The sequence below is a fragment of the Strix uralensis genome, chromosome 18, assembly GCF_047716275.1.
Source record: "Strix uralensis isolate ZFMK-TIS-50842 chromosome 18, bStrUra1, whole genome shotgun sequence".
Lineage (NCBI taxonomy): Eukaryota > Metazoa > Chordata > Aves > Strigiformes > Strigidae > Strix > Strix uralensis.
Window position 1 is genome coordinate 13289391 of NC_133989.1, and position 139260 is coordinate 13428650.

Below are 139260 nucleotides of genomic sequence, written 5' to 3' on the forward strand. Positions count from 1 at the left end.
CAGCATCTCCGCTGCTCCTACAACTGCTGCGCTAAACGCCTCCCGCATCCCGACTGGCCCCCGCCTCCTCTGCTCTCTCTTCCCCAGACTGCCAATCCCCTTCTCACCAGGGAGCTTTTGAAATGGCAGCGTGTCTGGTTAAAAATAAAATGAAATTTTAATGACTGCAAAATATCCCCCTTTCCACCCAGTTGTCCTCTGGAGGAAGGAGAGGGTTGGGAAGTTGGGGAATGTCCAAGAGCTGGCGCAGGGGTGAATGCCCCTCATCTGCTTTACTGGGGAGCGTGGTGGTAGAGAGGAGAAAAGAAATACAATAGATATTTTAATTAACCAAAATTTTTTTTAAATTATTTTTTTTAGTGTCAGGGATGGAGAAAAGTGGCTAGGGAATCGTTTGTTTGACTTGGTAGTGGCATACACAGGCAACTGATTCTGTTCATACGGCTGTGGTGCAACTGGTGCCTGAACACAGAACACATTCTGGGGCTCTGACCAACACTTCCAAATCTGCCCAAGCTTGGGCGCTTTGGGAGAGCCAGGCTGGCAGACACCCCTGAACACCAAGCACTGGCCACCACTGGTGGGGTCCCACTGGGGCATGCGAGCGGAGCTGCCGCACTGGCATCCCTGGACCTTGCGACTGGTTTTCGGAGGGAGCTGGGTGCTGCAGTAGCTAGCAGAGTCTGGTCAACCAGTCTGCTCAGTGTGCTCAGTCTAGATTGAATTTGTCACTTTTCCCCGATTTTGCCCTTGGGAAAACACTGTGTTATAACACTTGGTGTTTGTGTTCACTTAACCATGGTGCTGAACCACTGCTTTGCTTCCCGCACCGCCCTGGAGACCACTGTGCTCTAACACCTCCAGCCTTTCTCCCAATGACCTATTTAACCATTGCTAAAACACATGATTTGGAGACATTGGATTAAACTGTAAATCGATAGTAAGGCAACATGTCTTACCAAGATGGGGACCGGGAAGCAAAAATAACCAGAGGTGTTACTGTCCTCGTAGGGTTTACTACTGGCAGTTATCTCTGCAGCAGAGCTCTGCGATGACCTTCTAGGTGTGAAATCCTCCTGGGGATTTGCAAACTCCAGCACTTTCTGCCCAGGGTTGATAAGAGGCCTTTCCCTGCCTGTATATCCTTGCTCTGAAGGCTGTAGAAAGACTCAAATCTGGAGCATCTGCCCCCAGGGAAGGACCACCCAACCAGAGCTGCGATCCCATGGCCGGGATGGGGCAGCCAGGGATGAATTGTGATGAATCACCCCAAGAACTGAATCCATCGCACAACATCTCATCGTGATGGCTGCTGGGGAAGTCGTAGGGAATCCCAGAGGTTACCCAGCCTCCGCAGCCGCTCCTCTGCCAGGTACGTGCTGGCAGATTTCAAAGGGTGCAGGTTAGCACAAGCCTCAGCCCTGCGGGAGACAACAATCACGTCACCCCGGTGGGATTCCCCTCCTTTCTCTACAAAAACCCCATCAACAGCAATCAGTTTTTCATCCTGTGTTTGCTAAGAATCAGAAAAGATAAAGCCACAGTCATTATTTTTTTGTGCTCTGTGACTTTATAGATTAACGTGACATTTCTGACTGCTGCAATTTTATGAGGAAAACAAGGTATTGGCATGTAGAAATTAGTGATGGTTGCTTTACAAATGTCTGGATACCTAAAAATAGCTGCGGAAGACAGTGCTGCTAGTACATTTTAAGCACAAGAACAAGTAATGAAAGCTTTCCCAGAACTGCTCAAGGGAATAGCAGACTTTTCGTTTAAGGCTGTATTATTTAATTGGATAATCTGATTAAATATATAGGCTATGTGAGGATCTGATGCAATCCCCTTTAGAAACTGCTGCATACACATGAAAATGGCATAACAACCAATTGTATGCAAGGGAGAGTTACAATAAATGCTATTCTTGACGCAACTGCTCTGGAGAAATTGGTGGCAGATGCATTATGCCACTATTTGGATAAAAGGGCTGTTTTCTCCCAGATGAATCAGTTTATGAACTGCAGTGAATTGTTCTTTGCCAAAATAATTGATTAAGTCTGAGTCATTGAAAGTGGGTATTTTGTTTGATTTTGCTTGTTTTATTTATCCTTTGCTTGATTTCCATATATATATATATATGCCAAATGTACATACTCTTGCAATGGCTCTGCTGTGTAAATAGATCTAAGTGAAAGCTGCTGAAGCCACTATTAGATCCCCGTGGTTTTGGTAGCAGTCACATGGGTCCTGTGAGTTGGGTAAGCTGAATATATTTAACTCAGTGCTTTTTCTGTGTCTGAGCAAGGGATTTGCCATACCCTGCAGTTGACTGTTTATTAGCATAACTTAATGACTGGCTATAAATAGAAATAAAGGGAAGTGCAGACAGAGACCTGACTTCCTAAGCTATCTCTTGGGTCCTTGCTTGTGATCTTCCTTTTTTCTTTCTTTTTTTTTTTCCCTTTTCCACAGTGATAAATAGTTAAAAGGCAATTACAATGTTAATTTGTTGTGTTAATGTGCTACAGCAGGCAGCCAAAGGGGACAGCACTGGCGAGTAAGGAGAGCCAGTCAGTTCCCATTAACCATCCAGGCTGCCGGGGGAGTCCTCCGCCGCGGAAAAACGCAGAAACACAATCAGCGTCTTATCAAGTCTGACACCGAAAATGATGCAATCACGCTCAAGTGTCCCAGAAGGACCACGGCACTGAATAAAGATAAAGCCACTCAGCCCTGCCTTTCTTCACTGGGGTCACTGGGAAGGGAAGGATGTTATTAACCAAGCAATAAATCTCACTCCTGAGGCTTCTAGTTTTGGTTTTCTCCCCTGCAGCTCCTCAGTTACGCAAGGAAGGGGGTGGCACCCAGCAGCCCCTCTTGTCCCAGCACAGAGGGTCCTCACCAAGCAGCACTGTGGCTGAGAGACGCTGCGCGCAGCAGTCATGCAGTGAGCACTGGTGGGAGAGGTGTGTCACATCATCCCTCCAAGGTTGGCCTCTTCCAGCTTTGCCGTTGCCTCTACCTGGGCTCAGCTGTTGCTGGAGTGTTTCCCTTTGGGGCACAGAGACCAGAAAACAAAACTTCTTGTCTCATCCCGTTCTTGCCAGCAGCGAGCCACAGTGTGCCTGGGAGGGAGCTTCGATGCTTTGCGTGGACCACATTTGTCAAGAAGGAGTTCTAGTGGGGGACAGTCTTGGGGTTCATGGGCTCCAGCACAGGTTATCATCCTTCCCTTGGGTCTATCCTTCTTTTTCTGCTTCTGCTGATATGTTATAAAGGGTTTCACAGTGCTCTTCGGGGCTCTGCTGTGCTCCATCAGTAGCTGTCCAGACCACCAAGCTGTATTCCAGTGTATGTTGTTCCTTAAGGGGGACAGCAGGTTTTTCCTCTCTTCTCCTCCCCATTTAGGTGATGTTCCAGGTTCTCTCCCAAGGAAGGTGGCAAGAGGCAGAAGTGTTGTCTTTTCTATTCTTAGAACTGGGAAAACTCTCACCTTGGGGATCCTTTTCTATAAAGGATGAGGATGAGGTTAGCAGAGAACAGTCCTCTCCAGACTGGGGGAGAGGAAACCAGTGAAATAACTTATTCTCCTCTGGCTGGAGTATGGCTGAACAAAGCTGCATAATTCCTCCAAGCGATAGTACCACTTTTTCATTCTGGGGCAGAACAAGTAATTTGCAATGGCTGCAAGATCTCCACAGAAAAAGCAGAAGTTACTGGCCTCTCCTCTTGTGTGCATCAAGAATCGCTTTGACTAGCTAAAAGTTGGTGGGGACATTAATTTTTCTGGCTTCATATTTTTAAGCAATAAAGAATGGGTCTGTCCAACTTCTAAATGTTCAGGGACAATTAGAAAAGGGTTCCCTGTCCCCCTGAGACTGCTTTCTCTGGTGGCCCTTACCTAGTGGTGTCCATCAGAAAACTTTGCAGCAGAATCCTGATTGAGCTGGTTTTTAATGTGAGATTTGCAAGCCAGGGGCAGACACGGTAATGCTCAGGTAAAGAGTCGAGTTGTGTATTGAAATCTGAAATTTTATTCTTGGCTTTAGCATAGGAGCAAGACCTAGCTGCTGCTGTTCTTGTCATTCCTAAGCCATGCTGTCATTTTTTTAGTGTTCCGAGCATATGAATGGTAGGAATGCTCAAATTTTGGCCTTTAGCTAATATATTTATTTCATTTCACCAACTCTTCCTTTTGAATGTTTACAAAGTAAAACCTCCAGCAGTAGTCCTTATAACTTCTTGAATGACAAAATACAGCCTTAATCAAATGCTTTTTGGTCAGGACATACATAAATAAGTAAACCAGTCTTCAAAACACATGACTTGCTAGTAATAGAAAAAATCCCTTTTTATTGAAGTAGCTGACCTTCCAAGGAATTAAAACTCATTAGCCTCTCCCATTTAGAAAAAAGAAGGCTTTTAAACATCAATTTAGAATCCATTTGCAGGCTCTCTTGAGGCACTGTATTACCACTTGGATCCAGTGAGATGTTTCCCTAATAAACAGCTGGAAAGTGCAGAAGAGCAGTAGGGGAACTGGAATTTCTGAAATATTTTCAATTTTTTTGTATTAAAATAAATAATCGATCACTAAATCAGCAGGTTAAAAAAAAAAACCCAAACAAACAAAAACACCAACAAAAAGCCACAAATCAAACCAAAACCAATCCAAAAAAACCCCCAGCAAACTTCTGTGGGTCTTGTAAAGAGAAGGGAATTAGAAATTCACTGCCAAAATATGCAAGTGATGTGAAGTTTGAAGGGGACAAATGGCACATTCCTGCCCGTCACAGCCCTGGCCTGGCCTGGTGCTGAGTGTTTACACTGTCTGTTCCCCAGAGAGGATGAACAAAAGTTATCAGCATTAAAATAAACATTATCAAGCTAAAGAATATTTATTTTTCAAAAATTACTCATTAAAGAACACATGCAGAGCTACATTAATATTTCACAACATGATACTCTGAGACCTGATTTTTCAATAGTTCAACTCCTCCTGTCTGCAATTAAAGCTGATAGGATTTGGATTTGGAAGATACCAGTTGCTGAAGAATATTAAACTCCATGGGGAAAAATGAGATCCTGTGTGTTTCGAGCTGACTATACAATTAAGCACTGTACTTCATAGGTAAGATGGGAATAATGCTGCCATGTCCTACTGAATTGTCGTGCAGATATATTTATTAGTGCTTGAAAAATGTGGTTGCTCTATTGGCCATAAAAAATGGCCTGTGGGGAAACAAACACTCATACATTCAGAATAGTGTCTACCTCTATGCAGTGAATGAAGCTCGTGGCCACAGAACGAACAGTGAAAATAAATGAAAGTGTTGCTATTTATTCTCTCACGGTGTGTTACCCTTTCCACGTGCGATGCGAAACAGGAGCCATAAAGAAGTGTGTTGTGTGGAAGGCTGAATTTTGGATCTGCTTAAATATGCTAAATTAAGGTTGTAGGAATAAGTTCAGCTCTGATGCTTTTGGTCTCCTGCATGCTCCTTTTTGCAGTGGCCACCAGCTTCTGTGGATGTGTTCTGTGTGCACTTCCCTGCCTTTGGAGAGAAGATTGTACTGGACTTTGTTTGCTATTCCTTGTGAAAGCCAACAGGCAGCGTGTTAGTGTGTTTATTCAGGAGGCAGCACAGCTACTATTTAATAATCCTAATGCTGTGTGAGATCTTGGCTCTATATAACTTAGATGTGGTGCAGTTTTTTACAAAGCATTTCTATTTTAAAAAGTAACGTGAATGCTGTAGATCTGGTGCCCCTTGGGATAACTGCTGAAGGTGCTGCAGAGAGGTTTTCAGCTTCCTCACCTCGATGCTGCTGTTAGATCGGAGCCAACAGGAGTAGAGGTTAGATGCTATTGCAGCCCACAGTATCCTGTGCTAGCTGCCTCACCTCTAAATATCCTGTGCCGTGCTCAGCTGTCACAGGTGGTGGGTGAGGACAACGGAGCACGGGAACAGCCCTGCTGAGGAAGCCCTTGCCGTGGGAGAGGACAGGGCGTGTGGCAGCTTTCCAGGGTGGGGAGATAAAATTAAGTAAAGATAGTGATTGAGTATTTAAATGTGACAGCTAGTGTTTAAAAAATATTAGCAAGGACTATCTGTGTCCCACTGACATCTGCAGAAGTAGAATTTGCTCCTTAGAAAGTAGCTTGAAAAGAAGGCTGGTGTAAATACGCAGTACATTCCTGATTTACAAAGATGACGTCTTGAGATAGCTCTGTATGTCTGCTCTTTCCCTTTGTTACACCTCATTTTGATACCTTGGGGCCTGTTCCCTCCATTATCATCACATTAACGAGCTTATGCTGCTTGTACTGGTTCTTTCACAGTGTCCGAAGGCACCTTGTATGCAAAAGCTAAAGACTAGGAGGTTAAAAAGACCCATTCCGTTAGCAAACTTAAAGAAATTAGTGATTGCTAACACATTGTTAGTGTTTTCCTACAAACTGAGGCATTTACAGTCCGAGTGGTAGCTGAAGCGGTGGTGATGGGAGGTAGCTGTTGCCTATGTCTCCTCTTGTATCTGGCCGAGGGTTGGCTGCGCTTGTGTAACTCAGCAGAACAAATGCAGCACCAGGTTTGCCATTTTTCTAGGGTATATAATGGTAAACAGTTGGCCCACTCCAATATGGCACAACAAACACAGTGTTTAGGGCAAAAGTAGATGTGACTTTTTAATTCTGGTTTAGTTTGCATGGGCAAAAAAAAAGTAAAGGGTCAAACTATGATGTATTTCATATATATCTTTGGCATAAAATCCTGTTTAATGGTAGTACATCAGCATAATAGAGGAGCAAGTTATATCACTTGACAACTAATTTTTACGAGTATTTTTCTTTTTATGTAGATTTAAACACTTTGCCATGTTTGCCAAGAGAGACAGATTGTTAAAGGCCAGAGAAATTCTCTCCCTCTCTTGGCACTCTGCAGGGCCACACAGCTGGTGTGAATTTTAATATTATCATCTTCAATTTAAAAAAAAATTAAGCTAATTTTAGGAAAAAAAAAAAATAGCCAGGATTTTCCACTAAGCCTAGCTCATCCTCCCTGCCCTTTAAAATGTTATAAATAGAAAAACATCATCAACAAACTCCTTCACTGTGCAAGAGCCTAATTTCTTCCTCTCCGCTGGGATCTGGTGTGTTTTTCAGCCTCTGTCATTAATTGTGCTGTATTGTGTGCATTTTCTGCTTCACTAGTTAGTCAGATAGGCAGCAAATGGAGTCAGCTCTAGGTCAGAGAACACAAAAAGCCAACTCCTGCTGCCTCCCAATCAGGTAGAGATATTGAATTGGGCTTCACGTAATTGAAAACATTAGCAGGCTAGAAAATAAGCCAATTCTTAAACACACAAGCCTGAAATGCAAAAAAGAGACAAGGTCTGAAATTCCCGATGGGCCTGATCTGCCTTCCCCTGAAAACAATAGAAATTCTCCCACCTCTTGCAATGGGACCAGAGTAGGGTGCATGGAGAAAAATACTGAGAGCACAGTGGTTTAACAGCAGAGATCAAAATATTTAACAAACAAATGATTCTTCCCCAAAAGCTGTGAATAGAAAAAGGTTTAGTGTTGCCATTTTCTTGAATAGGCATGCTGAGACATAGAAAAAGTTGTAGGGTGTTGTGCCATGTTTTTTTTTAAAGTGAATGAATATGGACTTTTTCTTATCTATGAATGGAATAAATAGGCACATCTTATTTGTTCAGAGCTTTTCCTTTCCTAATTTAATGTTTAGAAGTTGCTTTTAGTCTATTCCCAACAAAGAGGAGGGTTTTGAAAGGCAGAAAATATCCCGCTGCTACATGGTGTGAGTTTCCCCAGCCATCAGCTCTTATTTAAATGAGACCTGGACCTCTAACTTTTCATAATATTGTCGTGTTTTCACCCTGGGCTCCTCTTATAAGGGAAGCACAAAAGCTGAGGGCTATCGCCTGATGCTGCAGACGTTGACTTCGATACATACAATGTTTGCTAACTAGGGCCTTCAGCCCAAGAAGAGCCACTCTTGTGAATCAGACATTGGCCATTAAATGAGCTAGTCTCTCTCTTTTCCAGCTGAGGAGATGCATGTAGCAGGCTGACCCTCTTTTTTCCTGGCTATTCTGTAGCTAAGTGTGCAACAGGGACTCTTAGAAATACAGATCCTGACTGGTGCAAGACGGACATCTCCGCTGGGTACAGTCACAATTTGCACTAGCTAGGAGCGTTCTCCCATGGGGCACAGCAGATCTCCTGTTGCAGGGGGTATTTTGACAGCCTAAGACAAGTAAACATCCTTGGGTAAGTAGGTAAATATTCCCATGCACATATGTGTATAGGATAAGGTTTCTACATGTCCATAGAGATAAATATTTGACCTTCCTTTTCTTAGCTTGCTTTTTTGGTTTCGATGTCTGAGTCAGTGGTGATGGAGATCACGTTGGCCATAGGAATGTGCAGGAGAGGAGGTTACAGTACCTTAAAATGTTTTGCTTTTTATTTACAGTGTAATGCAATGGCAGGAGGAAACCAGAGGCTCCAGCTCAGGCTGGGGGTGTGTTGCCGGCAGGTGTCCTTAGGGATAGGCTGCTCTGTAGGGAGCATCTCAAAATGCCTGCACTGTCTCACCTCTGGTGTTAAAATACAGGCAAGGAAGAGACAGAGAGGGAAAGGCACACCACACCTTTTTGTGCAGTTTTTTCTGGGGTAACTGTCATCTTTCTTCCCACCAAATGTCATGGCATTCAGCATAAATTTGCATGTTACACCATAACATGCAAGTATCAGGCCTCCAGGTCTGGTCTTCACTGTGAATGCTGTGACACCAGCAGCCAATATGTGCATTTTGATCAGTGTTAGTTGCATGTGCTTTCTTCCATATCTCCTTATATCTAAAGAATGCAGAATAACAGTTGTGGCAATGCAAAGTATGTAGGGAAAGAAACTGTACAAATGTACGTGATGGAGCGTCCCTTATCAAGTGAGCAGCACTGGCAGATGTGTCCTTCTGGGACCTGCCAGGTCGCGGAAAGGCAGAAATGGTGACGTACGCTGAACGAAGGAGATAAGGCAAGGAATAATTCCCCATTGCCTCCCGCTGCTTTGGGCCTCCTATCTACATCATCGCAGCCCCTTGGTCTGTGTACACTGAGCACTTGGCGGTTCGTCACAACAATACCCACGCAGCCTATCAGCAGCACAACCAAATGTTTTGGGTCTGTTGCTCTGAAACTCCTCAGCTCAACTGTTCTGAGAGGCGTGAGGCGGAGCTGGCTGCTCCTCTATTACTGGCCCCCGAAGAGCAATGTAATTCCCTGAGCAAAGGGGCAACTGGAGTAAGTATGGAGGGATGTTAATGAGTGGCTGTACCTCCAGTATCTGCCCAGTAACCTACAGAAAAGTGCCCTAGAGAGAATCTGAGGGTATAAGAAAACCAAATCACACCATACTGTAACTCCATAAGAAAAAAGATGACCTGCTGTAGCCTCTGTATTCATATATATAGCAGTTATGTCTGCATACAAGGCATACCTGTACATTTTGCCACCTTCACATTTTAAAAGACAACTTCATTATGGCTCAGGCAAGTAAGCTTACTTCTTTCATAACGCAGTACCCTGCCAAAGGGTATGTGCCCATTCAGAAATGCCTATTTACAACCTCAGGCGTTTTTTTTTGCTGATGCAAACTACACTTTAGAGGCATAGTACAGCAGCTCAGGTCTCAGCGTGGGCATAGGGAAGTGCTGCGGTTGTGCAGCTGGATGCAAACCACACTCACAGCATGCCTGTTCAAGCATAGGAAACGTACAGTGGGTTGTAAATTCAAAGCTGATGAATTCTGTGTGAGGTGTTAAATGTTCAAATAGTAATGCACAATTTAGCTTTGACTTTTCTTCAGCATCACTCTACAGAGCACCTCAGAGCTGTATTCTAGTGTCCGATAGCTGGGGAGGAGAAGGGGGAAGCACAGCTCTTATGCAGGTAAGTGTATTAATGCTATTGATGATGCAAAGAGAAATTTCTTGGACACGGTGATGTAAAGAGGGGTTGGCAACATCTGAAAGTATCTTCCTGGGATGCTGCTACTGTCTGCACACTTTCATGCTGCTGTACCACTGACTATACAGCCACATGGTTTGTGAGGATCACAGAAAAACAGCGGTTCACAAGTAACATGGGCATACAGGTCACCTTCATTAAGTTTCAGAGTAAGCACCACATAAGGATAAAGAATGCAGTTCACAATGCTCAAAGAACAGTGAAAGAGATTAATTTTAGGCTTTGCAATGATTTCAGAAAGGTGAAAATGAATCTCTGCCTCGACCCAGCTGTATGCTGTAAACTGACACCTTTAACAATGTGCTTTTACTCCTGGTGTTGCTGCAGCTGAGACCCCTCCACAGTTCCCTGTGTGTGCTCCAGTCCATGTGGGAGAGCAGTTGCCACCTCGGCGAAATGAGATGGCTCTCCTGGGCATGCTGGCAGGGGAGCGAGCCTTGCGCTTTTACAGGCGTTGTAAATTTGGTGATAGCCCTGAGCAGAAGCAAGAGAGGATCTCTGCCTTGTTTCCAGTGGCAGATTTCACCTCGTGTCTGGTAAACCCTCCCTCCATCCTTCCTCAGCGCATTTCACAACGAGCCCCTGCGCGCTCCTCACACGGCGCTGTGGAAGCTGACCAGAAATTAGCCCTCATCTGCAAGTCACTCTGTCTCAGGACACCGCTGAGTGGAAAAAGCAGAGCTCAGTGTTGCAGGCAAGGGACACAAGTAGAAAAAGCCCTTCTGTGGTTATTGATGTGAGTGTAGGGTCTGGCCCCATGTCAGGATCACCCTGCAGAGAGCCATACAGAGCGGCATGAAGGCACCTGCAGGTGCTTTTGAACTGTCAGGTCTCCAGCGGTGATGTTTGAAGCCAACAAGTTTTGTTGCACAACTAGAAGAGGCTGGGGATATCTACACAGCTGACTGCTGAGATTTGGGTGATGCGTGGTAACTTATTCTGCTGTAGTAACCCACTTGCTGCATGATAACTGCTTCGGTCTGACCTGACACCCCTTGTTCGTAATGTTGCCATTGTCTTGGCTTGTACTCATGCACCATGGGGCACCTACGTAAATGCTGCTGCTTAAGCAGGTTTGTTTCTATTTCAGGCCATAAAGGCTGTGTATAGGGCTCAAATCTTAGGCTGATGCTGACATCCAGAAATACTAGGCTAAAACAACGCTCTCCTGTGCTATCACTAAGACATAGATTTAGAACCTGGCAAGGTTTTATATATGTGTGTGCATGTGCTGGCAAAATGGCATTGGTACTAACTGGAAATCAAAGGAAACGGAGCCAGAGTAGCAAGGAACCAGGAGGGGAAAAAAAAAAAAGAGTGAGAGATACAGATTTTGATCATAAAATAAAACTTTAATTCTTATAAAGCCCTGAATGAGACACAGGAAGGGCAAATATTTGTTCTGCTGCTGACCTTCTCAGGCAAATAGCGCGCCGGGCCCTGTGGGGCTGGAGGCATCACGCTGCGGGGAAGTGAGAAATCATCGAAAGCAAGAGAGGGCTGTAGAGAAGCAGCTGATTACTCAGGGGAACCGTGATGAATTCCCCAAATTCCAGTGCAGTGAGAAGCCCTTATCTGGATGAATGTGCCCAAATAAGTCACTTGGATTTTGAGAGTAAGGTCTGTCCAAAGAAGCCCCACCTTTCCCCAGCTGGTGCTGCCGGTGGGAGGGGAGGTACCGGCACAGGTTCGAGACACCATCAGGAGCAGTTTTGGGCAACCACATGATACAGAAGTGCCCCTGAACCCCCTGCCCCCAGGGGCAGCTTTTCCTTATCAAATTGCTTTAAATCTGGAACACAATTATTGAGGAAGTGCTTAAACAGCGAGTTAGCAGATAGGGGAGAGCAGCTTAGTTGAAAATCATCAGGCAAATACATAACTCTTGAAGAATAAGAAGCTCTTTTGCACAATTAACAAAACGATTGCTCTTACTCAGATTTGCTATAAACTTTATAAAGCTTGGAATGGAAGCATCCCCTTGGGTTAACAGTCTTTCTTCCAGTAGCAAAATGGGTTTATTTTTGCAGTTACTCATTGCTGTTGAAGAGAGGAATTCATTGTCATTGTGACTCTAGAGTGAAATTCAAACATATTTTCAGCATATGTGTAATTTTCGGTGTGTGAGTGGTCCTTCTGTCTAGGCTACAAAATAGTTTTTAGGATATTGAGCTGAAAAATGATCTAGCAAATTTTGGTAGAATTCATTGTTTCAGCACACTAAGGGAACTGTTAATGTTGGGTTGATGGTTGGACTGGATGATCTTCAAGGTCTTTTCCAACCTAGACAATTCTGTGATTCTGTGAAGAAGCTGATCTTGGTGATGACCGTGCCTCCAAGGGCATGGCACTGCTGTCACACCGGCAAAAGGCGCTCACCTGAGCTGGGTACGGTGCAGAATCAGCCACGTATTCTACCTACAGCTCTGAAAAGTGATTATTTCTTTTTTGCTTCTACCTGGAGTGAGTGGCTGGGGAGTGGCACCAGCCACCAAAGCAGTGGTGGCTCTGTGGCTGCGATTTCTGCCTGACCTGGAGGTTAGGACAGGTTTAAGATTAAAAGGAGAAAGACTACCCAGGAGAGGAGCTACAAATACTAGTACCTGGCTGATGGGTTAATGGGGTGTGCGTTACTCACGGCTCCTGGTCTCTTCATCACAGCCCTTCCTGTCCCGAGAGCACCCCTTAGTTGAGCCAGCGTCTTTATTGTGGACAGCTGATCATCTCCATAATGATGCCATTTGTGACTAATCTTCCAGGATTAAAAATGAACTGTAGCTGCTGCGGCTTCCACCTTTGCCGCATAGCAACGAGAGCAGAAAGTCAATTAATTACCTTCTCACTGGAATCCAGGGGCCCTTTCGTCCTCAGCTCAGTCAAGTGTGTAATGGAAAAGGGAGCGAGACAGGCTGCAGCTGGCCAGCTGGGAATTGCATGACAAAGTGAAAGATGATCTCTGGGAAAAGAGGAGAGGGAGGGCGCTGGGGGGAAATCCTCATCCTACAGGTTCATTTAAAAAAAAGTAAGATGCCACTGATTACACAATTACTGACTTATTTCCCTGCTTTCAGCTCTAGTGATGGTTCTGCAGTCACCCTTGTCTCCTTTTGAGCCACCACCTGAGCTCTGCGGGACATGGGGTTATCTGCTGTGAACTCCTCTCTGCTTTGGAACTGTGCTTTCAGGAAGTTTCTTTCAGTAATGGTCAGTTTTTGGCTGCCCTAGCCTCTCACGTTGTCCCAGAGAGATGCCACATAAGCAGCTGTTTGGTTGCTCTGAGAGCTGGTTTCAAAGGTTTCACTGCTCTTTCAGGTGACCTTCTATGGTGAAGGTTAATGGGAAAATCATTTTAAAGATTGAATTTCCTCAGAAAGATTTGACTGATGGGTACAAACACAACTGAGAAACCATGGGTGATGATCTGAACAGATATTAGTTTTGACTCAGAGCAAGAAGAGGTGCTACTTGTAGCAGCTTGTCTGTGATACGGGGACTTATAAGGTCACTCTCAGCCCTCCCAGACTGAGACTCAGTGAGCAGAACCTTGTTCTGAGTGAAACTGGAAAAATGGAAGAAGATAAGGAATATTTTAATGTTCATTTATCAGATCTGACAGCTTCATACCCCTCAGTAATTACTTATTAGTGAGAGCAAGTCAGTGTTACCTTCAGCCCTTCTAGTTAGGCAGCATCGCTCAGGTCACCTCGCATGGGTTATGAGGGGGGACATCACGAATGATGACACCTGGGGCAGAAAAGAAGTGACAGTGGAAGTGGGGAGGATGAACTGGGATGTGCACAAGCCTCCAGCATGGCTAGTGGTTGGGCCAGGCAGAGCCATGGGGAGGCAGAGCCATGGGGTGAGGAAGGGGTCCCTGCAGAGAGCTCTATTGGGATGGCAGCCAGCAAGGTATCAGAGGGAATATCAGAGGGAAATTTGGTGTCAGATGACCAGAAAGACATCCTGGTTTGTAGAAAAAGTTAAAACTAGAGAGACCATAGAGAGTGAGACCCTCTGGTTTAACTTTGCCACCAAGGCACTTCTGTCACGTTATCAGTTGGGATGTGAGCTGAACCAGGCTCAAACGATTTATCTACAGTGACAAAGCTTCAGTGACTGAAATGGGAACAGGAAAGTTTAATCTCTGCTTTCCTGCACAAGCTGGTAGAGTCTGGGATCTCAGGTTCACCCCTCCCCATCAGGGGTTTGTACCACGTAAAGGAGTTTTTGGCAAAACTAAACCTCTAGCTTTGTCAGGCAAAATCCTCTGACATGTCAAGAAGGATGCCAGCTCCTCCTGGAAAGATTGAGCAGGTGCTGTGCTCAGCTTGGTAAGTTCAATGACTCTTACAAGTCTTGAGGAACAAGTCCTGAGGATCTTCTACCCAGTGCAATCACCAAAACATGTTTAATTAATAAGTTAATCCTAAGATTAGTATTGGAAGTATTGGATTAGTATTGGAAGAGAGTTCCTGAATCACGGTCCTGTTGTCTGACTGCACAACCCGCTCCTTTCCCAGGCTTACACTCTTCTTTCGCTCAGTTTTCTGACATGCTCTGTGGAGAAATAGTAACTTTAAATCTCATTATTAATTTATCTCAGCCACAGTTTGCATGTGTGCAGGGGGAGGTAATCACAAAGCTGCCTTCCCTGCTGTTCTTTTCCTGAGCTTATACACTCTCCAAATTTCTTTTTGTCATAAACCAAATTAACTAAATTGCTTAAGAAGTACTTTTCTATTAAAAGAAGATAGTGTTATGATGCCAAAAGGTTTATTATGAGAACTGTCTGTTTAATAGTAATACTTTGAGTTTACGGGCTGCTATCTTCTCTTCAAAGTTTAAAGGCTTTGAGCATGCTTAAGACTCCCCTGTGAAATGAATATTTTGGTATGCATTTACAGAGGTCTAAAGAGAGGTACAAATGGATGAAAAGTTATAAAGGTGGCTAAAACATTGGTTACTGTATTTGCTGAAGACCCTTGGATCCCTGTGCAGAGTAGGAGTGGTACCTGGTGGGCATTCATTGCCAGGACAATTAACAGTTCAGATCAAATCAAATGCAGCTTTAATTTAGGTGTTTACAGGGCAGGGTTTCAGTGTTAGCCCAGCACAACCAGACGTGGTTCTCAGGTGGGTTGACATGGTTTGACCACAACAGCACACGCTGGTGAGTCAAAGCTCTGGTTTTAGAACTTACGGTTTGGGGACTTTAGTACTTTGGGATCTCTGTCCTTCGTTCTGTTTTATGATGGAGACATCATTTAAGATCCTGGGGAGATGGAGCAGTCAATAAATTTTTACCCCTTCTTCCCTTCAGGGTTTCCAGCAGAACTGGAGACTCAAAGTGGCTGGGAAATTGTTCCGTCCTCCAGGGACTGTGCCAAGGAAACCACACACGCCAGTCTGGTCACCTGAGCATCAGCAGCATTCAGATCATTTCAGGGCGATGGACCCTACGGTCCTCTAAAATATGCTCTGCGAGTGACTCTGGGCCCCATTTAGCCTTCAAGCTCCGTGGTCACTGAGAGGCTAGGAGCCTGCTGCTCCGAGCCTGTATCAGTGTAAAGAAGCCAGGCAGCCATAGCCCATCCCAAATGGATTTGCCAGCCACGTGGACATGCACAAGGTCATGGTCCCAACAGGTTCTGGAAAGCTCCTGAGCCACAGACACAGTGAGCCAGGCTGGTGCATTCATGGACTCTTCCATGGGACACAATGACACACTTCACGAAGCAGCGTGCCCCCCTTTTTCTATTAGGAGCTACCCCAAGAAGAAAGCAGTGTGGAGGAACAGCAAATCAGCACAGCAAGATTCCTCAACACTTGAGCTTCCTGTGCTGGGTAAGATGGAAGAGCAGCAGCACGGAAAGGCAGTGCCCCCCAAAACCTATGGTGTGTCCCCAACAGATGCACCACACTGGGCTGAGCTCCCGGTGTGTGCAGCTGAGGGGTGGCAGTGGCCTCGCTGGCACCATGAGCATCTCTGAGCCTCGGGCAGCTGCCCCATGCTGCCGCCCTCTGCTCGCTAGCAGGGACGGAGAGGGTGAGAAGAAATGCTGCTTTAGTGCATGGAAAGTATGCCAGGGTACTGTGCAATCACTGCTTTGGTGAGCTGTTTGCTGTGATGGGCTTTTAAAGCTGAAATAGGGTCAATGCAATAAAAAGAAAATGCAAAAAAACCCAAACCAAAATTTTTTTTTTTTAAAAAATAAGGTTTTTCAGGCTGGAAGAGCAGGGCATTTAAAAAGGCATCAGAGCCAATGGCTAAAGCAAAAAGTGGATGCTCCCGTGACAAAGGCACAGGCTTGGGATTCAGACATTATTAGTGTGATGTCTGGCATCAAGAAAATAATTTTCTGTTTGCACTAGTAATTTAGGCCAAAACGTCTGTACGTAATGAAGTGCTTAACTGCAGTTTTCTGTAGGGGGTGATGTGGGAGTTAGATGTGTATGTACCCATTGTACCTGTCTCTTCATGCCTCCATTTATCGTGTCTGAAAGGCAGAATAATAGTGCTTCCCACCCATGTGGCAGTGCCAGGAGCACGATGCAGCCGTCCCCATGACAAGACCGAGCACTGCTGGGGTGGTGGCTGTAAAAACACCTCTGGGCAGAGCGAGCACGGGGCAGGGACCAGGGAGCTGGATTCATCATCCCCTGGGTGTGAGTTCTTGGTTTCTCAGCTTTCTCAATGGAAATAGGAGAGTTTTTGCCCGGTTTTGCAAGTGCTAGGAGATATATGTCATTATGAGAACACATATGTCTGCGTATGCATATTTTTTTATATATATGCGTAGATGAGGTTTTTTTTACATGGGGGAAAGGTGCCAACCACTATTATTTGTAACTATTTTTTAAATCCCCTTTGCCTTTCCCTCTTAATTCAAAGGCTTAAGCTAAATTCATGGAAAGGCACAAAATTTGTCCCTGTAACACTCATTAACCAGACACCCTGGGGCTCCTGGCAGCAGCCGAGCAGACCCCTGGGCAAGGAGCACCCAGCCTGCACCAGCCTGGCTGCACCTCGCACCGCCCGGGCCCGTGTCAGCCTCTCCCTGGTGCGGAGCAGCTCACCAGGAAGCCTGGCAGTGAACCTCCCGTGAGGGTTTCGGCAGTGGTAACAGAGGATTTTCTATTTTGCTGAAATATTTTCTGTGGGTCAAATGTAAGCTGCACAGCTGAGGTGTATGCTGCTACGTCACAAAAATACATCCTCTGCTACAGCTGTGATTTTCAGCTCACTGTTTGTTCCCTTCTTATTGTCTTCTGGCAAGGGATAATTTCAGTCATGTCCCAATATCTGTTTTCTTTCTGTACATCACACTAGATGAAAGAAGAAAAGTTGCTCTGCAATGGCCTGGTCTTCCCTGCATAAGGTCGATGCCGAGACCCTCCAGGGCTGGCTGGACTCCTTTGGTGTCCCGGGACAGGGAGCTGCTCCCGCTGCATGGCTCGCTGCTCGCCTGGTCATGAGGACAATAAATATTACCCCATCCCAGATTTCCTAACCTGAAGCGCTGACAAGAAAGCTTACCAGGTCAGGGTATTTGATAAACTGCATAGAAATGCGTCATTTAGACAGTAATGACTATGTGCTGTCCCCCTCCCTGGATCCGGGGTCGGCACAGAGGAGCTGTCTGCAGCGCGGGGTGATCTGCTGCTCCCTTGTATCAGGATTAGACACTTGGCAGAGACAGGATGCAGCAGCCAATTAAGACCCTCAGATTGGCTGAACTCTTTGAGTCGTGTAAGATATAAGCAGGTTCTCTACGGCTTGCATTAGGTGTAGGTGACTGTATTTCCTTGCATTTACCCTCATACACCGTTAGTCCCAGGAAGGCTGGTTCTGCCCGGCGCTGAGTCCCGATGTGGCTGCAGGAAGCCCAGTGCTCTCCCCTCCTCAGGCTGTGGAGTGTTTTCCCAGCGCTGTGCATTGCAGTGCTCACCCTGGTGTGCGTGGGATGAAAGAGAACAACGTGTGTGGAGCCTTTCTACAAATAGGGGCTTTTTTTTTTTTTTCTTTGTTTTATTTTTTTAAGAGCAGGGCTCTGCCCGCACTGCAGAGCAAAGGAAGCCGAGTCAAGTGCAGCATCCAGTCCTCACCCCAAGCACCAGTAGCTCAGTACCAGCACTCAGTACCCAGTACACCAGCACGAGGTGAGTGTTTGCGAGTCAAACCATCGAACTCATCCTCTCGAGCAGCAGACGCAGCGGCACTGGGAGTATTGCTGTGGGCTGAGCTGTCTTTCCCTTTGGAACGAGCAATAACGTACCTCACTTTGCCCTTTGGTTTTCCTTACAACACAGCAACAGCTTCCCATGGTGTTTTTCTTGGCTCAGATTTTGACTGTATCCTTTACATGGCTTTTATTTTTGGCCTCTGGCAAAAAAATCCGCAAACTAATTGATGATATCAGCACGCAGAGGCTGCACATCCAAATCCTGCCTCCGGAAATAGCAGCCTCCATGTGTGAGGCTCCACAAAGAGTTGCAGCGGCCAAGCTCAGAGACCCGACTGTAATTTTGCTGGTAGCAGGAGTCCCTGGCTTAGGTGTAGCCTGTTTGTATCACTCCAAAATACTGAGCAAGGGCCTGTTAAAGGAGGATACACAATCCTGTGCCTGCTGCCTTCCTTGTTAGCCTTGGCTGAATTGCCAGGAATATCACAGAGTGGGGGCCAGGTTTTCCCAATGTGCTGGTCTTGGCTTTTGGATGGGGCTGGGAGATGTTTGCAAGAGATGCAAGTAACTGTCTGTGTGGTTGACCTGCCTTTATCAGAAACGGACACAAAATGGAGAAGGAAAATGGACAGATGGGGGATGGAGCTAGCTGAGATTGAGCCCTCCTGACAAGAAACACCCCAAAGGCAAGCTGGCTGCTGGCGCTCTCCCTTTGCTCTGAGATGCCCTTCCTCACAGCCTGTAAGATTAAATAAAATTAAGAAAATATAATATTAAAAATAAAGAAAGAGAAAACATAGGAAAAAACAATATAGATGGTATAAAAGCTCTCCAGTACTGGGGCATCACCTGGACACAGGCTGCTTAGGGAGAAATTTCCTGTACAGACCAGTCACTGTTCATTACAGCAGCTTTTCTTCCGTGCTTTGAAGCCTCATTTACCCGTCGGGATAGGACAGGTCCAGGATCAGGCGGAGGCAGGCTGGATCCAGGCAGCAGCTGCTGGGTCCGGAGGCCGCTGTGCGAGGAGCTGAGCTCTCCGCAGGGAGCAAGGCCGGGGTCAGCAGAGCAAGCAAGGGACGTTGTAAGCATTTGTCCTGTGACTGAGCCAAGTGGCCACAGATGCCCCCTCTCAGGTGGGCTCCTCATTCCTGCTCTGCTCGGGAATACGCCGGGCTGGGCTGGGCGAGACAGGCACAGATGCTGCCTGTGCGGTCACCACGGGTTAGCCTATAGCTACAGGTAATGCTCAGTTCCCTGCAACTTCTGCTTTCATTGCAAGTTGATCCCAATTTTGTTTAAAATCACAGGGAAAAATAAGAAAAAAAGAAAAAGGCAATCCACAAAATAACATTATTCTAGAGGAAAACAACCAACCTAGGACTGGGGAGCACAATAATCTAATTTTGAAAACCAGCACTCAGACTCTACAACTGTAGCAGAAGAGCCTTTTATTTGAAAGTTGACCTTAAAAAGCTTGGCATCTATGAAGTATGTGCTTCCCTTTCCTAGTTCATAATTGTTTCCTATGAAATACAAGAGCATGTACATATATGAATATTTAATTTGACAGTGATGAAGCTTTATATATTAAGTCAATGAAAATGCTGTTAAGCTCATGGGAACAACACTACTTGTGTGGTGATCTGGGAATTTGGTGTCGCAGGTAACCAATGGCTATCACTTAATTTTTATGTCAACAATAAGGACAAACTATGAGTTAAATTTAATTTCAACTTATTGGAATAATCTTTGAGAACATGTCATGGTCAAGTTTGCAAATTAATTTTTAGTTTATAGATGATAATGGTTTATCAGGGCTCTTCCCTTCTGGGAAATAAAATTCACAGAAATTAATGTACAAACTGTCTCCCAAATTACAGACCATGAGTTGTCTATTTTGCAAATAGAGAGGTTAAATTAAGAAGCCTTTATTTAGTTTTTACGTATTCTCCAGGCAATTTTTTTTATAGTAAGACATGTTAATCTAAAATTATTATATTCCCAGCCCTTTATATGCTCTGTCTTTGTTTTATGTCTCTATAATTTAGGCAGCCATTTTGTGTTCAGTAAAAAATTAAATAAAGAGAGGACATCCATTGCCGGTTTTCTCCTGGAGATATTGCTTTTAGATTTTACTCTGTTATGGTTATCTTACTGCAAAGTACCTGCCATTCCAGCTACGTCTGTCTTTGTCTTGAACACCATACTCTGCGTGAATTCAGCCCCAACAGCCAGAGCACAAACCGAACAGCAGCTTGTCTGATTCCACATCCAGCATTTTCACTTTATATCCTAAACGCTGACAGCAAGCTCTAAACCTGGACAAGAAGGAGAAGGTGTAACCCAAGGCAGGGATGTTTGCTACACTATGCTGGGGCTGCCTTCCAGAGCGCTGTGCTGCACACCGCAGCCCTTCCTCCCCTCCAAAACCCGCTGCCCCGCACCACGTACTGACACCAATGCCTCTTCCTTCCCTATCCTCCCGAAATTCCCAGAGCTATTAACTAGGTCACGGGAGCTGGTCCCAATCCAGCAGTTTATCTAATTGCCTTTTTATAGTATATTGTGCAACTCTTTATTATCCTGTCAGAGGTCCCCTGTGCGGTGCCGGAGGGGGGACGGGGAGGTAGAGCTGGGATGAAGCTCGCTGCTGCGCAGCCGCTCGTGGCCGAGAGCGGGGGATGCGCTGGTGAATCTCTGATGCTGCGGGGATGGTAACGGCTGGGGCAGTAAACCCAGGAGGGCAAGGTGGACCGCTTCTGACTCCTGCCATCACATCTCTAGGTACACACGTACATGTCCGGGAGGGGTGGCTGCTTCTCCAAGCGTGAGTGTCCAGGCTGACCTGCGTTAGGTCTGCTCTGGCCAGGCTGGGCCTTGGGCAGACCTGGCTGAGGAAGCTTCTTGGCTGGTCAGGCAGAAGGTGCCCCCCCAGCCTTCTGGTCTCTGCAGCTGGCAGCTCTGCTGACAATGCCCAGCAGCGGATTTTAGGGGTGTGGGGAAATATTGTGTCATAAACAAGGAGGCTGCACAGGAATTGGAGGGTTGCACGCCTGCATTCAGACACCCACGCTTTTCATGAGTATTACAGAGGAGGATGAAGCTGAGCACGCAGGAATTGCCTCATCTCCTTTTTCACGCAGACACGATTTGCAACACAGCGGGTTTGAGGCAGTTCACAGCCCACCAAAGCCCATGGGAATCAAATCCTTTGGGGTGTGGGTGCCTGACTATGCAGTGAACTAGGAGTGATGCTCGTCCCACTCCCTAATCCTACCTTCACACAACTGCCAGCGCGCGGTGCCGCCCAGCAGCCTGGAGAGGGGCTGTTGGTGAGAGCTGTAGAGTCAAGCCACCCGGGGTTGACCTTTTCTGCTTTCCTGAAATGATTTTGGAGCGTGAATAGCTCTTTTCCCTCAGTTTATTAATCAGAAGACCCAGCCACAGCCCCCCTGAGCCTGCTCTGCAGAGATAAGGCAGAGTGGCTCCTCTGGCTGGATCTGCCAGTGCCTGGGGAGGTTAAGGGGGGTCTGGGCGAGCTGTTCCCACAAAAGCAGGGCTGCACACCCCCCAGCCCTGCCAGGTCTGCTCGGGGCCGTGGGGGGGGACGACACCCTCAGCCCACCCCGGGGAGCGGCTGCAGAGAAAGCAGTCAGTGCCAGAAACCCCCAGCGTCAGCCCCGGGCAGAGGGGAGGGCTCGTTTGCAGGCTCGCTCTCTCCTTTTAGCTTCATCTGAAATGATTTGCAGCTCAAACGCCCCCCCGAGAACCGCTAACCTTTGGGTAAGGTTTGGCTCCGTTATCCTGCTTGGGCTAATTAGGAGTTAGGGGGAGCCCAGGAGTGACGCGGCTGCCTCCATCTCTCCATCCACCCCTCCATCCCTCCGTCCATCCATCCCTCCATCCCTCCGTCCATTTATCCCTCCATCCCTCCATCCCTCATCCCACCACCCGCCCCCCAGCCCCCCCCGCTCCTCCACTCGTGCTCCCGGCGGAGCGGCGCTGCGGGCGGCGATGGGGAGAGCAGCCGAGGTAAATGCCCCGACCCCCCTCTCCACCTCTCCGGGCTCCGCGTTCTCTCCTCTTCCTCTTTCCTCTTCTCGGTTCTCTCCTCCCTTTCCTCCCCTCGCCTTTCTGTGTGCTTTATCCCCGCTTTTAGCCGCCGGTTGAAGTTCAGGGGGTCTTTTTTTCCCAGCCGCTGCTGCAGAAAGTCTTTTCCTCCTTCCTCTGGAAAGGGGGCAGGAGGTTCCCGCCGGCCCGGGGCAGCGGGATCCCCGGGGCGGTGTCTCCAGCCCGGCAGCAAGGCAGGGTGCTGCCGGGGCGGCTCCGAGGGACGCCCCACCAGCGGCGGGGGGGCGCGGCCGGGGGGGGTCAGCTTCCCGGCGTTACAACCGGGCGTGGGAGGACCGAGTGGGCACCCCCGCTCCCCAGCTCCTGCATCCCTCGGACTGCCTGCAGCTCCTCAAGTCCTCAGCATCCCCTGAATCCCCCCGCCCCGCCCCCATCTCTCCCCAGTTCGCTTCGGTTCCCGCCGTTCTGGGCAGGCAGCCGGTGCGTTGCCGGGGGTGTTGGGGTGCCCCCTCGGGCAAGGGGTGGGGGCATTGCCACAGCCAGCAGTGGAACAAAAAGCTCCCCCGCCCCCAGGACATCCCCGCTCGGAGAAACGGTCCGAGTCCTCGGGCGGGACGGAGGGTCCCACGGCCCGTGCGGGGAGCGCCAGCCGCGGGGCACCCCTCTGCGCGCCGGCCCCCGACCGGCACCGATTCTCAAGCTCCCTGTGGTTTGTTTTTTGGGGGGGGGGGGTTTGTTTGTTTTTGTTTGGTTTGGGTTTGTGTTGTGGTTTTCATTATTATTATCATTTTAATTTTACTTTGGTTTGAGGGGTTTTTTTTGTTTTATTATTTTTTTCCGAAGAGGTGTCTCCCGAGCCCAGCACATCCCTAACACGCTCAACGAGCAGCCGAAAGCCCGTCTCCTTGTGCCAACTCACCTTGGCGTGATGCCGGTGGCTGGGACCCCCTTGCCCTTCCCGGCGTCGAGGGGTGCCGGGGGGGGATGCGGCGCGGTGCCCCGGCGGTGCTGACCGGGGGGCTGCGGCTGTACCCCCCCGGCTCCCAGCTGCGGCAGCGCCGAGGTCTGGGGGTGCCGGGGCAGGGGAGGGGATGTTCCAGAGCGATTTTAAGAAATATTCACGCACCAGACAGCGGCTCGGGTGAATTTTCGTTCCTTCCTCCTTGATGCCCCCTGCAGCCTTCAGAAACAGGTTTCACGTCTTCTTTCACAATGAGATTGTCTGAGGATAAATTAAAAAAAAAAGGGGGGGGGAGAGGGGGAAAGAAGAAATCGTTGAATTAACCTCTCGAGGCCTTCGTCGTAGCCGTCCTTTGCCAGGAGTGTAAAGAAACGGAACGGCGGCTGCGGCAGCCGAGGGCAGCGGCGACGGCCCGAGCCCCCGGTCCTCCTCCGGTTGATTTTCATTTCCTCGGTTAAATCCCACCCGGCGGGACTCCGCCGCCGCCTCGCTCCGCGGGTGCGGGCAGGACGCTGCTAAACCCGGGGCGAAAGCGCGTCCCGCTTGGCTTTCGCGACCTATTTGTGCACTGACATGTAATAATTCCTCCGCGAAGCCAAGGATGCGCCTCGCTTAAGCCGCCTTCCTCCCCTCGCAGAGGAGCGGTTGCTATAAAAAAGCCCCATTTTTGGGGGTCCGTCTGTCGCAGCAGCCCCCGCCGCTCCAAGGAGGCGGGAGCAGCGGCCGAGAGACCCTCTTAGGGGAAAAGCCCTCACCGGGGATTTTTTTTTTTTTAAGCTTTTCATCCGCTTTGCACCCAATTTCTTTTTGGATTGTGGCAGGGGGGAAAAAAAAAAAAAGGGTGTTTAAGGGTTTTTTCGTAGGAGCCGGGGGGGTGTTTCGTTCCCCACCCCTGCTCGGTGCCGCATCCCACCCGCAACCTCAGCCCGAGCGCTCCCTCAACAACGACATTAGGAAATAATTTAGCGCTGTTTTTTCCGCCCATCTATAGTAAAAAAAAAAAATGTTCTTTTTTTACCTTCCAAAGCAGCAAACGAAATGCAGATTTCCCCCTTCTCCCTTCAAGGAAATCTTTTTTTTTTTTTTTTTTTTTTTTTTTGTAAAACAACTATTCAAACCATCTCCCCGCAGCAGAGGGGCACGTGCTCTCGCACACACCGCCCCAAAATGCCAAGGCTCCCCTGCCACCCTGTACTTGTCCTTGTCACTGGACAGGACAGGGATTTCTCGTTGCCGTTGTTTGCTGTGTTGGCTGCTCACCTCGGAAATATTTTAAATAAAGAAAAAAAAATAAGGCTTTTAAATTACAAACAAGTAGAAGCGTTTAGAAGCAAAACGAAAATGTCGGTATTTTTTTAGAGAAAGGAGAATCTGGGCATTAGATCGTGGGGACCAAGAGGAGAAGTCTGCAGCCGAGCATCCCCGCGGGGAGCCGGTGTCCCGCAGCCGCAGGGCGGGACCGGGGCTGCTCCGCGGGGCAGAGGCGCTGCCGCCGGGCTGCGGGCCCCGGGCGGGAGCGGGGACCCGTGTCCCTCCGGTTTCGGGCCACACAGACCGCAGGAGTCGTTACAGAGAGCTAAGCCCTCGTTCCCTGGGCGCTGATTTCCACACACCGCTCTGCTCCGCGGCTGCGGCAGGATACGCGGCTCCCGCCGCTGTCCCCAGCCTCCGAAGGGGCCGCACGTTTTTGGGGGGAGAAAAAAGAAAAAGAAGGGGGCGCGAGGAGGAAAATTCCGTTAAGAACCGGTCGAGAACCGTTTGTCCGCCCCTTCAAGGGGGTCTTTTGTTTCGCCGTGGGGAAGGGGCTGGCGGCCGGGGGTCCGCGGCGCGGGTGCGGGGCGGGCTGTGGGGCAGGGCGGGCAGCGCAGGGGCTGCGGAGCCGGGCCGGGGGGGGAAGGGGGGGATTGGGGGGGGGGGGGGGAGTCCGCGCTGCGGCGGGGCCCGGCGGGCGTGGGTGGGGCGGGGAGGGGGGGAGGAAGGCTGGGCTTGGCCGGGGAGGCTGGTACCTCCCCCAGAAATGCAGCAATTCTCTCCCCTCTCCCTCTTCTCTCCCCGAGGTGGGCGCACTGCGATGGAGACGCGGCGCGCTCTGCCAGGGGCTTGCGCTGCCCGCCTGGTGACAGCCGCCGGCTGCTGACAGCCACCCCCCGCCCATCCCCGCCTGACTCGCCCCCCGGTCCCGCCGCGGGGGCCGGCGGAGCGGCGCGGAGCGGCGCGGAGCAGCGCGGAGCGGGCGGCGGGCCCGCGGCTCCCCGCAGCGGTGTCATGCCCCTGGGCACCCCGGCGCGGAGCCGCCCGCACTGCGCTGGGACGCGGAGGTAGCGACTCGGAGCAGCCCCCGCCGCCCCCCGCCCGGCGCTGAGGTCCCGTCCGCCGCCCCGCCGCTCCCCCGCCCCGTCGGGTCTCTCCGTCCCCGAGGGTCCGCGAGCCGCGGAGCCGGCCGGCCGGCCACCATGGCCACCCTCCTCCGCAGCAAGCTTTCCAACGTGGCCACCTCGGTGTCCAACAAGTCCCAGGCGAAGATGAGCGGCATGTTCGCGAGGATGGGCTTCCAGGCGGCCACCGACGAGGAGGCGGTGGGCTTCGCCCACTGCGACGACCTGGACATGGAGCACCGGCAAGGGCTGCAGATGGACATCCTCAAGTCCGAGGGCGGCGAGGAGGGCGCCGAGCCACCCCTGGAAGGGGACATCCACTACCAGCGGGACGGCACCGGCCCCCTCCCGCCCTCCGCCTCCAAGGAGGCGGGCGTCTGCTCGGAGCTCTCCGGGCAGGGCAAGCCCAAGATCACGGCCTGGGAGGCGGGCTGGAACGTCACCAACGCCATCCAGGTACGACCCCCCCCCCCCCCCCCCCCCCCCCCCCCGCGCCGCCACCGCCGGGCACCGCGCAGAGACCCCCGCTCCGCGCCCGGCCCCGCACCCGGCTCGCCGGCAGCCCCGGGGTGATGGCAAACCCGCTTCGGGAAGAAGTGGGAAAAAGGGGAAGAAAAAAACAAAAAACAACCAAACAAAAAACAGGGAAAAGATAGAGAAAAAATAGGAGGCGGGGGAGGAAAAAAAAAAAAAGGAAAACAGTATGAAAAAGGAAAGGAAACCCCCCCAAACCCGGATATCTGCTTTGCTCCCCGCTCCCGGAATACGGCCCCAGGCCCCGTCCCACTGCACCTCCCCTCAGGGCCCCAGCGCATGGGCCGGGGGGCAAAGGGGGACCCCGGGGGGCGCCCGGGCCGGTGGTGGGGCTGTGCCGGGGTGGGCCCGGGCCAGCCCCTTCGGGGTTCCGCGGCTCTGGGGGTCTTGGTGCACAGGGAGGGGCTGAGGACAGAGAGGGTAGAGATTGAGGCAAAACCCAGGCGCGGAAACTGTGCTCGCTTGTTGTGGGTGCTCCGGGGTGAGATTATGCGGGAGTGGGTGAGTGTGCAGGTGTGATTGCGCGGGTGTGACCGGGGGGTGGTACGTCAGAGAGAAAGGGGGGGGGTGTAATCGTGTGTGGCCGTGCTTGTGTGGCGTGACTGTGTGACGGACTGCGTGGGTGTGATGGTGTGCGAGTGAGACAGCGAGTGTGCGTGTGACTGCGACTGTGCGGCTGCGTGTGCCCGGGCGCCTGCCCGGTCCCCTCCGTGAGACCAGCAACACGGTTTCCATTTTGTCTCTTTCTAGGGGATGTTTGTTCTGGGCCTGCCCTATGCCATCCTTCATGGTGGATACCTAGGACTCTTTTTAATAATTTTCGCTGCAGTGGTTTGCTGCTACACTGGGAAAATCCTTATTGCCTGTCTTTATGAGGAGAATGAGGATGGGGAGATAGTCAGGGTGAGAGACTCCTACGTGGACATAGCGAACGCGTGCTGCGCGCCCCGCTTCCCCACCCTTGGAGGCAGAATTGTGAACGTGGCTCAGATCATTGAACTGGTCATGACCTGCATCCTCTATGTGGTGGTCAGTGGGAACCTGATGTACAACAGCTTCCCCAACCTGCCCGTCTCCCAGAAGTCATGGTCCATCATTGCCACGGCAGTGCTCCTGCCTTGTGCGTTCTTGAAGAACCTCAAGGCAGTCTCCAAGTTCAGCTTGCTCTGCACATTAGCCCACTTTGTGATCAACATCTTGGTGATCGCCTACTGCCTCTCCAGGGCACGCGACTGGGCCTGGGACAAAGTCAAGTTTTACATTGATGTAAAGAAGTTTCCCATCTCCATTGGCATCATTGTCTTCAGCTACACCTCTCAGATCTTTCTGCCTTCCTTGGAGGGGAACATGCAGAACCCCAAGGAGTTTCATTGCATGATGAACTGGACTCACATAGCAGCTTGCATCCTTAAGGGACTCTTTGCCTTGGTCGCCTACCTGACCTGGGCTGACGAGACCAAGGAAGTCATTACAGACAACTTGCCATCCACCATTAGGGCAGTAGTCAACATTTTCTTGGTGGCCAAAGCCTTGCTCTCGTACCCCTTGCCATTCTTTGCAGCTGTGGAAGTCCTGGAGCGGTCCCTTTTCCAGGATGGAAACAGGGCATTCTTCCCCAACTGCTACGGGGGTGACGGGCGGCTCAAATCCTGGGGACTCACCCTCAGATGTGCCCTGGTAGTCTTCACCCTGCTCATGGCTATCTATGTCCCGCATTTTGCCCTCTTGATGGGTCTTACTGGGAGCCTCACAGGTGCAGGGCTCTGTTTCCTGCTCCCCAGTCTTTTCCACCTCAAACTCTTGTGGAGGAAGCTCTTGTGGCACCACGTCTTCTTTGATGTCGCCATTTTCGTTATAGGTGGTATCTGCAGCGTCTCGGGGTTCATCCACTCTTTAGAAGGCCTCATAGAGGCCTTCAGAACCAACGCTGAAGACTAAGGAGGGGCCAGAGCCAGTTGCAGTAAGAGAATCGCATTGAACATCCACATAGCCAAATAATTCTGCATCCCTTTAATGGAAAGAGTCATTATTTTCATTATGTGCATCCAACGAATTCTATGTCATAGAATCTGCAAATTAAAGGAAGTAAGAAGAGATGAAAGTGTTTGCCCTGCTGTCTTTTTAAATAAGCTAAGATTTAAATATATTTTTTTGTTATTTAGAATTTTTGGAAGGAAATTTTCCGGTGCCCCACCCCAATCTCCTCACTCGTTGCCTGAAGCTTGACCCCCCGCGAGTGACCTGTTGGGAAACAGTCGCAGTTTTCAATACTCCTTACAGATATGCAATTCAGTGTTTCAGGAGCTGAAACACAGGTGCCGATCCGATGGGATTGGGTTACTGCGCTCACAGATGGAAGCAAACCAGCCGTGGGTGCTGGGAGCAGGGACTTTCGTTTTACACTGTGTGAGGTGGATGTTGACGAGACCTAGATTGTACGGCCAGCCCAACAAGTCCAAGCAGCGGCTGATGACCAGCGATGCCAGTTACCTGCAATGTTTACACCGTAGTCACATAGATGTCAGGGCTGCTTATTTCTTCCATCCAAATTCACACCGAGGAACGGCGCTTCCCATCGACTACAATATTTTGCCTCTGGTTGAAATTGCAGACCTGGAGTCCACTTCTCGGTGACTTCTGTTTTGTTTTAACAATTGTTATTTCTAAATTATGAAAAGTTTAAAAAAATATATATATTGTTGGATTTGACGTCGTTCAGGATACAGGAACAAAAACTACAACACAATTCATTCTGTGCAATCTACCAGATCCGTGGAGCTGTTTCCAATGTACGTGTGGTGTCATTGTGGTAAATAAGATGAAAAATGTATATCAGAAAAAAAAAATAATTCTATCTTTAACATATAATGTGGTACATAAATATATCAAACAATAAAGAGAAAACATAGTCGATGAGGCTGGCCTGGTTCGTGGGGGGCTCAGAGGAGCTGGGCAGGGGCAGAGGAAGGTTCATCCTCCCCGTGCCCGCTTGTTTCGGGGGGTACCACACATCCTCGGTGGTAACAGAGGGGCAGCGCTAGGTTGTCACCGACGGTGGGATTAAGTTTATATTTCAGGAACAGGTCGTCCCACAGCTGGGAGGGGCTGGTTTCACCCTGCCTCCCAGCTTTGTTTTACCCTGTAGTGCTCAGACTCCAGGGATGGAGGGAGTTTGCAGATGTACGCCGAGATTTTTGTTCTTGTGAAGGAGGGGAAAATAAAACCCGTGCAAACAAACAAATGCAGTGGAGGGGGGGCAGAAATAAACGAAATAAGGGGCTGGGGGTACTCCCTGGCTTGAACCAAATTAATTCTGCCCTGCCCATGGGTGCGGAGCATGGGGCTGATCCCCCAGCTCCGCACCCGTGACCGAAAACACCTCGATTTACACCGATTTAAAAACCACAACTAATTCATTGTCTACCCGCTGCCGCTGCATAGAGAGGATGAGGATGGGGAGGGGGGGGGGGGGTGTCCCACCGGCAGCGCTCCCGCAGCCCGGGCATAGCAGAGGTCCCCGTGGGGTTCCTCCTATTGCCCCCAAATCGTGTTGAGGCCCGGTAGGGGCTGGGGGTCCCCCCCTGCCCGGCCCGAGCTGGCGGAGCTGCCCTCGACGGCAGCGGGCAGCTCCGCAATGCGGTACCGGGGGGGCGGGAGTTGGGGGGGGTTGCCACAGGCCGGGGAAAGGGGCTGCAGGCAGGAGGGGCGGGATGTCTCTTCCGGGAGAAAACAGGATTTCGGGCGGTTTCCCGGACAGCCTCCGAAAGGAAAGTGCAGGGGAGCTGTGGGGTTTATTCCGCGTGGGGACAGGGACGTGTAGTGCCATGGGTGGGTGTGGGGGTGCCTGCCCCCAGATTAGCCGTGTTTCCCTCCTTGCTGGTCCCCTTTCCCGGGGGTATCCAGCTGTGCCCCATCCCCATTCTCAACCTCATCCCCATCTTCGTCATCTTCATCCTCATTCTCATCCCCATTCCCATCCTCAACTCTATCCCCACCTCTACCTTCATCCCCATCCCCATCCTCACCCCTTTCACCATCCCCATCCTCATCATCTTCATCCTTATCCTCACACCTATCCCAATCCCAATCCCCATCCTCATCTTCATCCTCATTCTCATCCCCATCCCCATCCTCATCTCTATCCCCATCCCTACCTTCATCTCCATCCCCATCCTCACCATCTTCATCTCCATCCCGGTGCAGGTGACCCCCGACCACCCTCCCCACCGGCAGCCCCCGCGCCCCCCCCCCCCCCCCCCCCCGCCTGCTCGCCCCGGGGCTGGCGGGGCGCAGCGCCCTCGCCCGACGGCGCGGCCCGGCCCGAAGCCACCCACCCACCCAGCCATGGCGGGGACAGCCTGGCCGGTGCCTGCTGCTTTCTCTTCTGCCCCGAGCCCTCTGTTCCAGCTCTGTTTCCCCGCAGGGCGCTGAGAAGGGACCAGCACGGGAGGAGATCCAGCCCACCTTCTCCCTGCCCTGTGCAGGGCTGAGATAACCCCTCGGATCCCGGGAGTAAGTGGGGAGCTGAGGAGCCCTGGTGGCAGGTCACACGCTCCTCTGCACATCTGTGGTTTGCATCTGCTTTGCACGCGGTGGTTTTAGGGTCCTTGTCTCTCCGTGTTCCCCATCCGGGCTGCAGGAGGCACAGGGATGCAGGCAGGACAGCTGCCGTGCCGCAGCGGTAGCGCCGCTTGCTCGTCTCTCCTTGCGGGCAGCTGCCTACGTGTGGATGCGGGATGCTCACAGACTAACCTGTCCTGTGTCTTTGTGTTTTTCAGGGGCCAAAGGTTCTCTGGTTCAGGGCATGTGATGATGGAAACCGTTTTTTGAAGCTTTAACTTTGTAGAGGTTTTAAACCTAATTCAACTTTTTTTTTTTTCTTTTTCTTTTTTTTTTTGGTCCCCTGGTGAACAGAAATGGCTCCTGCTTTCACTCTATTTGGGGCTGTAAGATGATTTGTGCCTTTTTTGTGACAGTGAGGGGAAGCTGAGGGCTCCTTGCTCCTATCCCTCAGGGTGCAGACCAGGGGAGCACGAGCAGAGAGTGCTCTCTGCCTCTCCAAGAGCACCTCAGATCCCTGAGGCACAGCCCTCCCAAGCCCCTGCTTCCCGGGGAGCAGAGATATCACCTGGCTGGAGGGACTCTCCGAGGCATTTCTGCCTCCCCTGTGATGCCTGGCAGCAGGCTGTGTGGGTCCCAGGGACAACAGGGCACCTCAACGTCTGGCTCACTGTAGTTTTCAGCTGTGGTAAAGCCAGCGATTATCCAGAGCGCCCCAACGGGCTTTGTCTCGCTGTCAGTTCTGCTCAAGCACTTTCCCCCGTGTTTCTGCTGGGTGCTGACGCATGCCCGTGGCTGACGTGCAACGAGCTTGCGAAACGAGCCCGCTCAGCAAGCTGGAGCGATAAGCTGAGGCTTTGTCCTCTAAACTTGTCCATGGCTGGAACGAGTGCAGCTGTTGGTGCAATCCTTGTGAGTTGGGCTTGAAACACTGGCGGCCCCTCCAGCCTGCTGCAGCAGACATTTTGATGCTGTGTTGATGCCAGTGAACGTGTATGTGAACCAGGTGTTGCTGGAGATGTGCAGCGTTTAAAGCAGGGGATGCAGCAGAGTGAGCAAAATAAACCCCCAAATAGCAGCAGGTTTAACTTGGACAAAGCAGAAATCTTCTGAAAAGCCAGCACAGTGGCGAAGCCTGATCTCTATTCCAAATGGCTTTTGTCTGCAGCTTCGTAGCTTCTGGTCATGTGCTGCAGCAATACCCTAAACCTTCTCATTCTGAAAACGAGACTAACAAAGGCCGTCTCTGTGCAAGCAGGGAACGGATTTATTTCTCTCTCTGTATCTTTATGGTTTCTCAAGTAAAATAGGGATCTCTATTTGGGTTCGTTCCCCAAGACATGAGGGTAATATCAAATCTCTGTTATCCTCATGCACCTGCACAGCTGTGCTACCCAACAGGACCATCGTTGGGAGCTGGAGCGAGGCGAGGGCTGAGCCTGTTCCTCTCCACGTGCTGCCACTGGTGCCAGAGCTCACAGAGGGACAGGTATGGCTCTGCCTTCTCCCCACCCACCCAGAGCCAGAGACCTTGGCTGCGATGGCGGTTGGCTGTCTTGGCCTCATGAACCTTGGATGCTCCAAATCACGTAGTCCAGACTGTTTCAGAAAATGCTTATTTTGATGGTGGCACCTGTGTTATCCATCATCTGATTTTATACATCTTTGTACCCGTCTGTGTATTCAAATCCTGTCTCAGCTCACCCTTTGGCTTTTGTAATGGCCTCCCCATCCAGTGACCCTTTTTCTTTCTCCTCTCTGCTTTGGGATTCACAGGCCCAGCTGAGACAGGCACATGCTGATGGTGAGAGGTCAGTTACTTAACAAATGCTCGAGGAGTTGTGCTGCCATTCATGTGTTCTCAGAGCTGTGGGACCTCTTGACCGACTACATTGTGGTACACTCCCACAAGAGGAGCAGGTGCAAAAGGGCTTTTGAGGATGAAAGAAACCTTCCTGGGTAATCAGAAAATGACTCCTGCATATGGGTTTTGTATCTTGAGTGAGGATCTGGAGGTTCCACCAGTGACCAGCCGTGACTCCACCAGCACACTCAACCATCAAACTGTTATTTGGGCACCCACGCATGCAGGGATGTGGTGACCACTGGTGCTGGGCACCTGCAGAAGGGAAGGGAGAGGAACAGGGATCAAATCTGGGGGGGCATGAATAAAGGGCAGTAGATTTTGGCTCCAAGAGGGCTCCTCTGGGCTGATGTGTCCATGGGGCTTGGTCCTGATCAGCTGCTCAGGTGCTTGTTCCTGCATACGTGTGGCCCAGGACGGGGAGCATGGAGCCAGAGGAGGGTCATGCAGAAGTGATGTTGTAGGACTGTCACACCTGCAAAGTTCAAGCTTGTAAAAATCCCTGGATCTCCCGCCCCAGACGCAGTGCTGCCAGGGCACACGGCTCCACCTCACCAGCTCCTTCCTTGCTGGCAAGCTCCGTGGATTGCTGATGGATCAGCAATGGGTTGTGTCCACATGCAGGAGGTCTTGTCGGCGTCTGGGAGGTGACCCATGCCTCATTACCTCTGCTAGGACCCGGCATGTGACCCGGCACAGCCTCTGGCGAACAGAGCACTTTGTTCTGACCCTTCGCACTTCCCTGCCGGCGAGCTGCCCTCTAATCCCCCCCAAGGAAGGATTTTCCTCTCCCACCCCAGCTCCCTGTGCCTCAGTCCCTTTGCAGAGCGGTGGCAGGGTAATCATTTACTTCCTGCCACAAGCCACTCCTTTGGACTTTTCCTTCGACCTTCAGACCGAATTGCCAAAATAAAAACAACGGGAGGGAGAGCGGTACATGCTGCTTCCCGCAGCTGGAGCGTGGCAGTGCCCACCGGCCCCGCTGCTGGAGCCCAGGAGCCCGGCTCCCCGTGCCTCGTTCTCTGCAGGTAATGCCAATTTACTTTCTCTGGGATGATCGCAACTTTCCCTTCTTCTAATGAGGCCCTGAACCCCTTTGGGAGGAGCAAAGGTTTTTGTCAAGGACTCGTCCCTTGCTGCCAGGGACCCAAGCGGCCTGTGGGAGAGCTGCTCCCCGGGGGTCTGGCTCAGGGTCAGCAGCTGGAAGCGGAGGGGGTTTGAGTTCCAGCAGTGGGTTTGTTTCCCAGCTGTGGAGGAATCCAGAGAGGAGACAAGCAGCCTCCTTGCTCCCCCTGGAAATACAGCACTAGGTGGAAAGGTTTATTGCATTAACTGTGCCTCCCCCAGGAAACTTCCATCACAAGGAGCTTCCATCACTCTGCCTGTGTCCGCAGCCCCACATAAACTCACCTGCCTGGGTGAGCTCCCGTGGGGAGCAGCCACAAGTGTTTCTGACCCTGGGTAATTTCAGGAGCTGGCAGATCAGCAGAGGTAGCTGGTGACCGACTGTGTGTGTCCCCATGTCCCTGAGCCACCTGCACAGGGAAAGGAGGTTTGGGCTGCACTGGGCTTTTGCAGCCAGCACCAGAAGGGTGAGGTTTGCACCAGAAATTTCAGGTAGTTTTGGCTGTGATCTCCCAGGCTGCGTCTCCGTCCAGGCTGGGTCTGGTGAAGCTCAGGGGTGCTGTGTCCAGACCCCCTCTAATGGGGCATCCCTGACCCTCTCACTAGCAGGACAGGGAGGGCTGGGAGGGCACCAAGTTCCTGCTTGGTGCCAGGGCAGGGGAGTGGGGTGGGCTCAGCAGATTTCAGTGCAGATCTGCTGCTCTTGCACAGGGTCCTGACCATGCCCGGAGCAGCGCTTGGCTCAGTTTGGACTGGGCTGCCCACTGGATCCCGTATGTATAGCTCTGCTGGAGACAATCTCCGGCTGTGCCAGCACCAGTTGCTTCCCAAGGTTTTGCATGAGGATAAAAAGGGGTGCAAACATGTATCCCATGCAGTGGAGCTGGAGTCGACAGCTCTTGGGAATGGGGATGGGATGGAGCAGGGCAGAGGGGAGGCATTCCCATGGATGCTTTACCCACAAGCTTTTTTAACAAACCCAGTGCTGTGCCAGCAGCGAGGGGCCTGGTTTCGGGCAGTGCAGCTCTCCTAGCCGTCTCTGAGCTGCTAAGCCCTGCTCAATCCGGCCGGGAAACTGCCTCTCTGCCCTTGTCCCTGCCAGGCTGGTCACACTCAGGCCTTGAGCTGCGGGTGGTGGCCCTGGGTGTGCACCCTGCGTCAGACTGACTGTGCTGCAGCAGAAAAGAGCCACTCGTCCCCAAAAACCAGTTGTTTGGTTTTTTAAGAAAGGTTCTAAAGCATAGGCTATAATGTGTCCTGAGGTCCTGCTGGGGAGGGGAGGGAAGGGGAGGGGAGGGGAGGAGAGGAGAGGGGAGGAGAGGAGAGGAGAGGAGAGGAGAGGAGAGGAGAGGAGAGGAGAGGAGAGGAGAGGAGAGGAGAGGAGAGGAGAGGAGAGGAGAGGAGAGGAGAGGAGAGGAGAGGAGAGGAGAGGAGAGGAGAGGAGAGGAGAGGAGAGGAGAGGGGAGGGGAGGGGAGGGGAGGGGAGGGGAGGGGAGGGGAGGGGAGGGGAGGAGAGGAGAGGAGAGGAGAGGAGAGGAGAGGAGAGGAGAGGAGAGGAGAGGAGAGGAGAGGAGAGGAGAGGAGAGGAGAGGAGAGGAGAGGAGAGGAGAGGAGAGGAGAGGAGAGGAGAGGAGAGGAGAGGAGAGGAGAGGAGAGGAGAGGAGAGGAGAGGAGAGGAGAGGAGAGGAGAGGAGAGGAGACAGAATTGCACCTTCCTCAAGGACAAGGCTGGCCAGCCAGGAGAGAAAGGGTCGCTTAGAGTCAGGCTGCTTCTAATTTAATGTTATTTAGTCACTGAGACTGTGCCTACACTTAAAAAACACTTGGGTGCAAGAAAATCCCATTGAACTCATTTAATGGCAATAATAAGATCAGGCATTTATTCCTTGGACGACGTAAAGGCTTTACAAGAGATCAGTAATATTCTGCCCTGTTCATATTTGTAGAAACAGATGCACTGAAAGTTGCAAGAGTTGCTCAAACCCACTTTAGCTGTCCTTCAGAATTAAAACCTGATGCTGAGTGGCTTCCTCCTGGCTCCTTTCACCAAAACATGGGGAACTTCTCAGTACCCATGTGGGACTCCTTGGCAAAACCAAAGGCAATGCCTGAGGCAGAACCCTGGCTTTTTGAAGCTAAAAGAAAAATGTAAAGGGAAAAAGAAAATTAAAGAACCCCAGTGGTTATCAATAGTCTATTTAGTCTTTCATGAATCCTCTTAAGATGAAAAAATAGGCTCTTACCTTTTAAAGAATATCCTATCCTATCCTATCCTATCCTATCCTATCCTATCCTATCCTATCCTATCCTATCCTATCCTATCCTATCCTATCCTATCCTATCCCTCACCCAGCAGAGATAACTGAGTAGCCAAACATTTTAGGTCACCTTTCACTGCAGGTCGATGGAAACTTGCTTTGTGCTCTCTAGAGAAATATTTGTTTTAATCTTATCTGGACCCTTCCCTGCAATTCTGATTGCTCAGGACCGTGTGGTTCCACTTCAGTGGTACTTTTATGATTATGGTTTTGTATATGCTAGATAGGGAGATTAAGATACCTTTCCCTATAAAATAGCATAGATGCATAGCATATAAAATATTATAATAGAGAGAGGGAGGGGTACTTCTCTGCGTGTAGAGACAACAGGCTGGACCTGTTGTCCACTGGATGTATCCTGCCTCGGAGAAGCTGCAAATGTGGTTTCCCCGGGGTGAGCAGCACAAGCCAGGGCAGGCCCTGCCGGGAGGGACCACAGAGGACCACACAGCCCTCAACCCCTTATAGGGCTCAGGGAAATGAAGGCAGTTTTCCTCCTTTGAGTGGGAAAGGAAAATGTTTCCAAGCACAGGCAATGTCTGCAGGCTCTGAAAAAAATCACCTTTCTGTGGCCAGGGCTTGCTCCCATCATGGTCTGACCAAGTCCACTCCAGGCAGCAGGTGTGCACAGAAGGAGTTAAATTGCCCAAGAGCGGCTCATCACCTCTGAACCCAGGTGCAGCCAGAGGTTTTCCTGGCATAGATGTGTTCTCTGGAGGGCAGAGAAACACCACCCCTGCACAGAAGACCAGCAACGCCGGCAGAACCCAACACTGACACCATCAGGTCTCCAGCTTTACTAGAATTGTTTGATTTTGTTTAGGAGCCTGCAGGTGCTGGGCAGGGGAATGGGCCAAGGCCAGTCCTGATGTAAGGGGTGCATGGTCATGCCTGCAGCACCTGTAGGGACGCATGCCTGTGTGCCTATATAATGTATGTGCCCTGCAAGTGCTCCCACAATCATCAGCCCTTCAGCGTGGCACTAATGTGTCCTGTCGTGGGCAAGGGGCAGCGCTTGGGCAAGGGCCGAGCGCCGCTGCAGGCTGCTGCTGGACATGGCCGTGGGTGCACAGGGGCAGGGAAAGAGGGAAAGTCTCACCTCTTGCACGTGGGGAGGGCTGCCCGGGTGGGCAGCATGCTGGAGGCTAGCCCTGCTCGCATCTACCTGCCCCTCTGATGTCCTCCATCATGGGGACAACTGCTTGCCCAGGACACTCTCCAGGGAGAGTCATGGGGGTCTCCAGCACAAAGCTTTCTGCAGCTGCCCCAGGCATCTGGTGGTGTCTGATGTTGAATCCCCAGGTGAGGACCTGCCCTGTGCTGGGGATTTACTGGTGGTCCATGTGTCCCTGTGCTTCCAGGGAATGTCTTCTCCTGTACCAGGGAGCCACCAGTGCTGGGGCAGTCACCCTGGGTACAGGGAGGACGAATTGGGTCTCAGATCCTCAAAAGCATCGAATAACAAAATTCCCTTCCCAAGAAGAGAAATCTGTGAATTTAACGGTTGTAGGGTAAATTTCTTCTGCTGTACAGAAGTCAAACAGCCAACCAGTACCAACCATCTCTCTTCCAGTGCCCTCTATCTGCCAGTCCCAAAGCACTTTCCAGAGGAGTGCAAAGAGAGGGACCCCAGAGATCTCCACCAGACCAAGCGCTGGGTGGGTGCTGGCCAGACGAGGGTCAGGGAGTCGGCCCTGCGTCCCAGAGCCATGCCCGGCTGGCAGGCAGCCAGCGCTGCACCCGAGGGCTTGTTTCTACTCTTACTCCTGTGCCCTTCACCTTTGCAGCCAGAGAAACGTCTGCGTGAGGACACCTGGCACCGTTTGCTGAGCTCCGGCCCCAGCCCTAAGGAGAGGGGACTATTTCCGCTGGCTTTATGCACATGGCCTGGATGGAGCCTTCCTCCACCACCCTGGGGAAGACAAAGGGTAATGCTTCTGGCTGGTACGGTGTCACTAACCCCCTGGGGATGGTGAGGGCATGGAGGAGGCCTCTCCACCGAGGTCTCCAGCTGGCGTTGGGTTGCGGAGCAGCTGGCAGAGGGCAGAGCCCCATTGCGTGCCTTCCAGGTGGGCTCCAGCCTGGCTCGTGCCACAGCCCAGCCTCGCAGGCACAGACGGCTGGGGCTCACCCTTCCCGGCAAGGGCCACATGGAGCCCGTGGGTGGCCAGGAGGTGGTTATGTGCAAGGGGGTGGCAGCTTCACACTGCACAGCTGGCCCTGAGCCCCAGCCAGCGTGGGCACAGCCCTGGAGTGTCAGCAGCCCTCACAAACAGAGCGGGCAGGGTGGACAAAACCAACCCAACTGTTGCTTTGTCCATCAGTATCTAATGTCATTACTGGCCACTCCAGATTAGGTATTTTATGCATTCTAGCTGGTAAAAACTTTTCCTTCCAGAATCCTTCCACTTTCTCTTCTTTGGATAGAAAATGAGTTTTTTAATTAAAGATGCCTTTCTGTAGAAAATAAAATCAAGTAGATTTTGTCAATATCACCAAGGTTTTTATTGAAAGAAACAAAAGCAAAAGGTATTGACTTGAAAATGTAAGTTAGCTGCTGAAAGTATTCTGATGCTTGACCATTTCAATGCAAGGAGAGGCAAAACCTGAGAAAATAAACAAATAATAGGAGATATTTTTAAAAGCTGATGATGCTAATAGCTTGAGGATGTTGGCTGAGCAAAAAAAAATTCAGGCTTTGATCTGAGAGAGAACGATATTTCAAGCAACATGCTGCTTCCCCTCTCTTGTTACACATGGCAATGAGCACATCAGATGTTTTGGATGATTTCCTCCTGGCAGCTGTAGTCTGGGGTTAGGACCTGTCCCATGGGGAAGTCTGCCCAGACCTTGGCCCTTCCCACCTTGCACCCACCACGTAACTTACTCTCTAACATGGCTTTTCTCCTGCTGCAGATACACACAGGGAGATTTTATAGGAAACTACAATGGAAGCAAAAAGCGACTGCTTTATTTTTCATGAAGAGAGAGAGAAGACACGAGCCCATCACTAATGTCTCCTTTTGCTCAGGGCTTAGTCTCTGTTCTCTCAAAGCACTGTGTGCCTCCGACACCTCCATGCGTGTTTATGTTTGCATTTAATACTGCTGCAAAGCGCCAGTCTGGCTACCCTGGGCTGCAGCCTTCCCAGATCTGTGGAGGACACTGAAAACAGCAGCTTCTTCTGGGCCTGAACCAAATAACAATTTTGACCTTCCTCCCAACCACAGGACAGTGGACAAATTTCCAGCTTACTAACATGTAAAAAATTGTTTTTAACACCTGAGATGCCTGCCAGGATGTAATTTGCTCCTACCCACCACCTGCACCCCTCCCTCCTCATCCAAAACTACCACCCCCACCTAAATTCTCACTCCTTGGGTATACCTAGCAGGTGTCTCTTCATTTTTTGCAGCTGATCAGCTTTTCCCACTCTCTTTAAAGGGCTGCAGTGAGATAGCAGCACTGCTGTGATTGACTTGAGAAGGTGTGGGGGTTTGTGTTCATGGGCTAAATGAATTGCTGTGGGAAAAAAAGCTATTCCCCTCTGAGTTTTAGGAAAGAGTCTCGGGCTTCTGGTCTGCCAGGGCAGTCAGGGGCAGGGTGGGCTGGTGTGAGGATGGAAAGTGTGGGGAAGGAGGGGTCTCTGTGCTCGCTGGCTGTGGGCTGCTTCCCGTGCTTCAGGACACAGCCTCTGCGGGTAGATGTGCTCCCAGGTCTGTTTGATGCTTTATTCTCTATTTTCATGGGATTATGTTTTGCAAAATTCTGCAAGCTTTAGCCACTTGCTGTTTTCTTCCAGCTTTGCATGTAGTTTTTCCTCTAAAATCTGGGGGGTTGTTTGTCTGTGGTCTCCAGCTTGCTCAGAGCTAGGGCTGCCTGGCTGGGGTTCCTGCTCTGGTTTGTGGTGTCCCTGGGGTGTAGGGGAAAGGATCTGCAAAAGAAAATTGGACAAGACAGGAGCTCTGCAGAGGGCAGCTAAGAAAGCTTCCCCAAGTGAAGAAGTCTTTTAAAGTCTTTCCTAACCTCTTCCTGGACTTGCTGTGTGCTGTAGTGTCTCAATGGGAATGAAAGTGGAGCTCAGTGCTGGCCTGGAGCTATCTCTTAGATCTGTAGCAGGGGAAAGCTTGAGCTTTTTTCTTTTTTTTTTTTTTTTTGCCAGTAAAAGCATGTGTTTTCAGGAGTCCTCCTTCCCACCTCCCCTTGTGCTCCTTCTCTGAGCTGAAACTGGGGCATCTCCCCCTTATGCCATGTGCAGCCCCTGCACTGGATGAAAGCTGTGGGCTGCCTTAGGTGCCCCTCTCAACCTTGCCCCTCCAAACTCTGTGCTTCTTCCAAAGCATTGCCTGCTGTCCCAGTGACAGCTTGCCAGTCCTCCTTGCCTCTCCATGCTGGCAACTAGCCCTTCCCAGAGTGGAAGAGGACGAGGCACTTGCTCGGAGGGGTTTGCAATCTAGGTTAGGTAGGAAATGATGCTGAGAGTGGTGACATCAGGGAAGAGGGTGGGAGGCAGCTTTGCAGATGACGAGTCTATGAGGTTGCCTCTCCGTGCAAGGTACGCGTTGCATTAGTAATGTGTTTGTAGCAAATAATGCTGGGCTAGCATGGGAATGTGGGTCACCACTGGCAGAACTGTTGAAGGAAGAAGGAGCTGCTTGTGCTGTGCTGGGAAGAAAACGTATGTTGCTGAGGGATGTTTGTTGGGGGGAGATCTAGCTGCAGTAACTGCTCCAACTTGTAAGTAGCAGCTTTATGTTGTATGAGTGGGTGCCTGCTGCCTGGGGGATGCCTCTGGCCTGGGTGTTGGGGTGAAATGATTTTTGAGGAGGGGGGTGTGGGGTGCAGTGGTTTGGTTCCTGGTGTGTAATAGTCACATCATATCAGGAAACTCCTAGACTTGCTTGCTGATGCTCTCTGTGGCCCTGGCTGTGCCTGGAGCATCCCTGCTGCCCCAGCAGCACAAGGAGGGATGCAGCCGGGCATGTATAACCAAGGATTCCAGCGTACTTTCGTGACCTATTTCAGATTCTGTTGTTCAGTGTGTGTGCGCTCAGGAAGTCTTTGTGCTTTAGGGGGAGTAGGGTTTGCTAGTGATAAGGAAAAGCATGTTTGACTGCTTGGGAGATTTAAACCAGAAACTAACCTGGCTTTGAAGGTGGACTCAGGTGGGGAAAAGTGACTCTGAGGCTAAATAGAAAGTGATATGAGATGGGGATGTACATATCCTAAAAATGTGCATGGTACTTCAGTGCAGAAAGGGAGATTCTTGTCTCTGAGCAAGTACATTTACTGAAACAGCTTTGTTGGAAAACACTGCCCTTGGTCAGCAGGGACTTGTTGAGTAGTTTCACTTCCAACAAAGAAGCAGTGGGGCAGAATGGGGCTGGTGGAGGGAAGTATGAAGGGGCTGCCAGGCTGTGGCCCTGGAAGAGCTGTGCAGCCTTTGCTCGGCAGCAATGCTCCTGCCTAGCTGCAGGCTGTGGAGACCTTGCTAAAGCAGCCTTGTCCAAGCCCTGTGGAGCAAGTTGGGAACTTGTCCTGCGCTGCCAGCAGATACCTCCAAGCTGGATGGATGTGTTTCTGTGGCTTGCCCATGCGCTCCCTTAGATGCCCAAGCTATGACATGTCCAGCTGTGCCTGAGTCATTATTTTCCTCCTGAGTCTGGGATCAGAACAGTGTCAGTGGCAGCAAGCTGACCCTGGGGCCAAAGCCAAGCTTGTTGGGGTTCAGGTTTGGAGGAAGCAGACTGCCTCACCTGATGGAGGTGCATGTATGGAGCAGGAGTGAGGTGTTAAACTGCGTGGGCTTGGTTGGGTTGCTCTGGCTCCTGGGCAGGGGGTGGGAGCCCTTACTCCTCGACCTACTGCTACTGTTTGCAGCTTGGGGCTTATTCCACACACACCTGTGTGCTCCTGGCCATCCTGTGGTGACCTCCCTGGCACTGAGCCCTGAGTGAGTGTTGCCTGGTCTGAGACAGCAGAGCTGATGTCCCCCTGCTATGACTGTGATATCTGGCCAGCCTATCTAGCAGCCTGTGGGACAGACGCAGCCCTGAGGCAGGCATTGGATGACCTTCAATAGACCTCGGTGAGCCAGGGAAAGCCAGACTGTCAGGGAAATAAGGACTGTGGCCAGTGGGAGGAGATGGGGATTGATCTGTCTGGGTGCTGCCTGCATGCTGCCCTTACTGCTGGGCCAAGCTCTTGTACCTGCTGCAGCACAAAGTATTGGACCAGGCCAGGGTCTCAGACCAGCCAGACGTTGTAAGCTCACTCACTGAATGGTTTGTGGGTTTTTCTTTAAATTCCTGCTCTCCCTTATCCATTCAGAAACATTAAAACCACAGCCTGTCTTTTGGCTCCTCATCAGATCTGCACCCAGCTCCCAGAACTGCTGGCGGTGCCTGGTTCAGTGGCTCTCTGGAGTGCACAGGTCCCTCCATACAGCAGATCCGAAGGGCCCTGCAAATGGGCTTGTGTTTACCTCAAAACTTGTTGTCCTACAAACTCCCTGCCTGGAGAGGTGGGCTCTGGCAGTTGGTGCTGCCAACTCCTTGGTCTGTAGAAGACCTATTCCAGGGTGACAACTTGCTTGTGTGTACAAAGGCTGTTTTTGATGGGGAGGGGAGAAGCATGTGTTTCTGTGAGTGTTCTGATTTGTTCTTTCCTTCCAGCAGCAGAAATAGGGTAGAGCCAGCGTGTAAAACTGAGTCTTGAAATACTTTTTTATGTCCTCCGAATCAAAACAAGGAACTCCTCCGTACAGGTTGCACTTCTCAGGCTTTTCTCTTGTTCAGCCTGTGCAGTGAGGAGCAGGCTCAGGACCTTGCACCTCTATGAAGGGAGAGGTGATGGTGATGGGTGATGGCAACCGCCTGCATGGCTGAGCAGCAGGGATGCTCCGTGGTGGGAATCCCAGCTTCTGGCACTGGCTGCATGTCCTTGGGCAAGTCACTTACTTGCTGCGATGTGTGTGTGCTGGCTCACCTCCTGCAGGGCCCTGAAAGGTTTCATTCATGTCCCTAATTACTCGCAGAGTCCTGAATGAAAGGGGCAGTGGATGTGCCAAATGTGTGATGTATCCCAGTACAACATTGTCCTTGTGAGCACTCTCCTTGTCCCTCCTGGGGACCCAGGGGTGGCTCAGGGAGGCTTTGTGGTGGTGCTTTAGTCCAAGGCCCCCCTGGCATGGCAGAGGGTGTCTGTTTTGTGGTGCTTATCCCCATCCTATGAGCTATTGAGGGCTCCTGGCAGGGCTGGGAGGGGAGCTGTCCTGGTTCCTATAATTTCCTCGTTATTTTGGTATGTGGGTGGAAGGGGGAGGAGGGTGGCTGAGGAGAGAAGAGCAAGGTCAGTGAAGAACAAACGTGCCTCTGTGCACTTGTGATCATGCTGCCAGCTAATCGGCTTCAGTGTTTCAACTTTCCTCACAGAACTCATCAAGCACAGCCGTGAGAGGATAGGACAAACCATCAAGGCCTCCGGCTCCAGGCTCTGCTCATAGTGAGTATGAAAGCCTCCCAGTGGGATGAGAGCCCTTTAAAAGCTCAGCCCGATAACCCCTGCGCTGGCTCGGTGGTGAATGGAGCTGGCTGGCACCGGCCAGATGTGGGCAGTCCCCAGGGACAGCCGCCAGCACCCGCTGCCACTCGGCATCTCCTGCCATGGTCCGCCTGGCCACGGAGGAGGGGGGCTCTGGGATGGCCGTGGGTCTGTGCCTGGCAGTGCGTGGGGGTGGAGAGGGGGAGCACCCACAGGTGAGAGGCGGGGGAGGCTGGTGGGATCTTCGGGCCCCCTTTTTGGAAGGGGCAGGGTGGAGGGTGGGGGACAAGAGTTATCAGAGCCTCCCTATGGTGTATGAGAGCTTGGTGGGGCTGAGGGGGAATGGACAAAGCTCTCTGGGGCAGGGGAGACAGGAACAAAGTTGTTTTGGTTTTATTTTTTTGTCACCTATTTAATCCTGGCTTTTGAAAGGAATGTGGGGGAACCCTTAAAACCAAGGGGAGGAATCCCTGGAGTGGCAGGACCCATCCCTCCCCAGTGATGCTCAAGCAGGGTGGATCTGAACCAACAAGTGTTGTTCAAGTCCAACTCCTCCAGCCCCAGCAGCAGCTGCACTGGGTAGCCGGGAGCCCTGTGCTTTAATGTCTCTGCTCACCGCGCCCGCGCTGTGGCTGCCATGGCCAGCCCCTCTTCCCTGCAATGTCAACAGCCCCAGACTGCCACTGTCTACCCTGGCCTGGGGGAATGGCCTCTGGCTGCTGCCAGCCCGGATGGCGTAGGGTGGCTGGACCCAGCAGGACTCTCCTGGCTGCCCTGTGGGGACACTCTCTGGGTTGCAGGGCTGGGTGCTGCAGCATCCCTGTGCAGTGGGGTGGGGGCTGCATCTGCCTCGAGAGGGGTCTGGCCATGGCCAGGAGGGCTGCAGTCTCCTCTGACCCCGATGCTGTGTTGCTGCTGCGGCTGTGCTGGTCCTCAGGTGTTTGTGCCCTGACCAGTTTCTGCAAGGGGTAACTGTGGCATTTAATATGCTTGTGCTTGTTCAAATCACTTGTGCACCCGGAAACCTTTTCCCCCCAATCTCCTGTCAGCATGCACCCACTGTCCCCTGCCTCCCCCAGAGCGTGTGCACCCCCATCCCTTGGGACTAGCGGTGCTACCGAGGGGTAGCTGGGGACCTCAGCTGAGGTCTCCTATGATGGAGGGGAGCACGCACTGGGGTCTGCGCTGGTCCCTGGCAAGTTAATGGTGTGAAGCTGTTTCTCTCTTGAACTATTTTCAATACTGGCTTGCTCTTCTCCCAAGTGCTGAACGAGTTGCTTTTTTAATGGATCGTTCCCGGAGCCCGGACAAAAGCACCCAGGTGAGATCATGGCTCTGAGCCAGCAAGTCCTTACCTTTGGGATGGAGAGGGGCTGGTGCCTGTAGGAGAAAAACAAGGAGGAGAGCTGGCATTAGCCCGCTAGGAGTCTTACTGCTGCCTTGGTCCTGTGGGTAGTGCTGGGTGGAGAAAAATGAAAGTGGAGGCCCTATATACAAGGCATAATGTTCCCAGCATCTGGGGAGGGGAAGATTCCTGGCATGCAGGAAGAGGAGGAAGACTTGTGTATGTACCCCCTTCTCACTGGGAAGAGGGAGTCTGCACCTCTGTGGTGCTGAGTGTGCATAAGAGTACTTCTGAGGCTCCAGACCTGGCAGTTTTGGGCCTTAATGGGAGTAGGCAGAGGGCTGCAGGGTTTGGGGAAGATGCTACAGGAGCGTACCTCTGTCTGAGCTGTGCACAGGGCTTCTTGCCTAGCACAGCAGTGGGGAGTGCCTTGTCTTGGTGCTGTGGTGAGACATGCAGTGCCCTTCCTCTGTGGCAGCACAGCAGGTTTTGAAAGCCTCAAGTCAGGAACCAAGCAGTTGCTTAGTATTTTTTATTCGTGTAAGTATGGTATGAGGACTTTAGCACAGACTCTAGTGCAGCCTCCAGCTTGGGCATGATACTGCATAGTCCTGTTCTCCCTTTCCCCATCACTTAAGTTTGCTTAAGTATCTTGCTGATGGGTGTTTATCAGTGGCCTTGTGCAAGAGATGCTGTATTGAGAAAAGTGCAACCTGCAGCATGGTCCTTGTGACTAATATTATTGTTATCCTCTCCAGCTTCCAACACCAACTGATAACATCAACCTTGGACCTTCTGCTAACCCAAAGTAAGCTCCCTGCTAAAGCCAGGTAGGGTGTGGAGCATTGCAGTCAAGAGATCTGGCAGGGGAATGCAGCTGGTCCCTGTGTCTTGCGTGGGTGGTGTCTGCAAAAGTCCTAACAATTACATTACTTGGCCTTTAATATCGTGTGTATCACCAATGTACCAGCTTTCAAGACTTTCAACTATAGTTGGTCCTTGTTATCATAATCATCCTCTCCTGCCCATGTCTGCAGCCCCTTGTCCCATCTCTCTTGAGAAGTAGTAAGGGAAGATATTCCTCATCACTGTGGGCTCCCTGGGTATCGTTCTCTAGAAATGGGGATAAACTGTGTTGCCTGTAAAGATGCCGCTTGGTCCTGACAGGTGCTTTCACCTGTGGCTGTATTCAGCAGGTGGGTTGTTGAGGTATTGCCCATCCTCTGCTGGGTGCACTGAATACACAGTGCAAATCCCGAGCTGGCTGGGAGTGAGGGTCACCCGTCCAGTGCCCTTTAATCCCTTTCACAAACACTCATGTTTCCAAGAAGGAACTCTGCTTTGATGGCAGTGTTGCTGTTGCATGTTTCTCTCCCAGAAACATTAACTTGTTTCATTCTTGCCCAACAGTGCCAAGCCAACAGACTTTGACTTCCTGAAGGTTATCGGCAAAGGAAGCTTTGGAAAAGTAAGTGGGTTTGTACAGGTGGGCTGTAGCTCTTTAGAGGCAGCTTGGAAAGAGACTTCCTTGCTGAAGGAGTTTCTAGTTGCGTTCTTTGCTTGCACCTCTCCTCAGGAGCTTGACCTGAGTGGGACTGAGACCAGATGAGACCTGAGATAGGGTTTTTCACAGTCTATTCATAATTTGAGCTGTCCTGCAACTTCTTTAAGGACAGAAGTGTGAGGTGTTTTATGCTCAGGGTGGTAATGGTGAGGAGCAGTACTTGATTCAAAGTGTCAGACTTCTTCAGCTAGCAAAAGATCTTCAGACAAATCTGTACCTTGTGAGATAGCAAGGATCCACTTTACATGGGACTGTCTCCAAATGCTCCAAAATTTTCTATTGAATGTGTAAGAGATGTACATGATGTCATGTGCTTTTTTTTTCTGGCAATGAGAAAGTGCTGGAAAGTCAGGGTGGGAGCTTGATCTTTAAAACTTTTGTATCTGACCCTCTGAAGCTATACTTGGTGTGTAATCACTCACAAGAGTATCGAACTAATGAGGAAACACTAACTGAATGGCAGAAGGTGAGACTGAAACCCGTGACCAGGACCTTCTGTTGCAGGTTCTCTTGGCCAAACGCAAGTGTGATGGGACTTTTTATGCAGTGAAAGTCTTGCATAAGAAAACCATCCTAAAGAAAAAGGAGGTATGTCTGCTCTCCTTGGCTACTTCTGCAAATAGTGGTCCTGGTAATGCAATTGAGGTATCTTGTGGCTGGCATTCATGTAGACAACTTGCACATTAAACATGGATTTCTTTGTGCCATGGGAACATGGAGAAGAACTAAGATGAATCAGGTCAGATAGAAGAGAGTGGTTCCCTTCCTGGGGCTGGAGATGACCATCTTAGGCTCCCAACTTCCACCTGTTTTTAAAACCAGCAGTGAACCCCCTATGACAGACTGGACTGGACCCTTGCCTGAAACTCTAACACCTTGCCTGCTTTTTGGTAGCAAAACCACATCATGGCAGAACGCAATGTGCTCCTGAAAAATGTCAAGCATCCCTTCCTTGTGGGACTCCATTACTCCTTCCAGACCTCGGAGAAGCTTTACTTTGTGCTTGACTATGTAAATGGAGGAGAGGTGAGTGTACTTACAGGCCTTATTCTAATCCTCTATTTGGTCCTTCCCAAACATACTGCTTTATTGTCTAAAACTGTTTCTTGTCAGAAGGTAATGATGTTGAAGTGTAATGTTGCTTTGACTGCTGGCAAGAGGAGTGAAGATCTTGCTGGCTATGACCCTAGTCAGATGATTCCCAAGGCAAGGATGCTGAGAAAAGTGTGTGCTAGGGGTGTTTTAAAATCCTATGGAGAATATGGGAAGTACTGATGTTGGTGAGCTGTAGGCAAAACCCACTTGTGGGCCAGCTCTGGATCCTAGTCTAGTGCTTGGGTGATGCCATTGCAGTGTGCTAGATTTCTTTTTCTGTCCTGTAGAAGCTTGCCTTTTTTTTTTAGCTGTCTTTCCCTGTGCTATCTGAAACTGGCTGGGAGACATTGTTAACATGGATGTCTTGCTCAAATGGAATTCATATTGGGGATCAGCTCTGTGCGTGTACCACTTCTCATGGCTCTACTACCACTATAATCAGCCTGTGGGTTGTAGGAAGCTTAACTAGATCAGCTGATGACCATTTTTTCTGTGGAATGAATTCTTAAGTGAGATGGTAACATAAGAGGAGGACAAATGAAGCAATTTCTAGGAAGGTGTTTAGATTGCTTAAACTCACTTGGTTTGGGCTTATTTCATGTGCTACTTGCTGCACATCAGGCTTTTGGGCTTGCTCCAGATATCCTTCAGTTTTATAGAGAAGAAATGATCAACCCTCTCATCTGCCTGTAGCTCTTCTTCCACTTGCAAAGGGAGCGTTGTTTCCGTGAACCCCGGGCCCGATTCTATGCTGCAGAAGTTGCTAGTGCAATTGGGTACCTGCATTCCTTAAACATCATTTACAGGTAAGGCACGTGTCCTGCTGGGCAGAGCAGGGGCACCAAGTCTGCCCAGCCAGGCTGTGTGCAGTGCTGGGGAGGAAAAGGGCTTCACTGGGGCCCTGCAACATTCAGGACTGGAGCAGCTGAAGAATCTCTCACCCCAGACAAGAGACTGCTGCTGGCACTCTATCCTGTGAGAGGGGTGCTCTCTGCATGGGAACTGATGCATGATAAATACTCCCAGCCTGATAGTGGGAAGGAGAGAGAATGGTTAAGTGTGAAGATTTAAAATAAACTCAGCTCTAAGTAAGAAATTGTCTCTCGGTAACCATTTATGCATAGATATGCAGGGAAATGCAGGCTAACACCTGATCCTGTACGACAGCAGTCTTTCTAGGTTTGCACGTGTGTATGCTGATACCCGACAGTGGTGGGAATCTGCACTTTGGGAAGGCCTCAGTGAACTGGATTGGGAAATTTTGTTAGATCCTATTAGCTGATGCTGTTTCAGATCCGGCTTTCCTAAATATCTGGCCAAATCTGCTCAAACAGCACTTTTTGTCTTGCAGGGACTTAAAACCTGAGAACATTCTCCTGGATTGCCAGGTACATTCGCAGCTTGTGCTGCCTTCCTTCTGGCTTTAAAAGAATCACAGCCATAAACAGAGGGCTATGGTTCTGCAATGGATTTTTGTATGTATGCATCACTGCATTTCTGTGCAAATCCTGCAAGAGGGAGTGAGCCTGTCCTCTGCAGAACCCCACACTTGGGGGGACCCCCCCAGCTAGGACCTGACTTTGTGGGCAGGGATCAGGGGTGCTAAGAGCAAGCACCACTGCTGCTACTCTGGCATCACCACTATATAAACTGACTCTGGGATAAAGCAGGGCAAAACACAGCAGTGTTGGATCTCTTCATAGCTATGCAGTTGTAGACAAATTAAAATGCAAACTAGACTCTACTTTCTCTATAGGCTCCTCTACTTGTACTATAGAATGTCCAGAAGATGAGGGAGGGGGAAGCAGATGAGCAGTGGGGAACTAAAACATACATGAGATGAAATCCTGTCTCTTCTCTAGAAAGAGTTGGTCAAGCTGAAATGTCTCTTTTCTCTAGGGACACATAGTATTGACAGACTTTGGACTCTGCAAAGAAGGAATGGAGCAAGAGGAGACAACTTCTACTTTTTGTGGAACTCCTGAGGTACAGCACGTGCTGGGGTTTCACTGTGACCTGGGGGCTGAAAGCCTTCAGAGACTTGCTGCTCTGGGTCTCAAACTTGTCTGGATGCTCAGCATCTCAAAATATGTGCTGAGTTAGACCATCCTTGGCTATTTGAGGTTGTCAGCTTGAAGCTGGAGTTCAGATAAGGCCGCCTTTACTCAGCAGAGACACTTTTACCTGTAACAGCTGATTAGTACTCTAAATTTGCTGTACTATCAAGGGCAGGGATCCCTGCACTTAGAAATGGCCCGTCTTGTGAAACTGGGGCTGTTCCAGGAGGCTGTGGAGACAACCTTGACCCTGGGAGCCTATAAGCAGGCTGTTTACCTGCTCTGATACCCGGAGCTGCAGAACAAGGAGCCTGCTGGTACTGACATACACAGGACCTGGCCGTGCTCTTCTGCGTGTCCTTGGTACGCAGGAGCTGCAAAACACCCTGTGCAGAGGAGATGACCAGGCTCACCTCTGGAGGGTGAACACTGCTCAGAGGGAGGAAATGCCTTTTCTGCAATGCACTTCAACTAGGTTTTGCTAAAACCTATCTCCAGTTTGGCTTCTTGGAGGCTTTTTTCCCTGCTTCTTGTTGAGCTTGGGATTTTGGTAGCACTTTGGCCTAGGTAATACACCTGTCCTGCTGCTCTTCCTCAGAGCTAGAAGACGGGTCTATAAACAAGATACTTTTCAGTATTCAAGCTCAGTAGAAGTGGGAAGGAATTTTCTGGTGGTAGCCCTCAGCTTTCAGTGGGGATCCACTTATGCAATAGTACAGCACAAATCAAGCAGGAACGTTTGAGTTTTGTTTTGTGTTTTTGATGTATGTTGTGGGTGTTTTTCCTGCCCTAGATAGGGAGCCTGATAGTACACAGAGATAATCCTGTTCAAGACCAGACTTGATGCGCTGCTTGTTCTGCAGGCCACTTGAATTCTTCCCTGTTCCTCCTGGTTGGTGGTTATTAGTAGTTTTGCTGCTTTGGACAGACTTACTGGGACTGAAAACTGCAGCTTTCTCAAAACCACAGAAGCCTCTTGGGGTGTAATGTGTCAGTGCAGGACAGGTTTGCTGGTTGAGTTGTGGTGGGTAGCAAATATTTGTACAAGCCCTCTATAGGAAGAGAACCTTCTGTAGCCCAGAAAAACACTGTGGGGGTTTTAGTGGGTGTATTTCAAACTCACTGCTCTGAAGCAAATGGACAGTCTAGCAAAGCACAGTAGGAAATGAATCTGTGTGCTTCCTAATGCATTTGCTCAGTTTGAATTGCAGCCAGGTCTGTGTGCTTATGAGGACAAAGCCCTTCCTTTATAATTTGGCTCAAATATTTATTTCTGACTCTTCCCAGTACCTGGCACCTGAGGTGCTAAAGAAGCAGCCATATGACAGGACAGTAGACTGGTGGTGCCTGGGAGCCGTCCTCTATGAGATGCTGTTTGGACTGGTAAGTTTGGAAGCTGTGTGTTTTCTGCTACATGGTGAAGAATTTATTTTTGAAAGTTGTGATGGGAGGTTGGTCTGGTGTTCACATGGTACCTGACACAGACAACTGAATCCTGAATGGTTTACCTGGCTGTTTCTCCTCTCTTTCAAATTAGCCTCCTTTTTACAGCCGGGATGTGTCTCAGATGTATGACAACATTCTGCACAAGCCACTCCAGATCCAAGGAAGCAAGACTGTGGCAGCTTGTGACATCCTCCAGGGACTTCTCCACAAGGATGAGAAGAGGAGGCTGGGTGCCAAGACAGACTTTGTAGGTTGCCTCCGTTAGGATCAGGAGAGAGGACGAATAGGAAACCTTTCTATTCTGAGCCTTTCTTTCATGATAACAGCGTTGCCTTTCCCTATATGCTGATGTCTCTCCAGCCCCCTAAAAGGGGCGTATGGGGTTGGCTTGGATTTCCAAAGGGAACACTATGATGCAAGGTGTGGTGGCAAGCTAAGGGCACCAGTGTGTGGTGGTGTCATCTCCCTTCAAGGGATTTGCTACATGGCCCCTACATGGATATGTGGTAGCTCCAAGTCTTGCTTCAACCACTTAATGCTATGAAACCAGCTGGCAGGTGCTGGAAAAAGAGGGTTGGCAGAAGACTGACTTTTTCCCCCTGCTTTCTATGCAGCTTGAGATAAAGAACCACGTGTTCTTCAGCCCAATAAACTGGGATGACTTGTACCACAAGAGGATTACTCCTCCGTTTAACCCCAATGTGGTAAGTGTCTGGTATCTGTTATATAGTGGTACAAAAGGAATCCCCTCCAGATGTCTTATGCTGGCACTGAGGGGTGCTGAAGTGCAGGTTAGGAACTGCACACACAGTGGTGACAATGCTTTTGGAAGTGTTAGACTGTTCCAACACAAGCGGTTGGTTCAGGTCTCCTCACTTGAAATGACTGTGTGTGTGTCTGCTCCTTGGTTTAGGCTGGTCCAGCTGATCTGCGACACTTTGATCCAGAGTTCACCCAAGAAGCGATCTCCACCTCCATCACCCACACGCCTGACCCGGCAGCCAGCAGCTCCAGTGCCTCAGATGCATTTTTAGGATTTTCTTATGCACCAACTGAAGAAGGCATCTAGGTTTTATAAAGGCTTTGAGAAGCCAGATTTTAACTGAATGGGTTAACTGAATTTTATGTTCATGGGTGGTTTTTGGTTTGTTGTGTTTTGTTTTTTTTTTTAAAAAGGATTGGTACTGTCCTTTTGCTCATGGTTTAAGGAAATTGGGACTAATACACTAACTGGCTGGAACAGAGCTCTTTACTTTTGCTGTTTGGTGGATTTCCCTCTACATGACTGTTCCTCTGGCAGGGAAAGTGGAACACTGATTATTATGTTTTTCCCCCTGAGTTGTCTTGTGCTACTTGGCAGAATTGTATTCACTCTGTGGTTGTATTTATGGCTGAGGTATGTACCATCACTCACATCAACAGCCGTGTCCCTGTAACTGGTCACTTTTTGTTGAGGTAACTCTGCCCAGCTATGCCCAACTGCTTTGCCCCCCCCATAGACAGGGTAACTCTTCACACTACTAAGAGCAGTGGCTTTCTTCCCGTACGTGGACTGGGCCTCTTAAGCCACTTATCCTGGGCTGAGAAACTGTTCATCAGTTATTGCTCCAAAGGCAGCTGTGGGTCTGTAAATCCTGACCTGTGCTGTGGCCTTCCATGCCAGCCAGGCCCTCCCCAAGTTGAGTGGACCATCTCTCTGGTCCAGGATTGGGATGCTGCTGAAGCAACAAGGAGGCTGTTATAGAGGAGAGAGCGTGTGGGAGGAAAATCCCAGATAGAATGGATGGGAAAGACGCTGGGATCCTTTCACAGTTGTGCTTGACTTGCCCAAGGCACACCAACACACTGCAAGGAGCAGCCCTCCAGGCTCCAGTGCTGGTCTGGAAAGGCCTGTCACTGATGTAGAACGGTTATTTATTCTGCCTTAATTTAAATGCTAGTGCACCCAGTGAATGTCACTTTCCACTTTTTTTTTTTAAAGTTGTTTTATTCTGTTGCTGTGGGGAGGAGAAAGGGGGCTAAAAGCTTCTAACTGCAACACAGGGGTGGAAGTGGTGTTATGCTCATGCTCTTGGGAAGCTTGTGCTGGAGCAATTTTTTTTATCGTACTTTATCTTGTACATGCTGAAGTCATCAGAAATATGACATGGTTTGTATTAAAGTGCATACACGGGTGTGCTTCCATCTCTCTGTGGGGAAGGGAGTGCGGGGGGGTGAAGAGAGCAGGGAGGTGGGTGTGGGCTTATTCTGTGCCTGAGAGCGGCTGTACCCCTACACTCGGCTGCACGCGGAGAGTCACTGAAACTTTTTTCTTAATTAACTAGAAAGTCCCTACTCCAGGCTGATGGAAGGATGGGGATGTTTAGGCTGTTCCCCCCCGCCCACCGCAGTGGTACCGCCCCCCCGTTCCCCCCGCGGGAATGGCGCGCGCTGCCGCCTCTGCGCTCCGCGCATGCGCACTCCCGCCCGGCGCGTTGCTAGGCGGCGCGCGCCGGGGGAACGGCTGCCGTCCCCGCTCGCCGCCGCGGCGGGGAGCCCCCCCCACAACCCCCGGGGTACCGGCGGGGAGCAGGGGCGCTGGAGGGTCGCCTCACGTCCCGAGGGCTGGCGTCCTGCGGCAGCCCCGGGTGACCCTATGGAGAGGGGCCTGCGGAACGCCATCGTCTTCAACGCATCCAAAGGGGAGACGTTCACTCTCGCCAGCAGCTACAAATCCCTGCGGAAAAGGCTCCGCGGTAACTGGAAGATACAGAGGTGAGGAGCAACGCTCTCAGTAACTTGGCGGCTTTTTTTTCGGAGCGCTGGCGCGGGAGGGAAGCCGCCATTCTGTGGTGTGAGGGCCCGTGGCGGGCAGGAGCGGAGGCCCGCGGGGGTTTCTCGCAGCCGCGGGAGAAGAGGCTTCTCTCGGCCTGCCCAGGCCGCGGGCCCGCCTCGCCCCCCGCCTCCCCCTCACCGCTGGGCAGCCCGGGGCACCTGCAGGCCCTGGAGACATCCTGAAATTTGCGTCTGGTCCACACTGAATCCCCGAGTGCTCTTTGGGGATGTGTATCGTAAGGCAGGATCTCCTTTCCGCATTGGTTGCGCTGTGGCGTTAGCTGTAATTTCAGTGTCGATGCTGTGCATAGCTGTCTTTGGAGCTTCTAGCTATCTTACCTACAGAAGAGAGAGAGCGTAAATTATAAGGATGAAATTCAACTCCTTTTGAGTCTTTTCTTGTTTGAGAATTTGGGATAAAAAGAAACCAGCCATTGTGCATATGGTATTGCCTATCTGTCCATTGCAGAATGTGTCTAGAGGAAAACAAAAAAAGAATAAGCAGAAGCTCATCAGGTGCAAAGTTTAATAGCAGCTGTGGTGGTTTATACCAGCTCTGGATCTGCCACAGTACCTTTGTAGAGGGGCTTTACTATTTACTGGGCTACAATTTGTAAGGATTAGTTTTGCTTGAGATGTCAACTTTAAACCCAGATAAAAGGATGTGAAGTGACTGGAGTGATTTGCTTTATGTTTATTTGCCAGACCTTTTAAAAAAAAAAAAAGAAAAAAGTTGTGGTTTAGGACTATATCCAAGAATAACATGTCTCTATTAATCTATTCATAGCTTAAAAGATGAGATCACTTCTGAGAAACTGTTTGGGGTAAAATTGTGGATTACAGCAGGGCCAAGAGAAAAGTTCAGTGCTGCTGAGGTAAGAAGTCAATAATTGTTTGCAAATTGGTTATGTTTTAAGATTTCCTTAATGTGAAATAGAAAAGAACAACACAGAAGACTTTGAATAGCAGTTCTTTAAATGAATTTACACAAATGGAAATTTTAATGCTTTTCTCATAGGATCAAGTTCATTGCAAGTAATAAGAATCACTCACCTTCCCTCATCTCAGTATAACCTCCTGCAGTCCTGTGTGTAGCTTCTTTCACATGTGTTTTTTCTGGATCTTTGTTGTCTTCTAGTTTTCAGTTCTGAAGAAATTCCTGGAGGATGGTGGAGCCATCCTGGTGATGCTAAGAGAAGGCGGGGAGTCCCGATATGGCACAAATATTAACTTTTTGTTAGAAGAATATGGGATCGTTTTCAATAATGGTAATGGGGCTCACTGATACCTTTTATTCATCTGTTTTCAGCAAAATCTAAAGTGCAGATTCAGCCTTTGTAGATATAAGCTGAGCAGATCCCTGTCACAAAGTAGCTTTTGGCCTAAGAGGTGTTTTTTTCTCGAAATCTACAGGCACACGATGGTGTAATACTGGAGCACACTCAGGGCTCTCCATGCGCAGAGTACCTGACAACAACATAACTATCTCCGTTCCTTTGCTGTAGTTTTTAGTTTTAATGGTATTTAGTAACAAAAGTTAATTCTAGTGACATTTCTTCGTTAAAAAGCCTGTCATTTAAAACATTTTTCCATGCCTTTTAATGGATTGAATCATTTCATGCTCACCCTGAATGAACAGTGGCACTTTTCTTTAGCAGACCAATAAAATGCCATTCATTAGGTTTTGTACTGCCACCGTAAAAAAAACCCACCAAAACAACTGTGTCTCAGTGTACATAAAATATTTTTAGGATCTTTGGTGGCATTTCTAGACTATGCTTTTTTTTGCATCAACAATATTCGATTCATCACGCTTTTGAGCTTGTAAAACTTGATACATATTCTTTTAACTGGATTATCCTTTTGCCTCTTCTGCTTTGCAGAAGACACGGGGATGTGCTTATTTTTCATATTTTTATTTGAACTTGCAAATATATTCCTATTCTAAATGTATATGTCCAAAAGGAAATGGTAGTGAAGGCTGATTTGAATTCTTTTGGGAGCCACGTGCCAGCTTTGTGGTGTTAGAAGCAAACACTCAGGAATCCAAGGGCTAAACTCACTTTTCATTACTATTTCTAGCACGCTGATCAGCTAAGATGTGAATTTCTTTATTTTTTCCTTTCTTCAAGATGCTGTAGTACGAAATGTATATTACAAGTACCACCACCCAAAAGAAGCACTTATTTCTGATGGAGTTTTGAATAGGTAAATATTTGGAGTATATAAATCTTTACATTGACTCTTATAATCTGTATTGTTTTCAGTAAGTTTTACTTTTTACCATCTTGTAGGGGAATCAGTGAAGCTGCAAGAAAAACAGTGCTTGAGACAACAGATGAAGATGGAAGTGGACATGACTCACAGTAAGTGTTTTCCTTTGAGGAAGCTGATGTGAAACTATTTAGAAAAACTTGGAATTAGCAGGTGTGTAATCTAGCAGGAGTATGTTCTTGTCTTGAAGTTTTCTAATATATTTCTTATGTCAGCTTCTTGGTCCTCAAGGTTACATCTGGAAAACACAGTCTGTTTAGTAGTGCTTGATAACCCATGAAAGAGCAGGAGTGATAGGTTTTGAAAGGAATTACTACTCTCCTACCAAATTTTTTTTGCCCCTAGTCTGTGGATTTGAATTTGATTAAACAATGTATGTATGAATAACCTCTAGATGGTGTGTAGTCGCTGCAGGCATCTTTTTAAAGAGTCTTAATCCAGGGTAAGATAGACACACTGCAATTTTTAGCTTTCCATTCCTCTCTACTGCAGAGGAGTGAAAAGGCATTGAGAAGAATACAGCTTTTTTGTAAACAACTATAAATGTTTGTACTCTTCCTTGCAGCTAGTTTTAGATAATAAATGACCATGCAGTTGATTACAAGGAAAAACGTAAGTGTAAAAACAATTTATGTAGTTTTGTTCCAGAATATATATTCATCTGTGAGTTAAATACCCCTACCCTTCTCTCAGATACAGGAGTGTGCAAACAGAGATCAAGAGTGTTCTTTGTTCCTTACTTAAGACAAATTGTCAACCTGGAAAAACTTGTAGAAAGAGACTGAAATGTCGTTACAGTGATCCGAATGTTTGAAAGCATTCCACCACCAGTGCATAATTACAGTTTGCACTTTAGGCATTCAGACTGAGTTTTATAAGTATGTCCAGCCTACCCAATACATGCAGGTACTTACGGAGTTTCTGTATTTCCTGCAGAGCTCTCACGTTTGTGTATCCATTTGGTGCCACACTGAATGTGATGAAACCAGCAGTGGCTATTCTCTCAACAGGATCTGTCTGCTTCCCACTCAACAGGCCTATTCTTGCTTTCTATCAGCATGAGGTATGATTCTGCATGTAAAAAAACACGCATTCTCCCCCTACCCCACATAAAAATTGTGAGTGCTTTTTCTGGGAGTACTCACAAACCCAATTCTATTTCTTGATGCATCTGCAAACTCCAGATGAACCTAGTGACTCCTGCCTCCTTTGATGGGAAATGTCTTTGCATGGAGTTCAGGGGAGAATTAATTTGATGGTCAGCACAGATTATATACTTGTTTGGTTGATAGATGGATATTTTTAGTTATTCTTTAAAGTCTGGGGTTTTCCCCACTGTTTTAGTGATCATATAGTAAGTAAGATTATTGTTATCTTCATAAATATGCCCTGTTGAGTTAAGGAAGAGGACCGTCACCTTGGAACCAGTAGATTTTTTTATATATCTTACCCATGCAGCCCTGTTAATTTATAAAAAATTCAGCAATCCCGTAGTAGTTGATGGGTACAAACAAAGGATTAATATAGTTAGTGAATGTAAACACATTAACACATTTTACTATGTAGATGAGTTTCTAACACTACTGTGGGTTTTTTTGATATCTTTGTTGGGAAGGTGGTTTGTTTTTTTCTGAGGATGCCCAACTTCATCCCCCGATGTTGTGGCTGAAATAAGCTCTGTAAATTGAAGACAATCCAGCAGCATGAAGTGAACTTACAAGTACACTTACTGCTTGTGTTTTATATTCAGCTGTCAGAGTAACATATAATAAAATCCCTCCACCCACACAGTATTTGCACATAGATCCAATGGATCTATAGACTTATGCCTAATTCTGCACCCATGATAATACTGAAATTATTTGCATTAATGATAGAGTTGTCTTTTTGTGACATAAGGCTTTATATAACTTAGATTTCTTAACTCTACTGGGTTTATAACCTTGCTGGTTGGCATTCTTGTTTCAAGACTGTGCTTGCCCCTTTATGTAGGGTCTCGTGTGCTTCACCTAATCGGTATGGAGAGGAGAGTTTTCTTCTAAGAACTGTAACAACTAATTATGCTGCAAGTGAAATCCATATAATTTGCTTGCATCTCCATGAAGTGTTTTGGATGGGTTGATTGCTGAAGTGTAATAGGCTTGTGCAGTGGAAACCATTACACACAGAATCACAGAATGGTTTGGGTTGGAAGAGACTTTAAAGATCATCCAGTTCCACCCCCCCTGCTATGGGCAGGGACACCTTCCACTAGCCCAGGTTGCTCAAAGCCCCATCCAACCTGGCCTTGAACCCTTCCAGGGAGGGGGCAGCCACAGCTTCTCTGGGCAACCTGTGCCAGTGTCTCACCACCCTCATGGTAAAGAATTTCTTCCTTATATCTAATCTAAATCTACCCTCTTTCAGTTTAACACTGTTACCCCTCATCCTATCCCTACACCCCCTGATATAAAGTCCCTCCTCACCTTTCTTGTAGCCCCCTTTAAGTACTGGGAGGCTGCTATAATGTCTCCCTGGAGCCTTTTCTTTTCCAGGCTGAACACGCCCAACTCTCTCAGCCTGTCCTCACAGGGGAGGTGCTCCAGCCCCCTCATCATCTTTGTGGACTCCTCTGGACCCACTCAAGCAGGTTCGTGTCCTTCTGATGTTGGTGCCCCCAGAGCTGGACACAGCACTGCAGGGGGGGTCTCATGAGAGCGGAGTAGAGGGGGAGAATCCCCTCCCTTGGCCTGGTGGCCACACTTCTCTTGATGCAGCCCAGGACATGGTTGGATTTCTGGGCTGTGAGCACACATTGCTGGCTCATAGGCAGTTTTCCATCCCCAAGTCCTCCTCTGTAGGGCTGCTCTCAATCCACTCATGTCCCAGCCTGTCTTTGTGCTTGGGATTGCCTCGACCCATGTACAGGGCCTTGCACTTGGCCTTGTTGAACTCCATGAGGTTTTCACAAGACCCACCTCTCCAGCCTGTCCAGGTCCCTCTGGATGGCACATCCCTTCCCTCCAGCATGTTGACCACACCACACAGCTTGATGTCATCGGTGAACTTGCTGAGGGTGCCTCGATCCCACTGTCCATGTCACCAACCAAGATGTTAAACAGCACCGGTACCAACCCTGACCCCTGAGGACGCCACTTGTCACCGCTCTCCACTTGGACATGGAGCTGTTGAGCGCAACTCTCTGAGTGTGACCATCCAGCCAATTCCTGATCCACCGAGTGGTCCATCCATCAAATCCATGTCTCTCCAGTTTAGAGACAACAAGGATGTTGTGTGGGACAGTGTCAGAAGCTTTGCACAAGTCCAGTAGATGAGGTTTGTTGCTCTCCCCTTATCCACCAGCACTGTAACCCCATCACAGAATGCCACCAAATTTGTCAGGCACCATTTGCCCTTAGTGAAGCCCTGTTGGCTGTCACCAATCGCCTCCTTATTTTCCATGTGCCCTAGCAGAGTTTCAGGAGGATCTGCTCCACCATCTTGCGGGGCACAGAGGTGAGACTGACTGGCCCATAGTTCCCCAGTTCTTCATTTTTTCCCCTTTTAAAAATGGGGGTTATGTTTCTCCTTTTCCAGTCAGCGGGAACTTCACCAGACTGCCAGGACTTCTCACCTATGACAGATAGTGGCTGAGCCACTTCATCCACAAGTTCTCTCAGGACCTGCAGATGCATCTCATCAAGGTCCCATGGACTTGGGCACCTTCAGGTTCCTTAGATTGTCTTGAACCTGATCTCCTACCGTGGGCAGTTCTTCATACTCCCAGTCTTTGCCTTTGCCTTCTGTGACTTGGGCAGTGTGGTTAGAGCACTTACTGGTGAAGACTGAGGCAGAAAAGTCATTGAGTACCTCAGCCTTCTTCATGTAACCAAGTAACAAAGTCTCCTGTTTCCTTCCAGAGAGGGCCCACGTTTTCCCTAGTCTTATCACGACGTACCTGTAGAAGCTTTTCTGTTGCCCTTGATGTTCCTGGCCAGATTTAATTCTGTCAGAGCTTTGGCCTTCCTAACCTGATTCCTGGCTGCTCGAACAGTCTCTCTCTACTCCTCCCAGGCTACCTGTCCCTGCTTCCACCCTCTGTAGGCTTCCTTTTTGTGTTTGAGTTTGTCCAGGAGCTCCTTGTTCATCTGTGCAGGCCTGCTGGGGTTCTTACCTGACTTCCTCTTTGTTGGGATGCATTGGTCCTGAGCTTGGAGGATGTCGTCCTTGAATGTTAACTAGATTTCTTGGGCCCCTCTTCCCTCCAGGGCTTTATCCCATGCTGCTCTGCCAAGCAGATCCCTGAAGAGGCCAAAGTCTGCTCTCCTGAAATCTGTGGTAGTGACCTTGCTGTGCACCCTCCTCGCTGCCTTAAGGATCTTGAACTCCACCATGTCATGATCCCTGCAGCCAAGGCTGCCCTTGACCTTCACATTCCCTACCAGCCTCTCCTTGCTGATGAGAACAAGGTCCAGCATTGCACCTCTCCTCATTGGCTACTCTATCATTTGAAGAAGGAAGTTATCATCAATGCATTCCAGGAACCTCCTGGGTTGCTTGTGCCCCCCTGTGTTGCCCCTCTAACGGATATCAGGGTGGTTGAAGTCCCCCATGAGGACCTGGGCTTGTGAACATGAGGCTGCTCCTGTGGGTCTATTGAGGGCCTCATCCACTCGATCTTCCTGGTCAAGTGGCCTGTAGCAGACCCCACTATAACATCTCCTCTCCCTGCCTTCCCTTTAATCCTGACCCATAAGCTCTCAGTCAGCTCATCATCCATCCCCAAGCAGAGGTCCCTGCACTCCAGCTGGTCACTGGCATAGAGGGTGACCCCTCTCCTCTTTTCCCCTGCCTGTCCTTCCTAAAGAGCCTGTATCCTTTCATTCCCACACTCCAGCCATAGGAGCCATCCCACCACACCTCCGTGGTGATGCCAAGAAGATCGTAGCCCTGCAGGCGTGTGCACGTCTCCAGCTCCTCTTGTTTATTCCCCGTGCTACGTGCGTTTGCATAGAGGCAGTTAAGCTGGGCCCTGATGAAGCTGACTTACTGGCTGGAGTGGCTGGAATTCCTTTGTGCTGCCCTTCAGGTGCTCTCCTGCTGACCTGCGATCCCTCTCCAGGCTCTGGGCATCTGTTGCTGGCGCTGGCATCAGACTGGTAGGAGTGGGATGGATTGAGGTTTCCCTGGCCCGGCAGCTTTAGTTTAAAGCCCTCTTCACCAGCTTGGCAAGCCTATGGCCAAAGGTGCTCTTCCCCTTCTCTGACAGCTGGAACTGGTAGTTCTTTGTTTGATGTAATACTATGACATGAATGTCAAATAGATGGCATAATTTTTCCGATCTGGATCAAGGAAGTTATAGACACAAGGGTAGAAGATGAAGCCAGAGACAGAAGTTGTCTCAAGCAGAGAAACTTGGTAGAAGGAAAACAAGATCTCTTGGAATGAAAAAGAGATATGGTAAAGAATAGCAACAGAAAGTGAAGGAATGGAAGGTAAGAGCAGAGGCTACTACCCAGTTACACTATTGTGGGTAAAGCATGTAGAACTCAGGTTAAAATCTCGCAAAACATGGAGTATGAAACATCAGAAATTTGTTAAACAAACTGGAGCTTTGTTTGATGTGTCTTCAAATTAGTTACAGCAGTATTCATGGTTGTATTATGCTGTGAGTTTCACAGTCAGTGCAGGGAGTGTCACAGGGTTTCTTGTTCTGTTGAAAACTTACTATTTCTTACGTATGTCCCTGTGGAAGGATTAAGGGGTAATCTTAGAGAAGACTTCCAAAGATATTTCATGAATGCATTTTCATGCATGTTTAATTTAGCTAAATTAAAATATGATGACCTGTGTATTTTGCATTTTATCTCACAAAGAATAAAATTACCAAACTCTTCTCTCATTACCTGACATGAATACGTGCTATATTGACATGCACACATGTCACTGGCCTCTAGGTTACATTCTGAACACTGAAGAATGGGTTGCAGAAAGTTAATAATGCATTCATTTCACTTAATTCTTTTATACTTGATTGAAAAGAGAATGTTCTTTTTCTCCAAAATAACCTCGGTGCAGCTGTTGTTGATGATACTGTTATTTTTTTTGATTGCCAGACAATTGTCTGTCTACTCTTATGAAATACAGATCAGTATTTTTAAAAAATTTATGAGCCTTAAAAGCATATACGCTTACAATGCTGCTGCACTCTTGTGAGCTTGCGAAGTTTGAAACTGCTTTTTGCCACTACTTATTCCAAAATTTCCTATTTCTTTAAATCACTTTGTAATTAGCATTAAGGGGTGCCTCTCAAACGCTGATTTGGAAGGATTTTTGCTGTATGGTATTCTTTGTTGATAGAGTCAAGGTGGCAAGATGGCAGCGCTGGGATCTTCCCACATGTTCAGTGATCAATATTTAGATAAAGAAGAAAACAGTAAGATCATGGTAAGTATGTTTTGGTTTGTTTTTATTAAAAGAACACCTTAGTGGATCTTCACAGCACTTACAAAGCATTTCAAGCTCACTAGCTTCATCTTAGAGCAGGGCAGCTAAGAAATGGATTCAGTATGGAGATTCTAACCCAATACTAACGTCCTCAGGAATTTGTTAGAGCACAACTAACAGGAAGGAGTTTTTAAGCATACAGTTTATGTTACAGGACTCTGAAAAGGTTTTCCTACTTCTGTTCACCACTTTATTGTTACTAATATGTAAATGTTAAGTAGGGGTTCTTTTTGTTTACTACTTTTTCTTAGTTTCTTTAGTACTTGATTATGGCTACTGATTAATAATAAACTTTTGCACATATAGCTTCTGATACCTGGAGATCGTAATGCACTTCCTAAAGTGGGGTGTGTAACGTTGTTATGTGTAGGAAGGGAAGTTTCCTCCTGAGGTGTTCCTGAAAGTATGCACCTCATACAGAGTATGCTCATTGCTTCCATATGTGAATACAAATGAAGCTTTTATTTTGTCCCTAGATATTTGTTACCCATATTTTTCTTCTTTTTCATGCTATGTTATTTAATAGATTTAATACGAATGTTTAAGCTTAATGTAAGATGACTTGGGCCTTCCAGAAATCGATTAATTTTTGCCCTTCTCCAGGATGTGCTTTTCCAGTGGCTCACAACATCGGATATCCATTTAAACCAGATGGATATGGAGGACCCTGAGGTAAGAGAGATCCATCACAGAAGGTGAATAATAGTGTGACCTAGCAGCACCACTTTTGGCAAACTGAGTATTTAGCACAAAAAGGTTAACAGCTGGATGGATGCTGTTGTTGTTTCAGACCCTTTATACAGGGTCTAAGATCGAGTAGATGGATTAGGCATAAATAATAATGGTATTGTATCTCTCAGACTTAGACTGCTATTCATATTCAGATTTCATTTGTGAAAGTCTCTTTCCAATTTGCCCGTATTTATGAGATCATTTGCTCCAGTGTAGTAAGTCTGCACTTTGCTCTGAGTCCTCAGCCTAGAGGAACGTGCAGAAAGTGAAGGCAGATTTTCTGTATATGAGTAGGGATCAACCTCTGTATCAATTTTAGTTGTTTTTTTCACTGATGTCTGCAAATGTTATTTTTATTTGGAAATACCATATGTGATAAAATTCTATACTCTGTGTGCGTAAAAAGAACAACAGAAATCCAGGTACAACGTCCGTGTGGCGAGTAGCTTTACAGCTGAGAGAATAGAGTTTGCACAGTTTACTAATCTAGTAAACTGCACTGCAAAGGGTCATACCTGGTACAGAGTGAAATAATTATTTCTAGACGAGATTTTAGGTGAGATATAAACTAGAAAGAGGCTATGTAAATGGGTTGGTCTTTTAAAATCATAGGTGTGTGTATCGGTGTGTTGTTCAGATTTCAGACTATACCCTGCTCCCAGATACAGCCGCACTGTCTGAGCAGCTGCGAGTCTGTCTGCAAGAAGGAGATGAGAACCCAAGAGACTTCACAAAGCTGTTTGATACATCCCTTTACCAGCTGGATACAACTGCCCTCCCTTCAGTTATCAAGTCAGCAGCTGTGATTTATTTACTTATTTTAACCATTCTGTATTCTGCATTTTCTGTTTGTGCTTAACTGTGTCTGCTTAAGAGCGGAAGGGACTGAGCTGTAGACAGCATTCTGAAAATGGATGTACCAGAGATTGATTTGTACAGTGTGACAGTGATGTTTTCTCTTGATTCTTGTCTTAGCTGTACTTTCTGATGTTGTTTTTTCCTTTCTTTCTGACTACTGTTTATTCAGTGAACTGTTAGTAGAGCTATCTGCAGTGATGTTGGGTACTTTCTGGAGTGATAACTGAGAGCTAGTTGTTTTACCACTTTTGAATTACTTGGCATTTACTGAAGCTGCATTTCATTCATCTTTGCATTTCCCGGTAACTGTGTCTTGAGGTTTATCTGCTGCTCAGTTTTACCACTTTTTGTATCACTAGCAGCTGTGTCCCTCTCAAATCATCTGTTAACCCGGATCATGTATGAACATGTTGAATAGTGGCAGGCTTAAAACACAGATTCCATGAAACCACTGTTGTGGACACCCTTTCTTCTTACTCTCTATTCCTTGTATTTTCACTAGATGTGAATTCAGAGTGGAATCTCCCTTCTGATCTCATAACAAATAATTTTTTTTTAAGTAGCTTTTGGTTACGGACTTCCTGAAAAACCTTTTGAAATCTCAAGTCTGCTCTCTTTGAACTGGATCACTTTTTCTTCATGCACTTCCATCCCTTTAAAAGTTGCTTGAAGAAGTGAGGTGTGACTTCCTTTTTTATCATCTTATATATCCAGCTATCATTATTCTTCTCTGTCATAATTTTAACTAATTTGCTTGCTATAGAAGTCAGTTATTACTGAAACGTAGTTCTCTGGGCTCCTTCTTAAATTAGACATGCCGTTTTTCTTATGCTATGACTGTGCATAATGTTGACCCTGGTGTCTTCATAAAAATTCATCTCTATAGCCTGCGAGTGGAAATGGATGTTGTATCATTTCTTCTCTCATACTTTGTCTTTTTCTGTGCTGCAGAGCTTATGAACAGCTGAATGTGAAACATGAACCCCTCCAACTCATTCAGCCTCAGTTTGAGACTCCGCTACCTGTCCTCCAGCCAGCTGTGAGTAGTCTCTTTGCTCATACAGCGCATGGAGAACCCTTCTGTTTCATGTAAAACCTCTGTGTGTCATTTCCATAGTTCTTTAAAAAAAAAAAAAAAAAAAGTCAGGGACCATCTTTTATCAAAGAGCACTTAGTTGCACTTCTGATGTTTATCAACAGAGATTGAAAATGTAGCACCTGGTACTATAGCAGAAGGCCTTGTGTATATAAGCCTTTAGCTGAGTAGTGGCTCCCAGTCCTGTGAGGTGCTGGTTCAGCCTTCGCTGTAAAACAGAATGTGGTATTGCAGAAAGCAGCGGTGGTGTAAGTAATGCACTGACTGCTGCCCGGGGAGGAGCCAGTCTGTCCCTCTCTTCTTCCATCCCCATACCCTTTGGAGAAGTAGAAAGTGGAATGTTGGTCTTTTATACAGCAAGGGCTGGCCAAACTTTTACCAGCAGAGATTTGGGCTGGCAGCAACAATGCGAGCTATGGTGGTGTCAAACTTATTTTGAAAAGTGGGCATCTTTGAGTATCTTAAGTTTTGCCATCATGGCTCCATCCTTCTTTACCTTGGCCACTGAGAAAGCATTACTGGGATCTTTACAGCTGCAGGGGTGCAACTGGAAGTAGTGTCTCATGTGCTGCCCTTTAAAAACACAAGTACAACTTGTGGTGTAGGTGGTGACTGCATGAAGAAGAAAACACTCTTACCAGAATTAATGTGAATGTGTTTCCAAGATGAGCTGTTAACAGTGAGCTCAGTACCTCAGCTATCTCAGCTGTCACCTGGATCTTATGGAGCAAAACTAAAAACAAACTGCAAATGCAGTATGTCTAGTTGTGATGCTAGGTGATAATTCTGGCGTACTTGTGACTCAACTCATCTGGAATATTCACTTATTTTTAGAAAATATAAATAGATTTTTTTAAAAGGTATACCTTTGTACTGTGGTCTTTGGAGGTGCTTTTGACTATATAAAAGGTTTCTTCAAGTCCAATCTAAGTCTTAAACTATTGTCTTAGAGATCTGTAAAGTATAAGAAAAATATTTGGCAATAAACCTTGCTAATTCTTCTCTTCAAGGTTTTTCCACCTGCTTTCAGAGAATTGCCTCCTCCCCCTCTGGAGCTGTTTGACTTGGATGAAACTTTTTCCTCTGAGAAAGCTCGTCTTGCAGAGATTACAAACAAATGTAAGCGGAGCAGACTGATTATTTACACGTTTATAAAGTCCCAAGGTTTTGGAGGAAAATTGTTGTTTTATTTAATTTTAAAACATGGGCCTTGTTTATGAAAATCCACTGCTCTCATCCTGGGCCAAGAAATTGGAAGGCCTTGGAAACTGATAACAGGACTTTATGTACCATGACATTTTATTTAGTTTGTTACATTACATTTTATTATGTTTCTGCCTGCTGTTTCCTGTATCACGCATAAATTACCTTGCACGCTCGTGCTGATTTATTTCACATCTTTTTGTGCTTTGAAGTTAAAAAGTTAAGGTCTTTAAATCTAAAAATTTTGAGAAGGTACTAGCTGCAAGAATACATCATGGCTAGTCCACTGAACTTAGTTATAGGACTTAACCTCCCAGAATACCAACAACAAGCAGAGATTCGTAGTACATTTTTGCCCGGCTGATACGGGTATGTGTGATATTCAACTGGCACCTTCTCTGGGATGCTTGTTTAGGTACCGATGATGACCTGGAGTTTTACATACGAAAATGCGGTGATATCCTGGGAGTAACAAGTAAACTCCCAAAGGAGAAGCAAGATGCCAAACATATCCTGGAGCACATCTTCTTCCAAGTGGTTGAGTTTAAGAAACTGAATCAGGTATTTTTAATAACAGAATTACAAGTGAATGGTTGGTAGTATCAGCACTGAGGCTGGTTGTATCCTTGTAGCAGCTACACTTGTCACAGGCAAGAGGTACGGTGATGTGTTAAGACATTTGTTGTATAATAAATTAGACCAGTGAAGTGTGATCCAGAGTACTTATGACTGTTAATCTGTGTAGAATGTGTAGCGCTCAATTTAAGTCTCATTTATTTTGATTGGGGCGATGTCGTGGTTTAAACCTGGTTGGCAGCCAGACACCACACAGCCACTTGCTCACCCTTCCCTGCCCAGGGGATGGGGGAGAGAATTGAAGGGTTAGAGGTAAGGAGACTCATAGGTTGAGATGAAAACAATTTAATAATTGAAATAAAATAATAACAATAATAATGATAGTAATAGAATATCCAAACGAGTGATGCACAATGCAGTTGCTCAGCACCCATCGACCAATGCCCATGCCATTCCTAGCTAGTGACCCCAGAGGAGAGAAAACCCCGAAATTGCAATCCTGGAAGAGAGAGAGCAGCTTCCTGGCCAACCCTCATCTATAGACTGAGCATGATGTTATGGATATGGAATATTCCATTGGCCAGTTTGGATCCGTTGCTCTGGCTGTGCTCCCGCCCAGCTTCTTGTGTACCTGAGCACTGGTAGGACATGGGAAGTTGAAAAGTCCTTGATTTCTTAGCAACAGCTAAAAACATCAGTGTATTGTCAATATCCTTCTCATACCAAATCCTGTACTGAATCTGAAACACAGCACTATTCTAGCTACTAAGAAGAAAAATTAGCTCTATCCCAGTTGAAACCAGGACAGAGAATTAATACATGCAAGTGTAGTTTCGGTAATTTCAGCTAAATACAGTTCATGAACAGTGCGTTGTGTAACAGCAGTGTGCCCTCACGAATGTTCACAGTGCTTGCTAATGCTCCAGTGTAGATGTAAAACCCTTGTTACTCACGAGTAGTGCCGTGTTGAAATAATTCATTATAGTAAATTTGATGCTTCAGAGTCTGTGTGGAACATATTGGCAGACCAGGGGTTTCTACTCACAAGTGTTCCCTGTTTCTCAAATAGTCTAGTTAAGAGAAAAATCTGACATTTCTGCCCTGTTATTAAAATTATTTTGTTTCTTTTTTTTTTCTCCTTTCTCTATTTCCCTTACCTAAGGAACATGATACTGACACAAGTGAAGCTGGATTCCAGAATGGTAACTGAGACCTGGCTTTCACCAGTTTGAGATTGACCTTTTAGTAAAAACATACTTTTCCATTTTTTTCAACCTCTGTGTTCAGTATATTGATTGGGACTGTCCCAGTAGTCCACTGAATGTTTGGATCATTTATGTGTAGTAGTTTGGGTAATTAATGCCTTTTGAAGAAGTGCTTGTATTTTGCAAGCTCTTTCCAAATAATTTCCTATTTTTCTACTTCTTTATTGAAACTGTAATTTTGTAATATATGAAAAAAATCTTATACTAAGAAAATGTGGTTCTGGTCCTTCTTTCTGGCTCCTGTATTTATTTTCTTGTAGTCAGGCTTACTGTGGGTTCTCCCTCTGTACATGTAGTCATTAATTGCACTGTGGGAAAGGTTGTTATTTTGGTTTGTGAGCTGTGGAAAATACAGCCATAAATATGGGAGCTGCTGCAAATATGCTATCCTGTCACCCCGAGGCAGTGTCCTTTTGTCTCCCTGCTAAAGTGAACCAAGGAGAGGTGGGTTTGTCACTATAGAAGGAGAACATTTCTTCCGAGGGAGGGGAAGGATTGAAATTAAGCAATAATAACATTGTTGCAGATCGCTGCCTCATATAAGACTGAAAAGAAGGGACAGCATTTGGATCATTATTAAAAAAAAGTGTAGAAACTCAGCAATATTTTTACTTACAGTTATTTGTTATCTAGCCCATTCCCAGGGAGATGGTGAGCTTGGTAAAGCACAAGAATGGAAATTCAAGTGAAATTCATTGACCATGAAATGTTGAAGCTCAATGCACAGCAAAAATACAGCCAAGGATCGGAGTGGTGAGAAGAAAAGACTTGTCAATACTAACACTGTGTGTCTGTATTGCAAGGACTTTTTTTACATCGACGCTGAGATTGCGCTTTGACATCCAAAAAATTTCGTATTTAATCTGGCACCCAAACTGTGCAACTTAAATTCTTCCCCCACTCAAGCCTTGTATGCAGCCTTTGTGACACCTGTGCTTTATCTCGCTCTGCCATGTGTTTTAATGTCAGAGCTGCTTCTTGCAAAAGATCTGTTCATCTCTTATCCCTCAAAGAATCTTTTGATTTTACAACGCTTCATGCTTCGCATGCCAGCTTGGCACAGGTTTTTCTAAAGGAGCTGCCCTGAAGCACCTGCTCACTTACTGCCCGGTTGAGATGTGCCACTATGTTGGCAGAAGTGGTTGTGTCTCTTCTTACACTGCAGAGATTCCTTTTTCTTAGCAGTACATTTGAATTTTTTCATTTGTTCCTCTTTCATTTATTTTTCTTTAAGGGTATGGTTGTGTTTGTCACACACAGTCCTTTGTACGTTCCAGCTACAGATTTACACAACAAGCCTAATCTTTCCTCTGCAGTATCAATACCAATCAGTCAACCGGCACAAACTGCAGTTGAACCAAACAACTGTGTGATCCGCTTCCTAATTATAGATCTGGTCTGTACTGTTCTGTGGTGTTTATACTTCAAACTGTAAATACATTTCCTTTCTGGGCCCTTTTCTGAGTTGTTTTGTCACCTGTTTCTGATGTTGTAACATGGTTTTGAAAAAAGTCATCTGAGCAGGCAGAGAATACAAGCAGCTCCCTGTTTACTGTTTGCCTGTAGTGCCACTCGGACAGCTGAAGTAAAAGAGTGTATTTTTTTCACTGAACGGATGTTTTTTTGGCCATAAGCTCTAGTGTGACATGTATGTGGAGGCAATAGTTTCCATGTCTTTCAAAGCTGTCCCTTGGGCCTCTGGAAGTATTTGAACTGGTACTTTGTAAACAGAAGTGCTTGCTGTGGTCATGGGAGTATGGTACACACAAAGTTTATGACTGATTGACAGAATTTTGAAGGAGTACAAGCAGGTGAGAGTTTTCAAGAAGCAAAGCTCAGCACTGGAAGGTTAGGGACACAGTTGGCCACAGAGTTTATGTAGTAATGAAATTATTGCTGTAATTCACTAAAGTTGGTTCCAAGCAACTATCACTGCTTTCCCTTTTCGTTCTCTATCCTCTCGTGCAACACGACTTCTCCTCCCTTAGTCTGTCCCTAAAAGAAGGGGGAGTGTATATTGGTTCTTCAGGAAACTAAATGCCCTGGAAAGCTGTTTTTTACACGTAGGTCTTCATGTCTGCTGTGTTGTGGAGGGGAAAAAAGGAAAGCGAGAAAGTGGCTGTGTGAGGGGAAGGAGGCTCTAAGAGCAGCGCAAGAAAACCTGGACCGGGGGTGGGTGCGATGGGGTGGGCTCGTTCCTTCCCCTCGGACCCGCGTGTGGAAGTTGGGGAGTCCCCCGCTCGGGGTCGGCAGATGCTCGCGGTGCAGGATCCCTCCAGCTGGGACGAGGAGTATAATCCTGCGCAGAGCCACTGGCGGCGGGTGACGGCCGCGGGGCTGCGGAGCGCTGCGCCCGCTCCCGGGAAGCCGCTTTCGGCCGCGCTGCCCCCTGCCCAGCGGCGCGGGGCCGGTGCCGCTGCCCGCGCCGGGCCCGCCGCTCCCAGGCTGTTTTTCTCCCAGTGTGCCAGAAGAGGGATCCCCAGCCCCGGCGGCGCCTCCCGCCCGGCCGCCGCCTCCCGGCCCGCGCTCCCCGCGGGCAGCGGCGGGCCCCGGCCCCCGGCCAGCCCCGGCCCCCGGGCGGCGCCGCCGCCATGGCCCGGCGGCGGGGGCCAGGGCCGCGTTCCGGCGCCGCTCCGCCACCGAGACCTCCCCGGGCCCCTCTGCCAGGTAACGGGGGCGGGCGGGGCGGCCCCCGGCCGAGCACCTGGGAGCGGGGCCGGGCCGGGGACTGCGGCGGGGCCCGGCCATCTTGTGGCGGCCGCTCGCCCCTCCTCAGCCGGCCGCGGCGCAAGGCGGGTGGAGGCGGCCGCGGACGGGCCCCCTCCCACGGGCCGCGGAGCTCGGCGGCAGCGCCGCAGCGGGCCTGGGGGGGGGGGGGCGGGCCGTGCGGAAGCTCCCGGCGCGGGTGGGGAAGGTGCTGCTGCCGGCGGGGGCTCACCGGCAGCCGGGCCCCGGCCGGCCCCGCGCCCCTGTTCGGCGGGGCTCAGGCGCAGGCCCGGCGGGCGGTCAGAGAGCACCGGAGACCGCGCACACCGTGAAATTTATCTCTTTATTGCGTTAATACAACAGACAGCGATCGCGGAGGAAGGGGATGCCGGGAGGGCTGCGGCTGAGCTGGTGCTGGCTCTCGGGGGCTGCCCCCAACAGCCCAGCAGCGCCCCGAGCAGCTCGCCGGGTCAGTCGCCCCAGGTGGGGGGATGGAACCGCTCCCCCGGCGGTGCCATGGCGAGCCCCTGGCGCCGGGCAGGGCCACCCGCTCCGCGGCACAGGCGGGCCCCGGCAGACACCCCGCAGCCCCCCGCGCTCCGGGGCTCACAGCGCCTGGTGCAGAGACACGGCGACAGCGTCAGGGTCGCTCGGCTGGGTCTCGGGGGCGGCGGACCTGTGGGTCAGCACACGGTGCCTCTTGAAGGCTCCAGGCCAAGTCAGAGGAATTACTACAGAGGTCTCCAGGGTTGGCGTGTCCGGTTTGGAGCATTCCGGTAACCTCAGCTCCTCGGTGCTCACATCAAGGGACAGGCTGGTATCCAGGGGAGCTTTTATTGCCGAGATCTCCCACCTGGGTGCTGGCATCTTCCCAAGGGTTGAGAGGTCACCAACAAGCTCAGTGCTCTTGGACAGCAGGCTCTCCAGCAGTTTGGGGTGCTTTTCTTTCTTGCATGGCGTTGAGGTGTTCTGTGACACCACGTCCATCAGGCAGTCGGCTGTGCTGGGGTGCTCACAAGGCAAACCAGACAGGTCAAAGGCAGCCTGACCGTGGTGGGTCTTGCAGAAGCAGACAAGGCTGAGGTCAGAGATGCTCTGGGTCAGGCCCTGCAGGTCAGTCTTCACACAGCTGCTCAGAGACTCCGACTGCTTGACAACACACAGGGAGCTGCCTTTTGTTGCATTGTCCAAGTCCATGAGAAGCTCCCAGGTGTCTGGTTTGGAGGCACTGCTATTGTCTATGTAATAACTGCAGACAGGAGAAGAATCAGTGCGGCTGGAGGCCCTGGCCACAAACCCATTTTCCAGTATTTCCTTTATGGTCAGGATGCTGGTACTGTGCCTCTTGGTGGACAGCATGGTGCAGAATCCCACCACTGTCAGGCTTGTGGAGACCAGGATGTCCCTGCCAGAATAAATGTGTTACTGTTCATTACCATTCTCTAGCGAATTGCAGACTTAGAGTAGTAAGACTGTTCTCTGCAAAATCCTGTCTCAGTCTTGCTTAGGAGAGCAAGGAGCTGAGCAGGATCCAGAACAGTTATCCAGCCTGTCATTGTCTTCTAGAGCAACACAATTGCACCGCAGCCTGTTTATTGCTCACAGGTCATCATGGAGCCTCCCTAGAGTTCAGCCTCAGCCTGCGTACACTACTCTTAGCTTTGTATAGTGTGTAGGGAGTCTCAGTAAACCTCTCCATCTGTTAGTGCTACTAAGATGGAACTGGTTTTCCCCAGAGATAAGACATTTCATCCTTGTTCCTCAAGTCAGAGGACCATAAAAGTTAGAGTTGGGTCACTTTGGGATGGAGACACTAAAACTGGGCTCTGGTTAGGATGGAGAGGCTGAGGAGCAGCTCTCACCGTACCTTTTGTCCCACACATGGTAACCCCCCCCCTGCAGACCTGTGGGGTCCCACAGCCCACATGGCACTAGGGGAGGTCCTCAGGACAGGCCCTCCTGGCAGGTCTCATGCTGCACACCCCTGCCCTCTGCTCTGGGGGCAGGAGCCTCCTTTGTGCTCCCCCTCTGCCCAGGAAGGAGGGGCTCACCATCATCTTAGGCAGCAGCTGCCTTCTAGGTACCCCTATAGGGAATGGGGCAGGAAGGGAGAGGGAAGGCAGCTTGCTGTGGTCTGAAACTACTTTTACTTTGAACACATTGAAAGCAGAGATAAAAAGCTCCTAAGTTTACTGCAAGGGGGGCTGTAGGGTCATTCTAGAAGGAAAGTCTTCTTTGAAAGACTAAAATAATTTTTCCTTAAAGACAATTAAAAAAATAGTATGTGAGAAATTAGGAGAATAAAAAACATGCTAAGAGGATAGACTAAAAAGTACTACCTACCTTCAGCTTCTAGAGACTCCCCCTTGGAGATCTTGATCCTTTCTTGCTAGTGTTGCTTATAGCAGTTTTATAGTTCTGGCAATTCATTAAAAGGCTCATTTCCTAATTAAGCTAGTTTGAGAGAGGGAGGGGGGGTTTGTTTGCTTCCTTTTAAGCACAGGGCAGTGATTGTGAGCTGTGGCTAACTGCTGAGGGTAAGCTGAGTCCTGTAAGGGCTCGGTTGTGTTTGTAGCCTGTCAGCAGGCAGCCTTGGAGAGCAGGGGGTTGTTTGCAGGAGGTGTAGTCCTCTGCCGCAGGAGGAGGAGGACAACACACACAGAGCCTTCCTGCCCAGACACAACACTCAGGGAGGGTCCCTGACAAGGTGACATCTCTCTTCGGTTCTGTGGTGTTTTGTCTGAAGCACTGGCCAGGAGCATCCATGTGCGCAGGCTGCACGCGGACGTTACAGCTCATGTTCGGGCACTAGCAGGTGTGTGCTGGGTCTGTGCGGTGTGAAAACAGCAGGAATCCGGAACGCACCTGTACAAAGTGCCGGCGAGTTCAGGACCAGCTGTCACTGGGGGAGCTGCTGCTTCCCCGCGCGGTGTGACAGTGCCGCTGCCCGGCCGCGGGGCCCTGCTGGCCGCCTCTTGCCTCTGCTGGGAAGCGCCAGACCTGCGCTCTCCTCCGGGGACCCCATAGTGCGCCCCTAGAGCGAGAGGTGCTGCCAAAGCAACGTGGGGAAGGTGGTTGATTTTAATTTGCTGCTTTTTTCCGCCCCCCCCCCCCCTTTTAATGGGAGGCGGCTGCCGGGGGTCCTGTGGCAGAAGCGAGTCCCCCCCTGGGGCGGAGCTCAGCCGCGTCCTGCGGGGCCCTCGCTGCACCCCAGAGCCGCCTTCCCGGGGGGGCCGCGGCGGGTTTTGCAGGGGTCGAGGTGACCGGGGGGGGGGGATCCTCCTGCACTGCGCCCAATGCTGCCTGCAGCGGCAGCTCTGGGGGAGCTGCGCTCGGAGTGGGGGGGTCTCGGTGCGGGGGGTCTCAGGGCTGCGCTCGGAGTGGGGGGGTCTCGGTGCGGGGGGTCTCGGGGCCGCCCCCGGGGGCGGGGCGGGCGGGCGCCCTCCCGCGCGCGCCTCTTTGTGCGGGCGGGAGGAGGCAGCGCGCATGCGCGGCCCTGCCCCGCGCGGGGGGGGGCGCCGTTGGCGCGAGATAGGAAAGTGCCGCCGCCGCCGCCCGGCCCCGGCCCCACCATGGCGCGCCGCAGCCGCGGGTGAGTGCGGCCCCCGCCGGCCGGGGGGGCCCTGCGCCGGCTCTGCGCCTTCCCGCCGCCGCGGGGTAGCCCTGGGCACCCGCTGGCGGCTCCTCGCCGCCGCGCACAGACCTCCGCCCCGGACGGCCCGTTCCCGCTCTCGGGCCGGGCAGCGGGACGGCGGGCTGCAGGCAGGGCCGCGGCCCCGCACCCCCGGGCTCCGCGGGCCCCGCTCCAAAGGCTCCTCCTGGCTCCCCCCGGGAGCTGGGCGCGGGCCCGGCTCTGCCCGCTCGGGAGCAGGGGGGTGACAGGGCCAGGCTGGGAGGGGGGTGGGGGGGTGATATGCAGAGCCCCTGGGGGCTGCTCGCCCAGCACTCCCTGGCTGGCTTCTGGCTGCTTCTCGCATCCCTCTTCTTTACTCCAGCAATCCGGAGGCTGGTGTAAGGGGGGGAAATGGTGCCAGTCCTTAGATTCAGAGTCCTCCCAGATGGACAGACAGGAACAGAAGTCAAGAGAAATGCTCCTTCCCCTGCTCTCAGCAGCATTAAAATTACTTGAATGCACCGGGAGCCCAAAGCTGAGGGACTGCTTTAAATCTGGCATGTCTGAGTGAATGTCTGTGAGGTGTTGGGGATCAGAGCTGGAAGAGAGTAGGTCTGGAGCTACTGCAGAGTACATGTCACTCTCTGGAGCGCTGCTCTGCATGGTGGAGGTTACACCCTCTACTGTGTTTTTATCAGAGGTGGAAATTACAATCTTTGTCTATTTATCTCTAGTGAGGAGCAGGATGAGCTGCATTACCAGGATACCGACTCGGATGTGCCGGAGCAGCGGGATGGCAGGTGCAAAGTCAAGTGGACACAAGAAGAGGTGAGTGGGAGCCTGGCACTTGATGAGAGCAGATGCTTTGGGGTAGGCCTCTGGCATGGTACCCTGCGGTTGGGTACCTCCACCCCAGCTCTCACCTGCTGGCCAAGACACCACCTCCTGCTGTCTTGCTACTGGAGAAGACCATGTGCCTGTTTTGCTGATGTGAGCTGAGGTCTTGATGAGGCTGGGAGGTTTGGGGGAGTTTGAAGTGTAGCCTGGAGAGCAAAAGCTCCAACCACTTTACCTTAAGCATGTGAGTCCTGAGCGAGATATCTGCTGCCTGCAGTGCCCTTGTGAGCAAAGAGGGGTTCCAGAGGATGGCTGAGGCCCCAGCAAGCTGAATTGCACAGTGGAACTGTCCTTTTTCTCTAGCAAAAGCAGGGAGTGTTGAGACTGGTGGGACCATGGCTTAGTCATCCTGGCTGAGAGCCTGAAATTAGTTGGGAAATTATATTCCCTCCTCCCAGTTCCTCCATCATCTTTGTTCTGTGTGAAAACTACAAGATGTCCTGTTTCCCCTGGGGTCTGAACACCAAGTAAGGTGGTCTTTGTGCAGGGATCAAAGCCTCGGGCTCATGTTGGGCAGGAAATTATTTCATGCTTCTGTTTGCCCTGCCAGTGCACACAGGCAAGTATGCCCGTAGCAGGCTCTTTATGAGCTGTAGGCTATAGCAGCGCTCATGAAGGAAATGCTGTAGAGGCTCATAACACTGGAAGACAGTAGACCATCAGGCTAGTGGTGATACACTTAAACCAGTTGGCTTTCTTGGCCAGGTAAAAGCAGTGCGTGGGCTGTGGGAGATAGATTTTCTGGTCAGGGGTATACCGGGGCTGAATAAGCAGGTAGCCTTGGCCACAGGGTTTGAACCAGACTGTACTGGAACAGAGCTGAGCCCTTGTTTTCTGTTTGCTGTATGAGCTCGCCCTAGTACAGAGCCCAGAACCAAACAGTCTGTTCTAGTTGGTCTCCAGGCACTGGAGTGCTGCTAAAGAACAGTGTGAGCTACCTTCCTCCCCTGAATGCAGAATGCCTAATAAATCTTCTTGACAGTTCAAAATATCTAGCTTGTTCTCTTGATGCCATCAGCCCAGGGGTGCCTGTGGCGTGTGTTGCCTCAGAGTATGTGAAAGTGGATGTCTTTGTTCTTTGCAGGATGAGCAGCTGAAGATGTTAGTAAGACATTACGGTCAGAATGACTGGAAGTTCCTGGCCAGTCACTTTCCTGTAAGTGACCCCTTGCCCAGCTGGGAATTGGTAGTGTTTTCATGTCGCTTCTTGTGCTCATTGCGCTGGTTCTCTGTGTCTGTGCAGCACCTTGCACAGCGGGGCTCTGTTCTGTGACTGCAGCTCCAGGCTGTGAAATGGTGCTTCTTTAGGGCAGGGAGACACCCTTCTTGCTTGGAGGATTTTCAAGGGTGAGTCTCTTGGAGCTGGGGTGAGAAATTGAGGCTCCTGTCGCTGTGCCCAGTGTCCTAGTCATAGTATATATTCTCCATGTGCTTCTGCAGGTTTTTTGTGGGACAGCCTGTGTGTGGGGGGGGGGACTGCTGTTGCTATAGGGGCTTTTGGAGCCTCTGGTCTAATATGTGGCTATTCTCATTCCTTTTCTAGAACCGCAGCGATCAGCAGTGTCAGTACCGGTGGCTGAGAGTGTTGAATCCAGACTTGGTGAAGGGCCCTTGGACCAAAGAGGAGGACCAAAAGGTAAGTCAGGGCTGAGAGTATCTGAGCGTTGGACTGTTACTGTCTGCAGAGAGGACAGAGGTGTCAGACCCTTTTGTAAACTGTGGGTAGTGGTGGATACCTTGTGAGCAGCACTCTGACCTGTTCTGAGCAGCCTAATGCAGCCGTGGTTGTGATGTGCAGGAGCAGGTCCAGGCCTCTTCAGCTGAACACTTCCCTTTCAGACAGTACTGCTACAGTAGGCTGCCAAGGGAGAGAGCAGAAAAGGGAATTAATTCATCTGCCTGCTGGCAGATTTCCACCTGACCTGGCCATGTTGGACCAAAAAGAAAATAAAACTGGCATTTCCGGTGCCATAGTAGACAGACTGAAGTGGATGTCTGAGGTCATCTAGGTGAATCGTGACTTCTGGGACCCTGTTTCTCTGCTGGTTCCAGAGTGAGCTGAGAGGGGCCAGCTCAGACAAACTCATCATCTTGATGTGCTTAAGAAAAGCTGGAATGAATTCAACTTTTACCAATGTTTTCTGCTGTAAAATATTGTAGTTTGTCAGATTCTCTGCAATGCTTCTGCTCCCCCGTTTCTTTCCCTTTTGGTCCCATTACAGGCTGTTACAGTCCTTTTTGCCTCCCATCTGTGTCTTACGTCAAGCACATCCTAAGGAAGCTTCTCACGATGTCCTTCCACCTTCCTACAGGAGAGCGGTTGCTGCCTACTTTCCCCTTCCCTTTGCATGTCCTGACTGCCAGCCCACCCATCCTGGCCAGGCTGGGCTCCAGCTTTCTCCTCCTGACACTGCACAATCCTTTGCCCTGCAAGTGCTCCAGCTTCTTGGCCTGTGTCTGTTTGGTGTCCTTGGTCCATATGTCTGTGCTTGATAGTCATGAGTCTGCAGTAGGGACATTTGTTTTGGGCCAAGAGCACTGTGAGCATCACCTGTCTACCCACACCTTTCAGCTGAGCGCAGCTGGCCGGGATACAAATGCTCTTTGAAGACCCTTCAGCCTCCTCTCTAAGATTTTGGTGGGCTGAATGTTGCAGGTAGTAGATTGTTTCATCCTGACTATGCTGTGGACATACCGCAGGGGCTCAGAACAGATTCTGTGCCCAGAAGCATTTGCATTGAGCCTCAGGCAGAAATGACAAGGCCCTGGGTGAAGGGGAAGTGACAGAGTGGATGGCTTTTAAGTGAATATGGCTTGTTTATGCTTTGGAGCTCTGGCTGTGTGTCCTGGTGGTAGTGGAGCATGGAGCAGCAGCCCTGGCATGCCCTTGGTGTAGCACACTGTTAAAGGGAGGCTGCGCCCAGCGGGCAGACCTGTGTGGAGCTGATGGACCTGGCCATGTGACAACAGTCCCCTTGGTAGGAGGGAGGGCAGAGGAGCCTTGGAGCATGTGGGAGTTGGCCCCTGCTCAGAAATGGGCGTGTGTTTCTAAGTCTGGGCCCCTCTGCCCCTGGTGCACCTGCCAGTTTCCACCCCATCTTCTGTGAGCTGTTGTCTGCATTCACAGGTGCCATGTGGCAAAATGTTTGCATGGAATCAGCTTCTTTCAGAAATTAGCTGGATCGTTGCTCCTGCAGGTGTTGGTACACCTGATTGTCAGTGCTGGATCCCTCCAGCTCTTTTTCTTAAGGGGCTTTTCTCTGTCTGCCCTTACCTGATCCCAAAAGAGGTGAAGAGCAAAGCCTGAAGGTGACTGTATTGACCTTCCCCTCTATTCCATTTCCTTATTTCCCTCCTGCTCTCTTCAAAGGTAATTGAACTGGTTAAAAAATATGGCACCAAACAATGGACCCTGATAGCCAAGCACCTGAAAGGGCGGTTAGGGAAGCAGTGCCGGGAACGCTGGCATAACCACCTGAACCCTGAGGTGAAGAAGTCCTCGTGGACAGAGGAGGAGGATCGCATCATTTTTGAGGCCCACAAGGTCCTGGGGAATCGTTGGGCAGAGATTGCCAAGCTGCTGCCTGGGAGGTAGGACCTCTTTGCTCACTGGTGCCTCCACAGCTGGGTGGCCTGTGGAGATGCATGTGTTGGGCTCACAGGATGGGGCTAGAGAGTGTGTAGGAGCTGTTAGCTGTGCTTTAAACCTGCTGTAAATGGTGATTTCTACTTCTGCTTTCTCTGCAGGACTGACAATGCTGTGAAGAATCACTGGAACTCCACCATCAAGCGGAAGGTGGACACGGGAGGCTTCCTCAGTGAAACTAAGGAGTCCAAGTCACTGTACTTCCTCGTGGAGGTGGATGACAAGGAGAGCCAAAGTCAAACGAGAGCTGGGAGCCAGGTACTGCACCAGCACATTTGCAGCAGGCAGCTGGGTCAGCCCCCTGCTCTGCTCACGCATATCAGAGCTGTTCATCCACCCTTCTGCTGCCTCTCAGGCTGCCTTTGGCACACACAGCCAAGTGTCTGCATAGACAGTCTGTGCCTTTCCCCAGCCTTCTCCAAGAGACTGACTGTTGGGAGATCTCTCCCTCCAGGAGCTAGAGGTGGAGTGTGAGCCTGAGTGTGTTATCCAGGTGGGGGACAGCAGTCTGCTAGTACTGTTATCATGCCAATCTCGTCTGTCTTGGAGACTGAAGATTTTTTTGGCTGTGTTGTGCTGTTGCTGGTGGGAGAAGGAGGCTGCTCCAGACAGTGTGAGGACATGGTGAAGAGGCATTGTGTCCCTTTCCTCCAAAAAAAAGAGGCAGGGAAAGTATACCCAATTATTTTTTCATGAAGAAAGCATGTAGTTTTCAAAGGCAGGCTCTTCAAAAGTAGGAAATACAGAATAGTGCTATCTGCTCAACCTTTGTTCAACTTTCTCCTGGGATACTGTGAAGTGAAATCTTCAGTTAAACAGTCCTGTGCTCATAATGTTGCATGGACTCCAGCTCAGATGATGTATGGCACAGAGCAGTGAGGGAGAACAGGGATGTGAAACAAACTGAATGGCAGGTAGGAGAGCAGGCACAGCTGAATGTGTCTAGGGACCCTTGCTCTTTGTCCCCAGGAGTTGACATTGTTCCCTTGGTTTCTACTAACGGCTGGATTTTTTTTGTTGTATGCGCAAAGAATGTCCTGCCGAACTGGCCAGTTGATATCTCTGAAATAAAGGAAGAGGATGTCAGCGATGAGGAAGTGACGGGTGTACAGGAGTTACCCTCGGAGCTGCCAGCTGCCGAACTGGCAGAGCATAACGCTGAGGGGACCCCAGATGATGCTGTGCCTGAGGATGCCTCTTCATTTGTCACATCACCATACAAATGGGTCGTTGAAGCTGCCAACTATTTGAACCCAACATCTGTGCCAGCCTTCAATGAAGCTCTGGATATGATTGAATCTGTAAGTAACAGGCCATTGCTCCTGCAGCTAGTGTAGGGAGACTGATCCCCACTCTTTTCCCTTGAGTGAACTTACCAGGTCCCCTCACTCATCACCATGGGCATCCTGAGGAGGGCTAGGTCTGTCATTCATTGGCTTGCAGCTTCCCACTGTCTCCTTTCCAGGTCTGGATTAGGCCTTTCCAACTGTGCCAGTATTGCGCTGGGCTTGCAAATTCCCCTAGGCAGGTGTCCTTGTGCGTGGTCTCTGCTGGTGTGGGAGTCTGTAAATGCTGGCAAACCTGATCTCAAGCATTCCTGTATCAGCCAGTGTCTCCAGCTCTCCCTTTCATAATGGTTGGGGCCTATGCTCATGGGCTTTCCTTCCCCTCCTGTTACAGGATGGGATAGGACAGGATAGACTGGGAATAGGCCAGGCCCACTTTATGCAGGACAGACCCCTTCACACTGGGATGACCCCACCATTTGCTTTCAGTGGAGGTAGCTTCACTGAAACTAGTAATTTTGGGCCAGTTGAGCAGTGCTGACATCCCCCGGGTGGCAGAGGCATGCCAGAGTGGGAGGCTGGCTGGAATCAACAAAGCACTTTGCTGCTATCAGAAGAAAATGTCTCTGTAGCCCCTAGCTTGCCTGAGGAGCTTATGAGCTGATTATCCACGAAGGATCCACTTTGCATGTGTATAGGGGGACAGAGAGTCTGTGCCCAAGGCTTAACAGCCCATCTGTGGGCCTTTAGGGACCTGCTTGTATGGTACTTTGGGAATTGGTGGGGTTGAGCTGCCAATCTCTGAACTGGTCTGGTTATTTTTAGTCTCTCAGCAGTGCCCATTAAAGCAGAGCCCTGTGTCCAGCTGTACTGATGTGCCCAAGACTGTGGTTTGGTGTTGACTGACAGTCGCTTCATTCAGCCCCTGTCCCCAGACCTATCCCCAGCTGCTTTTTTTGTCCCCTCTGCACGGGGGTGCAGCTGTTTGTGCAGCTGTGCTGTGAACTGAACTGGGAAACCAAACTTGCATAAACAGAAAAATCTGCCCTACGCACAAGCAGCAGCTTTCAGCTGCATCACTTCCCTGGTCTGGTTCTCAGCTGTGCTGGCAGCAGAGGGGAGGAGGACTTGAACCCTCCTTTAGCCAGGCTCCTTGAAAAGCTGGTGGAATCTCACACATCTACTTATTTCACCCCCTAGTTTGTATCTCCATCTGTACCAGTCAGCTGCTCAGTTTTCCTTCCTGGGCTGCTTCTGACAGTTTCCCTTGTGTGCAGGACCCCGACGGCTGGTGTGATCTGACCCAGTTTGACCTGCCTGAGGAAGCCTCTGCGGGCAGCAGCAGTAGCAGCAGCAGCCCGGTGAGGCAAACCCCCAGCAAGCCGACGGCATCCCTGCCCAATGTGACCGAGTACCGCCTGGATGGCCACACCATCTCCGACCTGAGCAAGAGCAGCAAGGGAGAGCTCATCCCCATCTCTCCGCGCGCAGAGGTGAGCTTTGGCACGCCGCCCTCTGTGCTGAAGAGGCAGAAGAAGAGGAAGATCTCCCTCTCCCCCGTCACGGAGAGTGCCACCAGCACCAGCCTTTCCTTCCTTGACTCCTGCAACAGCATGACGCCTAAGAGCACCCCTGTCAAGACACTGCCCTTCTCTCCATCTCAGGTACGGAGCAGTGGCAGAGCAGAGGCTGTGCTCCTCTGCTTGGACTTGGTGGTCGTGAGCTAAAAAAAAATGTTACTACTCCATCTACTTGCTTTAATGCCATGTATTCCCATCAGTTCTGCCAGCTTTGTGTTTCTCCTCCCTTGAATGAGGCAGCACCAATTCATGGGGTGTCTCTTTGCTAAAACAAGGCGCAGAGCTGGATTCTGGCACTGCTTGTCTTCAGCTCTGCCCTTCCTGTGGGAGCAGCAGCCTGTGTCTGCCTCTGGGAGCACTTGCAGTGTCGGGGAAGCCCAGCTGCCCTGTGCGATGGGCAGGGTACTTGCCCACTCCAAGGAAGGACGTGGTGCACATTGACATGCCTGCAGGATCACTGGAGAGCATGGTGCTTCTGTCCCCAGGGTGTCGCTGCCCCAGCTGTGGGTAGCACGGTGGCAGCAGTGAAAAGTGGCTTTCCCTATTCATTTCCAGTTGAAAATTCATTTCCAAGTCACACAGGCAGGCTTGGTAGCACATTCCTTGTGCAGATCTCTGAGTTGCTGTGCTTGGGAAAACGCTCCTGGGCTTGTCTTTGTTGAAAAAGGGACTCGGGATCACTCAGCCTTTGTGAGGACTCCTACAGTGTCCACACACGTGTGCACATGTGGTCTCCAACATACATCATCTTGGAGCACTGTGATGTTCAAACCCACTAGTGGTGTGGTGGAGTTCTGTCTGTGAAACAGAATAAAGGCTGCTGCATTGCTGTGTCCTCCAGCACAGTTCCCACAGCTGCTCTGTTGTTCAGACCCTGTCAACTTGTGCCTTTCAGGTCTTTATTTCTGCTGTTTTTGCAGCCCTGGGTGGCATGTGGGAGAGCACCACAGGGCAGTGACACCCAGGTTAGGGTGGACCTTGAATGCAAGGCCAGCAAGAACTGGGAAATCAAAGCAGGGCCTGAAATGTGCAGCTCTGCAGAGTGTAAAAGGCTGGAAGGCCAGGATTGAATCTGAGAAGGCAAATGACCTGTCCTGCCTTTTGGGCTGAGCTTGAACCATCAGTGAATGTAACACACACAGCTCTTCGCTCCTGATAGGTTCTTGGGTACAAACCTTGTCCCTTATGGGAGGAAAGTTGTCCCTTATTAGCTGTTATGAAATAAAATTCTAGCAGAGATGAGACAGTTTGTCATTTTCTCACAGTTTAGGCTGAAGACAGCTCAATGCAAAATCTGTTCACTTGTATGCTGTTGTTACATAGACTTCTCTCACCTTTGCCAGCCTGCGGTTGGAATAGACCTTTGGTGGGCTGGTATTACCTCTCCTTCACCATTTTGTTTGGCCTTGTCTGGACCAGTGCAAGGAGAGGCTTCTCTCCCACCCTATAGCTGCTTGTAGTCATATCACCTCCTCCCTTAGGGGAAGTGAATAATCTTTATAGGTGTGAGGCACCTTCTGGCAACTTTAACATGTGTGTCTATGTACAAGACTGTATAAGTCTGTAAGAATCATTGTGGTTTATACTGGAACAGATCCCTCTTGTGCCCCTCAGTACGGGGGGATTGTACCTACTTGAAGTTTTACCTCATATTTATGAAAAAGTAATGATTTGTGATACTATGCTGGATGCTTGAGACTGAGTGTCTTCTCTTTCTTTCTTTCCTGTGCTGTGCAGTTCTTAAACTTTTGGACCAAACAGGATACACTAGAACTGGAGAACCCGTCTCTGACCTCCACGCCTGTGTGCAGTCAGAAGGTGATTGTCACCACCCCTCTGCACAGGGACAAGACCCCTCTGCTCCAGAAGAACTCTGCGTAAGTCCTTTCTGCTGCCTCCTCCCCTGTCCCCACCTGAGCAGCATCCTTTTCTACACAGGAGTCTGGTCCAATTCAAACATACTGCCCCCAGTACTTGTACTGACACTACTGAGAGAGGGACAGGACAGCCCGTGGATTTCCTTAAATCAGTGTTTTCCCCCAAAGACAGCTCCTCTCTGAGCTGCAGGGACTAAGTGTCCAGGCTGATTTGGGCCGCAGCCAAGTGACCACCATTGTGTTCAGCTGCTGGGTGGGCTGTTGCCTTCTGTACATATCTTTGGGAAATGTTGCTGTGCTGTGACCCCTGTGCAGCAGGGAAGGGATTTGATTTCCTCAACAGGAGCTGTTCAGATCCATTCCTTTAGCTCTGCACCCTCTGCTTTGCCTGACCTGAGGGGCAGTTTGGGGCGATGATTACCCAAGGCATTGTACCAGGCAGGTCAGGAGGGCTGGTCTGCACAGGGAGTGTTTTGCTGGTGAACCGAAGCAGCACAGTGTTTGGGGGTGCTGGCTGTGCTAGGGAAACCACTCTGTTGGCACAGTCCAGAGCAGCTCCCCTGTCCAGGCAGTGTGAGCTGGCTTGGCTGCTCCAAGTGCATTTGCACCCAGGGCTTCTGCTGGTCCAGCTGTGACTGTCACAAGCCCAGGCTGGGCCTGAGCAGATCTGCCAGCAGAAGCATTGCAGGGTAGGGCTGGCCTGCGGAGCTTCATGTTGCCTGTGTCAGGGGGCTGTGCTGCTTTCTGACAAGGGTGCTTGGTAGCTGGCAGGGCGGAGCAGCGTAGCTGGCACATCTGAAGGGTGTTTTCCCTGCTAAAGGCTCCTCCATGCCTGTTTGCTCTGCTCGCACCCCAGGAACAGTCCAGCCAGGCAGGTGGTGGTTGCTGCTGCCACGTGAGACTTGTGCCGTGGCTCGTGTAATGAGAGGGCTTGGAAGGACAGAGGTACTTTGTGTGGCTTACAGCATGTCTGATCCTTTGTCTGTCCCACTCTCTGCTGCCAGGTTTGTCACACCAGATCAGAAGTATGTGGTGGACAACACTCCTCACACCCCCACGCCTTTCAAAAACGCTCTGGAGAAATATGGACCAATTAGGCCTCTGGTAAGCGTTGGGCAGATCTGCTGTTTGCTGGTGGCAGAAGCATAATGAGCGTAAACGGGACATGGAGTAGGTTGCAGCAGAACTGTGAGCCAACTGTTACCTGTGCTGTAGCAAAGTACAGTTTGGTAGTGCCAGGCTGAGATGGGAGGGTTGAAGGGGACCTTGTCATGGTAAGTAGCCACAGGACTTCTAGCTCCTCTCTAAACCAGCTAAAAATGCCAAAACCTGCCCTTGAATCAGGCTGCAGTGCTTGGCTACTGATGACCTTGAGGAAAAGCAAGGAAACGATCTACCTAAGGCATCCCTGAGGAACTGAAGCATTGTGGGGATGGCAGTTTCCAGTATCCCAGGCCTTTTGTGCATACTGGTCTCTTGATGGCACATTTGGGGTTCAGGTGATAAGAGCCTCTTGTGCCTGGAGATCCTGTAAATCTGTCAGGCTAGCAGAAATGTTGTCTTTTTTTTTTTCTAGCTGGGAAGTAAATAAGTAACTTTTGTGTTTGTCTTCCCACTGTGGGCTCCCCAACCCCATTATCCCTTGAGGGAAATACTCATGAGTCTGCCCAGCATACAGATTTTGACTGTCTTGTGTGCTCTCTCCTGATTTTTCACACCAGCCCCAGACTCCTCACCTGGAAGAAGACTTGAAAGAGGTGCTCCGAAGTGAAGCTGGCATTGAACTTATCATAGAGGATGATGTGAAGCCTGAGAAACAAAAGAGGAAACAAGGGGTGAGCTGATTTTGTATCTAGCACCTGCTGCTGAGCTGCCCTTTGCTATTAAGGGGTGTCTTGGCTGGTTTTGTTCATGCTACTGTTGATGCCAAAAGCTTTTTGGCCTGTGGCTGTTGTCTTTTAATCGGCAAGAGGTGCCTGAGGTTAAGGCCTGCTTAAAATACTGCCAGCTGTGTCCTGGTTTACGCTGAACTCTGGGCATGGCAGGAGATGCTGTGTCCCTATCCTACAGGAGAGACCTATGGCACATTTGGAGCATCTGTCGCAAGTTGGGCTCCCAGCAGGCTGTGGGCTGGTATGCAGAGTCTCTTGGCTCGGTTGCCCTGGTGGCTTTCCTTTCCTTCTGAAAGGGGCTTTGTCTTCTAAACTGCTGGCTCTTGGTGCCAGGAGGAGAGCGCTGGAAGCTGCTGTGCCCTGTGGTGGGGAGGGCTGCAGCGTGCCTTCTCCCCGGGGTGCTGCTGCAATGCAGACCTGGGGCAGTGTGGGCTTGGTGTCGCCTGGGCCCTTGAGATGGCAGTTCACAGCGTTGATTCATGCTGATGCTTGTTCTTCGGTGTCCCCCAGCTGCGCAGGAGTCCCATCAAGAAGGTCCGGAAGTCTCTGGCGCTGGATATTGTGGATGAAGATATGACGCAAAATGTGCCTGCCCTCCCCAAGACTGTCTGTTTCAAAAGAGCCCAGGTGAGGGGTGCTGTGCTCAGAGCAGGGGCAGAGCTGGTTTCTGCTCCAGAGAAACCCTGTGCAGAGCAGCGGTGGGAGCTTTGCGACCTGCAGCTGCCCTTATGAATGTGGATAAAGGGATGGATTTGTTAGCTGGCCTTCTGGCCAGGCCAAGTATCAGCACTATTAGGGCAAATTAACTTGTTTCCTTATAAGTTTTTTTTTTCCCCTTTGCAGCCTGTGAATTTCCTGTCGAGGTCCCTGAACCTTTCCTCCTCGAGCAGGAAGAACAACAGCGGTTTGCTCAACAGAGCCTTCGTGCAAGTGCAGCCAGAGAAAATGTCCTACAGGAAAATGCCGAGCCATTTCAGACCACCAGCACCGGTAAGCCCTGCAGCCACTGCTCTCCCAGTCAGAAGGTTAGCTGGTAGTGCAGCCCTTGTCCCTCCTCGGGAGGAGGAGCGAGGGGAGGAAGCTCTGTGCACTCCTGCATAGGCATCCATACGCTGTCGGGGTTGTCTTTGCACCAGGGTTTGGAGATACTGAGCCAGGGGTGTTACACTACAGCTTCCTCCTGTCTCTTTCCAAACCTGCCCTTCTGCTGGGACTCAAAGCCCCATGGTTGATCAGAGCTGTGGCCTGCTTAGCATGTTTGGCCCTGGATTTCCTCATGGGAATCTGCATCCTGTCCCAATCCATCGGGGAATTTGGATGATTGATCCAGCAGTGAAGTAAACCTTCCTTTTTCCAGTGAGCACTCCTTCGGTGGACCACAGTAGGCTCATCTTTTTTGTTTCTGTGGGCGTGGCAAGTCTGTGAAGGGCTGTATAAATGCTAACCAGAAAGGTATTTCCCACCCCTGTGATTTTAGGTGTTTCCAGGTTGTGGTGAAGGCTGTGTGCCATAGACAGCATAGGCTGGCTTTATCCTGCTGTTTACCTGAACCCGTGGCAGTACAGAGCCCCAGCTGACAGTGTGCCACCCTGTAGCTTGTGCTGAGGTTGGTGCTGTTACAGCTGCTCTGTTCCTTGGCTCCACACAGTTGTGTCTGGGTTGTGCTGGAGTCACAGCAGCCTACAAATGCCTATGGGGCATAACAGTTTCTTGTGCTCTCTTTAAATTAAAATCTTCACCACTTGGTATGTTTGCAAGTAGAGCATGTTAGTAGGGGTATATCCTTGGTTTGTGAGGCAGTGTGGCTTAGAGAAGGGGATGTGGACCATGATTTTGCAGGTATTTGCTTGGACTGAGTCACGGGAGCTCTGATAGCTTGAATAAGGAGGGAAATATATGCTTTCCTTGATGGGGGGTGAAACTGCAACTGGGGGCTGGTGTGGGGGTGTTTTCACATCCCAGGAAAAGCCCAGGTGCAGTATTGTCTTCACTGAGGAGCCTTGGCTCAGTCTTCGTGAAACACTGCAGTGAGGGGGATTGTGTCTGTCCTTGGATTAGAGCTGTCTGTTGTGAAAGCTCTTTCTGACAAATAAGTACTCCTCAACCAGAGTAATTCCTTCCCCTTCTCAAAGTAAATGCTACTTAACCACTTCCATTTCTCCTCCTGTCCTAGGCAGGGTCGTATTGCTCTGAGAGCTAATAGATCTGTATAAATAAAGCTTTGGGAGTGACTTGAAGGTGACAGTAAGGCAGCTTGTAGCAGAGCTGTCTGTGGTGTTTCTGGGCTCTTGTGCCGGACTGGTGTTGCTAGCAGTGGCAGTAATTTATTAAGGAAGCTCACCTAGCTGTGAGCTGAACCTCAGTCAGCCCCAGAGCTGTGCTCTGGCTGCATGGAACGTTGTTACCGTGAGCCCATGCTGAAGCTCGAGCTCCGGTTCTTTGCGGTGCATCTAAATGGGTCTTTCCACTGTGTATCTCTCGGCTGCATCTATCAAAGGATTTGCAGGGGTTTTCCTGGAGTGTAAAAGCAGCTCATGAGTGCCCTTTCTGCACGCAGTGACTGAAGCACACCTGATCTTCAGCTCTTCCTGTGGGCTGTGGGACCCTGCCGAAACTGAAGACACCAAGTTGTTGTTAAGGATGGGCTTTGACCAATCTAGACCTGGGGCTGAGCAGCTCCTGTAGGAATTGAACTGGTTGGGAATAAATCCCAAAGCTGTTCTTGAATTCTTTCTATCCGTCTGGAATCTCTTCAGCACAAGGAGCCTTAGTGGGTTTATGCTTTGGGGTTTTTGTCTCAAGGCAAGTAAGGGAAAGCCCTGAAAGGGCACGTGGGTTGTCCTGAAGTGGAGCATTCACCTGGGAAACTGCTGAACGGAACCCTCCTTTGCTAGAAACAACTTGCTCAGCTGTGATGAGTAACTGGTGCTCTGCAAGTTCCTCCTGGTTTCAAGATGGGTGCTCCTAAGTCCAAAGTTTTATTTCCCTTGGGTAGCAGATAGTTGTTAGTTTTATTTTTGCAGTCTTTCAAAACAGGATGTCAACACTGTGTTTGTCCTCTCCCTTACCTGTGTTGCACACATGCTTTCTTTTCCTTCTGTAGATGACCAGGGCTTGGAAAGCCGTAGCCTGTGGTGGAACCCGAGACCAACTCTTCATGCAGGAGAAAGCTCGACAGTTTTTGGGCATGCTGAAACAGAGTCACACATCAAGGACCTTAATCTTATCATGAAGGATTGTTCTGCTTTTTTTTATTATTTTATTTTTAAGAATTTTTTTATAAGTGGAGGGGAGGGGGAAGCACAGGAAACAATGACCTCTGCCAGGCCTTACTGTGTGGGGGTGGATATTTTTCCTTCTGTTCCCAGGTAGATCTATATTGTAATAAATTGGGCTAACTGCTGGCTAATGTGTGGAATGCAAGTTTTAGGATCATTATGGAAAGGTAAACGAGGGAGGGTTGGAGAGCTAACAGCAAGACCTCTCTCTGCAAGACCTGGGTTCTGCGAAAGTAGAAGCATGCAGCCATGTTCCACCTCGGAGCAGCGTGTGGAGACTGATCTCGCAGCCTGCCTGGATCTCGTGTGGCTGCCCTGGTACCTCGGGAATGGCTTTTGCAAAGGTTCCTGCATGTCTTGTGTCTCCCCTTCCGGCTTTCCCAGGGAATGGAGCGGTTCCCCCTTCACTCTAGGAGGAGGGAGGGTGTTGTGCACTCGGAGATGTGCTTTGGGTTGACCCGTGTTCAGAGCCGGCCCCTTGCTCGCTGTGGGGCTGTTTTGTACTGCCATGCTGCAGAAGGGGGGCGGCGGGCGCCTCTCCCCAGGGCTGTGCTCCCTCTTCAAATAAACAATGGTGCTAACATCACCCTGTCACTCCGACTCTGACTCTGCCCCTGCCCGGGGCCTCGCAGCGCTGTGCTGGGGTGGCGAGATGCAGCAAAGCACTGATCTTCGTGTGGGATCTTTTCTTTCCTGGCAAGTTGTTGAATTCCCGTTAGCCTCTCAGCATGAGCAGAAGGGATGATTTCTCCCCCACCCTTAGTGTACTTTCATCAGCTGTTTAAAAACTATTTTAGCTACTTTCTGGGAAGGTGCCACAGTGTGTTTGAGCTTAGTGTGGCTGGGATCTCTGGAAAACTGCGGGAGTGGATGGAGGCCACAGTGAGCAGTGGGCTGCAAGTGCCAGGAGTGTGATGTAGCAGAGCCTCTTCTGTCCTTCCTTTGGAGGCCAAAGCTGCATCTGTGTAGCTGTTCCAGTGCAGTATCAGTAGTACAGTGTCCTGTTTTGACATAGATAAGGCTGAAATGTGGCAATTGTAGCAATATATTAACTTTGCAATTGGAAAGGTGCTGGAAAAACAAGAGCAGCTCAGCAGTTGGACCAGCACACGAACAGCTCTTTGGGTGAGCTGTGTTTGGGGCTGTGCTGTGATGTGCCGCCCTTTGCAAGCCACCAAAGCCATCGTGGCAGATCTGCCTCTGGCTGGGGGTGGCCACACAGCAAAGGTGTGGGGAGGAGGGGGGTCTGTGCACCCCTGTGCCTCTTAATGGGGTCACTGTCTCCAGTCCCTTTGCAGGGTGGAAAAACAGAGCAGGGCTGTATGAATCTCATTTCAGGTTGTGGCTTACATTGGAAATAGAGTCAAAAAATCCTTACTGACAAACTTGTTAATAAAACCTTGGATCCTGGGAAATGAGGCAGTTTTAGAAACCCAGCTCATTTTTCATTTCTACAAGCTTGGGGCCAAAGTGAATCCATGAAGTCATTTTTATTTCTGTTTCTCAGTGCTGCAATGTTTGCTTTGGAGAGACGGCAGGGACCACTTGTCTGAAAGCCTAGCTCTAGCTGGTTCCATTCTGTTGTTATTTTAAGAGAAAACGTCATAAAACCATCCCTCTCTGCTTGGGTTTTAGTGGGCTCGGCTGTTCCTGTGCTGGGTGACTTTACAAAACCAAGCCCAGAATTGCATTTCCTTCCCAGAGTCAACATGAGCTGGGAGTCCTGAGCAGGCAGGGTCTGCTGGAAAATAAATTGGTGCGTGAGCCTGGCATGTAAGTTTGGGAGCTGCCCCTAAATTAAGGGATTATGAGGCTGAGAAGTATTAACTGCTGCTCTGGTGCTGTAAATCCAGATAGTGCTGGGTGTCCTGCATTGCAGAGTGATTATTAAGAAAGATTGAGGGGCAGAAAATTACCAAGGAAAATGAGCAAGGCCTAGCATAGTTAATGAGTAAAAAGACAATTAGCTTTTAATTGGCAAATGAAGCTCCTTCTTGTGTGGATGTTACCAGCCTGGCTTGGCTGTCCTGGGGCTAAGGAGTAGGCACTGCTCTGCAGGTGGGGGAAAAAAGACCCCACTTGCTTCATTTTTCTGTTAATTTGAATACTCTGCTTTATTTCCAGTAAAAACCTTGCAGAGGTTGAACTTCACGCTGGCTGTGGAGTCCCTGGACTGGAGCTGGAGGCCCTGGGAGGGAGTTTTGCTGAAGACTCCCCTCAGTCCAGGGCTCTGTGTCCCTGGCTGTTGTCCCTTTGAAGCCTCTGCAGTAACACAGCCCTCGCAGGCTGCACAACCCTCAGTCACAGAGATACCTGGAAATTTAATTTAGCTTTAAGCGAAAGACCAGAATGAAACAGTCCCTGGAGCCTCTGCTGTGTGGGAGAGGAATCCCCTCCCATGGCCTGGCTTGCTGGAAAGCTGCGGAAACCCCAGGTTACTGCTTTATTTTAAAATTTGTATTTGCTTTTGGTATTTTGCATTCCTCAGCAGAGCGGATGACCCCTTCTTTGAATCCAGGCATGGAAAAAGGATTGATTTTTATCAGGGACAAGAGGGGAATAGCAGAGCTGGAGCTCCTGGGTGATGGCAGTGCTCTGACTGCAACCAGGACGTTGCTTCCAGCTGGGACAAGCCCTGGAAAAGCTGGGGAGAGCAAAAATAATGGGGTAAGGAAAAAAAGAGGACACCCAGGATTTTTTATTGGCAGGCTTCCTTCAGGATGGAGCTGAAGCTCAGCTCCATGGCTGCAGCATGGGAGCCGCTGTGTGTCCCTCAAAGGACTGGGCTTGTTCCTGCTGGTTGCAGGGATTCCACAGCCTTTTTATCATCTCACAGCTAATTCTGCTCAAGCACTGCTCAAACAGCGGGTTGCTCACAGGGGGCTTTGTGGCAGGACGCTTGTGGGGAGAGCCGGCCCTGCACGCAGCCACGGAGGGATGCAAACGGTGAATCAAGTATTTTTTTCCTATTTTGGGTATTTCCTGTAACCTAAAGGAAAGAAAACTGAAGTGGTGTACCCTGTTTCCTGGCTCGCCCACAAACCAGCCCTGGCAAAGCAAGCGCATTGCCTGCTCCCACGCAGAGCTCGTGCGGGCGCAGCTGCGCTGGCCGGGCAGGCAGGAGACGCTGCGAACCTGGGCGCAATTACTGGCGCGGCCCAACCTCGCCCCGCTGGCCTTGCTGACACACAGTACTTGGTAACTAATACGATGGCATAGAGCAAAGTAAATTGCAGAGCATGAAACGATGAATAATTGCTTGGTGGTGATACGGAGGTTTGAGTTTGAGCACAAGCTGTTGCTGCCTGGTGTTCCCACGACAGCACGGCAAGGCTGCGGTGCGCACAGAGGGTGACCGGAGGGTCTGTCCTCCCGGAGCAGCGCTGTGATCCCTGGGTACAGCAGGGCTGTTGGCTGCACCGGGACACCTCGGCTTGGTTCAGGAGCTGTCCCCGCTCCCCGGTGTGCCAGGTGCTGCTCCATCCCACCTCTCCTGCCTTCCCGCACAGGGCAGCAGGGTTTACCCAGGCTGTGCCTCCTCTGGGGCTGTGGGTGCACTGTGTTGGGGAGGAAAAAAAGATTAATTTCCCATTGATGACTAAATTTGTTTACACCTCGATGATATTTCACAAGCTTTATTGCAGCTTGGTGCAGGAAGAGAGGCTGTCAGACCCTGTGTTGAATGCTGTGATGGGTGCAAGGGGATGCTGAGGTCAGGGTGGGCGTCTGGGGCTTCTGCTTTGACAAAAAATGCTTTGACCCTGGGGATTACTCAGAGCAGCAAAGTGCCTCCTCTCCTGCCTTTGCTTGTGGTATTTATTGAGCAGTTGCTAAGCACTAACCTTGTAAAATTTCCCATGTGCTTTGTTTGACACTCTAACCTGTGGCTTTAGAGGTTTAGGAAATTAAAAGGACAATTTTAGCCTGGTAGATACATGCTGAGGATTAGCTGAGCAGCTCTTGGATTTTACAAGAGATGAAGACCACTTGTGTTTAAGAGCTGGCTGCAGCTGGACAGGAAACTAATTGTGCTTTGGAAACTTAAAATCTACCCCCCGTTTCTGGAGCGAGGAAACTGCAGTTCTTCATCTCTGCCAGTACAGAATAATAAAAGATTAAAATATGGTACAAGGTCAGGGAAAACAGTTTGCTGTGGAAACCAAAGGGTTTGGAGTGAGGAAATAAATGTTTCCATTTGGAAAACATTAGAAAAGAGAAATTTCAGGGAGTTAAAACCACCGTTGTGAAAAGACTCAGCAGAACTGCCCTGGGGACCAGCACAGGCTCATCTCCCCTTGCCACAGGCAGCATCTGGCTTGTACGTGCACAGTGGTCAAAATCAGCACCTGAGGCATATGTGACCTAATAGCTTGTGAAAGGCAAACTTAATACTTTGTAGGGGTTTTTATTTGTAAATACATTAGGGCATTGTTTTTTTCAAAATACTAAACAGATGTGGTAGGAAAATAAATAGAAATTGCATTCCTAATTTCCCTAGGTGTTGGGTTTTTTTTTGTTGGTTGGTTTTGGAAATCTCACCCCAAACTTTGGCTTCAAGTGAGGTAGCCAGCCCAGGGGAGGGGATGCCTTGCATCACCGTTGTACAGAGATACCTTCTAAGGTACAATATTTTTTTTTTTGGTGCAGATGTGCTATGCTCAGTCCTGAGTTTGGCCAGGGGCACTGAGCTGCTGAAAGCACCCGAGTCTGTCCATCGGGGAAGGGAGAGCCCAGCGCCCGGCTGTGCTTTGGACAAAGACCCAGGGCAGTGTCTTGCTTTGCAGGGGAAGATGCTCCAGCCTGTTGGGCTGATGTTTGCTGCCACCCTCCGGGTGAGCAAAGCCACCTTCCTGCCCCCTGCTCCCCTCCTCGCTATGGCAGCCAGAGCTTGAGTGCAAAGTCTGGTGCATAGACTGTGTTTTTATGGTCCTGTGTTTGCAGAGCTGTGACAGCAGCGGTGCTGGCGTGAGCAGCCGGGGATGGTGCTGCCAAGTGCCTCTGTCAGGGGAGACTGCTGGTCTTAAAAACTCTGCTATCAAATTGGAATCTGCAGCCCTGTAAAAATAAAGCCTGTTATCTGTAATTGTGCAGCAGGTAATGAGTGTCAAAATTGGTGTCAGATCTGCCCAAAAGGACAAAATAAAGGGAGGGGAAAAAAAAATTAGATTCGATTCTGCTGATGTACTTGTCTATTCCCAGGGTTGGTGTAAATCGAGGTTTGAATTAAGACAAAACAGCCCCAGCTGATGTTTAAATCTGCCATTTTTCAGGCCCTGCAGAAGCAGACAAACACAAAATTGTTATTTGCTCAAACTTTTGCTAAGTTTTCTTTACAGATTAATTTCTGCCAAACAATCCCTGCAGCCACGGCTCTCTGGAGCCCTCCCCATCGTGGGGCTGTATCCTGCCCCCAGCTCCCTCCTGCTTGGTGCTCCTGGGCTGCCCTGGCAGAGGGAAGGAGTGAAAAGCCTGTCTTACCTCCCCTGCAAAACCAACCGTGCTCTACCCTTAAGGGAGCACACAGCATCCTTCCTTTGTGAGGAAGAAAATTTTTTTTTTCCCCTCTCTTGATGTCACATATCTTTTTTTTTTTTAGAAGGCTGTGGTAAGTACCACGCTGTGGAAATGCAGCTGGATTAACACCCAGATTTACACGCCGGACCCATGTTGAGCCAGGAGATCATTTTGTCCCTTATTAGAGTTATTTCTGGTCTGAAGGCTTATTCCCGGCTCCCGCCACTAAGGGGGGGTGTTGCCACGCTGCAGAGCCCCTTCCTCCGGAGTGAAGGACTTGCCACAGCATCACCTGGGGGGTGCAAGTACCCTCTGTTTGATATCAGAGTGGGGAGTGACCCAAATTTCAGACCCGTCTTGGACACTAAGGGCAAGTATGATCCTTCCCTTGTAACCAGATGGGTTTGGCAACATGGATCAGAAAACGGGTTGATCCATGAAGTGCTTTGAAGCCTGAGGAGGACCGATGCTGATGAAGAGCTGGGAGAGCACGATGAGGATGTAGGCTGGTGGATGAACAGTCTGGTGAAATGGGCTTTCCTGCTACAGGAACAAGTGGATCAAGAAGAGAAGAAATGCTCCAAAGCCTGCTGTGGAAGTGGTCCCTCCCCACCTGGAGAAGAGAGTTAAAACTGATCCTGAGGGCAGTTCAGGATCTCTGCTTTTGGGTGATTTCGTATGGTCTGATGCTCATGTCATAACTTACATGCTCAAGTTGATCTCAAGGTTATTTCCCTGCCCTGTGAGATGCACTAGATATGTATATGCAATTCAACTCTTCCCCTTGTTAGGATGTCCGTCCCTCTGCCTATGAAATGCAGATAAACCCATTCATCTAATTTTTTTTTTTTACCTCTCTCTGTAAAGGGTTTTGGGATCTACAGATGCCAAACGTGCTTGTTTATGGCTTGCTGGTGTTAGAATTGTGAGTTTTCGTTAAAAATATATTCTGTTTTCAGTTTCTTATTTCATTTCAAATGTCATCCTTTTTCTCTTCTTCTTCCAGGGCCACCCAGGGATTTTATTCACAGAATTGGAATGAGCTGCAAAAGGGATAAAGATCATTCATGGGAACCTCGAAAGAATTGTCTGAGCTCTATGAAATAAAGATTAAAAATAAAACAGGTAGGTGAAGCACAGGCTCCAGCATGAACATCTTATAAATACTTGTCCGTGAAACTGAGAGCTATTCCCACCGTGCCGGGCGGTCTGTGCAGGAAGGAGCTGCCGTATCCATCTCGCAAGCGGATAAATGGGAGCACAGCCCGAGGGCAGGAAAATACAGCAGGTTAGAAAATCTGCCAGCTCTTTGTGAAACATGTTTCTGCTACTTCCTCCCCGTGTAAATGGGACAGGTGAGCGCTGCCAGGGGTTATTTTAAAGTTGGCATGTGTGAGTGGTGGCACCAGCAGAAACCCCCAGCTCCTGGGGAAGGTGAGGTGAGGAGGGAGAAAGAGCTGTAATCTCATGCTGCCTTCAAGCACGACCTTCTGGTGCTTTGGATGCTGGTGTAAAATGGAGGGTTATGATGGTCACTGCTGCCCTGTGTGAACAGGGAACCTCAGTGGTGGTTGGGTTTCTGTGTTGGATTTTGCCCTGGGGCTGCTGGTGTTTATGGGTTGGCTGGTTGCACCTGGCTTGCTTTTGGGTCTGAGCACCCAGAGGCTTTTTAACAGTTGTGAACTGGTGAGCAGACCTGGCAGGGCTCCAGCTTGCCTCCCCCTTCACTGCACCTGGCAACCCACTGGCCAAAGACCTGGGTCTGATCGCTTCCAACCTTCGTCCTGTGCCTGGGCTGGTGTTTATGGCTCTCTTTTCATCCCATCTCATCAACAATATTCTTATAAAGCACTTTCCTACAGACTGGTTTTACCAGTATTTTCCAGATCAAACCCAGCCAGATCCCACTGTCCCACACTTCTGCATCCACACCCCCTCTGGCATGGTGAGCAGCAGTGCCTGCTCGAGTCCTCAGCCTTGGTCTTGTCCCTGTAGTTCTATTTAAGAAACTGTTCCAGCTCTGTTTTGAGCTTAAGCCAAAGAAAGGGTTTTGTGGAAGGTGTGAGGTTACTTTGCAAGGGCTGACCCCATTTATACACAAGGATTTTGTCTTGCAACTTGATGAAAGAGAGTCCTGTAGCCCAGCACCTCTTGTCCCGCAGCAGGGAGCTCCTCTAGCCCCAGAGGTCTTGGTTGTTGGGGCTCAGTGGCAGCCCCAGCTGGTCTGTTGAGAGCCCAGGGCTCTCCCTGCCTGCTCAGCCTCTCCCAGTCTCTAAAACAGTGGCTGAATCATGTTTGTTCTTCTTTTGGAAACCAAATCTCCCCCTGCCATGTACACACATCCATGCATCCCTGTAAAAAATGTCAGGACCTGCAATTCAGTGCAGACGTGATGCAGCAGCTCCTATGTGTTTCCCTAGATAAGCAGGAGAGGCAGCCAGAGATCAGAGCACTGCCTAAGCACAGGTTTGGGAGCTGGGATGACCCCAGTGTGGCTGTTCAGGATGCAGTTCCTGGCTGTAGGTGGGAGAGATGGCTGGTCCCTGTGGCTCCAGTCATGGAGCAGCAACAGGTGACAAGGGACTGATTAGACCCAGAAAGGCTTTGACTGGCTTCAGCAGACCTCTGATTGGTGTGCTGGGGTGTGGGGCTTGTGGTGGAGCTGCATGCTGTGGTGGGCAGCAGGTTGGGCTGGCATGAGCCAGGGTGGTGACTCCCTTGCTGTGGGAGATGGAAGAGCAGGCAGGGAGCGTGCTGGGGCTGCTATGCTGTGCTGGGACCTGCTGGGCTTTGCAGGGCCCCACTTTGGCTGGTGGCAGCAGTGGGAGCTCCCTGGATAGGCTTCACACCTGTGGATGACTCTCGAGCCCCTCTGTGTTTTGGCTACCCAGCTTGGTCACGTCTGGTTCTTGGCCACGCAGTGATTTGGGAATGTTGCCGGCATGTCAGGAAAGGAGTTGCTAAGGAAATCTCTCTAAGGACTACCTTTGTCTTTCCTAAACCCTTGTGAGTGCATCACACAGAGCCTTTCTGGTGGCCCAGTGAACCCAAGAGCAGGTTTGTGCCAGTGCCTTCCTGTGTGTTCCACAGGCAGCGTGAGCTATGTTACACGTTACCCTACATCCTCTACCAAAAGCTCTTGTATGTGGATGGACCTTATTTAAATGTCAGGGAATGATGCACAGTCACGGCAGCCCTGACACCAACGTGCCAGATCAGCTGAGCTTCCACGTGAAGTGGTTCTGTGCCTGCGTGACAGATACCTCCATCCAGCCCACCTTTCCCTTCCCCCGGCTGCTGTCAGTCAACCCTGGACCTGCTGAGCATCTCCAGCTTTGCGTGTCTCTGGCATGTACCTCTCATCGATCCATTCCTCAGGGCTTTCTAAGACCAGGACCACGCTCCAGCAGTGGTGTGCTGTGGGAAAGCTCCCTTTGCCCGGGTAGATTTATCTGTTACACGTGGCTGATGGATCTAAAAGGCAATCAGTTGTGGTACGTATTATTTACTGCCTCTCAGACAAAGTAGGTCACCAATCCATCTTGGATTTATTTTGTGTGATGCACAGGAGAAGGCAGTGAGATCCTATTTCTTCCCTGTCCTCCTCCCCACCCGCTGGCAATAGGAGGGAGGACCATGAAATCCGAGGAGAAAGGCCTGATGTGGTGCTGCGCTGGCTCTTGGTCTGCCCGCGCAGAGGCTGTGGCCCCGGGGAGGATGGCTTGTGCCAGGGCAGCTGTGGCTAATCCACTGCCCGTGTGCTGATTTCGGTTTGCCTTGAGATGTTGGGCTGCAGATGCCAGCGGCCAGGGAGATGCTCTCCGGGTGCTCTCTGCTGGTCGTCCCCAAGAAATTCACCCTGGTTTTGCATCGGGCGGGGGATTCAGGCAGGGTATTTATGTTAGAAAAGGCACACATAAGCATAAAATGTGTTATTCCTTCTGTTGTTTTTTCTGGGTAAGTGACCTTGAGAAGTGTCTTTTAAGATAATGTGAAGGGAGAGGAACTCTTTTTCTGCTTGATAAAAAGCTGTGCTGTGTCTGTTGTGGGTGTTTTGGAGCATTCTGTGCCTGGCTGGAGACCTGCTAAGTTATCAGGAGCAAGTCACAACGAAATACAAAACTTTCTCCATCTCTCTCCTGTATCTTGTTTAAGATTCTAGCTGGAGGTTTTACCAGTGCCCATCCAGCTCAGGGCTGGCTGCTTTCCACTCCTGCCCCTGGGGCCCCATCCCTGGGACAAGGGTGATGCCTGGACATCAGAATGACTTTGGGAGATGGAGATGACCAGGAGCAGGGTCGGCGTGGGAAGCTGGTGAGAACACAGCAGAATAACTCTGTAAGGACAAAGAGCTCCAACTCCGCATTAGCCAGCAAAGGCAAGGAAGGCAAAGTCGCTGTTTCTAAGGATAAGTCCTCCTCCAGTAAAAAATAAAAGCCATTTTGGGTGTAACTGATAAGGAATCAATAAATTTCTCCTTTCTGTGTCCCTGTCTCTGCAAGAGATCATTCAGCTAAGGCTTAGCACACAGGGCTTTTGAAAGCATCTTGGTACAAGTGCTTGGAAAATGCTATCATTTAAATCCGTAATAGCTCTGGTAGGAAACATGCCCCGGGCATTGCACATCAGCTCTTGGTGTCACAGAGTATATGTCTGGTAAGGCTTCATATCACCCAAGCCATAAATAATGTGAATCAAATGCAACATCAGCCTGCTTGGGCTCATTGGCAGCCTCAAGACTACGAGCCAAAAAGTGGCCCAGCGTGCCCAGGTGGGCTCCTGGCAAAGCCTGGGGCTGTGTGACAGGGTCCAGTGTCCTTGCAGGAGGGAGACCCTCCCAGATGAGCTTTCCTAGAACATCTGCCTGCTGCCAGTGGGTCTGCTTGTCCTGCTCTCCACTGGGGCTTTGGGTGGTGGCAGAGGCAAAGTGAAGCGGGAAGGGATCAGTGCAGCTTTTTCTCAGAAGTAACACAGTTTCTGGCAGCAAACCTGAGAGTAAACAGCTTAGTGCCATCAACTTTGTGACACTCAGACAGCTGTCCATAGCAGGAGGTGTGAGTAAACCCTGCTTAGCCTGAGCTTTTGGTGGCAGTATTGAGGTTAGAGGGAGGTCTGTTAGATCCTCCACTGATGCCTCCCCCTGTTATTCTGATAAAATATGGAACTGGGAGATTTTGAAAGCACTGCTGCAGTTACTGAAATGCTTTTACATCACTTAGAGCTTGCTTCTGCCCACACATGCTTCTGAATAATCATAAGTTTCTTCTATAATTATGTTTATTACACACTTGCTACGGTGACACACTATCCTGTGCTGTGGATGAGACTGCAGCCAAGCTGGAATTCTGCTCCGGGCGAGCAGCTGATTCCCGTGGTGCTGGCGGGGCGTGGGAGGGAAATCCTTCGGTAGTCTTTGTCAGGCTCCCCCTGCCCAAGATGGCATCACAGCAGGTTGCACAGAAATTAATAACATGATCATCTTTCCTGTGTATTTTGGTAATGGCAAGCTAATTAATAATGATGGGTCAACAGTTTTTAGGCTTTTAGGATTAGCACCAGGTTTAGAGGAGGATCACATGCATGTCTGAGCTGCAGAGCGCAGATGTAGGCAGACAGGTTGCAGTAAATGATATATGACCCACATTTTAAAGGTTTTTTTTTATTTATTTGTTTAAAAAAAAAAAAAAAAGATTACGGACTTAATCCTCTTCTTCCTCCACCTGCTCCAACTTACTCAATCCCTCTTAGGACAAAACAAAGACTTTTGCTTTATCAGGTAAATGATGGCTTTTGGGTGAGATGGCCTAGCCCGCTAAACTTCACATTATTTTATGAATTGCCTCCTTGATGTGTTGCAGGAGTGAGTTGGCAGCTGAGATGTTGGTGGCATCTCATGTCCCAACAGACCAACAGAGACTTGCTGAGACTCAGAGATCAGTGGAACTCAGGAAGCCCGTGATGTCCTGGTTAGCAAGGGCAGCTGTGATACTCTTGTGGGTACTGGCCCATCGTGAGCTCTGGCTGCTGTCATGGTTGTACCTAAAGGTTATTTTTCAGTGGAGGTTGAAGGAAGGGAAAGTCCTCAAAGTCCTTCATTCCCTATGAACTTAGGGTAAGACCACACAGCTCCAAATAATGGTGGCACCCCTCAGTTTGCTTTTCAACCCGGAGTCCCAGCCCTGTAGCAGCCACAGAAGAGACAACTGGCATATCTGCCATGCTAAAGGCTGAGAGAAGGGCCAGCTCTGCCTGCAGAGTTGTTCCTGGAGAGCCCTTTGGTCTCAGGTGGCCTCCTTGCAGGAAAGTGATGGAGGAGGATTGGCTTTAAATGTGTTGTTCTTTCTGAAAGTGGTTTGATGGGAAGAATCATCTGGGTGAGTTGGCCAGAACTCTGCATCTAATTGCTGAACCATGATGTATATCTTCCTCCTGTCTTGTAGTACACAGCAAGCATCTTGCTGTGGGTGCTGGGCTCTGCAGATGGTGTTTGTGTAAGGGTAAAGTACCTTGTGGCTGGCACGGCACCTCGCTGACATGTTTGATGCTTATACCAGCCTGGCCTGGTCTGATGCCAGTGCTAATGCTGTGTTGAGCAGGAGGTTGGATGAGACATCTCCAGCCTGACTTACCCAGTCATTTCCCAACACTGTAAAGTTTTGCCAGCCTACGTTGGACATGGATAACTGCTCTCATCCTGCCACCCGGGCTGACATGGCTAACGCAAGCCGCTGCTCCCTTGGTGGGCTGTGGGTGGAGGTCAAGGAGTCCCCTCGCGTTGCTGTGCTTCGAGCCACTTGGCATAACAGAGAGACCCCACCTCCCTCATGCGTCATGAAGCGCCCTCAAGAAAGAAGACCCCAGAGCAATGAGCGATGCATGGCGAGGGATGCACTTAGCACCCTGCAACCATTGCCAGGCAGTGAGCACAGGCAGCCTGCCTGCCTGCCTGCCTGCTGGCTGCCTACCTGCCCGCTGCGAGCGAGCCAGCCACATTGCATAGAGTACTGGATACCAATAGGGTAATCAGCGCGTAAGCTGCTAATTAAAATATAAGTACACTGCAGTGAGAAGGTGCTTGTGCAATGGACCTTGAAAGGCACTGTTTGCATAGTTGATGAGAGAGTTAATGCTCTACAGTAACTCTGTGCTGCACGTATGGAAACCTGAGGGCCTGCCCCGCTGCTGCTGGCTCCCCAACCTGGTGCTCATTGTGCAGCTATGAAGGAAGTCCTGTTTCTACCAGGGTTTGTCCCAGCAACTGCAGCCCTTGCAGGGATAAGATCTTGGTTTAGTTTATACTGAACTTGTGTCTAAAGATGCTGGTTGTGATGTTTAGTGAGGGAGGAGCTGGATGACCCAGCCGCTTCAGGGACCAGTGACCAGAGTGTGGCTAGTGGTGGCAAGGAGATGGCCGGGGACCTGCAGCCTCTCGTGCTCCTCGGTGACTCCTCTCCTGCAGTACCTGCTGTAAGCTGGGTATTTGCTCGCACCCACCTGCATGCTGAGGGGTGGGGGGCTTTGGTTTAATCACTATTTACCAAAGTGGTTTGAGATCATTGGAGGAAAAAGGTAGTCTTAGATGATTTGTATAATGAGCCAGACCTCAATTCACTCTTCTCTCGCTCTTGCTTGTCCATGAGGTCTGAGCAGATTCAACATTTACTCAGGTGGCAAAGACAAACATGGTCAGTACACCTGTTAAACACACTGGCACACAAATTAAGGGTGAACTACAATAGATAATTCCTCTTATAATGAACATGAAACATTAAACAGAGATGACAGGAATTAGGTGGCTCTCTGTTTTACAGAGACTATTCCCAAAGAATTTTCTTACTCCCTTTCCTGGGCAGGGGCTGCCCTGCAGAACGTGGGTGTTGCTCTGCCTCCAAATGTATAAGTGTCCAAGAATTTTCTGCTGATTTTTTTTTTTTTTTCCCAACCCCCCTTAGAGAAGTTGTGCCTGTTCAAAGAGCCTCCTTCCCCCACGCTTTGATCCTGCAGCAAAGTCTGAGTCGTAGAAGATGTTGGTGCAGGGATGAGCGTGGCAGCAGGAGCCCAAGGTGCTGCTGAAACTCCGTGTGAGTTTCTGGTCAGAGCTGGCCTGGAGATGAGCTTAGTCCCCAGTGCTGCTGCAGGATTTTTTTGTGAGCTGCTTAATGGAGTTGCTCTCACAACAGGGCAGAGAAATATTATGCTACAAGGGGAGACAAGGTGTGTGGGGGTCTGTGCTGGGAAGCCTGGACCCCCACTCTTCAGCTCTAACCATGGAGCAACCTATCTGCTCCTCTGTAATGGGACAGAAAATCAAGTGTAGGGAAAACCCTGGGGATGCAAACTTGAATTTCTGGAAAACATCATTTCCCCATGCAGGCACTGACACAGGGTCCCCCCTGGGCAGGCAGGGATGTCTGCCACAGGGGAAGCAGCATCGCCAGTGAGCTGGGCAAGGAGTGAGGGATGCGCAAGGGTTCTGGGCTCAGAGGGGGACCCTTTGCAGAAATTGCCTTTCCTAGCCCAGCTTTCTGAGAAAAGCAGCACTGGCAGGTGGGAAGAAGTGCTTCGGCTTTGTTTTTATTTGCTGAAGAAGGGATCTTCTAGCCGCTGCATACTTAATGGCTTCCTAGGGCCATTCATTAACCTGACAAGTCAACCAGCGAACCCAGAGCAATGATTCTAGCTGCTTGCCAGGACGTCTCTTTTTACCCCAATAAACTTTCCCACTCCTTCTAGCTCAGCTGATGAATCTGCCCTGAGATGCGGAGAAGGGTATCTCCAAGACAATGAATCCACATTGAAAGATTTGTGAGCAGCCAGCCAAACAATTCCAGCCACGGAAAGACATGAGAAAGAACATCATTCCCGAAAGCGCTGCATTATTGATTAAGCATTTGTGATCCATAAAACATAGTAACAATGTAGGGCTGGCTGCAGAATGAATTCTAACAAAAAGGTCTTCTTTTACCGTCTCTGATCCTCAAGGACAAGGGGAAAGTAAGTTTGGTACCGAGCAGGAATTCATTTGTATAATAATGGTTTTTGATGACTTGCAAAGGTTATTTTATGATTAGCCATCTAATTATAAAATAGCCAACAATTTCATCTTATCCAAATCTGCATCAGCTAAATTATGAAATGCCCTTGTTTTATGCAAATTTGAGAAATATTGCTTCTCTAACCTCTCAACCCTGCTGTCTGTCAATAAGGTTTGCATGAAGCATAAATCTTAGGGCAGTGCCAGAGCTTGATTCAACTGCAAATAAAACACGGCAAATTAATTCTGCAGGAGCACCCAGCGGGTGGTGAGTGATGGTGGAGGTACGAGCGTGGGGCAGATGTGGGTGCCTAAGCCCCTGGCGTGGCTCAAGCTGGGCTGCCCCGTCCAGGGAGGTGCTGGGGCTGGAGGTAGGAGAGATGTGTGTTTCTAGGGAAGGGTTCATTGATCATCCAAGGGACTGGAGATGCGAGATGTCCTCGTGCTCAGGCTGTGCAGGTGCTGGAGGAGAGCTGCCCCGTGTTGGATCTGCTGCATGCTCTCTTCTTCCTTGCCCTTCGAACTACCCCCTGGTTTCTCTCTGCTTTAATTTCTCTTGGTCAGCTGGGATCAAGAATATTTTTCTCTTTGTTTCCTCCACATTGCAGGTAGATGACTTTGAGGAGCATTGCTGAAAGGTTCTACAGCAATGGGCCATGAAGTACAAATTCCTCCTGTTCTTGTCCCCTCCCAGCACTGCAGGGAGAGTGAGCAGGGGAAACTGAGGCACAGGTCTCTGCCCTGGGGTCCCATCTCCCACAGGGCTTGTGCACAGTTGCATCCCTGTCTGGCTGCACTAAACCACCGCCTCTGCTCTCAGGCATGTCCACTTCACGTGGACAATTTGTGGTCTCTGGGCAAAAGTGTGAGTGCCAGGGATCAGCAGATAAGGTGACTGAAGCCATGCTGGACACAGGCTTGTTTAATTCTGCAATCACTAATGAGCCACCAGATAATGGCCAAGGTGCAGGGTGGGCTGCTGTGACCCCTGGGCAGCCCCAGGGTGAGCTCAAGAGCACATCTCTCCCTGTGCGGTGGGGCCTGAAGCGTGTTTCAGGAAACAAATAAGCCTTTATAGAGAGTGGTTGTGTTAGTGGCAGAGATCAGGCTGGGCAGGGAACAAAACCCATCAAACTTTGTTCCTTGTGCTCTGTGATCCACAGCTGGCTGAGAGCGCTGGGGACAGTAAACTTTATGGCTTGGTTACAATGTCCTTCCTTAGATGTGAGCTGTGCTAAAAAAATACTTGACCTGTGGACAGTACAATTTTAAAGCACAGTCAATGCAGGTATTAAAATTGACTATTGAAGCTTTTGTAACCTCAGAGGTATTTTGGAAATAGATGCCAGCAGCAGAAAGGCAGTGTGAGGGTAAGGCACAGTGCCTGTGACCCTTCCTTTGGTTTGCACCGGCCATGAGCACAGCCCGTTGTATCTGTCAGTGTGAAGAAATCACAGTATGGCCCCATGGCTTGTGCTATTTTTTTGAAGACTTGGACTCTAAAAACATAGAAAAAATGTGTCTTGAAATATTTGTGTATGACAGAAACTACATGGATGGGTATGGGGTTACTTGCATGGTTTGAAATCCAGGCAGGTGCAGTGTTCCTGGCAGTGTGAGCTGAGCGCGATTAGAGGCGGGTGTATCTCAGACTCAGATGTAGATGGGCATGGGGCTATTCAGAGCTACTGTAGAAACACTCTGTGTGTGTATTTATGGCTGCTTTGCTTGGAAGAGTTGCTGATTCCTTCTGCCTGGATTTTGTAAAATAGTTGATTGAAAAAATAAATTTAAAAAGTCCTATTTCATAAATGATGAGGGAAAAGAAATTGTTGTTTCAGCCAATTAGTTACAACTCTCTAAGATGGAACAACTTGGCTGTTCCTGGGAGAGGACTTTCCTTCCAAAGAGTGCAACTTTTCCCCTAGCACTGGGGAACCCCTGGAGGATTTTCAAAGGCATTGGGATGGTCCCTGCGAGAGCAGCTTGTGGTCTCGGCAGAGGCAGGGATCTGCCACAGCAGGGATGGGCATCTTGGTGCTGGATGGAGGGAGAGCAGCAAAGGAGGAGAAGAAACACCAGAAAAGGGGGAGGATAGGAGGATTATAAAGATTAGGTCCAATTAGATACATGCACTTTAAACATCAGATCCTGTTAAACACTCCTGGTTTAAAACCAGGCTCTATTATATGATTGCAGCTTCCAGACAAAGTCCTGTTAAGTGGAGCTGCTTTGAAATTCAGGGCCTCAGATGCAGCCATTATGAAGATCAGGCCCTATTAAATATATTCAGTTTGAAGATTAGGCCTTGTTAACCACAGACAGTTCAAAGCTGGCCTCCAATTAAGCAGAGGCAGTTGGGGAACTGGAGCTTGAGGGGAGAGGGGGACCTGTGGAGCAGCTCCATGCATCTGCAGTTCCTCCCTGGTGGGAATGAGCCTCTGCCCAGCCATGGGCAGGTTCTCGTGGTCCTGAAGGCACGCGGTGAGTTACCCCAAATCAGTTCTTCAGCATGAAGGAAGCGAGGGTGGTCTCCAGGCTGGTGGAGACTGGAGGCTTGAAAGCTTTGGAGGTGATGCTCACTGGACCAACTGGGGACTGGAGGAATATTGCTGACTGGATCAGGGACTTGAGAAATGGGGAGAATAAAAGGGTACCCTGTGTCCTGCTAAGTTTTCTCTGACTCTGAGATGTGTTAGTGGGCTGTAACATCTGAACTGTTTGGACCTGGATAGGACCAAGGGCTGTGCCATGGGTGAGGTGGTTGTGTACATGCGGAGGTAAATCCTGGATAGCCCCAAGGTGTTTGGGTATCCAACAAGCTGTGGATTACAAGGAAATATGGGCACTCTCCTGTCTTCTAAGACCCAAAGAGCTGTGCATGGCTTGACTTGGAGTCTGTGGTTTGGGTGTTTGAGACCTCCACCCTCAGCACCAGCTTCCCTTTTCTGCTGGCCATGATGGTGCACAGGGCAGACTGGCCAGCTTGGGACCCAGTAGTGGTTTTACTGTAGGATTGCACAGTTCCTCTTGATTTCTTGTGTGGGCTCCATGGCTGCTTGCTTTGTTAACGGGCACGGTTAAGAAATACATCTCAGTTATGTCCTGGGGGAAATGATGGGGACAGTGGTGGTGTCTGGTCTAAACCCACTGCCCCAAGGCAGCACTCCCTTCTCTGGGGCCCTGACCCTCTGCAATGGATAGCCAGAGTTGCTAAGCCTTGGCTAGAGGTGACTTGCTTACAGAGCTAACATTTTTCCTGCAAAATACCATTGACCATCCCTCCTTGTCCCACTTCTCCACAGGTTTGTCACAGTGCCGCTCCTGCTCTGCTTTCGTGGTGTGTGATGCACAAAGGTGTGAAGAGCAGGAAGGGTCATTTCTACCTGGTCCCCACATCAGTACAGGTCCGTGAAGGAGCCCTTGAGATGCTCTTGCAAATGTTACTGGCATCATTGCAATTTGTTTCCAGGGGTTTTATTTCATGCTGCTTTTGGTCCTGAGCCTCAGTAGCATCAGATAACTTTTAATTAGTGCTGGGTGCTTTTATCTTTGATGGAGCAAAGGGATTTTGCCAGTTGGATTTTAGCATATGAAATATTAACTTAAATATATATATTTAATTTTTGTATTAAATATTATATAGCAGCACAGTTTTAATATTAAAACTTTAACACAATGTAAATGTCAGAATGAGTTGTAGTGATAAAACCTAAATGAAATGTATTTACCTCTCTTTTCACTTACAATAGCAAAAGATTTTCAAGTCAAAACAGATTTTTTTCACTTTTCAACAGAAGTGCCATTTCTTTGTTCTATAAGAAACCATTCCATTAAAGGTTGTTTTGGTTTGGTTTTAACCACTTCTAATTCGCATGACTTGAAGACCCAGGGCTATAATGAGCGCTGAGGCTAAGACCTGCGGTGATACATCAGAACACTGTCAACTCTCATATCTTCTCATCCTGATCTTCCCTCTCCTATTTGTTCCTCTTCCTCCCCTGTTCCGTTCCGAGGAAGGGGACACACGTACCCGACCCTGGCTGATGCTCTCTCTGCAGCAGGTGGGTACCCACGAAGGTTAGCGGGAAGAGCAGCAGCTCTCTGGTGCTGGGTAATGCTCGGACAGCCAGAGAAAACAAGCAGCCTCTTTTCCTGTGACCTGGGCTCAGGTAGCATGTACACAGCCCAGGGTGTTGCTTGAAAGCCACGGTGAAGATGAATTTGCTGTGTGCACACCTGAAATCCTGCGTGGTGGTGAGGTGGGGAAGCTGCTGCCAGGCACGCAGGGAGGCACGAGAGGATGCGTGGAGCCCTCACAGCCACGAGCAGCATGAGATGAGGCTTGGGGCAGGGATGGTGCCCTGCTCTGGCCTGACCCATCTCCTCGTGCTGTTTGGCCCTGCTTGCTCAGCTCCTTAGTGTGAAGGGGATGAAAGAACCTCCTTTCAACTTCCAGCTGCCCTCTCCTTCCTGCAAGGCTGACCCTTTAGACATCAAGGAAAGAAGCGGGGAAAAACTGCAAATGAGTCTGAGAGGCTGCGGGGGGAGGCCGAGGGGATGAGGGACTGGGGGGTCCCTGCCCTTGCCCGGCTATGCTGGCACGATCCAGGTGAGCTGAGATGCTGAAGGGCTGTGGGAATATCTGAGCTGGCTCAGGGTGGGACCGCGGTGCCCCAAAACGCTCTGCTGTATTAATGAGGCAAGCTGCAACAGATGCCTGGGGACCTGCCTCCATCCTGGCTGTGCTTTTGGTGTTGCAGGTGGCTGTGATGGAGGAGCCCTGTCCTGCGGGCGAAGGTCACCAGGACAGGCAGGGTGCTGCCTCTCCCCGCTCAGCACGGCGAGGTGAAACCGTGACACATGAGCACGTGGACCATGCTGATGGAGCAAGTGTGCGGCAGGCGAGTCTCTCGGAGCAATGCTTATGTACACAAGGTTTCCTTTTTCTTTCGTCTTTTTATCTACAATGTTTTTTGATGAAGCAGCAGATGAAAGGGCCCACCACTCACATCAAACCCCTATCAAGTGCATGAAAGGAAATGTTTTTGGTTTTATGGTTTGCTTTGAAGGAACCAGTGGCAAAATGAGCGAGGAAGGCATAAAAGACACCCCAGCTAGTTTAGCTGCATTTCTAGTGTCAGAAATTTGTTCTCTGAAGTAATTAAGATGCAGGTGTTTGAAAAGGATGCAGGATGCCGCTTAGTTAAGGTGCACTTTTACTCAGCTTCTTGCCTTCTGCTGTGCCCCAGGGATAGCTTCAAACTGCCCCAAATTACCTCTTCCATTCAAAACAAGTCACAGGCTTTTGGGGTGGTGGAGGCAAAGGTAGAGATGCAGAAACATTTCAAAACTTGTCTCTGGATAGACCTTCTGTTTTAAATTCCTTCTCCTTATTGAATGCAGTAAATCGGATGCGGTAGCATCCTGTATCAGGATTAAGATCATGTCCCAGGCTGGTGTGATAGCAAAGCAGGGTGATGTGGGGGTGTGTCGGATGCAGGAGTGGAGGGTTAGCTGGGCTCTCCCACCTTCTAGGAAATTGTTTCCCCTGTATTGGTGGATTTGGGACCAGTGTTTAATAACGGGGCAGATTGCACATCGTGATTGCAAATATCTTAAACAGGGAGATGTGGTGATTTCATATTTTCCTGTGTGAAACCTATAAATCATAGCCCCTGTGTCTAGACATGTGAAGGGTAATAAAACCAAATAAAAAATGAATTGTGTTTAGCAGAGATGGTCACTGACGGGTGCCAGTGAGCTCCTCAGGGCAGGACTGTGCTGCTCAGTTCTCCGTGTGGGGGGTCATTTGCTGCAGGGTGTCATTAACCCAGTTTTCCCACCCTTCTGAGAGAAATCAGAGCTGTGTATAGCTTCTTTGGATAAGCGTGGCGTAATTTTATGACTAATAAACAACCTTTCTAGATGTTATGGTCTTAACCACTCTAGTGTGGAAACTTGTCCACCGAGGATGGTCTGATGGCCATGCATAGCCTCTGGAGCGCAGTGGGGTCTGCAGCTCTTGGAGGCACCCGTTGTTGGTTATTTCCAATTTTCCAAATTGTTTTTCCCTACTATTTGACATCAAATCCCGTACATCTTTTTGGGAGACTTTTCACTCCAGTGCAAATGTAGGTAGTGGAAAGGAGACTATAGGTTTGTCCTGTGGGACATGGGCAGAGACCAGGGGGACGGGATCTCGGGCACAGGGGCAGGGCCCTGGAGCAGACAGCACTTCGTTTCTGTAGCATCTCTTTGCTGTAAAAGTACAGTGGTAATAAGCGCAAGGCTGAAATGCATTGCCGTGTCTGAGAAGTTTTTGTTCATGGCCATGGCTCCCTGCACAGTGGAAGCAAACGCTCCTCACAGGCAGAGGGATGCTGCTGTGGCCAGCATGGCACCCACAGCCGTGGGGATCAGCACACAGTGTCTGTATTTCATCGTTCCTGAAATGCAGAGGAATATAAAAATCTAAGTGATAGCTGGAGTTTGATTTTTACAGGTGGAAGGGGAGCACTGTACTGTTTACCACTAGCCCCAGAGGGGCTGAAACTAAATTGAACGCAGAATCTGTTTTTAAAAAGCTGGGAAGAGCTGACAATGAGGAGCCATTCTCTGGAGGGGAGGGATGGGATCCTGGCCACCCCAGGAGGTGAGCACCAGCCTCTGCGAGCAGGGACTGGCTCCAGCTCCCCTTTCCTGCACACCCAAGGGGCCTGTGTGCCAGACCCAGCATCAATCCCCCTCCTTGGGACATGCCGTGCTGCTCGGGGCGGTGCTCGGTGGTACCTTATCGAGTTTCAGACCAAGTTTGGGATTGGATGCTGTACAGCCCAACAGGTCTGGGCTAACACACCCTGCTGAGCAGAAGCCTGGCTGAAACAACTAGCTAACAAAACTGCTATTTCCTCATTGGATACTCTTTTTTTTTTTTTCTTCCCTAGAGCTAATGTAGGTAGTGTCTAGATGGCCCTGTGTGGTGTGGGCAGAAGGGAGGGCCAGGCACCAAAATACAGATCGGCAGGAACCTTAGGGTTGCCTCCAGCTTTGTACTTGGGTAGCTCTGGGGACAGCTGAGACTTCATCTCTGCAGTTACAGCTGCTATTTTTCTCCGAGCTCAAGCAGGCACATGCCATTCAGTACAAACCTGTGCCCTGAGGAGCGGTGATATGCTGAGCTGATAAGAAATCTGCCTTTAAATTGGAGGCGTTTGTAGGTGTGGCTTGCTGGATTTGTGGAGAAACACCATTGAGCTGCTGTGCTATTGATTTAGACGTTTACCTGGGGGTTGCAGTCTCACTCCTCTTCCTTTCCGTTTGCTTTGGGGCTCTGCTGATGCGTATTGACAGGAGCTAATCCCTGGGGGCTGTGAGCCACCCAGGCTGGGCTCAGACCTTCAGGGCAAAGCTCATTCATGGAGCCTCGTGCAGCACAGCACTGTCCCAGCAAAGAAATTTATTTTCATCCTTTCAGGCTCAATTTTCCACTGTGGTGATCCATAGGAGATACTCTCTAAAGTATCACAGTTGCAGTATTGCAGTCCTACACAGAGAAAGCAAGGATTTGAAGAGGATGGCAATTTTTAAAAGAAACTTCTAAGCTCCTCCTCTTTGCTGGGTGATGACAACTCTCAGGACATCACTAAGAGGAGGTGTCATGAATGCTGATGACCTAAAAGAGACCACCAAGAAGAAATTCCTTCCTCCAGATGCTGCTTCAGCATCACTTGATGGGTGGTAATCCCCCCGGTCTTCACCCCTTGTTCTGCAGAAAGAGCTGGCAAAGCTGCTGAGCAGCTCAGGGCACTAAGCCGAATGGATAGACTTAATTCTGCTGGCTGAAAATACCCACAGCGGCCAGGGCAGAGTGCGACTGCTGCCCATGGTGAGCCCCTGTCCCCAGTGATGTCCTCCTAGGCAGGGCTGGCTTGTCACCGCCCTGGCCCTGAGCCTCGGGGGACGGGGTGCTTCACCCAACACCACAGCTCCTGGGGTCACCCCAGCCTCACAAACCCATCTAGGGCTGCTGCTGTGCCTCCATCACCATGGCCAGACTCTTGTCAGGCAGCAATTTAACACGCAGACGGTGTGTACAAAACTCCCTCCTGTTCTTCTGCCTGTGTTTCCCAGCCCGTTGGGAGTGATGCAGCAGGACTCGGGGTGCTGGTCCCTTCCCATTGCAGCTTTGGGGTTCCTGGGTTCATCTTGGCACCTTAAGAGCAGCAGGACTTGTTCAGGAGGAAAAGGAGCATTTGGGGCACAGGGTGGAGAAACTGATTTTTCCCTTTTGTGAGGAAAAAAGTAAATCCTCAGTGCTGGTGTGAAAAGGCACAGAAAAGGAGTTGTCTGGATTACAGGGAGAGAAATACCAATTATATTAAAATGGAGTAAAATCAGGAAGGCTTTATCAGGGCCATTCACTGACAAAACTTGCAACTACAGGCTGTATATGAAAAGTCTCAGATTTGAATCCACAGAAACATTTTGGTTATAATAATCCTGCAGTATTCAGGCAAAACTTCTGTGGGGTCCAGTGAGAGCCTTGCTTGGGGCCTGGAGGATTTACCTTATCAGTCTTTTGAAAATGTTACAGTTTAAAACCATTGGCTGATTTGCCCAGAGGAGAAAGCTGTGCAGTGGCAGTGCCGATGCCTGTGTGTCACGGCGAGAGCCAGCACACAGCATCCCTGCAGAGGCGCCGGGCTTTTCTCTTTGTCCTTTCCCATTCACTGAACAGCAAGAGGAAAAGCATGAAAGCAAGCACCTGTAAAGTTTCTCTCGCCACACTGTCAGCTCTTTTTTTTTGCCTTTGTTTCCCTTTCACTTGGCTGGTCTGTAAAGTCTTCTCTGTTCCTGGCTGCCCTCTGCCCTCAGTACTCAGCAAGGATGTGAAATGGCTAGTGCAGGGTCACCAGAGGAGCCTTCCTGGGACACGCTGTGCTTTGTTAGTGGTGGCCCTGCCACGTGTCCCTCGCTGTGAGCTGCACGGGCACAGATGTCACCTGGGAGGTGAAGCTTTTCTACAGCACTGGGTACCAGAATGTCCCCACATGACTGTATTCTGCTAAGGAGACAATGGCACCTTCAGGCTCTGGTCTCCCAGCGCATTGCAATGGGATTCAGGCACATGGGGGCTTTTAAGTACTAGTGAGCGCTGCAAAATGTGGTTCCTGGGGACAGCCTGCAGTTGTCCCTGCCCTCATCCTGGGTCACTGAGTTGGCAGGCTTTGCTTCTGTGCGGCTCCGTGCCAGGTCTGTTTGCTACAGAGACTGCCACAGCACAGATCTGCTCCGTGCCCCCAGCCGTGGTGTGGGATGTACCCCGAGCACCATGCTGGCAGAAAAATGGAGACTTAAAAAAAAATGTTCATTAACCTATTTCTGTTTTCTGGCTGCTGCAGTTATTTTTGGGCTCCGTCTTTCCCTCATGACCTGAGTTTTACCACTTGAGGCAATTGGATTGATGAAAACCCTTCTGCAAGGTTGTTTAAACCCAAAATAAAGTGGAATGGGGAGAACTGCTGAAAAGCAGCGGTATCTGATTTTTCAGGATCTCTACTTTCCAATATGTGATGGGGAGAAGAGCTGGCCCAGGTGTGCTGTGACCCTGCGGGTGCGTGGGATGTGCCGGTGTAGGTGCAGCTCCTCACTATTCATATCCCTGCTTAGAAAATGACACCTCCTGGAAAGCTGGAGATGAAAGGGCATCCTGATGGAGGAGGAGGAGCTCAGATGAGGACCCTCTGGGGACTTGTTGGAAAATCAGAAATGAGAAGCACATACCAGGCAGCTTGAAACACTGGGGCAGGACCAGCTGCCGTGGAGGATGTTCTTGCTGCCACAGCAGCTTCAAGGGAAGGCTGGGAAAAAATGGTGACTGTTGGTAAGAGGGAAATTCTTCATGTGCTCAAACAGCACTCAGACTATATCCTGGAGGATAAACCTCTGTAACCCATACAACATTTTTTCTCTGTGCTTCAGGTGGCCGTGGCTCTTCTCACCATCGATCTGAATGTCCCATCAGCTCGAGCCCACCAAAACCTCAGAGACAATTTGCAGCAGCATCTTCCAGAGGTTAATGATACATTATGGGAATGCAGTCAGTTTTAAGTTCACTGCTGTCTGATTTCACTCTATATCATCTTGTAGTACTGCTGCTGCAAAAAAACAGCCACCAGCTGCTCGTTGCAACAGTGTCTGGCTTTCACCTGATTATGAACTTTTTTTTTCTATTTTGGGGTTCTTTTCACTTCCTGGTAATTGGTGCTGGGTTGCTGGGGGGAAACCATCTGCGTGACGGGGGAGATTTAGAGAGTTGGTAACAGAAGGGATGTTATCAGTCTGGTTCTTTAGAAGGGTATAGTAATCCAAAGCTGATTACAGCTGGGCTGGTGCAGCGGGAAATTCAGGACGTATTGGACACGGACACTTTCCAGCAGCATCAAGCAGTGTGGGGCCATATGTGTGTGTCGGGGGCTGGGGGGGCTCTCCTCTGTGTTTGCACAATCCTGGGACAAATAGTGACCCTTTCCCTTTGAGATCATGGATGCTGGTCTCCTTTGCCAAATGAGGTGAGGGGTGGGGAAAGAAAATAAGGAGGAAAAAAAAAAAAAAGGAGGAGGTGGGAAGCACTGCACCCTCTCATTGGGCTGATGGTGGGTATGTGACTGTGAGAGTGAACATATCCCCAGCTAGAGCTCCTGATCCCTTGCAGTGACAAAGTCCCTGTCCAGGGCTGCTCCCTGCGGGCACAGGTTGGTCCTGCAGAGCCTTCCTGCCCGTGAAGATTTATACGTCCTTGGGCTTGGCCACACTTTTGTGTTGCCCCTGCTGAGTAATGCAGCCTGTGCAGATCAAGCACATAAATTCCAGGCGTCGGAGTGATGATGCATCCCCGCTGGGGCAGAGAGGCGTCTCACTTCTGTCATGCTTTATTAACAAATATTGGGGATTTGATCACCTTCAGTCCCGTAAATAAATGCCAAGAGGAGTTGCATTGGTGCTGTCCTTGGCAGAGGGTTTTGGGTCAGCCCTGAGGCCGCCGGGCAGGAGTGGGCTGACTGTGGGATGCTTTTTTGCTCATGTGCATGGGGAAGCAAAACGCTGTGCTGGACCCAATGCCACGGTCCAGCCACGCAAGGATGCTGGGGTCTGGTTTGTCCAGGGCGAACAGGGCGAGCTCAGTGAGGAGATGGGAGACTTTCCCTCGGGTGCCTGTGGGGTGCTTTCCTCTGCTGTGGGAGGCTGAGTGCTCTGTGCTGGCTGCTGAGTCTGCACAGGGGAGAAAGTGCAACATGTGAGTCTTTGCAGATTACAAACTCTGCAAATTGCAGTGTGGCTCTTTCCCTTTATGCTGGGAGGGAATGGCCTTGTGCCAAGGGGGGCTGCAGCAGGGGGCAGCTAATCGGTGCTGCCAGTGCTTTTGTGAGCAGAAAAAGGGACTGCAGTGTGCACGTGCTGCCCCGTGTTGCTGCCACAACACAGGGACTGTATCATGGGAAAGGCAGCGATGGGGCCAGCGGGTAAGTGCAATGTAAAAGAGAGCAAAGACCCCTGAGAAGCTCCTATTCCAGCCTGCACTCATCCAGCTGTTTTTTGGGGTGTTTATTTTTTTTAATCTCTACTTGGCTCCCATTTAAGCACCCGTGCAATGGGGTGTCCCCCTGCTCGGTGCTGGCTGTGGCACTGGGCTTTGGCAGTGTTGTGGAATCATGCGTGAAGCCATGCTTAGGCTGCCCCAGATCGAACTGTGCTATTGATTGCTGCTTTGAATCCTGCTGCTTTATTTACTTGCTCGGTAATAATTTGCTTAATAAAACCCTGCTATGGTGATTACTGAGTCCCCAAACCTTTTGATTTCCGATTACATTCCCAGCCCCAAAGACACCACAGTTTCTGCGTTTCCCTTGAGGGACAGTCTAAGATTTAGATCACGTAATTTGGGATTGCGTGGGCTGACCTATTGCTGCTTCGTTAATAGGTACCAGTAGATAGGTACCATCTTGGGATGTCTGGGTGGTTTGAAGAGCCCATTGACATTGGTGTGTGCAGGGAGACCCCATCCTGGGAAACCTTCACATGCGAATCCTATGGGGAGAAAAGCAGCAGCGATTCCCAGTGCCCCTAATACCCCAACTGGGAGCATCAGCATAAAAACTTAGCAAAAAACGTGATGCCCTCATGTGCCTGTGTGGGCAGGGGTCTAACAGCACACTGCTCATGCAAAGCCACTTGATTTATGCAGCAATGTTCCACCATGAGGAGAAACAATCACAGAATGGTTTGGGTTGGAAGGAACCTTAAAGATCATCTAGTTCCAACCCCCCTGCCATGGGCAGGGACACCTTCCACTAGCCCAGGTTGCCCAAAGCCCCATCCAACCTGGCCTTGAACCCTTCCAGGGAGGGGGCAGCCACAGCTTCTCTGGGCAACCTGTGCCAGTGCCACATCATCCTCATGGTAAAGAATTTCTTCCTTATATCTAATCTAAATCTACCCTGTTTCAGTTTAAAGCCCCTACCCTTTGTCCTGTCACTACATTCCCTTGTAAAAAGTCCATCCCCACCTTTCCTGTAGCCCCTTTAAGTACTGGGAGGCTGCTATAAGATCTCCCCAGAACCTTCTCTTCTCCAGCTGAACACCCCCAACTCTCTCAGCCTGTCCTCACAGGGGAGGTGCTCCAGCCCCCTGAGCATCTTCATGGCCTCCTCTGGACCTGCTCTAACAGGTCCGTGTCCTTATTTTGGGGGCCCCCAGAGCTGGACACAGCACTGCAGGGGGGGGTCTCATGAGAGCAGAGTAGAGGGGGAGAATCCCCTCCCTTGGCCTGCTGGCCACACTTCTCTTGATGCAGCCCAGGACACGGTTGGATTTCTGGGCTGTGAGCACACATTGCTGGCTCATAGGCAGTTTTCCATCCCCAAGTCCTTCTCTGCAGGGCTGCTCTCAATCCACTCATGTCCCAGCCTGTCTTTGTGCTTGGGATTGCCCTGACCCATGTACAGGGCCTTGCCCTTGGCCTTGTTGCACTCTATGAGGTTTGCACAGACCCGCCTCTCCAGCCTGTCCAGGTCCCTCTGGATGGCACATCCCTTCCCTCCAGCATGTTGACCACACCACACAGCTTGATGTCATCGGTGAACTTGCTGAGGGTGCCTTGATCCCACTGTCCATGTCACCAACCAAGATGTTAAACAGCGCCGGTCCCAACCCTGACCCCTGAGGACGCCACTTGTCACCACTCTCCACTTGGACATGGAGCTGTTGAGCGCAACTCTCTGAGTGTGACCATCCAGCCAATTCCTGATCCACCGAGTGGTCCATCCATCAAATCCATGTCTCTCCAGTTTAGAGACAACAAAGATGTTGTGTGGGACAGTGTCAGAAGCTTTGCACAAGTCCAGTAGATGAGGTTTGTTGCTCTCCCCTTATCCACCAGCACTGTAACCCCATCACAGAATGCCACCAAATTTGTCAGGCACCATTTGCCCTTAGTGAAGCCCTGTTGGCTGTCACCAATCGCCTCCTTATTTTCCATGTGCCCTAGCAGAGTTTCAGGAGGATCTGCTCCACCATCTTGCGGGGCACAGAGGTGAGACTGACTGGCCCATAGTTCCCCAGTTCTTCATTTTTTCCCCTTTTAAAAATGGGGGTTATGTTTCTCCTTTTCCAGTCAGTGTGAATTTTGCTGGACTGCCAGGACTTCTCAAATATGATGGATAGTGGCATCATCCTTCTCATTAGTGCAGCACTCAGCATGGTGGGGCCCTGCCTATGGGCAAGCTGGCAATTGGAAATATGAAATAATATTAATAAAAGGAAGCAAAAGGGGAGCTTGCCAGATGTAGCCAAGCTGGGGGTTGTCAGGAAATGACAACACTGCATGCAGGCTCTCTGCAAGATTAGAAAGTGTTTGGAAATTTTCCCCCTGAGTCTTTAACCAGGAATGGACAGTATGCAAATACAGTTAGTTAATCATTGCAAAATAGGACAGGGTTTCCAGGGGTAGAAGGCAATTTTATTCTTTCATTATGCAGGCTCCTCACTCTTAAATATGTTGAAGAGAAATTCATATTTTTTTTGTAAAAAGGAGTGAACAAAAGTGAATGGAAAGGTTTACACCATGGAGATACTTAGGGAGACCCTCACTGCTCCTGGGGGGATGGAGGCAGGGACCTCAGGGCCATACCAGGGGCTCCTTTGGGTTCAATGATGGGACAGGGTTTGGTCCCAGTTTTGGAGCTGTTGTCACCCTTCCTGGCTGCAGCTGGGTTTGGTGTGAGCTTTGTCCCAAACTCATCTACAGACCAGCTATAAACTCTGGGGGTCTCTTCAGCCATCTCAGTGGAGGATTCCCAGGCTGGGGGAGCCAGTTTGGTCCCATGAGTAGATTTGTTACACTGAAATAAAGGCACCAGCCATAAAGGTGTCTGAGCAAAAGGCAGGAGCAGATGGTGCCCATGGGGCAGGGTGACATGGGCAAATACACCCCCAACCTGGACCCCACTGATGGGAAAGATGTGATATTTGCTCATCTCTCATTTTTTCATTCAATATTTTTCCTGAATTTTCCATCAGTGAAAAAAAAGTTCCTGTTTAGCTGTTTCAGTCTAATTTGGGATAAAAACGAAAAGCTGAAATATTCCTCTGGCTCGAGGCGGTGTTTAGCCAGCTCTATTAATACAGCTGCATGCATATTAATAGCCGGGCTGCTTGTGAGCGGGGAACACATTTGGCTACGCCTGGATCCTGCTCTTGGTGGTGCAGGGCTGTGGCTGCCCTCGCTGTCCTGCGGTGCTGGGCAGGGATGCGGGATGCAGGACGCGGGATGCGGTGTTCCCTGCTCTCCAGGGTCTGACTCCCTGCCTGTGCATCCCATGGGGCAGCCTCCAGCAAGGCCGGTGGCTCTCCATCGCTGGGGCGAGATGCAGCATTCTTCTCCGGTCTCCCTCCCCAACATGCTGGTGTCACACGGCCTCTGGGTGCTGGGTGAACCCCGGGCTGTGGGTGTTTTCGGGTGCTTTCGGCTGGTTTGCTGCCTCTAGATGGCACTGACCCAACGCGCACAGTTTGGGAGCAGGACAGCTTCTGAATTATATCTTTTTCCCTCCCTTAGGTTATTTTTGTTTTAGAATCCTGTAATAATGCATGTTCAGTTTCGGCAATGAGGTGCTGATTACAGAAGTAATCGATGCCATTGAGAGAAAAGAGCCTGTGCTCGGGTTCTTCCCTGCTCTCCTCCTGTGGGAGCCAGGGCTTGGGTCCCTGTCCCCCAGGAGTCAGCCGAGTGGGAACACCGGGGCAGAAGGGATGCTCAGCCCCATGGGCTGGGGGAAATGCTCTCCTGGATGCCCTCTTCCTTCTCTGCATCCTTGTCACACCGGCACGAAATGCCCTGCATAGCAAGGCGGCAGCACAGTGTGCACCCGGGCAGGGTCCTCAGCTTTGGGAGACATCCCTTGTTCTTCTCCCTGTTATCCCTAGTAACAGCTTTGCTCTCTAAATCCCATTTTATGCTTATTTCCACATCCCTTGAGTCAGGCAGCAAGAATTTGCCTTAAACCCTGGAGCAATGTGAGATCTGTGGAGCTTGGGGATGCACCATGGACCAAAGGCATGAGGAGGGGAGAAGGAAAATTCCCAGTCCTGCTTGGCCTGCTGTGGAGGATAAAATGCTTTGCCTTGGGTGGTAAGGGGGTGCAAATGGTGCCTGGTCCCTGAGCATCCCCATCCTGTCTCCTCTGTGCAGCATACATGTCCCCAGCACCCTCCTCTTCCCCTGCGGGGACAGGGATGCACTTTTCCCACCATGGGGTTGAACGCTAGGGAAGACTTTATAAAGAGACCCAGACACGTGGGGTGCCCCAGGGGCTTTAACAGCCAACAGCTATTAGAAAGGAGAGTCATGGTTAGAAAGACAGGAGTCTGGTGGGGTTGGGGTTGGTTGGGGTCTGGTTGTGAGAAGTGCCCTTAAATACTGGTTGGAAGCAACCAGTGATCTATGGTTAGCTCATAATTCTGCACAGCCAAGCGATCAGTAAAACAGCAGAAGCAGTGGGTTTGCCAACCTGCCCAAATATTGGGCAGTTTTTGGGCCAGGATGGCAATGGCAGAGCTTTGCATCCCTACACATCCCCTGGGGAGGAGGGAGCAAGGTCTAGTGCCCTGGACTCACACAGAGAAAACAAATCCTCCAGCCACAGGGAGATAAAAATGAGGAAAATCAATCCAGAGCATTTATAATGAATAGTAAATAAGCAAACATGGGCTAGCTGTCTACACAGGTATACAGCTTCATCAAGAGACGTTGATGACATCCTGATAATGGCTTGCATTTAATAACAGGATTTAACGTCCCTGTAAAGAGAGCAAGCAGTCATCTGTTGTCAGAACTGCAAGATAGAGCTTTCTTGTATTACACTTTCACAAATTGCTTGTGAAATAAGGTCAGGCAGCAGTGGAGCGAGATGCTGTCCCTTCCTGCTTCCCAGCTGGAGCAGGACCTGCTGCTGCAGATGTGCAGAGAGCCCGCAGTGTCTGCCTGGCTGCGGCGGGCGGTGGGGGGCCCAGCTCCCTGTCTGTCCCGTTGTGGACAGTTGCCCTGAGCCAAAAGCAACCTGGTGGCTGGTGGGGCCGGGGCTCTGTCATGGGGTCTGGCTTTGGAGGGGAGGCTTGCCAAGGCTGGGCTGCACATCCTTGAAATCATGGGGATGCTCTCATGGGGATGCTCTTGGACCCGTTCCCAGGCTGCACAACCAAACACCCCCAGCATAGCTGAAGCTGGTGTTGGCTCAGTGCTTAGCCCGTCAGCGCAGACCATCCACTGGAATTCCAGACTTTCCCACCCCATTACAGCCCTGCCGTGCCCTGCCTGTTATTGCAGGCAGCTCTGCTTCCCTGGAAGCTCTGCATGCTCTGGATGTGCGGACATCCTCTGGGAGCCCGGTGGTGGATGGGCTGTGTGTGGGGGCATCAGCTCTCAGCCCTCCCCAAAGCAGCCGGCGGGCTCCCGTGGCGGAGGGGAGGAGAGCCGTGTGCCAGGCGAGCGTGCACTGCAAGGCCGTTCACAGGCTCTATCAAAGGGGTTTGTTGATATCATGGTAACCACAGGGGTGAAACTTGATTAGCTGGGGTTGTGATCAATAATTAATGATGGTTATTTATTATTTGTTAAGTGCCGACACTGTTCGCTTCCAAATCCCCCAATGGATATATAGCCTTGTTTGGCGTCCCTGAGTTACATTTTTATACTGCTCGTAGGTCACAAAAGATTTCACAGAAAGAATATTTTAAAAAAATGTAATCCTTTGTACAAAGAGAACAGAAACATCCCACTGCTGTAAAATTTGCTGTAACTGCAGAGAAAAAAAATCTCTTCTTTTTCCTAGCGGTTTGATTTCAAGACGGCTCTCAGCCAGCTCAGGATGGCATAATCTGCGGGTCAGAAGTCGGTACAGGAGTAGTGTGAGTTCATTTCTGCAGCTCCCCTGCTTCACATGAAGCTGGAGCTGCACTGAGTGCATCAGAGCAAAGAGGAGTGAGATGTAATGCAGCTGGATTTTAAAAGATTTGAATAATTTAGTTGGCTGGGTCATGGGCAGAACAGGCCACTTGTGGTACCTCTGAAGTTGTGTTAAAGCCTGAGGGCTGTGATTCGTCCCAGGGCAGAAGGTGGGGAAGGTCCTTGGCTTTCCTTAAGCTGCATGGAGGGATGCTGCCACAGCCAGTCCCTATTGCCAGCTTGCTGTGGGTGCCACCGAGGTGATTTTAGCTCTCAGGAGAGAGGGGTCTGTGCCTTGAGTTCAACTCTGTACAATGACAAGGGATTAGATAAGGAGAGGGCAACATGATGGGATGGAGAGACCAAGTGGTGGTGACAGCAGGACAAAACACTTAAAGGTTCAGGAATTGAAGTGGATGCAATAATTTGGACCCCATCTGAAAACCAGCTTCCTCTGGGCACCTGCACTGGTGGGAACCACTTATGGTGGACAGGGAGGGAGCTGCAGTCTGTCTGCCCACCTCTGCCCTCACCAAGCAAGGTGCTGCTCGTGTGCCCCTCACAGGGCTGACCTCCACCACCATGCTGAGCACTGTCACCTCCCTCCTCAAGCATCAGGTGAAAACAATTTTTTTTTAAGGGGAAAAAGAAAAAGAGCTGGGATTTGAGAAAACACCACAAGTGGTTATTTAGGACTTTATAGACTTTATAGACCCCTTCCTAGAGGTCTCTTTAGGGACCCGGGGGGCCTAGGACTATAGTCGCCCTTTATAGACCCCTCCCCAGAGATCCCTTGGCTGCCCTGGGGGACAGCTCGCTGTTAGCAGAAGAGACAGGGGTTGTGGGGACTGGGGACCTGGGGCTGGGGGACCTCGCCAGTGAAGCTTCCATCTCTCCTACTTGAATGTACTGGCTCAAGTTTTATTTTAATGAACTTAGCAGCCTTTTAAAGCTAATTACATTTCTCGCTCTATTGCTCCAAGAGATTAGAGAACCTCTTCTAATTTCCAACCTAGATGTAACTCCAGCCGAATCCTCCTGGCAAGGCAAGGCTGGTGCCCCCTGACACCGACGGGAGCTCCCTGAGCTCAGCATTTGCTGCAGTGTGTATATACATATATATATATATATGAGTTATCCAGGTTAAAACCTGCCACCGAGGCTGTGCTCCCCGGAGCACCATCCAGGCTCACTGCCGCCGTCCCCTTGCAGCAGCCCGTCTGCTCTGTGGCTGCCTCATAAATCCCTCCTGTTCCTAATTCTCCATTAATTCTGCTGTGCTTTAGCTCTCGTCCTTTCACTCTGGGCTTCACAGTGTTGGCTTGAACCGGCGAGTGTGCGAGTAGGGACAGTGTGTGATGGATGTAACCGTGCGGCTTCAGAACAAATGTGTGTTAGGTGTCAGTGTTATTTGTTGCTGTCTGACAGCAACAAATCAAATTTTTAAGCAAACTGGATATTATATGGCCCCATTGTTATCTTGCTGGTCCTGGTGACTTGGACAAATCACTTAAGCTTTGTGCTCGTGGTTGGTTGTGTTGGTTTTTTTTCCAGAAACCTTTGTTACAGTCCTATCCCAGCCTTGTGTCACACAGAGCAGCAGGGTTAATCTCCTCTCACTACAGAGAGAGAATTTGGGATGTACAGAGCATTATTTCATATGGAAACACTCTAGTTAATCCCTGTTTTGATGCAACAAGAAAGGGAATGAAGGGTTAATGAACCCTCCCTGGAGAGATTAGTCTAGAATTTTTAAGGCTTCTTTTGTCCCGCTGCATTTATTAAAAACTCTTTTTTTTGTTTTATTGTTGTAATGCTCCATTCAAAGAAATCCCTCCTGGAGAATTCTTTCAATTTGGTCTCCAGCACAGAAATAAACTGGCTTATCTGAGATCTTTTAATATCATATTCAGGGCTTTTAATAAATGTGAGTTTCATCAGTGCTTTTTTTTTTTGCTTTTTTTTTTCCAAACTGGTGAGATAATTTAATATTAACACATCACACCTTATCACCCAATAACACTTAGTCCCTGTAATCTTATGACAGGCTAATTTCTGTAGCAACATCCCCTGTGTCAAATCTGCTCCATTCTATTACTACCCCGGCTGCTTGTGGAGCCCAAGTTGGTAATGAATATTCTGGTTTCTAAGCTTTTATCTAAGGATTATGAAATGAAGTTGGAATTTAGCTTGAGGGAGTTACAGCTTCATTTTGCCTAGTGGAGTTAGTTCATATCGTTGGAATAAATCATAGGGGGTTTTTATGTTAAAAATGTAAGATGGAGAACCAAAAATATATATGTGCAAAATCCCCCTGATGGGGTGGGGTATTAAGTGCAGGATTTGAGAAAAAGGGTTAATTGAAAAGAGAGATGGGGAGATGGGGAGAAGCTGCTGCCTGGCTCCTGGGGAAGGGGGAGAGCAACAGTGCGGTGCCTCTGCAGCTTGCACCATCTCTCCCATGGGCAGTGCTGGTAGATATTAGGTGATGGTTTGAGCTGGGGGGAGGAAAGGGCTGGTCCTCACTTTTTTTGGGTGGATCATCTGGCAAGGCAGCTGTGGTGGGGACTCCATGAGCCCCGTCCCATCCCCGCTGCATGGCGGGTTGGTGCTTTTTGCCTCCTGCCTTTCTTGACTGCAACACTAACAGCTTTCACTTAATTTCATATGTGCAGCTCAGAAGGCTGAAGATGAGGTGAGCTCATTTGGCATAATTATCGGATGTGTCAGGAATGTGAAATCCGAGGCAGTGTAACTGTCCTGGAGCCATCACACCTCCGACAGCCTGTCGGCTGTTGATGCTGCAAGGATGGGAAATGCACCTGCTTCCTCAAGCAGAAAATAGACTGTTAAAAAAAATTGGTGAAGGCTAAACTGCTATCGTGTTTATGTTTAGCATATGCTCCCCATCCCTGCTCCGCTGCCCCCTCCGCACGTTTCCTCGCTCGGCTCTTGCCAGCCCCCTTGGAGTGGTGCCGGGTGGGTGATGCCACCCAGGGCAGGTCACGGTGATGGCGGGCTGCGAAACGGGGGCAAGCTGTAAGGGGAGCTCTCTCCCACGTGTCCAGTTGAATGCAGCTCTGATCACACGCTCTAGCAGAGGTGTGGGTGCTTGGGCTGACATGCAAAACTCTTCCTGGGGTGGGAGGAGAGGGTAGAGCAATGTGCTGCACATGGGCTGCGTGCTCAGGTCAGGGACTGGGGCATCCTTGGCTGTCCCCATCCCTCCTGCCTGTCACGGGCAGCTGAGAGCCAGGTGTTCAGGGAAAACTGCAGCCACTGTTCCATGGTTACTGTACAAAGCAGCACGGGGCAAAAATGTGACTGTTGTGAGCAGAAGTGGTTGCCTGTTTAATTTTTGTCTAATTTCTGCCTGGATCGCTCTGTTACTCCTCATTATATATTTTGATAATCCCATCCTCTCAGTAAATCTCCCATCCCTGCTTCCCTGGCACATGCTCTGGAGCAGTTAGAGTAGTCCCTAGCCCTAGCCCTGGGCGGGGGACAGCTTTGGCAGGCTGAGTGGTGCTGTTTCAAAGCTTTGAAGCAGACTGTTCCAAGCTCTCTGCGAGAGATGCCACCAGTAAGGAAATAAATAGATGTCACTGGGATGCCCATATCAGTCACAGGAGTGGGTTTCGGCAGGAGGCAAGGGTGGTGCCTGCTCCTGTTTATACTCGGGAAGCGGGAGGGCATTACCTGGCTCAGTCCTGCCCATCCACGCTGCAGAGTGCCAAAATTCACCTGCTGCCCACCTCTCCCTTCCTCAATGAACGCCGAATAATAAATTTAACAAAAAATAATTACCTTGCTATAAATTGGGTATTAGCATATGAATTAGAGTTTAACATATGAAAGGGCTTTTGATGCTGCATAAAATTAATATAGAAAATGACCGTAACGGAATAACAAATTACACTTTAAAAGTCAGCTCCATCGAGCCTAGCTGACATCGTGATGGCAGCACAAGGATGTCTGAGCTGGGTGGTGGGGAGGGGCTGGGAGCGGGGGACATCGCCTCTGATCTCCTGGAGCAGGCTGGCCCCAGTATTTGGTACTGCACTGTGCTGGCCCCAAGCCTCGGGACTGTCTCTGCCCTGGTATGGGGGGGCTGAGGCAATTTGTGCAGCTAACCCCCCCATTTGTATTCTGGCACTTGCTTCTCATTTATTTGGGCAAGTGATGGTTTATTTTTGGTCCGTGGCTTTTGTCCAGGGTGATCGTTTCATTACCAATGATTAACCTGGTGCTTTTTTCCACTTGAGTTTTAAATATCCTGGCCAGGCTGGCTTTCAGCTGCATTGTTAATATATCCAGGACAGAGAGGATTTAAGGCAGCTGTTGAGGCATGTTGTGATATTGTTAAAAACAATCTGTGGATATAAATTATTATTCGCAGACAGAAAGTTTTCTAGGACAGAGTTAAGCTGGTAAAGACAGGCTATTTATTTTCTGAGAGGGGGGGAAAAGAAAACCAAACTCTCATTAAAAGATGAAAGGTACGAACATGATTAAATGTGGTTTGGATAACAGCAGCTCAATGAGCTGCCACTCCTGGTGCTGAGCTACCATGTGGGCTCTGTGCATGCTCTTAGACTGACCCAACTGCAAAAAACAAGGTATTGGCTTAAGTTGCCTTCCCTGAAGTTTAAAGTCAACATGCTTTACCTTGTATTTGCAGCAAGAGCACGCAGCTGATGACTAGCAGCCCCTGAAATGCCATAACATGTTTGCATGTCGTCAGGCATCCACCCAATGCGGAAGGAAATGTGAGTTGGAAAGCTTGAAGATTTTTTTCCAGTCAAATAACTGGAAAAAACCTGACAGATACAGAGCCCACCTCTGCAGTGAGCAGTGCGGGGTGGTGGTACACAGCAGTGTCTGTCAGCTGCCATCATGTTCCCTATGGGCAGTTTTTCTTTGCCACAAGAACAGTGTCTACATGGTGGGGAGGACTTTTGTGGTTTGTGTTTGAGAGCGGGAGGAGAGCCAATAGCCACAATATAGAGGTAGAAATCGGAGATATTTTGCTGCACCTCTGACAGAGGAACAGGGCTGGTTTTGTGCCTAGTGCATGGAGGGGGTGGCCATGAAGCTGGACATTGTGCTGGTGCTTTCATCCTTACTTTTGAACTGCCTGTGCAGCTCCTGTAATTGCAGGCAGGCAGCACCAGTCTGGGCTTTGTGTCTGTGCTTAAATATTGCAGGTAGCCTGTGGGTAGTGTGGGCAGAGAGACTTACAACTGAGCGTGCAGGAGAGACAAAGCTGAGGAGGGCTGCAGGGGTCTTGGAGAACAGGACTAGGGTTCAAAATGATGGTGGGAGGGTTAGCTGTATCTGTGGATGCATGGCTAAAGGATTTTTTCCCTTGACCACTGCTCTTTCCCAGAGCCAGCTGGTGCATGAGTAGACGCTGTGTTCCTGGTCTCAGTGAGTGAAAAATCTTTTAGGACAGCATCATGTGGGCAGGGGTGCATGACAGAGAGGAGAGTGCAGAGTCCCCGAAACTCAACCCTTTGCCTGCAAAACTTTACTTCCTTGCTGTAATTCTGCAACATGTGATTGAGCTCTCTGTGACTTTTGTTTCTGTTCCAAATTCCCCAAGAGGCCCCTCAGACATTTACTATTTGCAGGGAAATCCTTGCATTTCTTCATCCCTGCAAGGTTCTCTGCCATTTTTTCATCTCCCTTGCAGAGTTCTGTGATGGTACTGCCCCGTTAGCAGTACTGCCCTCCGAGTCTCGGCAGATATCAATCTCTTCCCAGCACTGGGTGTGCTGCCTTTGCAATGTGCAAAGCTCTCCACGCTGTCCTGGGTCCAGTCCAGATCACAAGAAGTCCATGGCTTCATGGTTGTCCCTTTTCTTTCTCTTTGCTTTTTTTTTTTTTTCTTTTTTGTCTGTGAGCAGAAAACCCTTAGGTTGTATGTATGCCTAAGATAGTAACATAATTATACCTTCCCAGCTGCTGTCTGTAAATGCTCTTGCCATGAGTGCCAATTAAAATAAATGCAGATTACTGGGAACTTAAAGGACAAACAAATTGGTTTTTGTCTAAATATCAGTCTGGGTGCTGGGGACATTAAGGTGTTTTGCATTAGTGCCCACATTTATGACCTGCATCGGTTCTTTTTAGCAGGGAAAGGACCTCAGCCTTGTTACTGGAGCAGGCAGACGATTGTGGCCCAGGATTTTTGCTGGGCTGGCTTCTGCAGCCAAGGGGGATTTTGAGGGAGCGTTTTGCTGCCCTGGCCAGTGAGCTTTCTTTGGATGGTGAAGCAGAAAGCGCTGCCTGCTCTGATGGCTCAGCAAGCAAACACTAATCTGAAGAGCTTGCTCTAAATTCACAGTGAGGCAGAGCAAGCCGGAGAGACAACCGTGCTCTGCCCTGAGGGTTAAATACCTGCCGCTGAAATACTAATTGCAGTGAATTGTGTCCATCAATTATAGCAAAGAGGGTTTGCTTCCTGCGAGGATGCAGGGGGAGGGCAAGGGAGGGAGAAGCCCTGACCCTCTCAAACGAGCTTTCTGCTAATCAACTGAGAGATGGGAGGGTTTGGGAGACCGCTAATGAGTGGGACGTGAGCATCCCTCACCAGCCTGTAACTAGCCCGTCCTCAGCCATCCAAAGCGCCTCTTTGCCTTGGATGTTTGTGCTCTGGTTCAGACTCGCAGGTCCCGAGCTGGCCCCTGGCTGCCTGCTGTCGGGAAGGGCAGAGGTGTCCACTGCCATCACAGGCTCCTTCTCCTGGGGTTTTCTGTAACTGCCTTGGCCAGGTTGCCTGTGGTCACCAGGAAATCACCATCACTTGGGTCCCTCAGTGCCTTTTTGAGGGTCAGAAATCCAGACCCCGTGTCCTGCCGGAGCTGTGATGGGATCATCCAACAGGCTGGGTTAAAACTTCCCTTTCCTTCCTTCAGGCAACTATTTTAATTGCAATACTATGATACTACTAATAAAAAGGGATTTCACACTCTTGCCAGCTTTGGGAATCTATTGTTCAGGCTGTTTATCTCCCTTTTTGTTCTGAGGAATGATTAATTGTCTCCTTGGACAAGTTTGTCCTCTAAATTATACTAAATTGGTGGTAATTTATGTCATATTTCTCACTTCGTACAGTAGTGATTTGCTGTTTACAGATCCTCCTGCCGGGGACTGCTTTTGGAGATGCTCAGCTCTGCAGCTGAGCAGTCCTGGAGGGACCAGAGCACCTCCAGAGCCATGGCTGTGCACCCCGAGGTGGCCAGGCTCCTGGGACCTGGCCTCCACTGTCCCATTGCTTCCCAGGGTGGTAGGCTCCCTGGCAGGTCTGGGGTAGCTTCCTCTGCGGGCATTTCCAGTTTATTTGCAAGGAAGAAGGAGCAGGTATCTCTTACAAGTTATCTTCTTTTTGCTAAATGCCTGCCCTATTTTCTTAAACTCCTAAATTACCCATAGTGGAGTTAGCAAAGCACTGCATGAAGCACCGCATCTCTGAGATACCTCTTGCTACCACTTGGTTTAAATACTGCAGCAATGAATTTTTTCAGACTTTTTAACCAACCTCCTGGTTGACTTATTTCATGGAGGTGTTGGGTGAAAGATAAAAAAAAAAAAAAAGATAAAGAAAAAAATAAAGAAAAAGATAACTAAAATTTTGTCCAGAGAAAATCAGCGAAGCTGGTGAAGTGTCTAGAGAACAAATCGTAGGAGCGGCTGAGGGAACTGGGGTTGTTTAACCTGAAGAAAAGGAGGCTCAGGGGAGACCTTATTGCTCTTTGCAACTACCTGAAGAGAGGCTGTAGTGAGGGGGGTGTTGATTTCTTTTTCCGTGTAGCAAGTGATAGGATGAGAGGAAATAGCCTCAAGTTGTGCCAGGGGAGATTTAGATTGGATATTAGGAAAAATTTCTTCATGGAAAGGGTTGTCAAGCATTGGAACAGGCTGCCCTGGGAAGTGGTTGAGTCACCATCCCTGGGGGTATTTAAAAGACCCGTAATGTGGCGCTTAGGGACATGGTTTAGTGGTGGCCTTGGCAGTGTTAGGTCAATGTTTGGACTCAATGACCTTAAAGGTCTTTTCCAACCTAAAAGATTCTATGATTCTATTCTATGATTCTATAAATTGTCACCTAGAAATCTCCAGTCCAATCTCCTGCTCGAATAAGGACTATTACCACCACTAGGTCTGGTCAGATGTGGCTCTGTGTGGCCACGACCTGGAAATCTCCAAGGATGGAGACGTCACCACCTCTGGTGATCTGTCCCAGAGCTACACCAGTCTCCCAGGGGACCTTTTTTTCCCTAGTATCTAGCCCAACATTATATTTTATATATTGATATTTACAGTCTACCACTACAGTGAAGAATCATCTTCGAAACTGCCCTTTGGATAGCTGTAGGCAGCTATCAGAGCAAGAAGTCTTGTGCATGGCACATCCATGTGGAGAGGAGACCCTGGGAGCTGGGCAACCCCTGCCAGCACCCTCGGGCGAGAGTGCAGCCAGCTCTGTGCCAGGGTACAGGGATGAGGTCTTGCCCTCTTACCACCCCCGCAGGTTTCTCTCGCTTGGAAATGAGAGGCAGAGCCTTGAAGTAGCCTGTGCCTTCAGCACCAACATGTGCCTTTTCCCTGCTTGCCTTTTATCTTATTTCGGCTCTCAATTGAAGTTTCGGGTTATTATTGTAAATTTATCCCAGTTGTATGTCTTCCCTCTTAAAACAATAGAAACCGTTCTTTTATTTTTCACCTCTTCAGGCTTTCTTTTTTTTTTTTTTTCTCTTAGGCATGTTTTGGTTCTGTCTTTTTTTTAAAAGATAACTAAATTTTTGAATGTCCTTGTTGATTCTGTTCAGTTGATGGGTGACTGTCTTTTTGGTGTTATAATAGCACCATTTTTTATAGTTTGAGTTTTCTTGCCAATAAGCACTGAAGCTGGTACGGAAGAATTCAGAATATAGTTTTTTTTGATTAGCCACAGGGACATCTCTCTAAGCAAAAATCTTTCCGTTTGGGAAGAAGGGAATGGTGCAGCTGACCTGGAAAAAATGCTAGGGTGACAATCAAATTTTCCATAGAGAAATATGCCTCAGTCCTGCTCACTCTTACAGTTCTGATCTTAAACCTGGGATCCACAGAGCATCACACTCATCTGCTATAAACCTTCGCAGTGTGAGGAAGGAGTGTTGGCTGTGTTGCAGACAGCCGCCCTAGCAGAGACCACTGGCATTTTGGCATGTGTTTTTCAGAAACATCTACATAAACCCCCCAAGGGCTTAAGTTAGGCTTAAAGCAGGGGGGAAATGATATTTTCTGCCTTTTTTCAGTTTTGTTGTTTGGCCAAACGTTCCCTGTGGAGGATATAGGATGTTCTCTCTCCTTTGCTGTTTTGTCATTAAAGGTTTAATCTTCAGTTCAGACTTAATCATCTAAATAGACAGGGTATGTGTTTTTGACCAAATCCAGGCATTAGATTAAACCAATGTTGTAATAATAAAAAAAAAAAATCCTTATTCTCTGCAAAAATTCTCAATACCCTACAGTTACGTATCTTGTGAATACATTGCAGCACCTTGTGTTCGAGAGACACAAATAAGCATATGAACTGTCTGACTTTGTCCATGCAGGAGTTTTCCAGAAACCTCTTCATCCGATGGCAGAGGGGTTGTTTTCTCTTCTTTGGCAGAGGGTTTGTTTGTGTTTCAGAGTCCTCTCTGGGCTGGGCAGGGACTCGTGGGTGAGTGGAGGAGCCGTGCTGGCTGTGTCAGGCATGCAGGTGTGGTTGGGTGGCAAAGAGGTAGAGTTCGCTGGAGTTACAGGGTAATTCCAAAACTTTGGGTTTTCTTATCACTATCTCTTGCTTCCTTTTTAAGTTATAGGTCATCTGCAAGACCTAAGGTGAGACAAACACCAATGCCCCAGGCACCTGGAGCCACTGGGTAACAACACCGCCTTTTCCTAACACAACCTTGTCCTGTCCCATGCCATCAAACCTAAACACCTTCCCTCCTCTCCAGTCCATCAGCTAATTATTGTCTTCTTTTAAGCACATGGAAATGGTGCAGAGATGAGCCTTTGGACAATGAGGGAGCAGGTGTCAGGGCTCCATGTGTTGTAGGCACCAGCTGACCTCCAATGAGGAGATGCTAGTGAAGCTGTGCTCCTGCAGATGCAGCCACCCCCCCGAAGGTGATCTCCAGCTTAGACTCCAAGATGAAGCTGCTCTGCTATTTTTTTTTCCTTTTAATTTCTTTTTTCCTTGTCGTTGGAGGCATTTCTGCATTTGGGGAATGTCACAGGCCTTCTGGCTCTGTCACTTCAAAGCCTGTCGCCCTTAATGGCATTTCTCTCCAGCCCCTTCCTGCCCATCTCTCCTATGGTGGTGGGTGCAGCCCCCCCTCCCTCCTGCACCCGCCGCCTTAATTCTTTATGGACAAAAGCTGACTTTAGCACAAGTCTCCTTTGATCAAAGGGAGCCTTATCCGGTCCCAGAGACAAGCGCATCCTGGGGAGATGGCAGAAATTAGGTCAGCTCTGTGGCGCTTGCCATTGGGCAGACGGGGCTGCCCCCTGCCTCTTCTGCATGTGGGGGGCAGCCGGCCACCTTCCTCCTGCCTTTGGGGAGTCCCTGGGGCAAGGCTCTGCAGCCCAGACAGCAGCTTTTTCCCTTTTATCTTGGGATGCCCTGAGATGTCTTGAGGCAAACATCTTTGTTCAGGGTGATGCTGGTCTCTGATGCTGCCAGGATGGGGTTCATCAGGCTGGCAGCAACAAGCATGCTGGGCTGGAGGAGGCTTGTAAGAAATTGAGGTGATCTCCTTGCCACTCATGCCAGCAGAGCCCAAGCCCCTTTACCAGCTGTGCCACTGTAACACACAGTCATCTACATGATGGCACCAAATCTCACTGGGAATGGGATGCTACTGGGACGGGACTCATCGTGCATCTTTGAGATGACTCTTTGCTTTTTTGGGTGCCTGGTAGCCTGGGTGGCTGGTGAGCCAGCGGGGAGCACAGGAGGGAAAAAGGAGGGACCTGCAGCACAGCTCAGCTTGATGGACAGGATCACACCACAGCCCCGCAGCAGCATTCAGCTCAGCCCCATGACCTTTTGTACAGCTCATTAGCAACAAATGCTGAAGAGAAGGAGGGCAAAGCCATTATAGAGCAATTTATATGTAAATGCCTAAAGTACCAAATAAAAGCAAGCCCACTGGTGTTCATTAGAAAAAAACCGAACAGTTGAATTTTCTTGTATGTGTCTGTGTTTCATTTTTTTTTTCATCTTGGCAAGACAAAGCACACTGTCAAACCTGTTTGGCTTCTTGATTCTCCCGTTGCATCCATGTTGCATCCAGGCACAGGTTAGGGCCAGGTTTTCCCCTGCCTGGGTGAGGTGGGGATCGAGACAGGGAGGGTCTGGCCTCTGGGGTCACCAATAACCCCTGGAGAGGGACGTCCCATCTGCACTGCCCACTGGGGACACTAAAGCAAGTCCCTGGTGAGAGGCTTTGCTGTCCCCACACCAGTGTGAGAGCCCAAGGTGTTCCCCATAGGCTATGCCACGGCATAGACCTTGCATCCCCTTGGAAAGACAATCCAGAAACTTTGTCCTGGAGGGATTTCCAAATAAAGTGAGTTTACCTTTAGCTAAAACCTGAATTTTCTCTGCTGTGAGGTTTTAGCTCTCAGCTGAGGGCTGCTTCTGCCAGCAGCAATAGAAACAAGATAAAACTCATGTATAAATTCTTAATCAAGCCATTATCTATAATGGCCCCAAATAGTACAGCTGGTGGCACTGCTGCTGGAGAGAGCGTGTTGGTGCCTTTGCATATTTGAAGAACAGGTTGATTTTCCCTTCCTGGTGCTGTACTATCTCTTGTCAAGCTGAGACTGCACACAGGTGAGTTTTGGGTCCCAGGGTTCAGCTGAAGGCCTGGGGAGAACCTTGCTTGTGTCGCAAGCCTGGATGTAGTTTGATTTAAGGCAGAAAAGCTCAGCAAAGACTATTTCTGCACTTGAATACAAAGTGGAAGAGCTGCCTACAGTGAAAGTTACACCCCTAAGCAGGTGTTTTTGCATCAGCAATTGTGTCAAAATCCCAGATCCTTCTCCCACCCCAGCATCCTTCTATCGCGGCTCCTTTGCAAAGCTGCCTGAGCCTGTGAAAACCTCATCAGCAGCAACCATAGCTGTTTTCATGGACATATGACCCAGTAGTGGAGGCACAAGGAGACTTGTTGGCCTCTCCCTCACTGTTCTGGAGCAGGCTGTTTGTGCAGCCGTGCTCATGGACCTCCCAGGCCATCCGCAGTGTGGTCCCTGGGTTCGGCTGGCATCCAACTGACTGCTCGTGTGTGTGGGGTAACAGCGACACCACCCCCTGCTCAGCTTTCTGGATAACCTTATGCAAATGAATGTAAATACAACAAGACCTACCCCATTGACACAAGGATGGGATGGGTTGCTTTGTCAGGTGTTAGCTCAAACACATTTCTATCACACTTCTTGACACACAGCGTCTGGAGATCTCCAAGACAGACTTTCGGCAGATGTGCAAGGGAAAGCTATTCAAATGGGAGAGAGGGAAAAATGGAAAATAATCAATGTTACAACATCACTATTAAATATGTAGGAACCCATGTCCTGGAATAGATGTGTTCATTATCTCTCAAATCATTATCGTTGTATCAAACACAAGAGCTCACTCTGGGATGCTTGTGCCCGTGGCCAGGCATTGCACACCCAAAGCAGGTGCAATGAGCAAATGTGTCCTTGGCCTTACCCCTTCCCCTCCTCCAAACAGCCAATTTACTTGTTTTTGAAGCTTATATCAGAGTTAGAATTAATCCTCAACCTCACGATGGGGCAAAGAAATATTAGCCCTTTCATCTCCGTATTAGTGAGGAGCTGAACCGTTGGCAGCTCCTGCAGAGGATGGATTTGTTGCACATCCTGCCACGCTGGGGTTTTGTCTGCTGCAGCTGCATGGCCACCCTCAGCAAAGCTTTTGGCTGTGTCTGCCAACATGATGGCAGGATGGTGGCATCCAGTATCGCTGTCACAACAAACCATCACCGCAGCTCTGGCCTGGAGGCAGCTGAGCCTGTTGAGAGCTACAGCAAAGCAGAACCACTGTCAGGAGCTTCATTTTGCTTACAGGAGACTCCATCTACTTGGAAAAATAGTGAGGGGTAAATTAAAAAAGATTAAAAATTGCTGTCTAGGTATGTGGAGTCAGGAGGTCTCGCTGGGGCAGCAACGGGGGCAGGAGTCAGAGCAGTGCAGACCTGGCATGTTAACGAGCAATTTAACAAGGACCTACATTGACTGGCAGCTGTTGGCTGCCAGAAGGCACAGAAAACCTCACCCTGGTGCTTGTATCGTGTGTTTCGGTTTTGCTGCTTCCCCCTGTGTTTTGGTACCTCCACCTGGGAGCAGAGGAATTCCTGTGAGCTCTAGATGCTTGGCCATCTCTTTGCTTATCCAAAATGACTAGCTGGGTGGGCTGGGGCCTTAATCAGTAAGTTCATGATTGGACTAATGGAGAAAAAGACTCAGCTGTCAGATTTCCCAGTGACTTGGGCAGCCTATTCCTTGTGCGCCTGTGTTGACCCTCAGAAATTAGCTGAAAAAAAATCACAAGAGCTCAAAGAAGCCATCCCAGCAAGGGTGTTCAGGCTAAAAGACTAAAATTATGTTACTTAATCATGTCATACAAGAAGTTGATAAAGAATAACGCAACACAGATCTGATGTGGTGAATTCATATCTGAACACCAGACTCCTCTTATGTCCATAATATATCTCCATTGATGCAAGGTAAATGCAATAATAACATTTTGTCTTAATGTTGAGGAGATAAAAATAATGCCTATTGGCAAGATGGTGCTTCTGCTGTTTTTCCTAGCCGTTAGTCCATGGGAAGTGTTGCCTCATCCCTGCCATGCACACGTGTTCTGGTCCTATAACTTGCACTGAGCTCAACTAAAGCTAAGTTCACCCCAGCTGCATGGCATATTCATTTAGGCTGAGTGACTGCTCACATCCTACTCTCTGCTTCTGCTCCTGTGGGCTCTGGAGGCATGCGATGACCTCCTGCAGCACCATCCCCTCCATCATCCCTCCAGTGCAGGAGGGCTGAGCCCTGGCAGGACCTCGGGCCGCCCAGGTCCCAGGAGGGAAGAGAGGAGAAGCCCCTAGGATGTACTTTTCTCAGCTCATTTTCAGCCCATGATGGAAAATCTGAAGCAGGTCTTGCCTCCCACATGCATGGCACCTCCGGGGCATAACAATTAATCAGTATCCAGCTGCTGTCTACCTGGGAATTAGCTAATTTCCTGAGGATTAGCCTAATTGTCAATTATTTGTTATATTGCCTCTCTTCCCACTCATCATTCATTGTTTGATTGTTTTATTTGTAAAATATCTTTAATATTTTTTTATTTGAAGACATTCAAGAGACTTACTTTGGGAGGTTTTTTGCATGCATTTCTTTTCCGGAGTCCTTGCTGACACAAACCTCTCCTCAGCCTCCCTGAGAGCAAAGACTGGGAGGTTTGGCACTTGCAGTGTGTTATTTCCCCCCGCCTACATGAAAGGCCTCTAATTCATTTTTGTTCTTGTGTTCGCCTTGTCTGACTGGCTTCTGAGATGATATTACACTGCACAGGGATGAGTCTCTAGAGAAGCTGTTCTGTGAGAACTGCTTGACAAGAGTTTTAGGGTTAGGGCATAAATGTGATTTTCTTCTTCAGTGGGTGTTTAACTAACCGAGTTTGTCCTTGCCTCTAAAGAATCCACCTGCATTTGCAGAATCTGCTCCTGCCTCTGAGAAGGTTGTGTGTTGATATTTTGGCCTTTGTTCACAGGGCACAAATGGTCACACCCCAAAAAAAGCAAACCAAGAAAGGAAATCATCCACAGAGCAGCCTTTCGTGACCGTCAATGGATATATTTGGAAGTGCAGGGATGGATTCTCCTTCCCCTATTCCAGCTGCCTTTGCAGAGGGACTTAGAGGCTCTTTTAAAGAAGTAGCCAAATTGCAGAGTCCTCTGCAGGACCCTGGCTTACAAGCTGGTGTGAGCTCCAACCAGTTAGCTCCAGCTAGCTCTTACCAGCTGGTGTAAGCTCCAGCTGGCTTTTACATCCTTTGCCTGCAGTGATGTGCTGGTCTAACTTCTGATGTGGGGCTGAAATACCCCTGTCTGTGTCCAGAATTAAAAGTGAGTTAAAATAGGCCTTCCTTGGTGAAAAAGGAGTGCTTGCTCTTTCTTCTCCACTTTTGTACTAGAGCTAGGAGCCAATGTCAGGGGGACAGTCTGGCAAAGCTGCCACTGTCACTCAGGTAGAGAGTGGTTGAATCACTGCAGATAATAATCCTCTTTTGATTTTGTCTTGTTTTTAAAATCGTTTGAGAATCTTCACTAAGCAGAACGAGAAAATCTTCTGATCCCCTGAAGGGTTCTCTTGTTCCTCTTGTTCTCTCAAGGAAATAACAACAATAAATAAACAAAAAACAAAGCAGAAAAATTAAACCCATGAGTAAACCATAAATAATTGGGTAGAGCTGGCTGGGAGTGCTTTGATGTTCAAATGTATCAGTTACTTGTTTTGGTTCTTTTCCTTATAATTTTCCTGTACTCGCTTTCCTAACTTTTCGTAGGCAGGATTTCAGTATCAGGCATGGCTTAACAGTCCATGAGCGTTACCAGCCCTGCATGGAGGAGTGTGAGCTGGGCTGGGCACGAGTGGGTTTGTTTCTTGGCTGGTTGCTTGTGTCAGAGGCTTTTAGGGATCTGCTTTGGGGGTCATTAGCCTGTCTGATAAGGTCTTAGCTATGTTTTGATGAGTTCCCAAAATACGTGTGTGTGTTTGTGCGTCGGCTCACTGTATATGTCTGTGCTGGACTTGGGTGTGGGTATTGATGTAGGCTGGAGTTTGTGCCCAGGCGGTGGTTGTCTCTGGGGCTTCTTGTGGATTGGAGGTGACTCTGAAGAGTATCCCATGGCACAGAAAAGGGCTGTGCATGTGTATGTGTGCTTGGGTGGGGGTCTGCACACCTCGTCTGAGTGCAGCGTTTGCAAAAGAAGCCAATTCCAAGTGCTAGCAGCGCCATTCTGCTGCTCGGGGGTGCTTGTTGGCTCATGCAACTGAAAAGATTATGACATTAAAAAGAAATAATTTATAAACAGCAGATGTTTCATAAACTATGATAAAAAAAACAACCACCAGAACACCAGCCCACCCAGTATGTGCATGTGCCTCAACTTCGAAAAAGGTATCTAGACAGAGCAGCTGCTGAGAACACCGAGGGAGGTCAGCTCCAGAGCAGCACTGAGATACACATGATGCCGAATGCCTAATAAGAAATTTTGAAGTGATACAAAGAGGGCATCTGAGGGAAATTAAACTCATGCATTTTTTATAAGAAACAGGGGGAAGAATGATATGAAGTGGGGAGATGTAAAGTGGGGAATGGGGAAGGAAGAGGGAAGAACAACAATGAAGATGCAGCAAAACCAAGCCACAACGTGAAACACTTTGACAGCGAGCTCTGAACAAAGCTGGAGCACTTTGCAGCTGGCAGGCAGCAATGTGACCCTGTCCCCTGCCTTCCTGAGCCTGGCTGTGGTGAGAGTGGGACTGCTGCTGGGGGGACAGGTCCTGAACAGGGGAATGGGCAGCAGAGGCTGAAACTGCCATGTACCCCTTCTCAGAGTGCCTTTTTGATACAGCTGTAAAAAATTCATTTCAACATCAAAGCATGTTTTAATTTGAGCTTTCAGTTTGATTGATTTAATTTCTTCTGCATCTGCTAAATAATGACATGAGCATTTTCAGAAAATGCCTTTCTAGTGCTCTGTGAGTACTTGGTTTTTGGACCGTAACCAGCCCTCCTCCTGCTCCTTTTAGTCCCTGCAGCCCCTGCCCCGGCGATGGCAGCAGCCAGGAGGAGAGGGTGGACATCTCCCTCCTCCCTGTGCGCCGGCAGGGCTGGGCAGCTGGGACAGAGCACCCGTCTGGGGTGCAGAGCTGCTGGGTGGAAGCCTCTGTCCAGCTGTGGCTCTTGGGGACACATCTGCCATGCACCCCATGGGCCGCCTGCAGCTCGTTGCATCTCTCCCCGCTCAGATGCAGAGTGGTGGGCCCTGGTGGAGTGTATTCTATATACTGTTAGGAACTCCTCCTTCCTTACAGCCTTTCCTCCACGAACACACAGACCTTCTGTACTTCTCCGATTTTAGTCCCATTCACATATAATCGGAAGACATCTCCTGCAGCCCCAGCCTTGGTGGCCATCAGCCTCCCTGGTATGATTACATAGGTCTCCCTAAGGCATTACAGGGATGTAACTCATCTGAAGGACCTGGTTAGTTCTTTCCCAGCTGGCTCTTAATCATTGTGTTTGCCCCAGAAACCCTTTGGCAGAGATCCACATCACTTGATTAGCTTTTAACAACCCCCAAAATAGCCTCCAGGGGTAGCCAGTGATGTAGTTTCCCACTCACATCCATGAGTGCCTGCTAATCTGTTCACCATCTGGGTAAAAATCTGGATGAAACAGATGAATGTATGGTATTGCCACCCAGAAACTACTGAGCAATGCAAATGAAATAGTGAGTATAGAAATGTGGAGTGAAGGAGGTCTCAGGAAGGATCCGGCCAGTCCCTCCTCAGGGAGGCTGGATCAGGTAGCCCTGGCTGGCAGGAATCTGTGCCCACTGTGCAAGAGAGTTGACAAATTTGGTAGGTGCCAGTCCAGAAACCTTAGCTGGGATCTCCATCTCTCACTGATTAGAGATGGAGCTTTCATGGCTCTCATTTTTGTGACTGCCATGTTCATGCCCTCCACGTTGCACTGACTGCCAGAGGAGACAGTTCACAGCACAGTGTCTGGGTACCTGGCACATTAAATCCAGCCCACTGCAGCCATAAATTATTTTATTTGTTAAAGACTTCTGATAGCTGTTCCTCCTCTCAGTTTGTGTTTCCTTTAACTTGTTCTTCCTGTTTGTCCCTCTCTGGGAGCCAGTGGGGTTTCTGGCCTTAG

At 49.5% G+C, this 139260-nt stretch overlaps 5 protein-coding genes across 11 annotated transcripts; 4 read left to right on the forward strand and 1 right to left on the reverse strand.

Moving 5' to 3' along the window:
* Window positions 1–21872: 21872 nt before the first annotated feature.
* SLC32A1 (solute carrier family 32 member 1) lies at window positions 21873–29096 on the forward strand. 2 transcript variants are annotated; one of them, XM_074888468.1, is made up of 3 exons: window positions 21873–22025; window positions 25332–26105; window positions 26934–29096. In XM_074888468.1, exons 2-3 carry the CDS (start codon window positions 25728–25730, stop codon window positions 28119–28121), a joined length of 1566 nt encoding a protein of 521 aa, XP_074744569.1. In that variant the 5' UTR covers window positions 21873–22025; window positions 25332–25727; the 3' UTR covers window positions 28122–29096. The 2 variants fall into 2 exon arrangements, with proteins under 2 accessions (XP_074744569.1, XP_074744568.1); XM_074888467.1 differs by lacking the exon at window positions 21873–22025 and adding an exon at window positions 22220–22274.
* A 4416-nt stretch (window positions 29097–33512) lies between these two features.
* SGK2 (serum/glucocorticoid regulated kinase 2) lies at window positions 33513–53273 on the forward strand. Of its 4 annotated transcripts, XM_074888441.1 has the most exons (15): window positions 33513–33635; window positions 37838–37978; window positions 43484–43553; window positions 44856–44913; window positions 45696–45745; window positions 46348–46405; window positions 47006–47089; window positions 47396–47527; window positions 48290–48402; window positions 48948–48984; window positions 49496–49582; window positions 50941–51036; window positions 51191–51346; window positions 51714–51803; window positions 52013–53273. In XM_074888441.1, the coding sequence occupies exons 2-15, from the start codon at window positions 37927–37929 to the stop codon at window positions 52166–52168; spliced, it is 1239 nt and encodes a 412-aa protein (XP_074744542.1). In that variant the 5' UTR covers window positions 33513–33635; window positions 37838–37926; the 3' UTR covers window positions 52169–53273. The 4 variants fall into 4 exon arrangements, with proteins under 4 accessions (XP_074744542.1, XP_074744544.1, XP_074744543.1 ...); XM_074888443.1 differs by lacking the exons at window positions 33513–33635; window positions 37838–37978 and adding an exon at window positions 40591–40605; XM_074888442.1 differs by lacking the exons at window positions 33513–33635; window positions 37838–37978 and adding an exon at window positions 40649–40787.
* A 299-nt stretch (window positions 53274–53572) lies between these two features.
* On the forward strand, window positions 53573–69858 carry IFT52 (intraflagellar transport 52). 2 transcript variants are annotated; one of them, XM_074888065.1, is made up of 14 exons: window positions 53573–53853; window positions 54701–54788; window positions 55052–55181; window positions 56046–56121; window positions 56208–56279; window positions 57124–57250; window positions 62527–62613; window positions 63277–63345; window positions 64043–64197; window positions 65215–65302; window positions 66370–66478; window positions 66978–67123; window positions 68301–68340; window positions 69022–69858. In XM_074888065.1, the coding sequence occupies exons 1-14, from the start codon at window positions 53735–53737 to the stop codon at window positions 69090–69092; spliced, it is 1377 nt and encodes a 458-aa protein (XP_074744166.1). In that variant the 5' UTR covers window positions 53573–53734; the 3' UTR covers window positions 69093–69858. The 2 variants fall into 2 exon arrangements, with proteins under 2 accessions (XP_074744166.1, XP_074744167.1); XM_074888066.1 differs by having other exon boundaries at window positions 69037–69858.
* Window positions 69077–89764, forward strand: MYBL2 (MYB proto-oncogene like 2). 2 transcript variants are annotated; one of them, XM_074888063.1, is made up of 14 exons: window positions 69077–69156; window positions 75457–75550; window positions 76704–76775; window positions 77163–77255; window positions 78990–79210; window positions 79367–79523; window positions 80297–80566; window positions 81829–82215; window positions 83869–84008; window positions 85013–85112; window positions 85730–85843; window positions 86411–86527; window positions 86744–86890; window positions 89004–89764. In XM_074888063.1, the coding sequence occupies exons 1-14, from the start codon at window positions 69077–69079 to the stop codon at window positions 89130–89132; spliced, it is 2121 nt and encodes a 706-aa protein (XP_074744164.1). In that variant the 3' UTR covers window positions 89133–89764. The 2 variants fall into 2 exon arrangements, with proteins under 2 accessions (XP_074744164.1, XP_074744165.1); XM_074888064.1 differs by lacking the exon at window positions 69077–69156 and adding an exon at window positions 70941–71070.
* Window positions 71711–72475, reverse strand: LOC141951860 (uncharacterized). The gene has a single exon (XM_074888612.1). It carries the CDS (start codon window positions 72466–72468, stop codon window positions 71716–71718), a length of 753 nt encoding a protein of 250 aa, XP_074744713.1. The 5' UTR covers window positions 72469–72475; the 3' UTR covers window positions 71711–71715.
* Window positions 89765–139260: the final 49496 nt, after the last annotated feature.

Coding starts and splice junctions, on each gene's coding strand:
- SLC32A1 (XM_074888468.1), top strand. CDS start 25,728: ATGGCCACCCTCCTCCGCAGCAAGCTTTCCAACGTGGCCACCTCGGTG. Junction 26,106..26,933: donor ACGTCACCAACGCCATCCAG/GTACGACCCCCC, acceptor GTCTCTTTCTAG/GGGATGTTTGTTCTGGGCCT.
- SGK2 (XM_074888441.1), top strand. CDS start 37,927: ATGCACATGGCCTGGATGGAGCCTTCCTCCACCACCCTGGGGAAGACA. Junction 45,746..46,347: donor GGACCTTCTGCTAACCCAAA/GTAAGCTCCCTG, acceptor CTTGCCCAACAG/TGCCAAGCCAACAGACTTTG. Junction 48,985..49,495: donor ACATTCTCCTGGATTGCCAG/GTACATTCGCAG, acceptor TCTTTTCTCTAG/GGACACATAGTATTGACAGA.
- IFT52 (XM_074888065.1), top strand. CDS start 53,735: ATGGAGAGGGGCCTGCGGAACGCCATCGTCTTCAACGCATCCAAAGGG. Junction 53,854..54,700: donor GGTAACTGGAAGATACAGAG/GTGAGGAGCAAC, acceptor ATCTATTCATAG/CTTAAAAGATGAGATCACTT. Junction 66,479..66,977: donor TGCAGAGATTACAAACAAAT/GTAAGCGGAGCA, acceptor ATGCTTGTTTAG/GTACCGATGATGACCTGGAG.
- MYBL2 (XM_074888063.1), top strand. CDS start 69,077: ATGGAAATTCAAGTGAAATTCATTGACCATGAAATGTTGAAGCTCAAT. Junction 80,567..81,828: donor CTCTGGATATGATTGAATCT/GTAAGTAACAGG, acceptor CCTTGTGTGCAG/GACCCCGACGGCTGGTGTGA. Junction 85,844..86,410: donor AACAAAAGAGGAAACAAGGG/GTGAGCTGATTT, acceptor GGTGTCCCCCAG/CTGCGCAGGAGTCCCATCAA.
- LOC141951860 (XM_074888612.1), bottom strand. CDS start 72,468: ATGCTGTCCACCAAGAGGCACAGTACCAGCATCCTGACCATAAAGGAA.